The 144179-nt window shown below is 39.6% G+C and overlaps 2 protein-coding genes across 2 annotated transcripts in view; one reads left to right on the top strand and one right to left on the bottom strand.

The window, feature by feature from the left end:
• LOC121871880 (ubiquitin thioesterase OTU1-like) overlaps window positions 1-18724 on the bottom strand; it is a 56543-nt gene extending 37819 nt beyond the window's left edge. Inside the window, 1 exon segment of the mRNA XM_042374462.1 lies at window positions 18458-18724. Coding sequence (XP_042230396.1) covers window positions 18458-18657 — 200 coding nt within the window. The 5' untranslated portion in view covers window positions 18658-18724.
• A 10813-nt stretch (window positions 18725-29537) lies between these two features.
• Window positions 29538-127748, top strand: LOC121871729 (WD repeat-containing protein 19-like). Its single transcript, XM_042374141.1, has 28 exons — window positions 29538-29756; window positions 30122-30756; window positions 50393-50566; window positions 50838-51517; window positions 65282-65529; window positions 66008-66120; window positions 66619-66792; window positions 67662-67789; window positions 73813-73925; window positions 74156-74377; window positions 74548-74670; window positions 80972-81121; window positions 86881-87028; window positions 91169-91242; window positions 94677-94807; window positions 97079-97176; window positions 97293-97423; window positions 99494-99645; window positions 102286-102490; window positions 102654-102791; window positions 108152-108327; window positions 109676-109910; window positions 112659-112814; window positions 113082-113178; window positions 117885-118091; window positions 123085-123359; window positions 127101-127177; window positions 127391-127748. The coding sequence occupies exons 1-28, from the start codon at window positions 29538-29540 to the stop codon at window positions 127503-127505; spliced, it is 5394 nt and encodes a 1797-aa protein (XP_042230075.1). The 3' UTR covers window positions 127506-127748.
• The last annotated feature ends 16431 nt before the right edge of the window (window positions 127749-144179 follow it).

Raw genomic sequence — 144179 nt, 5'->3', positions numbered from 1 at the left:
AAGAGAAGTCACCCCATGGCATCATTTCACCCATAAAATTTTAGTTCTCTTGGTGTATTTCAAGATTATTTTCTTTAAATCAACACTGCACTGCATTATATATTGTCACTATGTAAAATATATTTCAAAATGACCAATAATTTGCTTGGAAACACAGAAAAAAAGCGTTTAGTTGAAGAGAGTCTCAAGCAAGATGTTACCTCCAGTGAAAACAGAGAGACTAACGCCTGTTTGCTGTGTTAAGAGGCTGGATGCCGCGCATTAAACTAGTCACTTTACCTTCAATTATGTTCAATAATTGTTAAAATGACTAAAAAATTGAATATTAAACTTTTAAATTATTGAATAGTATAAACTTCTTGATATTTACTAAAATAGTAAGGAATTTAAGCCCTAGAACCGATTAATGTATTGGCGGACTAATACTAAAGCTGGTTGACCGGCCAGTGCAAGCTAAAACATGTTGAGGTCGGTTCGTAAGAAATTCGTTAACCGAATTTTTGTTCGTTAACCGAATTTAAGAATCTTATGGGAGGCAGTTCGTTAACCGAGGGACCACTGTACTTTACTGCATTTTTTTTACTTTGTATGCACTTTTCTGTGAGCTGGAACCAATTACCCAATATCCCATTGAAACAATGGATTCGGTTAACGAAATTTTAGGTTAACGAACGACCTTCTGGAACGAATTGTGTTCGTTAACCGAGGGACCACTGTATATACTGTTAATGAATATGATGTATTTCTTTGTGTATGAACCTCTGTCCTGTGAGAAGTAATACCACCCTCAGTGTCAAGACCTGACAGAATTACTCAGAATAGGCAAACTGTACTCCAAGCTTTGTCAATAAATTTGTTAAACTAAAACTCTCTTTTTTTGTATGTATTAATTAATAGAAATATGTTTACTGTAATAATTTGTGCTTAATGTGTTTAATATTTTATGTTAACCATGATAAAACATACACCATAAGGGGCTGATCATACGAGAATATATCATAATAAATGTTGGAGAGTGTGTGTATTGCCTCCCCCCTTGCCTCCCTGCCAGCACCTTGCCTCACCACCTGCCTTCTTTCACCTCACAGTATTTCGCACAAAAGATTGTATATATGATATGGTGTTGGGGTATTAATGAAAGAATAATAAACAATATTGTATTGTTAATGACAGTACAGTAGCTTGATGAATAGTAGTGACAATTGTAGTACGCTGCTATTCTTCAAACGACTGTCAGTGATGATGCTATATTACTTATTTATTAATTAATACCACAACATTACAACCAGACACCCAAACACCTGGACTGGTCATGGGGACACCGGGTGGTGTGGTGTTCACGTGGTGTAGTAACTCGTCCTCGGGTGTTGATATGAAGGACCTAATGTGGTCATGGGGACACCGGGTGGTGTGGTGTTCACGTGGTGTAGTAACTCGTCCTCGGGTGTTGATATGAAGGACCTAACGTGGTCATGGGGACACCAGGTGGTGTGGTGTTCACGTGGTGCAGTAATTCGTCCACGGGTGTTGATATGAAGGACCTCACATGGTCATGGGACACCGGGTGGTGTGGTGTTTACGTGGCGCAGTAATTCGTCCACGGGTGTTGATATGAAGGACCTCACGTGGTCATGGGTCACCGGGTGGTGTGGTGTTTACGTGGTGCAGTAACTCGTCCTCGGGTGTTGATATGAAGGACCTCAATTGGTCATGGGGACACGGGTGGTGTGGTGTTCGTGGTGCAGTAATTCGTCCTCGGGTGTTGATATGAAGGACCTCACATAGTCATGGGGACACTGGGTGGTGTGGTGTTCACGTGGTGCAGTAACTCGTCCTCGGGTGTTGATATGAAGGACCTCACGTAGTCATGGGGACATCTGGTGGTGTGGTGTTCACGTGGTGCAGTAACTCATCTTGCGTTTTGATATGAAGGATCTCACTTGGTCATGGGGACACTGGGTGGTGTGGTGTTCACGTGGTGCAGTAACTCGTCCTCGGGTGTTCATATGAAGGACCTCATGTGGTCATGGGGACACCGGGTGGTGTGGTGTTCACGTGGTGCAGTAACTTGTCCTCGGGTGTTGATATGAAGGACCTCACGTGGTCAAGGGAACACCGGGTGGTGTGGTGATCACTTGGTGCAGTAACTCGTCCTCGGGTGTTGATATGAAGGACCTCACGTGGTCATGGGGACACAGGGTGGTGTGGGATGGTGTCACAGTACCCCACCCAACTGGGTAGAGTTGTGTTATTTTCAAAATCACGTTTGAAGCCGACCCACTTTTGCTCCCAGGGTGGACTGATTAGCACCTCCTTGTCAGAAGATGGCGGTCAGTTCCCAGGAGTGCTTAACTCATTGGCTTCAACACTGTTCATCACTGTTCAACACTGGTCCCACTCCTTTCCTAAACGAAATTGTCACTTTCGATTATGTTGATATCCCGGTGGTGAGGATGGGTCGGGGAGAGGGATTTGGGGAATGGGCCGAACATTGGCCAACGGGGGCCACTGCTCAGCGGGAGCAGCGCCTGAATAGGTCTTGACCCTATGGTGGTCAGGGATGTAGTGTGTAATAATAATAATAAACGGTTTATTAATAGAGTTGCAGCCGGTGGCTGAAAATATACAAACTTACATTTGATTTAGAAATAATGATATAACATGCATTGAATACATTTACAGGGCTGTACAGTACATAAATCAGGAGTTGTTTATTATTTTAACAATAGATGGGATGGTGCTGTTCTTATATCTATCGCTGCGGGCTCTCATGGGCTGAATTTTGTTGTAGTGGCGGACTGCGGAGGTGGGTGGGGGGCTGCCGGTGGCAGGAGGTGGCGATGACGAGGGTGGTGCAGTAGTCCACTGCCAAACCTTGCTAGTGCTTGGTGGTGGAGGTCACTGAGGGATGGCATTTCCAGGGTGGAGAGAGCGTTGGTGTAGCCGGAGTAAACTGCACCAAGCATGATTCTGCAGGCCCTTTTCTGTACCTTCTCTAGCCGACGTTGTTGGGTGGAGTTGAGAGAAGACGACCAGGCTGGTGACGCATACATTAGTTTGCGGAGAATAAAGGCGTTGTAGATAGTCCTCAGCTCTGGCGTGGGTGTCCTAAGTGACCTAAGTCTTCGTGGCATGTAGAGACGGTACGAGGCTGCATTGACTGTGATATTTACATGGGCCTTCCAGTCAAGTTTGTTGTCTATAGTTACACCCAGGAGTTTGGCAGACTGCACCAGCTGGAGAAGATGGACACCCACTGTGACTGCTGGGGCTTGCACTGGAGTGGTGGTGGTATTGATGTGCAGGACTACGGTTTTGGTGTGGTTGATGGTGACCTTGCTCTCCGTAGTCCATGCCTGTAGCCTGTCCAGGTGCATTGTAGCGATGAGTAGTGTGGTGAGGTGTTGTCCACTGAAGCCCCCAAAATGCAGTCATCGACGTACTTTCACCTGTGAGTAGTGTCCGATAGAGCATCGTTGATCAGGATGAGGAAGCACAGTGGTCCCATCTTGGTGTGTGTGTGTGTGTGATAATAATAATAAACGGTTTATTAATAGAGTTGCAGCCGGTGGCTGAAAATAAACAGACTTACATTTGATTTAGACATAATGATATAATATGCGTTGAATACATTTACAGGGCTGTACAGTACATAAATCAGGAGTTGTTTATTATTTTAACAATAGATGGGATGGTGCTATTCTTATATCTATCGGTACGGGCTCTTATGGGCTGAATTTTGTTGTAGTGGCGGACTGCGCAAGGTGGGTGGGGGGCTGCTGGTGGCAGGTGGCGATGACGAGGGTGGTGCAGTAGTCCACTGCCAAACCTTGCTAGTGCTTGGTGGTGGAGGCCACTGAGGGATGGCATTTCTAGGGTGGAGAGAGCGTTGAAGTAGCCGGAGTAATCTGCGCCGAGCATGATTCTGCAGGCCCTTTTCTGTACCTTCTCTAGCCGACATTGTTGGGTGGAGTTTGTAGATGTATGAGACGAATATGCTGTAATATGTAACTGTACTATTTACCATTATTGATTCAGGTCTCTGTATTATATGTTATAATCATACTCCCTTTTGTCACCGAATGTTAGTTCATGTTTTAGGCACATGCGCGCTGTACGCGTATGCGCAGAGAGAGATACCCGGAGAGATTCCAAGACAGGATGCTGTTCCCCCTGTCTTAACTCCTTTTGTGTGTTTGTCCCAGAAATAGAACTTACAAACTTGACACCAGTGTGTTTCCTTCACCCCTGATTGGAAGTATCACCTGAGTCTCCCACATGGCGCAGTGTTTAGCTGGGACATCACATTATTCAGAATTCGAGTGGACACAGAATCTCTCTCGGAGCCGCCATCTTGTCAACTCCTCCTGTCGAGTGAATCTCGGTGCGTACCTCACAAGATATTCCTGGATTTACAGTGCAGTGTTGTGAAGTGCTTTTTCAGTGTTGTGTGTGCCCTTTAGTGTCTTTAAAGTGTTTCCCTGTGTTCCTGCACTTTTTACAAAAGAGGGAAGCCTATTTAAGACCTATGGGAGAGCTCAAGTTTTGACATTCTTCCCCGCTCACGTCTCGGATGGCACTGGCGAGAGGAGTTGCTGTAACTGCCAGCCACCCGCTCTCTGGCCAGCCTGCTCGAGTACACGCACGAACGAACGCACACACACACACTCACAGACGCTCGCAGTTATCTTCCATTTAAAGACAATAGCTTTTCTGCTCACTTATTAATTACAGTAATTGTGAGAGAAATAAACCAGGCCATATGGAAGATCAGGAATTTATTGGGTTTTCTTCAGATACCCAACAAGCCCAACTTCAGACGGATGTCGGGGCAGTAAGTGGACTCCAAGTGGTTCAAGCGGCCCCACCCACCCTTAGCCCCCACTACACACGTCCGCAATCTGCCACAGGTGTCGACTTCCTTCATTTAATTCAGTTTTTGGAAGAAAACCGTCGACAAGACGACATCAGGAGGAGACAGGAAGACGATGAACGAAGACGTGAAGAGGATCACAGGCGTCAACAAGAAAATGCAGCGACTACACCTGCCTCTTCGTCCACAGGTGCGCCTGCAGGGTCCTCTCCAACTCCTTTGCCCCCCCCCCCCAACAGAAAGCACTCGCTCAGAGTCCACCGCCACTCCAAGCTGATGCCTCGTTCCAGGTATTCCGTGAATGGCGTCGGAGGTGGGACGATTATTCAATGATGGTCGATTTATCGAGGTTGCCTAGGGAGAAACAGCTGATCCAGATGAGGATGTGTCTCACCCTAGAGGCGCAACGTATCCTGGAGCACACCCTGCAAATTCTCCACAGCACAGACAAGACTGTGAAGGACGTCTTGGATGCTTTACAGACGCATATCAAGGGTCTCTGCAACGAAGCTCTGCGTAGGAGAGAACTTCTCAGTTGTAAGCAGCTGGAGGGTGAGTCATTTGCCGATTTTTACGTACGACTCAGACGCATCGCTGAGGAGGTTGACGTTTGTCCTGGGAACTCGTCGACTTGTGAGGAAACACAGCTGAAGATGATTATCCTCATGGGCGTGCGGGACGAAGAGCTTATTCAGAAGCTTATCTCCCTCGACACTGCCTCTTCTCTACAGGATGTTGTCACCACCTGCCGCTCTTACGAAGCCACCAGAAGTGCAACTTCTGCCATTCGTGCTCCATCTAACCAGCTGTGTGCCATCTCCGCATATAAGAAGAACAAAGGACGTGACTTCAGCTTCACATCCGACTTCAGCTTCACATCCGACTTCAGCTTCACATCCGACTTCAGCTTCACATCCGACTTCAGCTTCTCATCAATCTTCAGCATCACTTCAGACTTCGACGCCAGGTCATTCCTGCCAGTATTGTGCTCGTCGGCATGGTTCTGAATGCCCTGCCGCTGACAGCACCTGCAATAACTGTGGCCGTCGTGGTCATTGGGCTAGGACACTGAAGTGCCCTGCCAACAACGTTCAGTGCCGCTCCTGTAGCCGCATTGGACACTATGACAAATGCTGTCAGTCACAGAAGAAGAATAATACTACTTGCAAGTCTCAGGCGGCGAAGAACAAGCGCTGTCGTTGCGTGGGATCCTCTTCTTCCCCTGTCAGCAAGACACCTCAGCCCATCTGTGTTCACCTGTCATACGGCGACGTTACATCCCGTATCCAGATGCTTCCTGACACAGGTGCGGACGTCACAGTCATCGGCACAAGACACCTCGACATTCTGGGATCCCTAGGAGCAGCTTGCAACCACCGTCAACTTCTACAACGCTCACCGCAGACGGTTCTACAATGGCACCTGCTCTGGGTACATTTCAGGCTACCCTCACCCTAGGTAAGCAGTCATGTTCTGCCAGGATTCAGGTCCACAAAGGTGTTCAGATGCCACTACTGTCTTATGGCCACTGTCAAGAGTTGGCCATAATATCTCCAGACTTCCCTAAGCCAATTCTGGAAATAAAACATGTCAACAACGACAACCCTACGAGGCCCTTTGAGTCCGTCTCTGCGGATTTCTTCGTTGTGGCGGGAAAGTCCTTTCTCGTCATCGCCGACCGGCTCTCAGGTTGGCCTGTTGTCGTTCCCTGCGGAGGCAACACTACTGCCTCTCATTCAGTACGTATGTTCTGTCGCTACTTCCGGGAAGTTGGTGTCCCTCTCCGCCTGAGGACTGACGGCGGGTCCCAGTTCACCAGCAACGACTTCCGGGACTGCATGGAGCGATGGGGAGTTTATCATGTGGTGTCCTCGCCATATTATCCCCAGTCCAATGGACATGCCGAGGCTGCCGTAAAGTCCGTCAAGCATCTTATCCTCAAGACGGCACCCTCAGGCAACATTGACTGTGAGAAGTTTGACCGGGGTTTATTGGAATTGCGGAATACCCCCAACTTCACAGGTCGCTCCCCAGCACAGATGTTATACGGCCACCCACTACGGTCATGTGTCCCTGCCCATCCTGAGTCCTTCTCGAGGGAGTGGCAGGCCAAGACCGAGGACTGCAATCGTCGTGCAGCAGCCCGTGCTGACCAGGTAAAGGCACAGTACGATCAGCACGCCCGACCCCTTCCCAGGTTGAGTATTGGGCAAACAGTTCGGATTCAAGACCCGACGTCTCACCGCTGGGACAAGGTCGGGGTTGTCATGGGCTGCGGCAAGACCAGGGACTACGAGGTCCGTCTCCCTAGTGGTCGGGTATGGTGGCGGAATCGCCGCTTCCTTCGTTCAGTACCGTCCCCTAGTGGTGAACCCCTCCCCCACATCCCTGTGAACCCTTGCTTGGACGAGAAAAGTAAGTCCTCATTCAGTGACCCCCCAGTTTTCCCACGTCACTCTCAAAGGCTCCTGGAAAAAGAGTCCTCTCGAGATTGCACTACGAGCGTGAGGGGGAGGGAGGTGTAGATATATGAGACGAATATGCTGTAATATGTAACTCTGTACTATTTACCATTATTGATTCAGGTCTCTGTATTATATGTTATAATCATACTCCCTTTTGTCACTGAATGTTAGTTCATGTTTTAGGCACATGCGCGCTGTACGCGCATGCGCAGAGAGAGATACCCAGAGAGATTCCAAGACAGGACGCTGTTCCCCCTGTCTTAACTCCTTTTGTGTGTTTGTCCCAGAAATAGAACTTACGAACTTGACACCAGTGTGTTTCCTTCACCCCTGATTGGAAGTATCACCTGGGTCTCCCACAGAGTTGAGAGAAGACGACCATGCTGGTGACACATACGTTAGTTTGGGGAGAATAAAGGCGTTGTAGATGGTCCTCAGCTCTGGCGTGGGTGTCCCAAGTGACCTAAGTCGCCGTAGCATGTAGAGACGGTACGAGGCTGCCTTGATTGTGATATTTACATGGGCCTAACAGTCCAGTTTGTTATCTATAGTAACACCCTTGTGTGTGTGTGTGTGTGGTGAAATGCATCTAGTGTGGCAGCATTATGTTAGTGTTTAGGTGCAAGCACTGCTTGCTCCCTCTCGCTTTCAGCTACTGTCGCTGGCTAGCCCTCATGACGAACAGGGAAGCAACTTGCTCAAGTCTTTCCTTGCCAGTACACAGCCTCTTCGCCATCAAGACTCCTGCTGTGCCTCCCCGAGGCAACACACGGTAACTGGGTGCCTTGTGAGCCCAGGCTAGACCAGCAGGACATCTCGGAGTAGCAGTGGGTCCCAGAGGGATGGCGCATAGGCTCACTGGCATGTGAACACATCCTGGCGCCTACCAACCACCGCCTGCTACCTTGCAGATTAACCTTGGCAGGTATAAGGCTACGGGAGTAAACCCCGAAAGAAAAAAATCTGCAGTGGAGCCCCACATCAGGCAGACATGCTTACAGAGCTCCAACAAGACCCCAACGGCGATGTAGGCGGAAAATGTGACCACCATGGACAACCCAACGACTACACCAGCAGACGAAGGCAATGCCTGACGGACAGACAGGCTACTAAGGTGAAACGCAACAAACCGGGCTATCGGCAGTCCATTGCAACTCTCCCTCACCCCAGTTGATGCAACACTTGCACCAATGGAGCAGGAAAAGGGAGAGCCAAGATGTGTGGTTGCAGCCTGTGCCTCTGCCTCACCACAAAAATCAACTCAAGCGCAGCCATCATCCAGTTCATCATACCTCTCATTATCATCAAAACCCCTATATCCCCAAAAGTCCTATGGCAGTGGATGAGTGGCAATGGGGACAGGCAGAGATGACTGCTGGGAGTCTATAGCCACAACTCTTCACATGGGCGGCACAGATAAGATGGGCTTATAAACAAACCAACAGCAAAAACTGCATATCCCAGTGCCAAAAGGGGTACTCTCAATACTGTTTTGATAAAAACCTACAGAGAGACCCTAAGCCAGATCAAGAGAATACACCAGGACTGATTGATGAAAATGACCCAGCATTCAAAGTACTCATCAATGGTAAACCTGCTGCTTTTACTGACTAGCAGAACAACCCTCAGTCTCGAACCAAAGTTGATACCTTCTGCAAGAAGAAAGTGGTAGCCCAGGGGGAACTTCGCATTCTAAAGAATGACTGGCTTAAAAATATAGCATGTGAAATACAAAAACATACAGATCAGCACAAGATGTGCAAATTTTTCAATTCCAATAAAACATTTTATGGGACAACAACTTGTGGCACATCCCCCCCTCCGCTCATCCGATGGTAACTCCATAAATAAAGACGATGAAGGCCTCCCTCAGCACTGGAAAGAGTACTACCATTTACTGCTCAACCGAAACACTGATGTGGATGTCCTGACTACCCAGCAGGTCCCTCAGCATCCAGAGCTGTTCCACCTCAGCTATCTTCCATCCCTGGATGAGGTAGTTACTGCCATCAAACAGATGAAAAATAACAAAGCCTCAGGCCCTGATGGAATCCCAGCCGAGATGTATAAAGCAGGAGGACCTGTGCTTACCAGCCGTTTCCACTCTCTCCTGGAGAATATATGGGAAAAGGAGGAAATCCCCAATCTCTTAAAGATGCCTCCATTGTTAATATTTATAAGAACAAGGGGGACAGGTCAGACTGTGGCAACTACCTTGGGATCTCGCTGCTCTCCGTAGCTGGCACGATTATCGCCAGAGTCCACCTAAACAGACTACTTATTGAGGCGGAAAACTTCCTCCCCGAATCTCAATGTGGCTTTAGTTTAGACCATCATGTAGCACCACTGACATGAGCTTTACTACCTGCCAGATACAGGCAAAGTGCAGAGAACAACGGCATGACTTGTACATGGCTTTAATCAACGTAACCAAGGCCTTCGACTTGGTCAACAGGGATGCCCTCTGGTGGACCCTCAGCTGTTTTGGCTGACAACCAAATTTCATCGCCATTGTGAGGCACCTGTACAATGGCATGAACAGCAGTGTCCTACACAATGACACCCAGTCCGAATTCTTCCGCATCCCAACAGGGGTTAAACAAGGGTGTGTACTGGCACCAACTCTCTTTTCCATCTACTTGGCTGCCTTCCTTACTTGTGCCAGTGACAATTTAGCCAGCGGGGTGGACATCGAGTACCGGGTGAAGGGTCCTTTCAACATAAGACGACTCCAGGCAAGAACAAAGGTGTCGGCAGCTTCCATTATTGAACTTCAGTATGCAGACGACCTCACCCTTGTTGTTCACAATGAACACGACGTACAGGAGATCCTAAACACCTACGCAGAGCATATGCACACTTCGGCATTGAGGTGAATGTGCCTAAGACTCAGATTCTCTTTCAACCTGCCCCAGGTTCAGCCACACCTCCACCATCAGCTTAACGGTACTACACTCTCTAATGTTACCCACTTTCAGTATCTCAGCTCTCACCTGTCCACCACCACAGACATCAATGAAGAGATACAGCACCGGATCAGATGTACATCTCAAGCCTTTGGCGGACTCCGAAACCTTGTCTTCAGCTGTAGGGAGCTGAAATTATCTACAAAGTTACACGTACAGTATATTGAGCAGTGGTCCTCCCCACCCTGCTATATGGCAGTGAGACTTTGGGTAACATATAGGAGGCACCTCAAAGCACTTCAAAACTTTCACCAACGTAGGCTACGTTCCATCCTCCGAATTAGCTGGGAAGACAGCAGAACAAATGCCAGTATTCTTGCTGACACCAACTGTAGAAGCATCGAGGCTACCATTGTCCATGAACAACTATGTTGGACTGGTCATGTTACCTGCATGGACGACAGTAGACTGCTAAAGCAGCTACTATACAGCCACCTAACGAAAAGTAAAGGTAACGGTGGCGGGCAAATGAAAAGGTACAGTAGAACGTCGATATAACACGACATCCTTGACCACCGACGGGTCAAGACGGGTCAGACGCACCTGGCGCTGCTCAGCAGCAGCCACGTCAACTATTATGTTAGCCCATACCAACTCCCTCCCCTGAACCCTCCTCCCCACCGGAATATCAACAAGTTCTCGCCAGAAGTTACTATTTCATTTGGGAAAGGAATGGAACCAGTGTTGAATAGGGGTGAACAGTGCTTAAGTCAGTGAAAAACAACTCGGCAGTTACAGTTGAGTCTTATCCAAGCTAACCTTTACACAGTGAGGTCCCAGGAAGCCAGTGATAATTCCCCTGAGACTCCACGATAGAGAGGCCTGGGACCACACCTCAAACCACGTGGTGTCCCCATGATGCTACGACACCACGTAATGAATGAGTTGCTACAGCATCGTGTGAAGCTCCTCATAACACCATCTATGAGGGAATTACTACACCACGTGATGCCCCTCATAACACCATCTGTGAGGGAATTACTATGCCATGTGATGCCCCTCATAACACCATCTGTGAGGGAATTATTACACCACATCAGGCCCCTCATACACCATCTGTGAGGGAATTACTACATCATCAGGCCCCTCATACACCATCTGTGAGGGAACTACTACATTAGGGTGTGTCATACGGAGCCGATTTTTTTTTTTTTGAGTTTGAAAAATCGGCCCATGGTATTAATGATGTAGTTCTATGTGCAGAATCATGTGATATCTTCAGATTTGAAAAGTTTTCATTTTTTGCTAGGTAAATTTTAACTTGAAATCTTATGAAAATTCAGTATTCCCACCCTTTTACCAACACCACTAAATAGCTTATATAAGGTAAAGTAAATGGATCAGGTTAATTTATTAGGATGAAAATGATCCAGAATAGTGAAACAAATGATCTTGACACATTTATTAAATTTAATATTCCTTTAGAAAACAAAATCATCAAATACAAAAACCGGTTTTACTACTGCGACCCGGTGTTGCTGCACACCATAGAGAACATGTCTTTCTTGCTTCTGTTTCTACTCATCACCTCCCTGCTGACCACCTGAGCTCGGATGTAGCCTTCCCTCCTCTCCTGGCTGTACACGTGACTGCTGGCCTCGCTCACTTGCTGTACACAACGCTCTATACTCTGGGTGTGCGAGGGCCAGGCAGGAACATGCATGGGGTTGTCCAGGAAAGCTCTGACTTGAACATTGGTGAGGCTGCAGGTAAGAGGGGGCTCACTGCCAGCCTGGATGTTATCCAGATCTATGAGATCAGTGAGGGTCTTGGCACCTAAATTGACTTCAGAAGTCTTCCTGACCCTGAAGGAATCGTCACCAACTGATTCGTCATGCCCAGATCCTCTCATAAGTCTCATATCCAAGATCTTTTTGACTGCCACTCTTCTCTCCTCCTCATCCTTACTGCAGAGCATTGTCTGCAGAACTGCCTCGGGATGAGCATACCAGGAAGATCTCCTCACAGTCTGCTCCACAATCTGAACAACCTTCCTTGGCTGACTCTCAGGAGCTCAAGCTGGAAGAGAACATGCCTCGGACCTTCGGAGAACGATGACTTGACCTTGGTGTTGAACCAATTTGGCAAGTAGACACTCACGATGAATTGGACAATAAGTCTCAGGTTGTGAAGCTGGTTCCCTTTCAGTTTATGATGAGCGACCCAAATTCTGCAGAACCTGAGAGCCGTTGTGAGCCACCTAGAATGTGAGACTGGACCTATCTGCAGGTAAGCAAGTCTATCAGGCATGTCCCCAGTTTTGATGGCACTGCAAATCATGTAACCATAGTACTGGTCAGTACTCAAGTCGTCAATGACAGTATGTACAAGCTCAACGAGTGGAGGGCCAACTGTGATTTTTTCAAAGCTCGGATTTATTTCTAACTCAGTGGCAGAGTCCAGCATCTTGCCAAGAGGACCAGACCATCTGTTGTTTGAAAGAGTCTTGCCATCCAGCTCCTGGATCAGATGTCTGAGTGGCAACTCGTTGGTGTGGAGGTCACAAACAATCCAGACCAGCTTCCTCCCAATCTTCCGCTCTATCCACTGTATGACCCCCCCTTGCCACCCTGTGTTCGTGTTGGTGCTGTCCCCTCCAATGGCCTGCAGGGTCTGGTCTACGTTCCTCTCTCTGAGCCAGTTCACAATGTTATCTGCCACTATCTCAGCTGGTTTCCTGATGTCATCTTTCTCTGGAGTGAAATGCCACAAATACTTCCCTCCTGGTTCACTGCAGCAGGAGTAGTGTTCCTCCTTCACCATGGCAGGGAACAACTTGTCAGAATCTCCAACTTTCATGAACACTTTAGTGTCATCCCTTCTCCCATCAAAGAACAAACAATTGATTCCATTTTCTCTTATCCCCTTATCAAACTCCTCTTCTAGGTTACTGACAAGTTTCTCCTGAGCTCTCCTTACTTTGTTATGATCTATCACCAGGTGAACATCATCAGGTGTTATCAAACCACCGTCAACCCAGGCAGCTGTTGCTATCTCTGCAGTTTCTCTGAGACCAGTGTGGTGTCGCATGCTGGCCAGAGCTATGCTCGGGATATCTTTCCTATTTCGAATCTTATGCCTGGAAGGTTTGGGATCATTATTTTCTGGGTTAGGGACAAAGTCACCATTCTCCTGGTCAGCACTCGGATCAGCCATGGGGAAGTCATTAAACTCTGAATCAGCTTGACTCCAATCATCGGCCTTTTTTACCTCACCCTGGGCCTTCTCAAGTCTCTTTTCCTCGGCAACTCTTCTCCTCTTCTGTCTCTCTGTGGCAGCCTCCTGTCTCTTGGACTCCGGAATATCTTGGCTAGAAATCATGAGAGCCCCTATACTGCCAGTCTTCTCTCTCTGTGCTTTGACAAATGCCAGTTCGATCACAGGAATCTTCAGCTCACGCTTGCAAATACAGGAGATGTGGGCCTCGGATTTACAGTCACGATCGCATCCAAACTCAGGACAGAGAACAATTGGGCACTTGCAAGTAATTATGTCAAATAACTGGTCCAGTTGCTTAGGCTGTCCTTAACTGCAAGTTTTCCTCTCCCAAGAGAGATATCTCTTGCCTTTTTTCCCAACTGGCTAGCAGTCTCTCACTAATCTTCTTCTGACTTGTTATGACTGGAGGCTTGAACTGAGCGTTAGCCAGAGTGTACTGTGCCAAGACAGCTTTGGTCATATCACTGGCAATGTCTTTGTTTGTGTAAGTTCTTTGGTTCTTTTCACTGATTTGCCTGATTAAAACACCGTATCTCAAAGCATCTCTCAATGTAGGCAACTCCGACTTCAGGAGCTCTCTCCTAGACCCAAGATAGTGACTGAGATGGCTGGATTTTTGGTTCCTCGTCCTGACACAAGCAGCCATCGCAAATATTATCAACTTATAAATGCATCAGAATCTGAAACAGAAAAAAATATTGTTAGTTGGGGTGTTAAAGAATGAAGTCAGAAAGCAATGTTCACTATTTAATTGGAATGCACTAATGCAGCTGTAAGTTAGATTTTCGATAAATTTCACGCTAAAATTTACCTAGCAAAAGGTTGCAAAATATTGAAACTGAAATTATTTTCTGTTTATATACACTAAAATCTACCAAAAAAGTGATGGGCCATTAGTTTTAGCTGATCTTCCCTCCTATGACACACCCTACTACTACATCATCAGGGCCCTAGTAACACCATCTGTGAGGGAATTACTACACCACGTCAAGCCCCTCATAACACCACCTGTGAGGGAACTAGTACTCCACGTGATGCCCATCATAACGCCATCTGTGAGGGAGTTACCACACTACGTGTCTGCTGTTCAACACCTCAGCTCACATGATCTAAGTGTGTAAACATTAATCTGTGTGTTCACTGTATGTTCCTTCACCTTTCTCTAATGAAGGCTTTTGTTATACCACCAATGTATGTAATAAGTCATTTATGTCCGATGTATATTTTCAGCCTTCGGGCTGCAAACTTTTTCAATAAACCGTTTATTATTATTATAATTATTATTATTAGATATGTTCCAAGAGAGGTCGCTTTAAACCAAATTCGCACTAAATCAACGTGTTGCTTCAATGAATAATTTAGTTTGGTACTTGAGAGAAACACAAATTACTAAAACAGCTGAGAGTCTACCCAGATGCACCTCAGCCCATCTCCTAGAATAAACAAAACATTGTTTTTTGAAGTATAATGGTATAACAAACACTCATAAATCAACACAGCTAAAATTATGGGACGTGAAATACAGGTTGACAATCCCTTATCCGAAATCCTTGGGGCCAGACATATTTCGGTTTTCGGAATGGTTAGGTTGCTAGGTTAGGTTAGTTTCAGTTCAGTTCAGTTAGGTTTGGCATAAATGAAGTTGTGGGATAAATATAGTCCATAAATACTCTAGTACAGTTTATTTGTAAGGAAAACATTCAGTAAAACTTCAAACAGATACAGTAAAGGTACATTACAGCTGGCTTGTTTATCATGAAGAAGACACATCAGTGTTGTCATCATCAAGTAGGAGTCGGACATCTGAAGATGGGCCAGGAACAGGACTCTCAAGTGATGACTCACACTAGGACAGATGGCCTTTTTAAAGGCTTCTTCCAGTGTCATTTGTTTTATTAACAGTGGTTTCTGTCTAAGCAGTCTCTCTTTAATTGAATAAACTGCCATAATATCGTGCTCACTGATAAATGCACGTTGTTCAAGGGCAGTAATTAACTGATCACAGGTTTTCACCACATCGTCTATGGAGACTTTTTCACCTGTGTTCACAATTTCATCATCATCATCATCATCACTACTATCCTCATGCTTATCTTTATTTAGCACCATTTCAGCTATTTCCCCATCACTCAATGAATGCACAACAGGTGCATCATTGTCAATGTTCAGGACTTCTTCAATGTCGGCTTCCTCCAACTTATTTACACTTTCGGAAGATAAAGCTTTGGCGTAAGTAAGGAGGTTTGCTATCATCATCTTCTCTTTAGTGACACAAAATCCTTCAAAGTCTTCATCTGCATCTTCATTTACTTCAAACATCGTTGTAGGCCAAAGTTTGTGCCAAGCATTTGTTAATGTTGGTTTATCAACAGCGTTCCAAGCATTAGGAACTGAATAAATGGCATCCTTAACATTGAACTCTTTTGTGAAGCTTTAGATTCCTACGCCTCTGTTGACTGCATCAAGCATACAGTTCAAAAAAACATCTTTATATTTGCTCTTCATGGAGCGTAAAATTCCTTGGTCACAAGGCTGTATTAAAGACGTCACATTGGGGGAAAGTAAATGCCAAAAACATTACTTTTAACAAGAAGTTCAGCAGGGAGATGTGCGGAGCAATTGTCAAGGAACAAAAGAATTTTACAGTTTGCATTCCAGTCCAGCTTCCCTGCAATGAGCTTGTGCTGCTGGTACAAAGTGGTTATTGAACCAGTCAGAAAATATTTCTCTGGTTACCCATGCTTTCTTGTTGGCATAATAATGCACAGGTAAATTGTGTACACCTTTCAGACATGTTGGTCGTCGACTTTTTCCAATCACTGCTAACTTTAACTTGTGTGTGCCTGCAGCATTGGCACACCCAAGAACAGTCAACCTGTCCTTAGCATCCTTAACACCTATTGGTGCTCTCTCATCAGCCGTTGTTAACGTTTTTCTAGGAACCTAGCGCCAGTACAGAGCTGTTTCATCAGCATTGTAAATTTGTTCAGGGCTAAGGTTTTCATCAGATATAATTTTGGCAAATTCATCAATGTAATGTTCAGCTGCTTCATGATCAGCAGAAGCTTTTTCACCTCAGATATTTAATTCCATGACTCTTCTTAAATTTCTGCAGCCAACCTTCTGAAAATTAACACTCACCATGAATGTTCAGTTCTTCATGGTATATTTGAGCTTGTTTCATGACCATCAAACCAGTCAGTGGCATACGTTCACTTCTTCGTTGTCGAATCCACTCAATCAGCACGCAGTCAAGATCTTCATTTTTTAGCCCTATGCAATGTTTTTCTGTTTTTCATTATTTTTAGGTCATCACTGTCAGCGTAAAACTTCAACAACTTGTCATTCTGTTTCTTTAAGTCATATACGGTGGTAGTTCCCACACCATATTTTTCAGTAAGATGCCGCACAGGTACACCACGATCAAGCTTCTGTAACAACTCCACTTTCTGTGCTATCGATAATGAAAGACGCTTCCTTTTCTTCTCACTATTACCCATAGGGGTATCTGAAGCTCTTTTTGGCATTTTCAGTGAAATTAAACAAAATTACATAAAAATATAAGGGCAGCAGATGCAAATGTGTGACTAGTAGCAACACTGAGACACAAGTGACACCTCACTCACACCCGCTGCCCGGCGTGGGTCAAGCGCCCGGTAGCGTCAGGTCCAAGTCATGTTCGATTTCACACAGTGATGCAACACGAAAAAACTTTCGGTTTTCAGAGCTTTTCGGTTTTTGGAATGCCGGATAAAGGATTGTCAACCTGTAGTTTGTTTACTAGCGATCAGCTGATGGGAAGATTGAGGGAGGAGGGGGGGAGTTAGATGATATGTTTGCCAGTTGATGCCAAGGTCTAGTGCTTATTTATTTATCTGTCCTTAAGAGTGATTTTAAGTTTTTCTCTTATAAAATGTCATTGAACTGACATGGGAGAATATAATCAACATTGCTGGAATTCTTATAAGATAGTGATTAGCTTCTAGTGCTTATTTATTTATCTGTCCTTAAGAGTGATTTTAAGTTTTTCTCTTATAAAATGTCATTGAACTGACATGGGAGAATATAATCAACATTGCTGGAATTCTTATAAGATAGTGATTAGCTTGAATATATACATGCTATAGTTCACATTAGACATACAAATTTTAGTTCTAATTTTTATTACAAAGGGCTAAAATTTTTATCTCTTGTGCAAAATATATGCCGTTTATATTCAAATTATTCGCTGTCTTGCAAGGATTCTATCAATGCGAATTATATTCTCCTAACTTTAGTCTGTGATATTATATAAGATAAAAACTTAAAGCCTATAACCACCAAACCCTGGCTGGGAAGATAGGTGGGGGGTGAGGGGTGACAGTGACACGTTTGACAGTTGGGGCTGAAGGTCTAGTGAAGTATTTATTTGTTTATTTATGTCCTTTAGATTGAGTTCTTGTTTTTTGTTTATAAAATGTCACAGAAGTGACCGGGGAGAATATAATTTACATTGATGGAATTCTTATAAGATAGTGGTTAATTTAAATATAATCATGCTATAGTTTGCACCAAACAAAAATTTTAGTAATCATTTAGTACATTATTTTGAGTACATGTACAAACGTACAGCTTTGCCCTTAGGACAGTGTAGCGTGCTCATAGAAACATTAGGCGTGAATTATAAAATATGATGCGCCAGATTGACTTGCCCAAAATAGGAAATATTCGATTTAAATTAAAACGTTGTCCTTAATTGTGGGTGTCGCTTTAAAAAATTATAGAGGGTATAGATAGGAGGTGGTAAGTAGAGGAGAGAGGGGTAGAGGCAAGGTGTGGTAAGGGGAGGGAGGGTTGATATAGTCACCCCCTTACAGACAGGGCGACCCAAGACGGGACCTGGAGGGCAGAAAAAATAAATAAAAAAATAGAGGAGAATAAGATTATACACCTACCTATTCAAAATGCCAGTCTTGGCATCTAGGGCAACAATTTCCATCTCATAATATTGGCTAAAGATGGAAAGTTCAATTGCTCCACCCCATGATGTATCCTTCAAGATCCATTCACAGTATTTAGTGTTGGACTGTTCCAATACTGCCTCATCATAACGTTCAGGGTGACTTTTAACCATAGTAGCCACAAGCTGGCGCATTTCTCGCACTTGTTTTCCTTCTATTTTTTCACCACCTGAAAAAAGTAAATAAATACTGATAAACAAAATAGGGCATTTCTTCTCATATATCTAAACAGTAAACCCTTGCCCAACGCAGGGGTTAGGTTCCTCGAAAACGGTGCCTTGGGCAAAATCGAGTTGGGCAAACTTGGCATCTTATGGGAAAAATGGGGTGGTGGGATCATGGCCGCATATATCTTTATCACGTGAAATGAATACCTTTTGAACATTTCCATAATGCATAAATATGATAATAATAAAACTAACATACTATTAACAATAAAAAATATTAATAATAAGCAGTATAAAACCATATTACTCGGGACCTGACCGGTGCCGGACCATGGAAATTGCCGGACCATGGAAATTCATCCTTTTCCTGGATAGATAGTGACTTGTGCTTATGCTTGGAAGCACTAGCACCACTTTCTCTGCATCATGGTCTCTTTGAAGACATATTGAAGGGTTAAATGTCGTATAGTAGCTTCTCAAATTTCGCGAGTTTTTAATTCAACGTATTTTATTGGAACACACAAAAAAATAAATAAATAAAAATTTTGACGGCGGAAACTGGAATTTCGACGGGTTTGAACGGCCCGCCAACGTGCAGACGACGTGCATAATTGTGTAAACAGCGTCATTTCTCTTATGTACAAAAGATTCATTATTGTTTATTACTGAATGTCTTTTTTATTGAATTAATGTTTATGTGTGGAAAATGAGCAATACAATTCATTAATAATACGTAGAATATTAAAACACACGAAGAAATGACACAGCATTGTTTTTGTTGATTACAAAACCAGTGACTGACTGGTTCTACATATAAAACTGAAGAAAATAAGACCTTGGTTGTAGGTGTAGTAAAATTAATATGGTTGTTTTAAGTAATGTTATTTAATGTTAATAAATGGAACAATAGAAGTAGCTAACGATAATGGTAAAGAAAAAAGGGAGATCGCGTATGTAAGTGCGCACACGTGAAAACATATTGTCATTACTTTACATAAGAATATGAAAGCAACACTTATTTACTGTTCATATATATTTTAATTAATGTTTCTGAATTTGTTTTTATTGAATTAATGTTCGTGTGTGCAAAATTAACAATACAATTTATTAATAACGAGGAGACGAGACGGCTGCCGGCATTGTTTATGTTAAAGCTTACAAAACCACTGACTGATTGGTTCTACATATAAAACTGAAGAAAATAAGACCCTGATTGTAGCTGTACAGTAGTAAAATTAATGTAAAAAAATTAATATGGTTGTTTGAAGTACCTGTAATGTTATTTAATGTTAATAAATGGAACAATATAAGTAGCTAACCATTAATGGTAAAAAAAAAAAAGTGAGACTGCGCGTATGTAAGTGTGCACACGTGAAAACATATCGTCATTACTCTACATAAGAAGATGAAAGCAACACTTATTTACTGCTCATATATTGAAGGGAAATGTTGCACTCTGTATAGAGCACAGAGAGAGAGAGAGAGAGAGAGAGAGAGAGAGAGAGAGAGAGAGAGAGAGAGAGAGAGAGAGAGAGAGAGAGAGAGAGAGAGAGAGAGAGAGAGAGAGAGAGAGAGAGAGAGAGAGAGAGAGAGAGAGAGAGAGAGAGAGAGAGAGAGAGAGAGAGAGAGAGAGAGAGAGAGAGAGAGAGAGAGAGAGAGAGAGAGAGAGAGAGAGAGAGAGAGAGAGAGAGAGAGAGAGAGAGAGAGAGAGAGAGAGAGAGAGAGAGAGAGAGAGAGAGAGAGAGAGAGAGAGAGAGAGAGAGAGAGAGAGAGAGAGAGAGAGAGAGAGAGAGAGAGAGAGAGAGAGAGAGAGAGAGAGGAGAGAGAGAGAGAGAGAGAGAGAGAGAGAGAGAGAGAGAGAGAGAGAGAGAGAGAGAGAGAGAGAGAGAGAGAGAGAGAGAGAGAGAGAGAGAGAGAGAGAGAGAGAGAGAGAGAGAGAGAGAGAGAGAGAGAGAGAGAGAGAGAGAGAGAGAGAGAGAGAGAGAGAGAGAGAGAGAGAGAGAGAGAGAGAGAGAGAGAGAGAGAGAGAGAGAGAGAGAGAGAGAGAGAGAGAGAGAGAGAGAGAGAGAGAGAGAGAGAGAGAGAGAGAGAGAGAGAGAGAGAGAGAGAGAGAGAGAGAGAGAGAGAGAGAGAGAGAGAGAGAGAGAGAGAGAGAGAGAGAGAGAGAGAGAGAGAGAGAGAGAGAGAGAGAGAGAGAGAGAGAGAGAGAGAGAGAGAGAGAGCAGCCGAACTGCCGGTGTCATGGTCACGTTGACTGCTGATCTATTTAACTAATGATTCTTATTAAACTCCACGCCCGCAAAATATGAGTAAGTTAGCGACCCCTGAGAAGACGTGTTTTTTTCCCCATAGACGCTACACTTGTGTCCCCTCCCAGAGTCCCGCCTTTGTGAAGACAGTTATCAATGCGTGGTTTATTCCACTTTCTCCTGGGAAGCTCAATCTTGAATTAGTCTGTGTAAATCAACTCAAGTAATTTGCCAGACCTTTGTCAACTGAGGGTCATCTTTGAATGAGTAACAGTTAGTTTGTTTGTAATTATTGTCATTGCGTGAGTAGCGATCACTGGCAACTCAGGGGTATTTATACCAGTGCACATCGCAGGGAAAGCCTTCCCTGATGCTGCTTCAATGTTTCTCCAGGTATGTTTTTGTGTAGCCATTCAGTTAATTCAGTCAATTGTAGTGAATATCAGTGTTCACCAGTGTTCATGATTTAACAGTTGAATTGTCATTCACCCAGTGTAGAAGTAATATAACGTAAATACGTCTGTCATCTAGACAAGAGAGTTGTTTGTGTTGTCATGCTTCCCAGTCCTTCCCTGACGCTGCTTCAATGTTTCTCCAGATCCCAATTGTGATTCTTGCATCGCTCAACTACTCAACAACGGCCCCGGATGTAGTAGATAACCAGCCGGAACCATATATGAAACGATGGCACCGATGCGGCCTGATTAATGTGCCCCACGGCTTCGTTGGGCCAGACCCCAGACTCGCCATGTGTCTGGCTACCCCACAATAACAACGGTCGTGAGCCCTAGTGTTCTACCCTGGGTTACTCCTTGGAAGTATATGTCCACAGAGAGTGTGGTAACATGTATGTTAGGGATAATTAGTTGGAAATAATTATCCCATGTTGGGTAGTGGCCCCTGTATATGCTAGTGTCAGTATTAACGTATATGTTGAGTAAAGTAATCTGCAATGAGTGCCATGTAATGTAACACCAGTAATGTTGTAAGAGTAAGAATGTAGGAACTGAGTCTGCAATAAGCCCAGGAGTTGAGCCTGGTAGTTATATGATTAATACTATGTCTTTTCCCCTTTGATTTCATATTAATAAACTTGTTTATAGTGTACTTTAGGCGTATTCCTTTCTCCCACAGTATTTTACCTTTATTTCCATCCAAGTGACTTGATACTAGAATTACCATACCCATGTGCCTAGACCCTCGACCATGCTACCAAAAGAATAGGTGACGGAACTGAGTAAGACTAAGAGAAGTAAGTAAGATGAGGGTGGTGTAGATACAGTGGGAACGCGCGCCCTCACACCGGATGTAAACAAACCTTAATTTCCCGCGGCTTTGTTGTTTTTGTTTTTTTACGGGGATTAGCCCACCCAGGCATAGGTCACCGACCCACATTGGGGCCTGAGAGGCAAAAATTTAATACTCCTGTAATAATAATAATAATAATTCAGATAAGTAAAAAAAAATAATAATAATAAAAAATTAAAAATAAAATAAAATAAAAAAGCTGCCTATCTACCTATTGGTCAAACTAAAATCGTTCCGGACCACAGAATGCCGGACTAGAGAGGTACAACCTGTATTAACTTAATCCGCCCTAATGCAACCGAATGCGACATTACTATGTCCGTACCTTAACATAAATAAATACAACAATATTGAATAGCTGTAACATTTTATTTGCTTAAAACCTTTACTTTTATTTGATTCCTCTGACTATGTTTTGGGATTAAGTGGGCCCTTTTGGACCCTATTGAGTGGGCCCTTTTACAAGTTTTCCCGGTAGAAATTTTTGACCCAGTCCACCACTGATGACGATGATATAGTAGATGTTGTGACGCCTTCTGATGACGGTGATTGATGAAGAAGACTTCAATGATGATGAAACTGGAATGATTTTATTTCTTAAGCTGATGAATCATTAGGATCATTGGCTTCAGGCTCCAGATCACCAGATGATGTTGATGTTGAAGTTCATAGAGTTCTGGTTAGGCAGATGATGTTGATGGTCGGGGTGACCATGGCTTCGGGAAGAAGTCTCTTATTTTCTGTTGTTTGCCTTTTCGATGCAAATCTTTCAAAATTTCTCTGTATGGCATACAAAGATCATCAGGGGCCCTTTTGAACTTTTAACCTCTCTCCATTATTGGAGAATTCAGAGGTCAACTTAATTGTTAATTTAGGTTTTAAAGTTCCACTTCAGCATCATCATCATCACTTTTACTGTCATCTGTTGTAAGCTCTTCAAGCTCCTCACTTATTGGTTCTTGAAAATGCAATTCCAACAGTACATTCACCTCACCTTTCTGCATGTCATCAAAACCCTCACCTTCAATTTCCTTTGCAAGTTTCTCTATTTTTGCAATTTCCTTGTCAACTGTCAGAAATACTCTGAAATCATGAACAATTTCAGGACAAAGTTGGTGCCAGCAAGCATTCATGGTGGAAGGCTTCACTTCATCCCAAGACAATTTTATAATGTCAAGGCAGTCTTTGATGTTAAATACCTTCCAGAATTCCATCAGTGTTTCATATGCAAAATCATCCACTGCTTCAGTTGCGCGCCTATAGACATTTCTCGTATAATATGACTTAAATGCCTTGATAACACCTTGATCCATTGGTTGCAGAATTGAAGTGATATTGGAGGTCAAGGACATAACTTCCACATAGGGATGCAAGAACTGAAGCATTTCTGCATCATGGCCTGGGGCATTATCTAACAATAGCAACACCTTTGAGTCAAAATTCTTCTTATGAGATATTCCTTGAACTCATGCACAGAATGATGCTGCAACCAATCATTAAAGAGCACCCTAGTCACCCAGGTCTTTTTATTGAACTTCCAAACAACAGGCAAATGAAGATTATTTTTATCTTTTAACGCCCGGGAATTTTCCGAACTGTACACTAGCATGGATTTGTCCTTAAAATCACCAGCTGTATTACTATAAAATAACAATTTAAGCCTGTCTTTGAAATCTTTAAACCCTGGAGCAGCTTTTTGGGTCTGTATAATGTAGGTTCAGTTATTTGCACGTTTATAAGAGGTCAGTCTCATCAGTGTTAAACACTTGCTCTGGGTCATATCCTTTGTCCTTGATCAATTCAAGCAACATGGGCTTGAAGTGCTCTGCAGCCTCTTTGTCTGCTGATCCAGCTCTCTCCCTGAAGCTTCACATTATGTAAAGCAAAGCAGCATTTAAAATTTTCAAGCCAACCTTTGTTTGCTTGGAAATCAGTCACAGTCGCAGCATCAACCCCTACCCACCCAGTTTTCACAACATGAGCATACAAGCTATGTGCTTTCTCACGTATTGCTACGCTATCGACAACAGATCCTTTCTTATTCACTTGTCCACTAACCCTAACGTTTAATAGTTTTCCATTTTTTCTAAGTACAGTAGGATCTCAAGTTTAGCAAGTTGTAGATTCGCGATTCATATGTTTTGCATCACTTTTAAAAATTTCCAGCCTCTCAAGAATAGCGATTTTCATTACCAGTTTCGCGAGTCATTGTTGAGTGGACAGCGCGCATTGTCACAGTATTTTGCTATCCGTTAACCCACCGAGTGTTTTTTGTTTACGACGTAACGACAGTTAGTTTGAATGAGCGAGCGATGCAGTGACCTTGGATTATATAACCCACTGAGCTTAAGTTTCGTGAGATCCTTGTTTAACTATTAACGATTCTTATGTCGGGAGTGGTTCTGGTGGTAATGATGACCGTAAAGAAGGTCAACAAGGAATGCCCCAAGCCAAGTGTGACTACCATAAGGGAGTCAAGAAGAGGAAATACACCCCTGAAACGAAAAGAGAGATGCTTGAATAGATCAAAAGTGGTGCTCATACCTGTGAAATCATGCATAGGTTCAACTGCTCCGAATCAACCATACGTTCCAATAAGAAGAACAAGGAAGCCTTAACTGCTTCTGTGAATGTCTTCTCAAGATTTTCTAGTAGCGGGACATTCTCCGATACTTCACAACGAAACCTACTGCTTGTTATCACAGAACATTACCTTCACAAGTGGATGGAAAGAAGAAACCGTGAGCAAGGCGACCTGTCTGAGCCACAGATAAGGCATCAGGCACGTGTTTATTATGTTGCAGTTGAACAGAAGAAACACGTTAACTCTCCACCACCGTTCAATGCTTCTGTTGGTTGGTAAGTCAAGTTTACCCACTACCATGGGGAGAATGCATCAGCTAATGTCATAGCATCAGAAAAATATCCACCTGTCTTTCAAGCTCTTGTGAAAGAGAGTGGTTAATGTCGAGACCAAATCTTCAATTGTAATGACACTAGCATTTTCTGGAAGTGCTCACCTAAGACCACTTTTATTGCCAAGGATAAGAAACAGGCAAGAGGTGTAAAGACTTCAAAAGACAGGATTACAGTTTTATTCACAGCTAATGAAAGTGGAGATTTCTTGATAAAACCCATGGTTGTTAACCGTTGCCTGTCCTAGAGCCTCCCGTCATGCCAATATGTCGTAGCTCAATGTTTATTGGACGTCTAATAAGAAAGCTTGGGTTACAACGTCTTTATGCACCGATTGGTTTGACGAGCACTTTGTTCCTGATGCCCAACAGTACTGCCGGAGGAAGAACATTGCCTTCAAAGTGATCCTGGTGATGGATAATGCTCCTGGAGAGTATAAGTTTCTAATTGTATGCCACCCTAATGTACAAATTATCTTCCTTCCTCCTAACACCACATAACTTCTGCAGCCACTTGACCACGAATTCATCAGTAATGTTAAACTGTCACTCTTCACTTGACCACGAATTCATGCAGTGGACAGAATTGTTGAGGCATGGCATAAGATTAATGTTGCAACAGTGCTACACGCATGGAAGCCTTTGTTTGCCAACTCTGAGATAAGTGGGGCAGAACAGACCGCGGCCAGGGGGGAGAGCCAGTCCATGGCGGCAACACTAATGGACACAGTGGAGGCAGCGCGCTCAGTCCCAGCACCGGGATTTTCAGATGTTCAGGTTGAAGATTTGCAAGAAAACGTTGGTCAACATCAGCAGCAACCAACAATTGAAGAAATGTTGGAGGAGGATGAAGAACAAGAACAGCAACCAATACAAGAGGATGACGTTAAGCCTGGTGAACCTACAACACAGCAGCTGACCGAGTTGCTCACAAACATCGCACGTCTCAGTGAACAGCTAGAACAACACAATACCAGGCCTCATCCTCAGAACCCTTGATAAGGGTATGGAGGAAAATAAGGCCTTGTACATGTCCCGTGTTAATACACGTCAGCAGGCCCTTATTACTCAGTACCTGTGCAAAGCCCAGCCTGTTAATACCTTGGCAAACATCACTTTAAGAGATGATGATGGCACCACCGATGATGATATATTGAAGTGTTGGGCGACTTACTGGTGGAAGAGCTGCCTCAAGAATTTGAGGGATTTGATGCTGAGGTTAGAGGAGGTGTGGAGAAGGTAGCAGGGAGGAAGCAGTAACCAGCCCTCCCTGCCTCGGAACCCGTCAACCAGCCCCGTCGAGCATTTCACTGACTCCATAAAGGTACGTTATTCTACAGTATGACTGTATATAAATATTGTTAGTAACAATATGTACAATAAAATATGTATGAATACATTACAGTAATGTCATTTTCTTGGTGGGTTGTATGTCATTATAGGGGGGTTTGGGTGACACCACAGAACTGATTAGGCTTATTTACATGTATTTCAATGGCACTCGTTTCGCAATTTTAACTTTCGAGACGCTAAAACCGGTACCAATTAGTCACGAAACATGAAATCCTACTGTATTGATTCATCCTTGGTACTTGAACTACCTTAGCACTAAGAGATGTAGATGCTTTCACACTTGCACGTATTCTGTCCTCACAGCTACGAATTGTGAGTATGGTGGATTCATTTACAGAGTTCTCGCATGCAAGCGTTGCTATGTGTGCACCATCACATAGCCGATCTAAAATCTTTATTTTCTTGGCAAATGTCATCACTTTTCTACTTTTCTTGGGTGTGCTACCATCACTAGCATCACCTTTAAGTTTGGGGCCATACTGCAAGGGCAAACAGACAAAGCAATGCAAAAACACAAAAAGTTCCAAGACCGCTTTAGTACAATGTTGGTGATACAAAAGTGAAAGTGAGACTGAGAGATGAGAAGCAGCTGCTTGGCGGGCTTCTCCAACTCTTGTATGGCAGAGGTGGAGTGGAGGGAGGAAGCGGCGCATTGTGAACCCACTTATATATAAATTTTCTGTGTTGGGCAAACTGTTGGTCATACATATTTAAACGCATATAGTTAAAAGTGCGTTGAACAAACCAGCGTTGGATGAGGGTTCACTGTATTTGATATAATACAGTACATAATTTCTTATCTTTACAGTTGGTCCCTAAATACCGTAATAACCCTTACATAAATCAGTGAGTATGTGCCACTTTCTCTTTAGAAAATTGAAGTCCATTACAAGCTGCTGAAGAAATATATCATTGAGTTCAGCACAGTAGACCCTACCCAACCATGCTTCCCTCAAACAAGGAAATCTCCAATAGCCGGAATTGAAATTTGCTCGGAAAATCATTCCCAAAGCTGGAACTTTCCAAAAATTTTCTGAGGTTGAAAATCAAGAGAATTTTCTGAAAATGTTTTGAATAAAGACGAAAGTTAAAAGTATTTTTTGGGGGGACCTGACCTGACCTGCCTCAGCATCAGGTGGAGGTTGGGTGGGGGATTAGTGACATCATATTACTGACCTTCTGATGGAATGTCAGGTCGCCCTTTCTTGGTGGGGGATATGTGGGACTCATGACCTGAAGATGTTTTGAATAAACACAAAAACTAAAGTATATTTAGGGTGATTGAGATAAATATAAGTATAAATGAGCAAAGTTGTATCCCTTCAACATTACATTATATAACATTTAAAATATGGGGTGAGAAAGCAGAAAGGCGTGGGTGATTAGGGAGATGGAGTGGAAAGGAGTGTAACATGCACCAGTGTTGCAAAGCAGTAAGTTCCTCAACAGCTGATCTTTTAATTCACCTCACTGGATACTTATTGTTTTAGTGTGTGTGTGTGTGTGTGTGTGTGTGTGTGTGTGTGTGTGTGTGTGTGTGTGTGTGTGTGTGTGTGTGTGTGTGTGTGTGTGTGTGTGTGTGTGTGTGTGTGTGTGTGTGTGTGTGTGTGTGTGTGTGTGTGTGTGTGTGTGTGTGTGTGTGTGTGTGTGTGTGTGTGTGTGTGTGTGTGTGTGTGTGTGTGTGTGTGTGTGTGTGTGTGTGTGTGTGTGTGTGTGTGTGTGTGTGTGTGTGTGTGTGTGTGTGTGTGTGTGTGTGTGTGTGTGTGTGTGTGTGTGTGTGTGTGTGTGTGTGTGTGTGTGTGTGTGTGTGTGTGTGTGTGTGTGTGTGTGTGTGTGTGTGTGTGTGTGTGTGTGTGTGTGTGTGTGTGTGTGTGTGTGTGTGTGTGTGTGTGTGTGTGTGTGTGTGTGTGTGTGTGTGTGTGTGTGTGTGTGTGTGTGTGTGTGTGTGTGTGTGTGTGTGTGTGTGTGTGTGTGTGTGTGTGTGTGTGTGTGTGTGTGTGTGTGTGTGTGTGTGTGTGTGTGTGTGTGTGTGTGTGTGTGTGTGTGTGTGTGTGTGTGTGTGTGTGTGTGTGTGTGTGTGTGTGTGTGTGTGTGTGTGTGTGTGTGTGTGTGTGTGTGTGTGTGTGTGTGTGTGTGTGTGTGTGTGTGTGTGTGTGTGTGTGTGTGTGTGTGTGTGTGTGTGTGTGTGTGTGTGTGTGTGTGTGTGTGTGTGTGTGTGTGTGTGTGTGTGTGTGTGTGTGTGTGTGTGTGTGTGTGTGTGTGTGTGTGTGTGTGTGTGTGTGTGTGTGTGTGTGTGTGTGTGTGTGTGTGTGTGTGTGTGTGTGTGTGTGTGTGTGTGTGTGTGTGTGTGTGTGTGTGTGTGTGTGTGTGTGTGTGTGTGTGTGTGTGTGTGTGTGTGTGTGTGTGTGTGTGTGTGTGTGTGTGTGTGTGTGTGTGTGTGTGTGTGTGTGTGTGTGTGTGTGTGTGTGTGTGTGTGTGTGTGTGTGTGTGTGTGTGTGTGTGTGTGTGTGTGTGTGTGTGTGTGTGAGAGAGAGACATGCACACACCTTTGAACTTCCCTCCCTCCCTCCCTTTGCTGCATCTGGGTCCACTGAAATTGTGGGGTTTTTAACTTGCAGCCTTACAGATCTCAGTTCACTTCTTTATCCTTGTACTACAACTCCACTTAAATTTAATTGCTTCTCAACACACAAACCCCTTAGTTGTATATTACAGTCAAGATATAATTTCAAATTTAATGATGTTTTAGTATGCATGCAATTGTGCTGAGAGAAATCTTGGCTTGAGGGGGTCCACTGACACACTATATCAGCCAGATAATGGGAACTTCCTGAAAGAAGTTGAGCTTATAGCTAAATCTGATCCTATTTTGAAACACATTGAAAGAATTGAGAGTGGAGTAGGAAGACATGTCACCTATCTTGTAAAATAATTCAAAATGAGCTCATCGAGTCAATCAGTGGCAAAATCCTGGAGAAAATCTTAACTGGATTGCACACCTGATATCAGCCATCAAGAGCAAATGTCAGTCATCTTGAGGAGTGTAACGCTAGAAGACACCCCGGAGGTCAAAGAGCATTTTATTGGCTTTTTAGAAGCAACAGAGACAACAGGTCAAGGCAGACCTCATTTGGAGAAACTCAAGAACTTGAACATAATGTTTGCTGATTGTAGGGGTCAGTCCTATGATAATGGATCAAACATGAAAGGGAAAAACAAGGGAGTGCAAGCACAGTTTTTGGTGATAAATCCCTGTGCACTCTTTGTGTCTTGTGCTGCACATACCCTGAACTAAAAGTTCCCAAGATGCATTAGGGTACTTAGAACTTCTTCAGAAGCTGTTTACAATGTTTTCAGCTGCAACACATCAATGAGCAATACTGAAAAACAGGGTAGACATCTCCCTGAAATCATGGTCAGATACAAGGTGGGAAAGCCATATCAAAGCTATAGAGGCTGTGAGTTATCAAACTAAACTCAGACCCTGTGACAAGGATAGAGGCCCAGTCACTGGTGGAGGAAGTTGGGCCTTACTGGTTTTTTTTTATATGCACCGTGGTATGGTATGAAATTCTGCAACATATACAAGTGACCAAACTCTTGCAGTCTACTACCATGCAGCTTGATGTGGCTATGAGTTTACTCAAGAACACTAAAGCCTCCTTGGTGAGCTACCGTGAGAATGGATTTGTCTCAGCACAAGCATCAGCTAAGGACATGTGCGAGGAAATGAATGTGGAGGCTGTATTAAAGGAAAAGAGACTTCGAACGACGAAGAGACACGTTGGATACGAATCTCCACATGAGCCAATTTCTGATACTTTGAGAAGATTTGAAGGGTCTTTTTTCAATATGGTGGTAGACTCTGCCATCACATCACTCAATGAAAGGTTCCAGAGCCTGGGAGAAGTTAGAGACGAATTTGGAGTTAACTTTCACTTCAAAGAACTGTCCACTGATTCACTCACAACACAATGTGAGGAGCTGAGTGACACCCTGAGCTATGGTGGAGAGTCAGATATTGATGGGAAAGAACTGGACTTTGGGATGAGAAATCTTCCAGACGTTCCCTCAGATAATATGACAGCATTGGAACCTCTTAAATATATACATGAAAAGCAGATTAAAGAGCTTTATCCAAACATGTGGACAGCCCTGAGGATAGCAGTCACTCTGCCTGTAACTGCAGCTTCAACAGAGAGGAGCTCCTCAAAGCTTAAGCTTATCAAAACATACCTACGGTATACGATGGCTCAGGAAAGGCTTACTGGGCATGCTTTCATTAGCATAAATAATGCTGTCAGGAAACATGTGTCATGATGACATTATAGACAATTTTGCTTCAAAGAAAACCAGGAAGCAAAAACTTTAGATCCTAGATTTTATAAATATTAATGATATGTAAATTACTGGAGTAATAATAAATTGCAGCAACAACAAATGTTAGTACTGATTTGCTTTCCTTTTGAGGAGGGGAGGCCGGGAGGGGTGGGATTGGATGAGATGAGGGGGGGGGTGGCAAATCATGTCTTGCCTAGGTGCCCCTAAAGCCTAGAGCCGGCTCTGAAATTATCTCATACTTGCCAAATGCAAGGGCAGATCCGGGAGGAGGGGAAGAGTTCATGGAGGTTCACAGAACACCCCCTTTTTCATCAGAAAATTCCAATCCTTTTTCTTTAATACAGCATTGAACTCCTGCAATTTTGTATCACAAAATAATCGATATTTTTTCCTAAATATATATTTACTGCAGTTCATAATATAAAATCTTCTATACAGTAGTACCTCGCTTAACGCGGTCAATTGAACCCATAAGGTACCGCGTTAAGTGAAAACCGCGTTAAGTGAACAAGAGAACATATGGGATTAATTCCAATAGAGACTGGCCCGACCCCCAAACTCCACTTTTTGACGACACACAACTATGTTGTAGTAAAAATATTATCTTAACTTTATGATGGTATGCACACACAATTAATAATTAAGAGAAATATCAATAATATTAGGTTTTTTAACACTTACATTAGTAGAAAAGATGGCTGGGCACATGGGGATGGGGGGGTTGGTCCCGAGGCAGAGGGCAGATTATTGGCCCTCACCTGTATCACTTGTATCAATTGTATCACTATTCACCACAGAGGCTTGCAGGGCCTCTTTGTCAAACCCCTCAAAGTCCATATAAGTCCATATTCTCACTATAATTATCACTATCACTGACTTGGGCCGGCTGTGGTGGGTGGCGGGTGAAGAACTCGGTAATGTTTTGATGACTGGGCGACCTTGTGCGCATCGTGCCCACGCCGCTTCCCGCATATATGAGTAGATGAACCGCGTTAAGTGAAAGTTCGGTTCTGGCGAGGCACCGCGTATATGAGAAATCGCGTTAAGTGAAACCACGTTAAGTGGGATACAACTGTATGTATACAGTATTATTGCTGTATTAATTTTAAACTAACTTTCTTTTACAAAAACAAAATAAATAAATAATTACCCCTGTATAATAATTAATACTGTATACAGTATCCCGTGTTTATCGCTTTTATTTTTATCGCGGTTTTAACCATTCGCGACTTTTTTTACTAAAAAATTATATATACAGTAAAACCCAGCTTTACGCGGTTTCACTTTACGATTTTCCACGTTTAAGCGGTACCCTGCCGAACATGGAATGCTCACTTTACGCGGTGCGTGTACCCTTTTACGTGGAGAGCGACTGGCGGTCCTCTTGCGCCGTGCCATTTTTGGATTCAAACCTCCCGCCATCTCTCCCGCAATCCCGCCATGTTGGATAAGCGGCGCGAGTAGGTTGCGCAGTGTATGTCTTTGTTGTGTTATCGGTGATGTCATATGACGTATCGGACTGTGATTGGGCCAAGCATCCTTACCTCCCTGCCCCGCTAGCTGTGAGTGGTTTAATGTACTATGACGTGCCCCGCCGCGGGAGCGTTCAAGCCCCTTGACCTACCTGCGTCAGTTACACCCCTCCCGGCTACACCGTGTATATCGGTATCCATTATTCCATAAGAATGGCTTCCACCGGACCACCACCACCACCACAAAGAAACCTTGCATTATCTGGACCCAGCCGCCCTAAGCCAAAGAAGATACGACGTTCCCTAAGCTACGAAATTAAATGCAAGATCATCCAAGAGTTGGAGAAAGGAACAAGACAGGTTGATCTCGCGCGCCAGGATGGTGTTAACGAATCTACGATCCAGACAATTAAGAAGGATGCAGCCACGATAAAGGAGCACAGGAACATCACAAAGTCTACAGGTGCTTCTATGATCAAGCCCAAGCCAGTGATAGTGACAGAGACAGTGATGGTGACTTTGAGGGATTTGTCAGGGAGGCACTAATAAGTGTGTATGACAGTGATGAAGACTCACCTGAGGGCCAGTAGCCTGCCCTCTGCCTCGGAACCAGCCTCCATTCCCGTACACCGACCCATCTCTTCTACTAACGTAAGTGTTAACCCAAACCTTGTTTTTTCTAACCTAACCTACAGTATATTATTCTCTTATTGATTGTTCCCTTCTATATTATGTGTGTGTGCATACCACCATAAAGTTAAGATGTTATTTTTACGTATTGTGTCGCGAAAAAGTGGAGTTTGGGAGTCGACCCGGTCTCTATTTCAATTAATCCCATATGTTATGTTGTTCACTTTATGCGTTTCTCGCTTTACGCGGGCCGCCGTGGGTTCAATTGACCGCGTAAAGTGAGGGTTCACTGTACAGTGTACAGTATATAAAATATCCTATAAAAACAAATATTTTAAATTTGTCACCCGTACAGTGCGGCAAACAGACGCTACCCTTTCCCACCTCAGACACCCTCTGCTCCGAGAAGCCTCAGTCCACACGTACCTACCATACTGTGAACACTACTGTGATTGCCTCTTCTGTTTGTCCTCCCACGTGCATTCCACATGGCTCCGGGAAGTAAGCCAGTCTCATCAAAGGCAAATATTACTAGCAAAGACTCTAAAGTGACTAAGAGATCAAGAATAGTGATGACCTTAACGGAAAAAAACAGTTTATTGGACAAGCTCAGAGGTGGTATGAGCTATGGCTCGAGATGTGGTGAAGACTGACAATTTATTTGTGTCTTTTATCAGAATATAAGTCTTTAAGTGGAGGAATGTGGGTGGAAGAGGACTGGTTGGCTGGCGTGACTGCATGAGGGCGGGCAGACGCTGGGACAGCAGGGTAAGGCTGACAATGCGGGTGTTGCCGACCTCAGCAAAATATAAATTTTTTTATTTACTTGTAAATAATTTTTTTTTGTATATAACTATGTTTACGCTTTTCCATTAGTATACTGTACTACAATATGATTAGTTTCAAATTATGAAGTTAGTAAATGTCGGTACAGTGCATCAGTGATCAGTGTGACCACTGAGCCGTGAATGGAGAGCATGGTGTGGTTAAGTGCATGACCTACCTGAGCTGCTTGGTGGCCACAGGTACAGTGATTCCTAAAGGAGTATTCGTGGTTTTGGCTTTTCGTGGGGGTTTCCAGAACGTAATTCCCGCGAAAAACACAGGATTACTGTATACTGTAATTTTGTTATATCACCTACACACTTATGTTAGGTCACGACAGTTTACCCTTCACAAGGTGTACCTCGACAGTTGGCGCCATGATAAGTGACCTGACCCGGTAGTTTGCCACACCGGTTGACCTTGGATTATCAGCCTTTACCTAACAGCTTCCGGGCCCGCAATAGTTTGCCACACCACAATAGCTCACAGGAGAGGTGTTAATTGATGTGAAACATCTGAGACTTTATTTCTGTTCACCGGTCGGTCACATGCACTGTGGATCCTGAATGTATCTGAAACTGCTCCAGTGTTGGTCAAGTCTGGTCTTGAAATAGCTTACACTCAGTGTCATCACAACACTCTCTGGCTGGTTGTTCCAAGATTTACATTGATTTACTTTACAAAAATGATTGCTTCATGATATATCGATTTCATTTGTTTATTGTTACTGAACACTTTATGTCAGAGATTAACATGGCCACCATCTAGGTCAGGTAATCGGATGGGGCCGCATGTGTGTTTAGGTGAGGTCACAGACTAATAAGCGAATGCCAGTCATGGTAAGGGGGCAAAGAAGCTGAGTTTACTCCAAAAGTTCAATGAAAGTGAAGACAAATGCAGCAGCAAGGAACACTTTTCAAGTATCTTCGTACATCAGAATCAGTACAGCCAAAACCCTGCTCTGATGAAATTACGTTACGTGAACCTATTACAGTGTCGTATCCTACCCCTGAAAAGAGCATGCAAGAGTCACACTATCAAATTCTTGACAATGATTCACAGAGCACTTTGCAGAACGCATACAAAGAATATGATGTAGGAAATATTGTAAGCGGTAAAGTCAAACTTAACTCTCTTTCTAATGATGACAAAGTTAAGTACCTGAAGATGCATTTCAGGCCATACTGTATGCCAGCTATAAGTACATGAATGAAACTGTAATAAAGGGAAAAAATGCTTCCGTGAAAACACTGACATTTCAATCATCTTGGCTTGTATACAGTGATGCTACGCTAGGTGGATTCTGCGAGTATTGCGTTATCACTCCTCCCAAAGATTCCCGCATAAATAAAACAGGAACATTGTTAACCAAGCCATTCACCAACCTAAGTAAGGCCACTGGGAAAGATGACTTCCTAGAAAGGCACCAACAGTTGCCATAAAGATGCTGTTGAAGCTGGAGCAACACTATGTCAGCTTCACCAGGACCCAACAAAAACAGTGACATACATGGTATCATCTCAGAAAAAAGAGCCATTTAAGAAGAATCTACACATACTGAGACTGATAATCAAGGCTATAGTGGTTTTTGGAAGGCAAAATATTCCTTTGCAAGGCCATAGGGATGATTCATCGTCAAAATCTATAAACAATGGGAACTTCTTGGGAGTGCTAGATCTCCTAGCTGAGAGCGATAAAACACTGCAGGATCACTTCCTAAAAGCACGAAAAAATACCTAATGTACCTCAAAGACAGTGTAAAATGAAATTATCAAAATCAACGGTGATCACATTGTTTCTGTGCTTATAAGACTTCTCATGGAAGATGTTGCAGCATTTTCTATCATTGCAGATGAAGTTACAGATAAATTTGCCAATCAAGAAGTGCTGGCAGTTTGATGAAGTTGGTGGACCAAATAAAAACAGAAATCAAGAAAATATTCACTTATTTAATAATAATAATAATAATAATAATAATAATAATAATAATAATAATAATAATAATAATAATAATTATAATAATCAACGGTTTATTGTAAAAGTTCTGCAGCCCGAAGGCTGTAGAACATTTATGTCCAATATACATTGGACATAAATGACTTATTGCATACATTGGTAGTTTAAAAATGGTTTCATTAGAGAAAGGTAAAGGAACAAACAGTGAACATACAGATTAATATTTACAGTGGAGGTCATGTAGGTTATGTGCGCTGAGGTGTTGAACAGCAGACACGTAGTGTAGCAACTCTCTCACAGATGGTGTTATGAGGGGCCTGAAGTGGTGTACAGTAAAGCCTCCGATAACAACGGTTCGACCAACAACTTTTCATATTTAAAACCCTAGTTAATTTAGGACCCAATTCAATTTACGTCCTTATTCATTCGTATTTACGACCAAAATATAATAAAAATAAAATAAAATTACATTTTCATATAAATAATAACTAAATCCCGATATGAATTAAAAAAAAAAAAAAATACTGTAAAAAAAATGAAGAGCACTTTGCGCAAAGAAGCTGCCTGGCTATTGAGTGGTAAACAACAGTCGGAGCTTGGTGGTCCTTACGTTTTCACGCATCTGGAACAGAAACAGGAGAAAAACTTTCTCAGGTTTCTTACAGCATTTTTGCATCCCTATTCAACATGAGCAAGAGAGCAAGTGATGGTAGGGTTGGTTCAAAAGCTAATAGAAAGTGTATAAGCTTAGCCGAGAAACTAGATGTGTTAAAACGATATGAAAAAGGTGAGAGGTCTGTGGATATTATATGGAGCAAGCAATGAACATATTTGCTGAAGTGGATCCATTAACAGAAAAAAGCATTAAAATTTAAATAAATGCAAATGACCTCTACATAAGGATGTATAATGAGAAAAGAAAGCAGCTATAGCTTCAGCCAGAGCTAAACCTACAGTTTCAGCCAGAGTTGAACCTGATGACTTTGTAATCTGAGTAAAAACTCACACAATATTCATTGGCTGTCCTTATGTTTTAGACTTTACCACCATTGGCGAGTAGAATTTTTTTTTTACATTCGTAAATATTATTTAAAACACATATGAACAGTAAATAAGTGTTCCTTTCATATTCATATGTAGAGAAATGACGATATGTTTTCACATGTACACACTTACTATTCATACATTGGCGTTCCCAATCGTCTCGCTTTATTTCTTTACCATTAGTGGTTAGCTAGTTCTAGTGTTCCATTTATTAACATTAAATAACATTACTGTACTTAAAACATACATAGAAGTATTCAATTTTTTAAAATTAAGTTCACTACAGCTACAACCAGGGTAGAATTTTCTTCAGTTTCTTATGTACAACCATCGTCACTCACGAAAACAATGCTGTCTTGTCTCCTCTTGTGTGTTTTAATATTCTACGTTTTTTAATGAATTGTATTGTTCATTTCACATATAAAAACATTAATTCAATCACATACATATTCAGTAATAAACAATAATGAATCTTTTGTACATATTCTTAAGATAAATGACTATGTTTCCTTGAGTGCGCACGTATACAATGGCATTCCATTATCAGTCACACTTTTTCTTCAATATCAGTGGTTACTTCTACTGTACATTAAATAACATTAATTGAAACATTACATATTTTTTACATTAATTTTACTACAACAACAACCAGGGTCATATTTTCTTCAGTTTCAGGTGGATAACTGACATTATGGGTGTAAACACTGACAACAATGTTGTCTCTTATCCTCTTGTGTGTTTTAATATTCTACGTATTATTAGTGAATTGTATTTTTAATTTTGCATATACAGGTTGTACCTCTCCAGTACGGAATTCTGTGGTCCGGAAACTCCCGTGGTCCGGAACGATTTTAGTTTGCCCAATAGGTAGATAGGCAGCTTTTGAATTATTATTATTATTATTACAGAAGTATTAAATTTTTGCCCCTCAGGTCCCAATGTGGGTCAGTGACCTATGCCCGGGTGGGCTAATCCCCGTTAAAAAAAACAACAACAAAGCTGCGGGAAATTAAGGTTTGTTTACATCCGGCAGTTCGGCTGCTCTCTCTCTCTCTGCTTGTCTATACAGAGTACAACATTTAACCCTTCAATATATATGAGCAGTAAATAAGTGTTGCTTTCATATTCTTATGTAGAGTAATGACGATATGTTTTCACATGTGCGCACATACATACGCGCAGCCTCACTTTTTTTTTTTACCATTAATGGTTAGCTACTTATATTGTTCCATTTATTAACATTAAATAACATTACTTCAAACAACCATATTAATTTTTTTACATTAATTTTACTACAGCTACAACCAAGGTCTTATTTTCTTCAGCTTTATATGTAGAACCAATCAGTCAGTGGTTTTGTAAGCTTTAACAAAAACAATGCCAGCAGCCGTCTCGTCTCCTCGTGTGTTTTAATATTCCACATATTATTAATAAATTGTATTGTTCATTTTACACACACAAACATTAATTCATTACTTAAAACAACCATATTAATTTTACTACAGCTACAACCAAGGTCTTATTTTCTTCAGTTTTATATGTAGAACCAGTCAGTCACTGGTTTTGTAATCAACGAAAACAATGCTGTCTCATTTCCTCATGTTTAAATATTCTACATATTATTAATGAATTGTACTGCTCATTTTGCACACACAAACATTAATTCAATCAAAAAGACTTTCAGTAATAAACAATAATGAATCCTTTGTACATAAGAGAAATGAAGCTGTTTACACGATTGTGCACGTCGTCTGAAATTTGGTGGGCAGTTCAAACCCGTCGAAATTTGAGTTTCCGCTGTCAAAATTTTTAATTGTGTTTTTTTTTGTGTTCAAATAGAAAACGTCGAATTAAAAACTCGCGAAATTTGAGAAGCTAGTGTCCGACATTTAACCCTTCAATATGTCTTCAAAGAGACCATGAAGCAGAGAAAGTGGTGCTAGTGCTTCCAAGCGTAAGCACAAATCACTATCTATCCAGGAAAAGGGTGAATTTCCATGGTCCGGCACCGGTCAGGTCCCGAGGTTGCCGGACTAGAGAGGTACAACCTGTATAAAGATTAATTCAATCAAATACATATTCAGTAATAAGCAATAATGAATATTTTGTACATATTCTTAAAAAGATAAATGACGCGGTATCCTTAAATGCGCACGTAAGTATATGTTGGCATTCCCAATCCATCTTTTTTTTTATTTGCCATTAGTGGTTAGCTACTTCTATTGTTCCATTTATTAACATTAAATAACATTACTGGTACTTAAAACATATAATATTTATTTTTTACATTAATTTTACTACAGCTAAAATCAGGGTCTTATTTTCTTCATTTTCTCCTGTAGAACTATCGTCCCGGACTCCCGGCTGTAAACACAAACGAAAACAATGGCGTCCCATCTCCTCTTGTGTGACCATAATATCCATTTATATTGTATAAGGTGCATTCAGAAACATTATTTAAAGAATATACTGTACAGTTGTACCCCACTTAACGTGGTCAATAGAACCCAGAGGGTCCCGCGTTAAGTGAAATCCGCGTTAAGTGAACAACAGAACATATGGGATTAATTCCAATAGAAACCAGCCCGACCCCCAAACTCCACTTTTTGAAGACACATAACTATGTTGTAGTAAAAATAACATCTTAATTTTATGATGGTACATGCACACAATTAATACTTAAGAGAAATAGAGAAATATAGTCGCCAAGTTAATGTCCATTCAAATAATGGACTCAATTCCCTCCCCCTCTTCTCACACTACACTGCTGGCTCTTCCCTCTGAGAAATTTTTGGGGGAAAACCACTAAATTTTAATAAATAATACCTCAAACTAAAGTTAGGATAATACAATTGACATTGCTGGATTCCTTGTACGACCAGGAATATTTTGAATATAAATGTCATATATTTTTCACAAAAGATAACATATTTACTCAGATTAAACATTTTATCTAAAATTTGTATGTCTAATGCAAAATATATGATGTTTATATTCAAAATGATCACCAAATTGTAAGAATTCCAGCAATGTAAATTATATTCTGGCCGGGTAATTTGTATGAATTTTATGAGCTAAAACAAATATCTTCAGTTAATAAAAAAAAAATATTCTTCACGACACTATCTGTCAATCAAAGTACCCCACCTTGCCTCCCCCCCTCTTCCAACCGCGCGGTCAGTCCCAACCCTCCCCCCCACCCCCCACCAATCCTCCCTTCAAGAGAAAGAGTGGGTGAAAAAAATAAATTTTAACATTTTGTATTAAATAATACCTCAGATTAAAGTTAGGATAATATAATTGACATTGCTGGATTCCTTGTAAGACCAGGAATATTTTGAATATAAATGTCATATATTTTGCACAAAAGATAACATATTTACTAGAGAAAACATTTTATCTAAAATTTGTATGTCTAATGCAAAATATATGATGTTTATATTCAAAATGATCATCAAATTATAAGAATTCCAGCAATGTAAATTATATTCTGACCGGGTAATTTGTATGAATTTTATGAGCTAAAACAAATATCTTCAGTTAATAAAAAAAAAAAATATTCTTCACGGGGTAACAGATGGTCGGTCGGTCCCTCCCTCCCCCCCACCCCCCACCAACCGTCCCAAGGAGATGTGTGGGGAAACCAGAATATTTAACTTTTTAGTAATAAATAATACCTCAAACTAAAGTTAGGATAATATAATTGACATTGCTGGATTCTTGTAAGACCAGGAATATTTTGAATATAAATGTCATATATTTTGCACAAAAGATAACATATTTACTAGAGAAAACATTTTATCTAAAATTTGTATGTCTAATGCAAAATATATGATGTTTATATTCAAAATGATCACCAAATTATAAGAATTCCAGCAATGTAAATTATATTCTGGCCGGGTAATTTGTATGAATTTTATGAGCTAAAACAGGCAGTCAGGCAGGGTGGCGGGTGGGGCAAATCTAAAAATAGCGTCTCCAGCCGGACACTCACCGCGTATATGTGGAAAAAATCCGTGTTAAGTGAAAGTTCAGCTCTGGCGAGGCACCGCGTATATGAAAAAACGCGTTAAGTGAAACCGCGTTAGGCGGGGTAATACTGTAGTTTGCAATTTTCATTAATTGTATTGTTTTTTGGGGGAAAAGAGGGTAAAAAGCCACACAAAAGATATGAAAAGGTCACTCTTGGGAACACATCTCATTATTGTTGCTTTATTTTAATGGCAATTAATGATTCGCGATAAGACGATTCACCTTACACTGTAATATTGGAGGACACATTAACGTCGTTATTCAAGGCTTTACTGTAGTAATTCCCTCACAGATGGTGTTATGAGGGGCTTGACGTGGTGTAGTAATTCCCTCGCAGATGGTGTTATGAGGGACCTCACGTGGTGTAGTAATTCCCTCACAGGTGGTGTTCTGAGGGGCATCACGTGGTGTAGTAATTACCTCACAGGTGGTGTTATGAGGGGCCTGATGAGGTGGAGTAATTCCCTCACAGATGGTGTTATGAGGGATCTCACGTGGTGTAGTAATTCCCTCACAGATGGTGTTATGAGGGATCTCACGTGGTGTAGTAATTCGCTCACATATGGTGTTATGAGGAACCTCACATGATGCTGTAGCAACTCATTCACTACATGGTGTCGTAGCATCATGGGGACACCACGTGGTCTGGTGTCACAGGACCTCACTCAGTCAAGTGAGTGAAGTGTGGTCCCAGGCCTCCCTATCGTGGATGGATTAACACATAGCTGGTGTTGTTGAGTCTCACGGGCATAACTAGAAGTTATATCTCTGTTAGCCGGAATCCTTCAAACATGGAAATCTCCGATAGCCAGAATTGAAATTTGCTCGGAAAATCATTCCCAAAGCCGGAATTTTAAAAAAATTTCTGGCTGTAATAGTAGATTTTCAGAGGTTGAAAATTGAGAGAATTTTCTGAAAATGTCTTGAATAAAGATGAAAGTTAAAGTATTTTGGGGGGGAGGTACCTGACCTGGCCTGACTCAGCATCCGGTGGAGGTAGGGTGGGGGATTAGTGGTCTCATATTACTGATCTGATGGAATGTCAGGTCACCCTTTCTTAGGTAGGGGATTAGTGGGTCTCATGACCTGAATATTTCTTGAATAAACACAAAAGCTGAAGTGTATTTAGGGTGATTGAGATAAGTATAAGTACTGTATAAATGAGCAAAGTTGTATCCCTTCAACATTACATTATACAGGTTGTACCTCTCTAGTCCGGCATTCTGTGGTCCGGAAACTCCCGTGGTCCGGAACGATTTTAGTTTGTCCAATAGGTAGATAGGCAGCTTTTTTTCTTTTCTTTTTTTTTACTTATCTGAATTATTATTATTATTACAGGATCATTAAATTTTTGCCCCTCAGGCCCTAATGTGGGTCAGTGACCTATTCCCGGGTGGGCTAATCCCCTTAATAAAAATAAAAAGTCGCAGGAAATTAAGGTTTGTTTACATCCGGCAGTTCGGCTGCTCTCTCTCTCTCTCTCTCTCTGCTAGTCTATACAGAGTACAACATTTAACCCTTCAATATATATGAGCAGTAAATAAGTATTGCTTTCATATTCTTATGTAGAGTAATGACGATATATTTTCACATGTGCGCACTTACATACGAGCAGTCTCACTTTTTTTTTTACCATTAATGGTTAGCTACTTATATTGTTCCATTTATTAACATTAAATAACATTACAGGTACTTCAAGCAACCATATTCATTTTTTACATTAATTTTACTACAGCTAAACTCAGGGTCTTATTTTCTTCAGTTTTATATGTAGAACCAATCAGTCACTGGTTTCGTAAGCTTTAACATAAACAATGCCGGCAGCCGTCTCGTCTCCTCTAATATTCCACGTATTATTAATAAATTGTATTGTTAATTTTGCACACACGTACATTAATTCAATAAAAACAAATTCAGAAACATTAATTAAAATATATATGAACAGTAAATAAGTGTTGCTTTCATATTCTTATGTAAAGTAATGACGATATGTTTTCACGTGTGCGCATGCGCACTTACATATGCGATCTCTCTTTTTTCTTTACCATTATCGTTAGCTACTTCTATTGTTCCATTTATTAACATTAAATAACATTACTTAAAACAACCATATTAATTTTACTACAGCTACAACCAAGGTCTTATTTTCTTCAGTTTTATATGTAGAACCAGTCAGTCACTGGTTTTGTAATCAACGAAAACAATGCTGTGTCATTTCCTCATGTGTTTTAATATTCTACGTATTATTAATGAATTGTATTGCTCATTTTGCACACATAAACATTAATTCAATAAAAAAGACATTCAGTAATAAACAATAATGAATCTTTTGTTCATAAGAGAAATGACGCTGTTTACACGATTATGCACGTCGTCTGCACGTTGGCGGCCCGCCAACGTGCAGACGACGTGCATAATCGTGTAAACAGCGTCATTTCTCTTATGAACAAAAGATTCATTATTGTTCCAATAAAATACGTTAAGAATTAAAAACTCGCGAAATTTGAGAAGCTACTATACGACATTTAACCCTTCAATATGTCTTCAAAGAGACCATGACGCAGAGAAAGTGGTGCTAGTGCTTCCAGGCATAAGCACAAGTCACTATCTATCCAGGAAAAGGGTGAATTTCCATGGTCCGGCACCGGTCAGGTCCCGAGGTTGCCGGACTAGAGAGGTACAACCTGTATAACATTTAAAATATGGAGTGAGAAAGCAGAAAGGTGCAGGTGATTAGAGAGATGGAGTGGAAAGGAGTGTAACATGCACCAGTGTTGCAAAGCAGTAAGTTCCTCAACATCTGATCTTTTAATTCACTTCCATGCAGTCACACAAGACCCTTACTGGATGCTTGTTATCTAAATTCACGTATGTGTGTGTGTAAATAATAAAAATAAAAATAATTAACGGTTTATTGAAAAAGTTCTGCCGCCCGAAGGCTGAAAATATACATTGGACATAAATGACTTATTACATACATTGGTTGTTTAACAAAAGCCTTCATTAGAGAAGGGTAAAGGAACATACAGTGAACATACAGATTAATGTAGGTGTTGAACAGCAAACACGTAATGTAGTAACTACCTCCCAGATGGTGTTGGGAGGGACCTCACGTGATGTAGTAATTACCTCACAGATGGTGTTATGAGGGGCCTGACGTGGTGTACTAATTCCCTCAGATGGTGTTATGAGGGACCAGACGTGGTGTAGTAATTCACTCACAGATGGTGTTATGAGGGACCTCACGTGGTGTAGTAATTACCTCACAGATGGTGTTATGAGGGGCCTCATGTGGTGTAGTAATTCCCTCACAGATGGTGTTATGAGGGGCATGACGTGGTGTTGTAATTCCGTCACAGATGGTGTTTTGAGGGGCCTCACGTGGCATAGTACCTACCCCACAAATGGTGTTATGAGGGGCATCACGTGGTGTACGAATTCCCTCACAGATGGTGTTATGAGGGGACTGACATGGTGTAGTAATTCCCTCACAGATGGTGTTATATGAGTGAGGTGTGGTTCCAGGCCTTCGTATCGTAGACGGATTAACACATTGCTGGTTGTTGTTGGGTCTCACGGGCCGTTATCACTGTGTGAAGGTTAACTTGGGTACGACTGTTACTGTCGAGTTGTTCTCACGACTAAAGCACTGTTCACCACTATTCACCTCTGTTCAACACTGGTTCCATTCCTTTCCTAAATGAAATTGTAATTTCTGGCGAGAACCTGTTGATATTCCGGTGGGGAGGAGGGTTCAGGGGAGGGGGTTGGTATGGGCCAACTTAACAGTTGACCTGGCTGCTCCGAGAGGAGCGCCAGGTACGTCTTGACCCTTCAGTGGTCAAGGATGTATGTATGTGTGTGTGTGTGTGTGTGTGTGTGTGTGTGTGTGTGTGTGTGTGTGTGTGTGTGTGTTTTGAGCTTGCCAAGCACAATGTAGGATTTGAAGAAGTTGATGAAGAGCTTGTTCAGGAGTTAGGTGGTGAGGTGACATGCCAAGACACTTACACAGCACACACATTAACAGCACTACTAAACCATTGTCTTAAAACATTTTACATTATAATTTCTATTTTAAAATTAATTGCTACAAGATGGCTCAACAGGGCTACTTTTGCACTTAGACAACTGATCCATGAATAAACCAGTGCATATGGAGACTCATTATACATTAGTGATGTCAAAAGACTTTGAAACTGCAACCACATAAATTATCACAACCTGTACTCAAATCTACGAAGTTAATTACTAAAATTATTATGTCCGGTGCAAACTCTGGGATGTTTATACTCAAATTAATCACTATCTTGCAATAATTCCAGCAATGCAAGTTATATTCCCTTAGTCAAGTCAGTGACTTGTGTAGTGATGGGTTGTCAGACCACAGCTTACATCTCAGAAACAGTCCAGACCTGACCTGACATTAGGGGGGTCAAGTTTAAGGGTACCCCTCGCGGCCGCTCAAGGGGGTTACAAATCAACCAGCACCCCTCCCTTGTCACACGGCCCCAACAAATATGTAAGAGACATCCAGTCAGAAGAAGCCACCTGCCTCCAATATATACAACAACTTTAATCTCAGAAAAAGTCCAGACCTGACCCTACATTAGCGAGGTCAAATGTAAGGAGACCCTTCGCCGCCCCCCTGATGGCTCATCTCCCAATATATAGGACGTCATAGCCCTCCCTCAGGGGAGTCAGAGAGAGAGTCGACGGAGCAGAGTCGAGGCAGTCAGACAGAGAGAGCAGGAGGAAAGCCCTCCCCTCCTCCGGGCGGGAGCGAGATTTCCCTCCTGACACACCGGTGCCCAGCTAAGCAGTTTCCCATAGAGACAACCCAGGACCACCTGCTAGGCCTCCCCCTGGTCACATGAGTTTTTGTCAGAGCTATCCATGGGATAAATTACTTGCGTGGGAAGTATATTCATTTCATGTTGTATCCGAGAATCAGTGTCTAGTAACGTAATATGATGTCCAAGTAACGTAAATATAATGTCCTAGTAACTTCGATAGAAGGTGTTATTAATGTGTTCATGCCATTGTCGTAATTAATGAATAGTTGTAACGAAGCCGTGTTTGAGAAGTCGTCCTTAAGAACGTAATAGATGTGTGTTGAAGTATAAGATAAGTGTATTGACAGAGTAAATAACTAACATGGCCACGCTACCAAATTCTTCCTCTCTTTTACTCTCTTACTAAATATTCTCTCTATACTTCCTACTTTAAAACCCTTCATTACAATGGTGGCAGTGAACTATACGTAAACCCACGCCCTCCTCGCTTAGTCATTATAGGTGACAGCAAACTATACGTTAACCCACTCCCTCCTCGCTTGGGCATTACAATGGTGGCAGTGAACTTAACGTAAACTCACGCCTTCCCTAGGTTAGCCATAACACCTGGCTCGTCTCATCCTTCATTTAATTCAGTTTGAGTATTGTTTAAAAGTGTGAAATAAGGAATTCCTGTGTTGTAGCGTGAAAAGTGTCCTAGTGCGTCATCTTTTCAACTCAAGTCAATGTCTCTCGTCGTGATATACGCGAATTGTTACTAGCAAAACACTCCCAGAATATGTTCAGTGCTTAATATGATTTCTCAGTGTCCCCCGCTTTCTGTAAAGTTCTCAGTATCCCAAGTGCATTTTAATTGTCGGTCGGTGTTAAATGTACCCATTGTGTTTTAGTGATAGAAGCTGTGTCTATACTAACTGTTATAACCTAACATGTCTTACAACCTATATCCTCCTCCCTGTCCTAATCCTCACCTCACCTTCCGTACCCGTCCGTTCCCGCCCCGCCCCGGTTACGCCACGCTACACCTCACCCCACCCCACCCCACCAAGCGCGCATATGCCCGCGTATTTTTCGCCCCACCTCGCCCTGTGTCACCACCAATCCCCCGTATGTTTTATCCAGTGAGTTATGCTTCGAAATTGATGGTTAGTGTCACTTAATATTGCGATAATTGCAGAGCTTCACTCAGTGTGTTTTTATGCTAGTATGATTTGTAATGTACTCTTTGACGCGTAGTGATTAATAATATTCAGTGTAGTGAGCAGAGCTTCACTCCCCGACCCAGCCTAATGAGAATATTGTCGTGACGGAAACCATAGTTGCCAAACATTAACGTAACGTATAAAGTAAATATTTTTCTTTACGGATACACTTCCAACTAATCCATCATCCCTTTCGGATTGTTTCTGTAAAATGTCACACACAGTACCGCCCCATGGCTAGCCGGAATACAACCACAGCACATAAAGCAGAGGAGAAGCAGCGTGATGAATGCAGCACCACACCCACCACACACCACTCCACTTCTTTCAAGTCCTCCCTGGTCTAGGATTAAGAAGATTTTATATTTTTCTACTTTAGGAAGTTAAGGAGTGTGGAATGCAGCGCCACACATCAAAACCCTGGCAAGCCAAACCAGGGAGGGGATTTCCGCTGTGGGGGCATGGGACAGGACGGTCAAGGATCCAGCCGATACTCGTGTACAGAGGGCGAAACCAGGACTACAGAGACTGCCCCACACGTCGTCCTGAGCGATGGCATCCCCCCCAGTGTGACCGGCTACCCCCGGCCGGACTGGCGGAAAGATAAGTTGCAGAGAAGAAAGGCAGATGGAACAGAAAAATCGTTTTGAATATGAAAATGAAGATGTATAAAGAAACACACATGAACAGAAACATCATTTGGAATAAGGAAATGGAACTAGAAAAACTCATCTGGAATATGTTGGAAAATGCTCTTAACGTAGAGGAAGCGCAGATGAACAGAAAAATCATCTGGAATATGATAGAAACCAGGAGGAAGTGAGAAGAAGTCAGAAGGTGTAGTGACACGACCTACAAGGTGCGGTATTGAAGAAAGAAAAACGTGCTATGTGAAGAAAGAAGACAGAAGACATGCTGTGCTGACATCAGAAGAAAGTCGAAGATGAAGAGGTGGATCATCAGAAGGACCAACCGCCTACCGCTGTTGTGCTGCCGGCATCCCCTATCTTCGATACCAGCTGGACGGAGGACGTGAGCCATGCTGGACCACACTAATGTACTGATGTTGTTGATGTTATTGATGTACAATAAAAAGATATAATACCCTAACATGTGAAGTATGAGTATTTTTTGTGTATTTTGAAGTATTTCATTCTCTGATTTTTGTTAACTTGTACTACAAAAAATGAGTTCATTTGATCAATGTTTTGTATTACCAAACGCAAGGTTGTAGACATACTACTGAGTGGGACGAATTATTATTTTGACACGGCCTGGTTAGGCAATGTAACACCTGTTATTGTTTGTAGAATGTGATTTGCAAGTTTGCCTCGGACACTATGCTAGATGTGGAGGATCTTTACCTCACTCTATGTTCACTTACTGTGTAAATGTTTTATTTTTTTTCTCCTGGCATACAAGCTTTAATCTTTGCGGGAGGTATAGTAAGCTTTGTCAGATCAAACTATGCCAGTAGAAAAGCATACATCTCTATGGTTATTGTTTGTAAAATGTGAGGATGCATTATTGCCTCAGGGACTATATTAGATACTGCACATGATGTTACTGTCTACTTATATGTGTCATCAGTTCTCTGAGCATGAAAGTTTTGGTCTTGGCAGGAGGTGTAGTGATGGGTTGTCAGACCACAGCTTACATCCAGACCTGACCCGACATTAGGGGGGTCAAGTGTAAGGGTACCCCTCATGGCCGCTCAAGGGGAGTTACAAATCAACCAGCACCCCTCCCTTGTCACACGGCCCCAACAAATATGTAAGAGACACCCAGTCAGAAGAAGCCACCTGCCTCCAATATATACAACAACTTTATTCTCAGAAAAAGTCCAGACCTGACCCTACATTAGCGAGGTCAAATGTAAGAAGACCCTTCCCCCCACCCCTGATCAGCTCAACCTGACGGCTCGTCTCCCAATATATAGGACGTCATAGCCCTCCCTCAGGGGAGTCAGAGAGAGAGTCGATGGAGCAGAGTCGAGGCAGTCAGACAGAGAGAGCTGGAGGCAAGCCCTCCCCTCCTCCGGTCGGGAGCGAGATTTCCCTCCCGACACACCGGCGCCCAGCTAAGCAGTCTCCCATAGAGACAACCCAGGACCACCTGCTAGGCCTCCCCCAGATCACATGAGTTTTTGTCAGAGCTATCCATGGGATGAGTTACTTATGTGGGAAATGTATTCATTTCATGTTGTATCCGAGAATCAGTGTCTAGTAACGTAATATGATGTCCTAGTAACGTAAATATAATGTCCTAGTAACTTCAATAGAAGGTGTTATTAATGTGTCCATGCCATTGTCGTAATTAATAAATAGTTGTAACGTTGTAACGAAGCGGTGTTTGAGAAGTCGTCCTTAAGAACGTAATAGATGTGTGTTGACATATAAGATAAGTGTATTGACAGAGTAAATATCTAACATGGCCACGCTACCAAATTCTTCCTCTCTTTTACTCTCTTACTAAATATTCTCTCTATACTTCCTACTTTAAAATCCTTCATTACACTTCTAGCATAAAAAATAAAACCCTTTGCCTTTCATAATCCTTGAGTATACGTTAATCTCCCCTCCTTGCTGTCGACAACCCACCTCCCGCCCTCCTTCCAGCCACAGGGAAGGGTCCATTGGGGGTAAATGTGACCGTGACACCCCTCTCAAAGGGTCGTCTCACTGTGTCTACTGTACTGATGCATTCATGATACAATATTGTTTGTTTTTCATTAACCCTTAGGCCCTGGGTGATGTTCCAGAACGCGCGCCTTTTCCCGCCATTGTTTAAATGCCCAATGCCAGTTATCAGGTTCCCTTGTGACTGCAGGTGTTCCTCTACTTATGAACGAGTTACGTTCCTGAGGCTTGTTTGGAAGTCCAATTGTTTGTAAGTCAACTTTACTCTTGTATATACCAAATATATTGTAAAAAATGAAAAGATTATGGATATTTTAGTACAGCTATACCCTTTAATACAGCCTTAAAGCCTGGCTCACTCTTCTCCTCTTAGGCAATGTTTGTTTTATCTGGAATTTTCTTCAAAATAATCCAGTCCATCCGCAATAAACACCTATTCTGGCAGGTAACCCCCTCTCAGTGATGATGTTTGTATCTCTGAAAGTTTGTAAGTTGAACGTTAAGTAGAGGAGCACCTGTATTTGCCTGTCACGCCACATCTCGGCCACAAGGAAGCTTCCAGAACGTAATTACCTTCTTTTGTTTGCTTATTTTTCATTGTTTGTCCTTTTTATCATGTTTTATCAAAGTAATATGACTAAAATTAGTGTAGTTTTATTTTAGTTTAGTATTACCTGATCATAATGCTATGGTTTTGTTATAAATTTATTTACTTGTGGAATTATTATTCCAATAATTATCAGGTACCAGCATGACTATTTTTCTCTCTGGAACAAGGAGGGGGGGTGTGGGTAGGCCTACGGCGGTCAGTAACCATCAACTTCTCGTGTCTCCCCCACCCCGCATCTTCCACCCCAAACAAGCGTCATCACCGGTTGGATGATTGTGAAATAAGGACAGAACTATTTCATTTGAGTGCTGTATTGGTTGATTCTGGTGAAAGTGGTGATGAAGGCAGTGATTATCAGCCTGGTGACCAAGAGGATAGCATCGAGTTGGACGATGTTGTGTCAACCAGTGATGAAGAGGAGGACACGGGCAGTGAGGCCCAGCCAGATCGGCGTATCCCCGCCACGTGCTCACGATCCAGACAAGGGACAATGGATGCCTTTGATTGGTCTGATGGCAGCAATTTTCAGCCTGATATCCCTGATTTCACGATCCAGTCAAGGGACAATGGATGCCTTTGATTGGTCTGATGGCAGTAATTTTCAGCCTGATATCCCTGATTTCAAACGATCATTAGGTGGAATTACTCCTGATTTTCCTTGTACAGAGGAATCACGTGAGATGGACTATTTTTGTGTGTTCTTTGATGGTGCAATCATGGACTTACTGTGTGACGAGACAAATAAATTTAATCAGTAAACGTGTGATGTTGACCCCAGCTCTGGCCCCTCGCCGCACGTGTGTCGATGGAGTGATGTTGGTGTTTCCGAACTGTTTGTGTTTTTTTGCATTACTGATGCTGATGGCACATGCGAGAAAACATGCACAGTACTTCAGGAGTACTGGATATCTCCTGGTGACATCACAACAACTCCATTGTTTGAAAAATTCATGTCCAGAGACCGGTTTGTCTCCATCCTACATTATCTACACTTCATAGATAACAACATTCCTGTGGCTGGTGACAGACTATGGAAAATAAAAGAAGTTTTTACTTTGCTGAAGGAGCGGTTTATGAAGTTCTTCAGACCCTTTCAAAACGTAGTGGTGGACGAGTCTCTGGCGCTTTTCAGAGGACATGTTGTTTTTAGACAATACATTCCCTCCAAACGACATCGCTTTGGGATCAAGTTCTTTGTGCTGTGTGACTGCGATACTGGGTATGTCTTAGATCTCGTTGTTTACACAGCAAGTGACGTAGACATACCCAAGGACGACCCACATGGTTGCTCCGGCGCTGTTGTCAAGAAACCTATGGACCGTTACTTTAGAGGGAATCACGTCCTCTACACAGACAATTATTATACCTCTCCTGCCCTGGCCAAGTTCCTAGTTGAACATGACACCTGTTCTTGTGGGACTGTACGTAGGAACAGGAAACACTGGTCTGTGCTTACTGGTAAGCCTGCATGAGGAGAGATCCAGCTGAAGCAAGCAGAAAAGATGCTTGCAATACGCTGGCAAGATAAGAGTTCTGTACAGATGTTGTCAACCGTGCATAAGGGTGAAATGGTTTACAGTGGAAAAAGGGACATAACGTCAGGAGAGGTCATGAAAAAATCTGACGCTGTCGGGGACTACAATGTCAACAGGCGCCTCGTGGATAAGAGTGACATGCAGGTTGGCACAATTGAGTGTGTAAGCAAATATCTCAAGTGGTACAAGAAGATGTTCCTACACCTCTTGGACATCACCATCCTGAATGCATACAACTTGCACCTAGTAAAAATCGGGAAAAACCCTCTCTCAGGGTTTTTCAGAAGCAATTGATAATGCAACTCCTGGAGAAATATGGCACCATCGTGGCAGCTGTACCACGACAAAACAGCCAAGCAGGCCTACCTGACAGACTGCTTGCATGTGACTGGGTTAATAATAATAATAATTAATGGTTTATTGAGAAAATTCTGCAGCCCGAAGGCTGAAAATATACATTGGACATAAATGACTTATTACATACATTGGTGGTTTAACAAAAGCCTTCATTAGAGAAAGGTAAAGGAACATTCAGTGAACATACAGATTAATGTAGGTGTTGAACAGCAAACTCGTAGTGTAGTAACTCCCTCCCAGATGGTGTTAGGAGGAACTCACGTGGTGTAGTAGTTCCCTCAGATGGTGTTATGAGGGACCTGGCGTGGTGTAGTAATTCCCTCGCAGATGGTGTTATGAGGGACCTCACGTGGTGTAGTAATTACCTCACAGATGGTGTTATGAGGGGCATCACGTGGTGTAGTAATTCCCTCACAGATGGTGTTATGAGGGGCCTCACGTGGTGTAGTAATTCCCTCACATATGGTGTTATGAGGGACATGTGGTGTAGTAATTCCCTCACATATGGTGTTATGAGGGACATGTGGTGTAGTAATTCCCTCACAGATGGTGTTATATGAGTGAGGTTTGGTCTTAGTCCTTCCTATCGTAGACGGATTAACACATCCCTGGTTGTTGTTGGGTCTCACGGGCAGTTATCACTGGGTACCTGGGACCTCACTGTGTGAAGGTTAACTTGGGTACGACTGTTACTGTTGAGTTGTTCTCACTGACTTAAGCACTGTTCACCACTGTTCACCTCTGTTTAACACTGGTTCCATTCCTTTCCTAAATGAAATTGTAACTTCTGGCGAGAACTTGTTGATATTCCGGTGGGGAGGAGGGTTCAAGGGAGGGGGTTGGTATGGGCCAACTTAACAGTTGACCTGGCTGCTCCGAGAGGAGCGCCAGGTACGTCTTGACTCTTCGGTGGTCAAGGATGTCCAGGTGGTCGTAAGGGGCAAAGGCGGTGTTACGTCTGTGCTGACACCACAAAGTGCGCAGCTAAGCATAAGGACGTGACGACGTGGTGGAAAGAGTGTGACGTTGGTCTCTGTCCACCTTGCTTCGTGGAGTACCATTCAAAGAAAACATTCTAAAACAATGTGACACGTGCTTGTAAATAGTGTAAATAGTAGGATAAGTGTATTTATAAGGAACAAAGTGACATATTTGTGGAAAAGGTACACAGTTGTATGCATTTACTCGGGCACTAACAGACAGCTAGCTAGGCGTCAGGGTGGCACCAACACCACCTATCACCACCACCTCACCTCCTACGCACGGTCGGAGGAAAGCTTCTTGGTAAGTACCATCTTTTCTTTGTTTATTTACCAATGTTTGTACTTTTTATCATGTAGTAGTGTAGTTGTATTGTATTGTAGTATTACGAGATTATAATGGTATGATTATGTTATGAATGTATTTATTTGTGGAATTATTATTCCGATAATTATTTATGACTTACTTGCTCTACCAAACACAAAGACAACCAGACAGTCTGGTGACAGACTGGGTGTGTGTCGCCGAACAGTCTTTATGAAAAGTAATGCAAGTAAAATAAATTCTAAATGAATTATTTATAGGAAATAAGTATTTTCATCAGTACAAATATGTATTTTTGGCCATCTCAGACACAAAGGAAACGTGAAAAGGACCCCAATGCATAGTGACTGCGAGATGCTCCCTGTAAGAAAAACCACCTTTCTCCTTATTTCACTTGTCACTGAGGGACAATATACTGTATTGTTTTTCTTACATTTTTTTCATTGTTTTATCATTTATAAAGGTTAAAATTTATTTGGGGAAAAATTTACTTTCTCCGTTTTACCCCACATGGGGGGTACAGTCAATTGCCACCCTAGCACGGGGCGTAGGAGTTAATTATACACATACGTTACTGTAATAATATGTGTTCATTAACAACTGTACCCTATTATGAAGTAAACTATAGTACAGTACTATGTACAGCTGCAACAACATTCCCTGGACACTTGGCAGTGTCTGCATATATAGGTACATACTTGATGATCATTAGGTGAAGGGGATTGGAATTTTATCTGTGTTAAGGATTTTTTCCCTTTTGTGGTTCCGCCATAATATGTGATGAAAAGCAGCGTTATTAGATATAAACTAATCATATATATACGACCCAGAAGAAGATGCCAGATATTGCCAAGTGTTCAGGAATTTTGTCTGAACTGTATATATCTCATAGGTAGAAAAATGTAATTCAAGCCCGAAGGCTGAAATATTCACTGAACACAGATGATAAATCACATATGGTGAAATCAGGGAGTGGGTCACTTGATTGACAAAAGCTTCAATACAAAAATGTAAGAAGCCTACTGTCAACATATAGATCAACTATAGAGCTGGTACTCTGGGAGCTGGTCTTGTCGACATTCTTGTGAACTGATGTAGGCGCTAACAAAGTCCTTTCCACTGTCTTGATGGCTGTTGTATTTGACTGTTAAGCCGCTACCTCACTAAAGCTGCAGATGCACCAAGAAGTCTGGGTAGGTCCTCCAGCTCACACAGGGTGTTGGAGATGGTTCTTGTTCCTCGTGTGATGTAGTTAAGAATTCATAATGCCTCACCTGGGTGGAGTAGGGAGTCCTCATTTCTCTCCTGATATAGTTTGGAGTATTTCTTGGCTTCTCGTCCAGTGTTGGTGGTGGCAAGTAAGCCGCGGGCTGGGTGCGTCACGTCAAGGGTCAGGTCAATATAGACCACCAAGCACGATTGTCACTCTTAACAGTTGTTTCTCTATTTTGAATTGAAATTATCATTTTTGTATATCAGTTGATGGTTGATCATCATCAGTCTTTGCACTGTACTGTTGGTGGGAGGATGTTGATAAATACAATGATCCCTCGGTTAATGAACGCCTTGGTTAATGAAATTTCGGTTAACGAATTACCTTCCATAAGAATCTTCAATTCGGTTAACAAACAAAAATTCGGTTAACGAAATTTTTAGGAAATCATGTCAACATGTTTTCGCTTGCTCACCAGCTGGAATATTAGTCCGCCAATACAGTACAATGATCCCTCGGTTAACGAGCACCTCGGTTAATGAGATTTCGGTTAACAAATTACCTTCCATAAGATTCTTAACTTCGGCAAACGCACAATCCCTCGATTAATGAGTTTCTTACGAGCCGACCTGAACATGTTTTCGCTTGCACTTGGCGGTCAACCAGCTGCAGTATTAGTCCGCCAATACAGTAATCGGTTCTAGGGCTTAAATTCCTTACTATTTTAGTAAATATCAAGAAGTTTATACTATTCAATAATTTTAAAAGTTTAATATTAAATTTTTTAGTCATTTTAACAATTATTGAACATAATTGAAGGTAATGAAAATAGTTTTATGCACGCCATCCAGCCTGTCAACACACCAAACAAGCATTAATCTCTGTCTTTTCAGTGGAGGTAACATCTTGCTTGAGACAATCTTCAACTAAATGCTTTTTTTTCTGTGTTTCCAAGCAAATTATTGGTCATTTTGAAATTTATTTTACATATTGACAATATATAGTGCAGTGCAGTGTTATTTTAAGGAAAATATTCTTTATTTACAGCAAGTTTAAACTTAAAATATCACGTGTTGAGATTGTTTGAATCCAGCATGGGGCCTAAGAGATCAAGAAAAGCGATTTCAATCCAAACTAAGCAGGAAGTTATAAAAAACATGAAGAAGGCATTAGAAAAAATGCGCTATGCAAAGAATATGGCATCTTGACATCAACTGTGTCGACAATTCTTACATAGAAAGAAAAATTTAAAGAATTGAAAGTGAGAGACAAATCTACCAGAGTGTAGATCCCTAATTGCAGAAACTGAGAGGTTACTTCTCATCTGGATAAGGGAAAAACAGATGAAAGGTGATTCAGTTTCTACTGAATTTATTTGTGAAAGTGCCAGGGAGATATACGAACATTTAAAGACAGATCAACCTGGTTCTTCAGGAACAGAATTTGAAGATTTTAGGGCCAACAAAGGCTGGTTCGAAAAATTTAAGAAAATAAGTGACATTTTCAGTGTTATTAGGCATGGTGAGGCTGCTAGTGCTGGTAAGGAAGGGGCAGCAAAGTTTTTAGTGGAGTTTAAAGAACTGGTGGAAGAAGAAAATTATCTTCAACAGCAAGTGTTCAATGTGGACGAAACTGGGCTGTTTTGGAAAAGATGCCCAAAAGAACATTCATCACCAGAGATGAAGCCTCTTTACCTGGGTATAAACCCATGAAAGACCGTCTCACTCTATTGCTTGGTGCCAATGCTTCAGGGGATTTCCGACTGAAGCCTATGCTTGTCTACCACTCTGAGAACCCCAGGGTGTTCAAACAACAAAAAGTGGTAAGAGGAAAGCTTGGAGTTTATTGGAAGTCCAACCGTGAGGCATGGGTGACAAGACAGCTCTTTAATGAATGGGCTGTTGAGGTGTTTTGCCCTTCTGTCAAGAGCTACCTAACCACCAATAAACTCCCTTTAAAGGCTCTTCTCCTCATGGATAATGCCCCTGGGCATGACCCTGAACTTGCCAGAACTTTGGAGTATCAATTTGACTTTGTGAAAGTGTTGTTTTTGCCTCCCAACACTACATCAATCAGACAGCCAATGGACCTGAATGTGATCAGCAACTTCAAGAAGTTGTACAAGAAGAAAATGTTTAGGAGGTGTCCCTTCGATACTGTCGACCATACCATCCTCCTTTCAAAGCTTGAACATTACGGCGTTAGGGGCCTGTCCCACAATTGGTTTACCTCATATCTGTCCAACAGGATGCAGTATGTCTGTTATAATAACCACCAATCTGACTCCTCGCCTATCTTGTATGGAGTCCCCCAAGGTTCAATTCTCGGTCCAGTACTGTTTTTGTTGTACATAAACGACATAGTCCACGCCGGGCCACTCATAAAATACAACTTATTTGCAGACGATAGTAATCTCTATGCCAGCAACTCAGACCTCCATTCCTTGATGAGAACTATGAACACTGAATTAACTAAAGTCGGGACTTGGGTAATACGTAATAAACTGACCCTAAATCTTGAGAAAACCCACTACACGATCTTTCACAGAAGAAAAAACTTACCTCCAGGCTTGAACCCCCTGTACCTTGGTAATATAGTCCTCAAATGCAAACAAAATACTAAATTCCTTGGAGTTATTGTTGATGAGAAACTTAACTGGAGAAACCACATACAAGCCATACACAGTAAAATCAATAAACAGTGCGGTATCATGTATCACACTCGACAGTCACTCACTCTCACACCAATGAAAGAAATCTATCATGATCTTGTTTACCAACACCTGATACACTGTCACACACTATGGGGGCCTCTGGCTCTTCAAAAATACAATCTCTGGTTACTGGTTACTGCACAAAAGAGAGTTGTACGGACAATGACCTACTTGAAAAAAACAGATCACACAAACGAAAAATTTGCTATACAGTGAAGCCTCACTTTACGCGGTTAATTGAACCCACGGCGGTATGCGTAAAGTGAGAAACGCGTAAAGAGAACAACATAACATATGGGATTAATTGAAATAGAGACCGGGCCGAACCCCCGGATTGTGCTCGTTAACCCGAGGGACCCTGTATCATCTCGCTACCTTGGGTCGCTTGAGGTCTTATCTCTAGCATTGACCTACTCCTTGCTGCAGGCTTAGGCAATTTTCGGTGAGCTGGAACCAATTACCCAAAAGCCCATTGAAACAATGGTTTCGGTTAACGAGTTTTTTGGTGAACGAGCAACCTGCTGGAACGGATTGTGCTCGTTAACCGAGGGACCACTGTATACGCCCTCGCTACCCCTTGGGTCGCCGGGGTCTTATCTCTGGCATTGACCTATCCTTGCTGGGCTCTGTGGTGGGTGGAGGAGTCAAGTTATTTTGTTTTCATTTTATGAATTATAATAACTACATTAGCTGGGCTGATAATCCCCCTGATGACCCTGCACCTGTCCCTGGACCCTTCTCTGGATCATTTGCTATATTGCAGCTCTATCAGAAAAAAAAAATTGTCACTGGGTCCCGACAAATGCCCAAGTATAAGAGCTGCAGGAGGCCCACTGGCGCTAACACACTCCATGCAGGAAGTCTACTGGTCTGGAAAAACTTGGAAAAGGCAGGGAATTTTATTTGGGTCTGGAAAACCTAGAATTAACAGGGAATTTTACAAATAAACATGAAATTTTATATGAATTCAATTCATCTTCAAAATATTTTTATTTTGACAGCAATCTTATCCAAAATTAATGATGTATTATATACAGTGGTCCCTCGGTTAACGAACACAATTCATTCCACAGAGTCGTTCGTTAACCGAAAATTTCATTAACCGAATCTATTATTTCAATGGGATATTGGATAATTGGTTCCGACTCACAGTAAAAGTATACATATAAAGTACTGTGTACCAGTAATAGAATTAACACAACATTAAGTATAAACTAAATATAGTACTGTTCTGTACAGTATACCATACAGTATATTATAATAAATAAAAAACAATAGAATAATGTATTTTAACTTACTTTGAGGTGTGTATATCATATTACCAGCAGCTTTGCTTACATATTAAACAACTGATTGTAGAGGCAGTCGATGATGACATGCCATATTCTTTACAGAGTGCATTGGTTCTAATGCCTTCTTCGTGTTTCATAATAATTTCTGCACTGTATATTATCAATATGTTAACTAAATTTCCGAATGACCAATAATTTTAATGAAAAAATGCAAAAATATGCAAGAGACCAACAAAATTGATGTTCACTCCACTGTAAACAAAGTTAAACTGAGAAGCGTTGTTGGGTGATTCAGTCAGTTGATGGGCGCACAAAAACTGTTCCCTGTACAGTCTATTTATCAATACAGGTATGTTAACTAAATTTCAGAATGACCAATAATTTTAATATAAAAAATGCAGAAATATTCAAGAGACAAACTTTCTTGATATTTACTCCACTGGAAACGAATGTAAACATAGAGTAAATTACTGTATTGGTGGAGTAGCCGATCAGCTGATGCTCACAACAAAACGTGTTTTTTGTAAGGATTTCGTTAATTGAACTGAAAATCCTTATGTGGAGCCAATTCATTATCCAAAATTTTTTTAATTGAACCGTTTGTTAACCGAGGAACCACTGTAATAGGTCAATAATTAAACTTTTAGGAACAAATTCCAGTAAATAGTCTACAGTACTTCAATAACTGAACTGTGTGTGTACCTATCATATTTCATGTTAGCAATCATATAACCAAATATTACAGGTTATACCTACTAATTCTGCAGTGAGTATTGTCAGAGATGAATTGTTCTTATAATTAACTGACTTTAGTGGATTAATCCACATATTTATCACAAGTCAAATAGGTGGATCAGTTGTGTGATTTTTTGTTTTTTGTTGAATTTACGGCTTTTTTTAAACTTCCAGGTCGACCCACATAAATCGCGCTAATCCGAGGAGAAAAATATGGAGGGGGGGGTCAAGGCTTTGGCCAATGCTCATCTCTAGGCCTAATGATCATCCTGATCATAGCTGGTTAAAAAAAAAAAGTCAGTCCAGTCACCAGTGGCAATTATCATCTTTAAATTTCCCAATACATTACATATTATTGAAAACCTCTAACTTTGTTATTCTGTCGTAATAAATACCGAATTAATGTACCTGCAATTTTCAAATTTACACCTGGAAAACCTGGAAAAGTCAGAAGTCAGGGAGTTTTGTTTTGTCTGGCCAGTAGACACCCTGCTGACACTTCTGCCCAGGAGATCTTAACAGGAATGTTCAAACAGGTGGATTTTACGAAATACTACCCATACTATTTCCACACTTGTCATCTATAGCTACAAAAAGCTGATTGGTTCAGAGAAAATGTTTGCATAGCTGTCCATTTATTCAAACTAAATGTGTTCACAATTGGTAATCAGGCCTGTTATTCTCTAAAATAATGTTAAGTATCTGGAATATCAAAATTCAAATGATTTTAAGGCATTAGCACTTCAGAATGGGTGCTAGAAAATTTTAGATATTTATAATAAAAGGTCAAAGTCAAAGATGAAATTTGCTTTTGAATGAAGCATTTTCATTATTAATTTTTTGTTTGCATCAAACATAAAGCAAACAGAAACAAATTATATCAAACATATAGCACTCTTGGTAATGTACTACCGTTTGTATGGCTGGATATATCCCAAATAATTTATATAACTGATAAAACTCTATATAAATATGCGCAGTCCAGGAGGGGAGGTAAAGCGCTCAGGGAACAGCCACTGGACTTTGCGGCTACATCGACGACAGTCTGACAGTTCAGCTGGACAGTTGACTCGTACTGCCAGTACGGTAGAGCTTGTAATAGAATACTATGGCACAGATATATATATATATACACTCTTACTCTTAAATCACTACTGTACAGTAATGTGATTCAGGTTATTAATTTTTATCACTTGTGCAAAATATATGACGTTTATATTCAAATTATTTGCTGTCTTGCAAGGCTTCCAGCAATGCAAATTATATTCTCCTAACTTTAGTCTGAGATATTGTATAAGATAAAAACTGTAAGCCTAAAACCCTGGCTGGGGGAGAGGGAGGGAGCGAGCAGGAGGTGAGGTGATATGTTTGACAGTTGGAGTGGAACGTCTCATGTGTGTTTATTTAACAGTCCTTAAGTGATTAAGCTTCTCTCATTTTAAAATGCCAGTGAAATGACCTGGGAGAATATAATTTACATTGCTGGGATTCTTATAAGATAGTGATTAATTTGAGTATAAACAAGCTATAATTTGCACTGGACATAACAATTTTAGTACCATAATCATTTAGTACATGTACAGTACAGGTTTGCACTTAGGTCATTTATTTCTTTTACGTTTCTTTTAGTATGGTGTGTGCATGTAAATGAATGAAAATAAATGGAGAAATTTATGTAAATCTACCCAAAAATACAATTGAAAACTTTACATTACTAAAATGTACTAAACTAATCTACTAAAATTTTTATCTCTTGTGCAAAATATATTACTTTTATATTCAAATTATTCACTGTCTTGCAAGGATTCCAGCAATGCAAATTATATTTTCCTAACTTTAGTCTGTGATATTATATAAGATAAAAAGTTAAAGCCTACTGTATAACCACCAAACCCTTGCTGGGAGGGAGGGGTGACAGTGATGTGTTTGACAGTTACCGCTGAAGGTCTAGTGAAGTATTTATTTGTTTGTTTATATCCTTTAGATTGAGTTTTTGTCTTTTGCTTATAAATTGTCATAGAAGTGACCGGGGAGAATATAATTTACATTGCTGGAATTCTTATAAAATAGTGATTAATTTGAATGTAAACATGCCATAGTTTGCACAAGACAAAAATTTTAGAAATCATTTTGTACATTATTTTGATTACATGTACAGTACAGCCTTGCCCTTAGGACAGTGTGTGCATGTAAATGAGTTTCAATAAATGAATAAAGTTACATAGTATATCGAGCCAAAAATAATAGTTGAAAAACTTTATGTAGACAGAGCTTGGTTGGCTAAATTATAGAATGACCAATAATTTTAATATAAAAAATGCACAAATATTGAAGAGCACAATTTTCTTGATATTTACTCCACTAGAAACAAATGTAAACATAGAACAGATTACTGAATTGGCAGACTAGCCCATCAGCTGATCAGCTGATGCTCACAACAAAACGTGTTTGTCGTAAGGATTTCGTTAATTGAAGTTTTGTTCGTTAACCAAATTGAAGATCCTTATGGGAGGTAATTCTTTAACCGAAAATTTGTTAATCGAACCGTTTGTGAACCGAGGGACCACTGTAATGAAAAGACTTCATTCGAAAGTGAATTTCATCTTTGATTTTACCTCTTATAATAAATATTTGCAATTTTCTAACATCCTCTCTGAAGTGCTAATGCCTTGAAATCATTTGCATTTTGATAGTCCAGATATTTAACATTATCTTAGAGAATAACAGTACAGTACACTGTCCTTTAGTGTGGTCACTTAATCCTAGGGTTTTCTTAACTTTCTTCTTAACTTAAGGTCGCTGCTACCAGACCACAGGACAGTATAGGGAGTGTTCTTTAGGTAGCTGGCAGAGCAATCCAGGCACTGTGAGTTTGTGTTTTTCATTAATCAGTTGAGAGTGGAAGGAAGAGTGAAACACCAACCAAGAATTTAGCTACTTTATTTCCAAATAAAAAAACATTGCATTCAGTCACAATACAAAAATAGTTGACCTTCCCCAAGCAATTATTAAGGTCACTGCACCCCACAAAAATACCCGACTTTCTCCAAATAATTAATTCAGGTCTTCTCTCTCCATACAAAATCATTGACCTCCTTACCTAGGTCATTCCTTCCCCAATATCAGCCACAATATTCAATTGCACCAACATACCGGTACCCAATATCACCTGAATAAGGAACATTCAATAATACACACAATACATACAGGTACTACAGCTCATTCTTAGCACCAAAGTACACACAGCAGGTACCTGTCTCACATTCTACTCTTGTTAGGTAGATGAGATCTTTCCCAGGTATTTATTCCAGGATTATTCTGCATTTGGTAGCATTAGGTTGCTTAAAGCAGCGACAGTAAGCACCAACATCTCTTCACATCCATGTTGCTGAATTGTGAGATGTCCATAGATCCATAATGGAAGTTGCATAGCTGCCCTAACCATTATCCACAACACCAGGTGGGTTCCTCATAGTAGAACAGTGGTTGCTGGGCCAAGCATTCCCTCCGACTTCACTGGTCTCCTTCCGCTCACAGGCGGTACACCTAACATCTGCGTGTATGCGATGTTGAGCGTCACTGAACATAAACAAATGTGTTTACTGGCCTGATGGGCCTTTGTATTAACACACATCATTATAATTCTATTGATTAACTTAACCTATTAATTAACTTATTATATTAACAATAACATTAGGAAAGGCTTTAAGATGTATATAAAATGCTAGGTATGCCTCTTTTAGTACTCTGATGTAACACTACCTGTAGTGTACTGACCTGCATGTATGAGATGTGGAGCGTCACTGAGGACAAGCCTCCGTGCCGCACACTGAATAGGCCTAAGAGTGCCAATGCTTAAATTTCGCCATGTCTTTATTCTGGCCCCCACACATACACTTTCTTATATATTGTGATTTTATGCCTTATAGTTACATACCTTAATTCTAAATTACATATTACAGTAAGTGTCTGATATGTCAGATTTGGGTAAATTACTTCGTATATCTCATTACCTCAAAACTGTAGCCGCAGGTGGTTTAGGCTCCAGCGAGAGAAAAGGCCTTGGTGTTTGGCTTGGGTATATCCACTTCACTTTATTCCCTATGTACGGTTCATTCCCCCACTTTTTGCAATTGTTTAACACATTCACAAGGTTCTAGAATCATTACACTGTTCATAACTATTTGTCACCTGAGGTAATGACGTGTATTACGCTCATACCGAGGTACATAAGATATTTTCCTTGTAGTATAGTTTATGGTTCAACCCCCAACACTTCACATATGTTTGATACATTTATTCTATTCCCAGATCATTGTTCTCATATATTTTCATCTGATACCTGAGGTAGCTCTGTTTACTAATTGTACACAGACGTAAATACCATAACCTTCAGACCCGGTCACACTTATTCACTATACCGGTAGTCCACTAGTCCGGATCAATTGGGCCTTCCCAATCATCATATAGGTACCTTGAGTTCTCCCTTAATACTATCAGCATACGAATTACCCCTTCCAAATGTTTACCGTTTTCTGTGACACTCCTCACTAGAAAACATAGGTTTCCCACAGTGCAGTGAGTTTGGATGTTATGTAGCTGTGATATGAATCAAAAGAGTTTATAGAGACCAGTACTAATGTACACAGTACAACAGGTTTGCTTACCAATTGTGAACATATTTAGTTTGAATAAATGGACAGCTACATGAACATTTTCTTTGATCCAATCAGCTATTTTTATAGAAGAGGGGCGTGGCTTATGGGCCAAGTTAGCATGGAAATACTATAGTGCTTCGTACCTTGGAAGGCCAGCCCGTAATGAACCTGGACATTCTTGAAGTTCACAGGTCAGTTGTAACAATTTGCTGGAGAGAACCCAAAATATCCACTCCTAGTGTAGGTCTCCTCCCCCAAGGACAGTGCTCGACTCCGAACCCTGTATGAGGTACCCGGTGCCCCCGTCTCCTGTACTCCGCATGCCACCTTTAACCAGTATCAGGGGGTGGTGTTCTCTAAAGCAGTGATTCTCAAACTGGGGTCCGCGAAAAGTTTTTGAGAAATAGTGCGTTTAACGTTTGTGAGAGATTTGGCGATTCCAATTCGCAGGATATTTTGGATTTGGGTTGAAATGAACAAATGCTTTGGACTATGATTTATTCTTTGATTATTGACAATACCGGTATTTGTATGCATCATGGTATATAAGGGGTCCTTGGTTGAAAAAAGTTTGAGAACCCCTGCTCTAAATACTTAGAGGAGAAGCATTTAAAGGAGCTCCTAGTCCAAAAAGTGGTGAAAGTAGACAGGTTCCATCTACACCAACTCTCATATTGACATTTGACTGCTTTGAACTTCCAACCTCTATCAAGGTTGCCTGGATCTTCCTTAAGGTGAAACCATACGTCCCAAACTTACGTTCACTTCACACACATGCACACCCGTGCTCTTCATTTTTCTTATTTAATAGCAGCATGCCACTTTCATGGACATGTACTGTAAAATTTATATTACTGTTTAATTTATATTAAGCTACTTTACATGTATTTGACTCAAATTTAATTAAATGTACAATACAGGTATCGTTAGTGAAGAAACAGGCAACTTATTTAGGCTTTGACAAGTGTTATCTGCATTCATGGAACCTAATCCCCTATTTCCCATTAAGCCTTTAGTCTTGCCAACTGCGTAATTACCAACCACGGTGTTTTTAAGAAGTAAAACAAATAATCAGGTGAGTTTGTGTGGAAGCAAAACGTGACTTGACAAAGGAGGAAAATGTAACCCAAAGAAGAAGGTGTTTGGTTTTGTGAAATCCACTTCCCCCAAGCTATGGACAGCCATCAGAACACAAGAATATCTTTTTCATTAATGTGGTAGACCCAGGTTTTTTGTGAATAACCAAGAATGAGGGAATATTTTGAAAGAAGAAAAGAGAAGAAACAGATGGCTTTCAAATAAGGTTATGGAAATTGTGAGTTAAGATAAATCGAATAAATGAGATTTTACTATTGTTAGAAGATACTGTACAATATATGACTGTAAACAGTACATTACTCTACGTATATTGTAGATGAAAGTCTCTCAGATAATGAATGTAAATTTTTTAGGCGTATCCCAGTTGTTGGCAAACACAGCCGGAAGATCCAAAGTGGAAGTTGGTCTTCTGGGAATCTGTTAGCTTTGGGTGGAGAGGACAAGATTCTCACTATCAGCAGCAGCGAGGGAGACACCCTGCGTACAACTCCTCTACGTGGTGAACCATCGGACATACAATTTTCTGAGATGAAGCAGGACGAGAGAGCCATGGCTGAAAATACGGTTAGTATTGTGTGTAGAAGGAATTAATGTAATGACAGAACGTTACTCACTGCATGGAAAATGGATAATTAACTTTGCATATGCATTTATAACTCAACAGAGATTATAATTCTATTTTTTGAGCAGTGCTTACCCTGGTCTTGAATTTCTGTCACATTGGTAAGAAAGACAATTTTGATATTCACCACAATATGATGACAAAAATGTATGTCTGGAGTCTTGCTATTTTTTCTCTTCTCTGTTTTGTCTCTCCCACACGTTTACGCTACCTTTAAAGTCAATCTTGGGAATTCTCATGGCAGACCTGTGCAAGTCATATTGGGGTGGCATGCTTTATATCTCTTCCTTATGTTAGATGTCCCCTTTGCTTTGTTGGATTGGCTGTGAGTATTATTCTTAACATATGCAAGACCTCTGTCTAAATCATTTTGTGTATGAGTGGAGCTCAATTTTTATTCATCATTGTTAAATTTTACAGGTGAGCCTCATTGTTGCCAAGAAAACTTTGTTCCTGTACAACCTTAATGACCCTGAGAATCCCATTGAGCTGGCATTCCAGAACAGATATGGAAACATTGTTGCTTATAAATGGTGAGTTTGTAAGTCCAAGGTTTTTTTTTAAGCTACAGTTTATTCAGTCGAAATCCATTATTCGGACGTCCATATCAGTAGGGAGGCACAACTGTTCAAAATATCAACCAGCATATCACACTAACACTGATTGGCTTATTTAAGCTCATAATAAATTAGTTAAAGTAAAATAATCGTTACTGCTTCCAACTTTTTGCGATGCGAAGGCACTCCACGTAATCATGCCAACCCATCCTAAAAAACACAGAGGGTGGTTTATCTATGGAACAGTCTACCAACCCAAGCTGTGGAATTGAGAACAGTACTGGGCATTAAAGTAGCCCTAGACAAGACTATCAAGAACATTAGAGGGATCCTACATAGGCTACTGGTCTCCTTCCCTCAGCATGGCCACCTCTAGTTTGGGTAGCCATTAGGTAAATAAGGTATGGAAGGTGCAAAACAGGTTTGGGCAATGCAATATGTAATACATTTGTAATTCATTATTTTCTCTTGTAGGTTTGGTGACGGTTACATCTTATTAGGCTTCTCCGGTGGTTTCTTTGTAGTTATTTCAACCCACTTGAAAGAGATAGGACAAGAATTATTTCAGGCCAAAAATCACCGAGATGTCCTCAATGACATTGCCATATCTACCACTCTTAGCAAAGCTGCCTCATGCGGAGATAATGTGTAAGTTGGGATGCATAGGTTTTCTATGTTTATGTTAGACAAAAGTTATTCAATGTAAGTATGATGGTAATGTGCTAACTGACCAGTTGACAACCCCATTCCACCAATTCTCTGGGCTCTTATTTTGTACAGGGATGTCAAATCTTTTTATTAGGACTAACTCCAACCTGTAGCATCCTATGTAGATTAGGATAAGTGGACATATGTAATTGAATTAAATGGAAAATTTGAAGTTGGATAACAGGACTTTACTCTATTAGATTTGCACTGGGTGGATAACTGTTATCAAAGGCTTGCTGTCAGTGGGTATTGAGGGTTCTTACAGGCCAAATTCCCCAAGGAGAGCTAGATCTGGAATCCCTCAAAAATTATACATTAGTTTTAAATTTTAGAAAAAATTACACATAATTAGCAGCTTCTGAATGTAAGAGTTGCTAAAATTTGGAGAAGATGGCTCTTTGATGATAGAGTATAATATATAAGTGTATGCAGTAGGACTGTAGGTAGATTATAACATGGTAGTATAGATGATAGATATTCACTAAAAAAAAATTGAAACACTAGAAAGATTCAATCAGGTTTGAAGGTCTAGTAGGTGCACTGTGGATGCTGCATATTATAAACTAAGCCTTTTCTTGGCACACAAACAGACAGTGACTGGCACTCCACTTGACCACCAGTTGTAAAATTAGGTGCCCATTCAAAACTGGGTGGACTGGGGGTGCCCTGGGCATGAGCCAGTAATGATCATAAGATGAAATAACTGATATAATTGTATTGGTCAGAAATGCATTTACTGGAACCATAATTTAATTTTTTTTTTTCAAAAATAAGAAACATGTGAATAAACATGTACTTTTTTTTTATAGCATAAAGATACATGAACTGTCAGACTTAAAGGAGACATTTGCTGTTATAACACTGGACGATGAACGAGGATTAGAATGGCTGGAATGGTCGGATGATGGCCAGTTGTTAGCTGTTGCCACACCTTCAGGTAGGCATGTCTGTTTTCATGATTGGTCTATTTATAACTGATATCTGTTACATCCTTTTCTTGGTTTAGGCATTCTGTTTATTTTATTATAAAATTGATCGATAAAGAAATATCTCTCCTTTCATGTACACTCATTTCAGGGCCTTTATGTCAGTACACAAGCTCATTAATACATGCCATAGTAAATGATTTCTAACTTGCCCAGAACATGCCACATGTGTTGTCCAAGTTTACCTTTATCCTCATCTAATGGTAACCATTTCTTCATATTTTAAAAGGTCTCATTGATATGATTTATCTGCAAACAAAGTACAGTAAACCCTTGCTATTCGTGGGTTTGCATTTTGCGATTTCGATTATTCGCGGTAAGCAGATGGTGGCTAGCTTAGAACCTCTTCTACAGCACAACTTGTGATCCCCATGCACCTGCAGTGTTTCCCCTCTCACCTCTCCCTTTGTTTGCGCTCAACCATTGCCTGCAATGCAGCATCTTTTGTGTTGTACTCAAAACTTTTATGTTTCTCTGTGAAGTGCCCCTTAGAAGACTGCCTAGTGTCAGTGCTTGTGATGCTAGTGGAGTGAAACGTTTAGAAACCTCAAAGCCAAGAGGAAACAACTACCAGTCACGATGTTTTCAAGAAAGAACCAGCGGCTTGCTTAGCTGATTTGTCTCCCTCACCTACTCATTCAGCTGCTGCCACCCCTCCACCACCCACCTCCTCGCCACGCACCGCCTGCCTCCCCACCACCCACCTCCCATGCCACGCTCCTCTCCACCACCTGCCTTTCCACCAACCACCACTGCATCACCCTCTTCCAACAGTTATCCTGATGATCACCCTGTGCTTCAGTAACCATATTTCATCCTACTGTACAGTACTCCCACCTCCCGTTTTACGCAGAGGTTACGTTCTTGAAAACCACCGCTTAATTAAAAAATGCGTAAATTAAACATAGTTTTCCCATAAGAATACATGTAAATGGTACAGGTTAGGGGAACCATCATATACCGCACAGGGTACAAACAGTTCTCTCACTTAAACCAAGCATGTGGCCAACCTCCGACACAAACTCTCCTCTCTGAAGGCGGGTGATCACATTTAATTTCACGTCCATTGCCATTGTTTTTTGTGTCTTTTTAGCTTTAGGAGCCTCACAGGAGGCAGATGGACGTTTTCCACACATGCTCAATGGGAAAAACAGCATTGAGCACTAAAAAGGTACTTGATAAACACACAATGCAAATGAGAGCACAGAGAAAAATTAGTGCTGGCGTGAACTGAGAAAGCGATACACCGGAAGCTTGCTGGACGTCGTCACAGTTGTTGTACAGAATACTTCATTATCATCATTATCTTCATCATTATTAGTAATAATCTTTATTATTACATTATTATAATACAGTGAACCCTCGCTTTACGCGGTTTCTCTTTACGCGTTTCTACATTTACGCGGTACCCTGCCAGAACCGGAATTCCCACTTTACGCGGTGCATCTACTCATATACGCGGGTGAAGTATAATTTTGTTATTTAGCTCATAAAATTCATACAAATTACCCGGCCAGAATATAATTTACATCGCTGGAATTCTTACAATTTGATGATCATTTTGAATATAAGCATCATAGATTTTGCATTAGACATACAAATTTTAGATCTAATGCAAGTATTTTGTTTACTCTGAGCAAATATGTTATCTTTTGTGCAAAATATATGACGTGCATATTCAAAATATTCCTGGTCTTGCAAAGAATCCAGCAATGTCAATTATATTATCCTAACTTTAGTCTGAGGTATTATTTATTACTAAAAATGTAAATATACTGTTATAACCCAATCATTTCTCTGGTAGGGAGGGAAGGTTGGGGTGAGGGGTAGGGAGGGAGAGAGGGACCCAGGGAGCAGGGGGGAAGAGGGGGGGAGGTGGGGTATTTTGATTGACAGATAGTATTTGGGTAAGTATATTTTGTTTATTTATTGAAGATATTTGTTTTAGCTCATAGAATTCATACAAATTGCCCGGCCAGAATATAATTTACATTGCTGGAATTCTTACAATTTGATGATCATTTTGAATATAAACATCATAGATTTTGCATTAGACATACAAATTTTAGATCTACTGTAAGTATTTTGTTTACTCTGAGCAAATATGTTATCTTTTGTGCAAAATATATGACGTGTATATTCAAAATATTCCTGGTCTTGCAAGGAATCCAGCAATGTGAACTATATTATCCTAACTTTAGTCTGAGGTACTATTTATTACTAAGAAGGTAAATATTCTGGTTTCTCCCAAACATTTCTCTGGTAGGGAGGGAAAGTGGGGGGTGGGGGGGAGGGAGGGACCGACCGACCCAGCTGGCGTGGTGGGAAGAGGGAGGGGAGGCAAGGTGGGGTGTTTTGATTGACAGAGAGTGTCGTGAAGAATATTTTTTTTTATTTACTGAAGATATTTCTTTAGCTCATAAAATTCATACAAATTACCCGGCGAGAATATAATTTACATTGCTGGAATTCTTACAATTTGATGATCATTTTGAATATAAACATCATAGATTTTGCATTAGACATACAAATTTTAGATCTAATGTAAGTATTTTGTTTACTCTGAGTAAATATGTTATCTTTTGTGCAAAATATATGACATTTATATTCAAAATATTCCTGGTATTACAAGGAATCCAGCAATGTCAATTATATTATCTTAACTTTAGTTTGAGGTATTATTAATTACTATACCTTAAAATCTAGTGTTTTCCCCCAATCATTTCTCAGAGAGGGAAGAGCCAGCGAGTGTGAGAAGAGGGGGAGGGAGTTGAGTCCATTATTTGAATGGACATTAACTTGGCGACTGTATTTCTCTATTTCTCTTAAATATTAATTGTGTGCGTGTAAAATCATAAAATTAAGATGTTATTTTTACTAGAACATAGGTATTGTGCCGGAAAAAGTGGAGTTTGGGGGTCGGCCTGGTCTCTATTTCAATTAATCCCATATGTTATGTTGTTCTCTTTACGCGGGCTGTCGTGGGTTCAAGTGACCGCGTAAAGTGAGGGTTCACTGTAATTATTATTATTATTAATAATACAGTATTAAAATCGTTGATGTTGATATGACTGCGACTTTATAGTAATAACTTACAAGCACTTCACCAGGCATCACACACGACTCCACTGCCAGGCGACCAGGCGAATACGAGCGCAAATTTAAACTGTCTTGACCGCGTTATTTCAAAAATAGGTGCTTGTAAATTAGCTTTTGGTAATAATTGAACAATCGCGTTATTCCAAAAACGCTTAAATCAAACACGTTTAAAATGCGAGTTACCTGTACTGCACACTTCATCAAGCTCCAAACTTCCACTGAAGGAGAGTAATATTGGTGACTCAATTTTCCCATACACAGTATAGGTTCACAGTAGTGCACTAAGGTAATACAAGTTGTTGTTCACGGTTTTGCCAATTCGCGCCATTCTTTGGAATCTAATCCCTGCGAATAGCAAGGGTTTACTGTAATGTAATTGATAGCATGAAAGCCTTAACAGTATTCTTACTCTGTGTCATGTAGCATCATGATCCATTTATTAGCTGTGGACAGTCAATTCCAAGCATGGAAATGCATGGGCTCATTTATACAGTTGACTAAATAACAATGTTTTACAATGGAAACAGTAATCCTGCCTGCAGATAATAAGGAAAGACTACTTGTATCAAAACACTCCTACAAGGTTGTAGGACTCAAGTTGTGGAATATGGTAATAAGGTTTGTTATGCACACTCGCCACAAAAAGTTCTTGAACAACTGGGCACGACAGATTTCAGAATGAGCATTATGGCTCGTGTCATCTCAGAATGGTTGGTATGCCTGGTTATGAAGTGACCCAATATTTTGTAAGAATATATGTTGCTCGTCCTTAGAGTACAATATTTATAGCTGAAAAGAAATTTAATTTGCAATAAAAGTTCCTTAGAAAGTAATGTTCAAATTTCTTGTTCATTTTGTCATATTTTATGATTCTTAGAACGTTCGAGAACTTTTTGTGGCGAGTGTACTCTTCATTTCTTGCACTTCCCATGACACACACACACGCATGCATGCACACACACACACACACACACACACTTGCTTGCTTGCTTGCTTGCTTATGGCAGTCCATCGAAATTGATGATGACGTTGCTCCAGATGAGATGATTGATGAGTTATGTGTTATTCCTCTGATGCCACTGTCGATGACTATGGAGTCCAATCTTAGAGGCACAGATCTTGTTGCATAGGTGACAGGGATGTTGTTCACACACACACACACAGTCTCTCTCTGTGTTTTCTTTAGAACTTCATACTTTGTGTATAAATGGTATGTACAATGGAGCTATACCATATTGCAGTTATTGATGTTAAAGCTGCAGTATTATACAGTGGTCCCTTGGTTAACGAATGGTTCGATTAATGAAATTTCGGTTAACGAACGATTCGATTAGCGAAATTTCGGTTAACTAATTAGCTCCCGTAAGGATTTTCAGTTTGATTAATGAACAAAACTTCGATTAACGAAATCCTTACAACAAACACGTTTTGTTGTGCACATTAGCTGATCGGCCAGTCCGCCAATACAGTATATCAGTTCTATGTTTACATTTGTTTCCAGTGGAGTAAATATAAAGAAAGAAAGTTGTGTTCTTGAATAAGGTCATAAGTTGAATTGGTCGTAAGTCGAAAATGCAAAAATAATACAGTGGTCCCTTGATTAACAAACACAATTGGTTCCAACTCACAGAAAAAGTTCATACAAAGTAAAGCCAAAAAATGCATAAAGTCAGAAACACACTTAAAAATCCTCGAAATCAGCCTTAAATCACTATTTATATACTGTACTGTATACTTACATATACACTAGAACTATTAAATCACTACAAGTGATTAATTTTTATATCTTGTGCAAAATATATGACTTTTATATTTAAATTATTCATTTTAAAGGGAATTACAAACGAAAATTTTGTCTGTGTACTGACGTTGGGACTCGAAAATACGCAATTTGTCAAAATATTGGTACAACTGAGGCAGGTTGTAAGTGCGGGTGGTCGTAAGTCGAGTAGGTCATAAGTCGGGGAGGAGCTGTATACAGTACAGGGAACAGTTTTTTGTGCCAATCAGCTGATTGAATCACCCAACAACACTTCTCAGTTTAACTTTGTTTACAGTTGGGGTGAACATCCAGTTTGTTGGTCTCTTGCATATTTTTGCATTTTTACATTAAAATTATTGGGCATTCTGAAATTTAGTTAACATAATTGATAATATACAGTGCAGAAATTATCATGAAACTTAAAGAAAGCATTAGAACCAATGCACTCTGTAAAGGATATGGCGTGTCATCATCGACTGCCTCTACAATCAGCTGTTTGATATATAAACAAAGCTGTCGGGAGTACGACATACACACCTCAAAGTAAGTTAAATTATAGTATTCTATTGCTTTTTATTTATTATTGTACAGTATACTGTACAGTACAGTACTATATTTAGTTTATATTTAATGTTTTGTTAATTCTATTACTGGTATGCAGTACTTTGTATGTATACTTTTGCTGTGAGTTGGAACCAATTACCCAATATCCCATTGAAATAAAAGATTCGGTTAACGAAATTTTTGGTTAACGAACGACTGTGGAACGAATTGTATTCGTTAACCGAGGGACCACTGTATATGATCAGTTACATGATTTCTTTATGTTGTGTGTATGTTAAAAAAATTTTTATGGCTTTTGAATGCAAGTCCAGTAGAGATATGGCAATGTATTTAATTACTCATAACTTAGGTTTCTTTTCTTAATTTCTCTGCTAACAGTTTTCTTCTTCTCTTCTTTTAATATATTTGATGGCATGATGACTCAATTTGTGCAACTTTCGATTGTTTAGTAAACAGTTTGAATAGATATTTGCATTTCCTAGCTATGAAGTTTGTCTATCATAGGCCAGAAAAAGGGATTTTGCTCACTTACTAATTTTCTTTGTGCAGGAAATATCCATGTGTACCTGACCAAACTGCCAGTACTTGGAGGTGCTCATGGCTCAAGAGTTGCCTATCTCACATCTTTACTGGAAGTGACAATAGCTAATATTGTAGAAAAGGTGTGTGAACCTTTTCTTAACTTTGGCAGTAGGATTAACTGCAGTTTGATTTGAAATACAGTACTGTTTTTATATATGCACATATAGCAAAAGAATCAATGACACAAGTAATTTTGAGAGTGAAATTTATTTATATTAGTGAGATTAAGATTTATTTCTCCATGTAAATTTAGCTCATTAATTATATTGTACCAAAAATTTCATTGTTTACAAGTACAGTTTATCAACAGGAACAACCAGTGACAGTGAGTGTTGATGTTGAACCAAATTTCCTCGGTGTGGGCCCTTATCATCTGATGGTAGGAATGAACAATCGAGCTTGGATTTACACACTTGGAGAGGATTCTGCTGCGCTCCTTAGAGATAGAGAGTATCTGGGTACTATTACATCTGTTCGAGTGAATTCTGACTATGCTTCAGTCTTGTACGAGGGCAAGATACAGTTTCACTTGGTGAGCGAACACCTTTTGTTGATGAGTACTGGAAATTTGTTGTACCTCCCATAAGTTATACTTTATTTAGACTTCTTTTCGTGGGTATTATATACCAGTTAAATTAATAACAGCATCAATATTATGATTTACAGAGAAGAGTCATGCTGAAAATGATTTTTATATGACAGCTGGAAGGTGAAACGGGAGAGGATGAAGAACGGGAATCACGACTCTTCCCAAGTGCAGACCAAGCAGACATGCACATCACAGACCATGCCCTCACTGCAGATTTTCTTATATACTCAACTGATGTAAGTTGTCACTTAATTTTATTATAATAAGGATGGTAGTGGTTCTTCTTCAGTCAATATAGCAAGTGAGAACTTATTTACTACATTCTCTTTGCCAGTATATAATCATTTTCTTTTCCATATGTCCAAACTGCTCTAAAGTTATTTTCTGTTTACTATATCAGTCTATCTCCATATTATTGTAATGTCCATCCCACTTTTCAGTGGTAAGTATCAAATGATACAGGGGCTTCATTGAAAGTGGGAAAATGATAAGGGAGACTGGTACAAGACAGTAGATGCTGGGAAAACATTAAAACAACAAGTGCAAATACTCATACCTGTATATGCTTACTCATTTCTCGACTTATATACACATCATAAAAAATGAATGGATTACCCTCTGTGCTTCATGTGAATTCACTGTAGTCCATTCCATAAGTCTTGAAATGTCAGTCTTTTCTTGTGGGTCTTACTCTTAAAATTCTGCATTACTAGATATGATTATATGATGTAACAACTGTTTTGTATGTCTGTAGCAGTTGTTATATCAGAATACAGTAGATATATTCTTGAAACATCCCAGTTCTTTTACCCGGTCATAAAGGGAATACTGTATATGTTTCTTACATGTGCAGGACTTGTCACAAAGCAGGGGGTAGACATTTAATTTTTTGTTTTTACCATTAGTACATGTGTACACAATCTTTCATGCAGAATGTACAAACAAATTATCATAAGGTCAAAGACATAAAGAATTAAAAATTTCTTCATATGAGCTGCGACCCATGCTATGGTTATCTTTCAACTCGTAATTTTGGATAGATATATGTAATTTTCTTCAATTTTTTTTTACTGTATTACATGCACACTCAATCTTTCATACAGAATGTGCCCAAAAACTATATTATAAGGTAAAAAAACTTAAAGAAAATAAACATTCCGACGTGCGCAGGATCACACAGATAGGGGGGGATGGAATAGGGTTTCAAAGCTATTCTCTGTCTCGTGTCCTGTGTGTAGTAACAGTTGCCAAATGGCAATGCAATATATATATATTTTTTTCTTTTACTTATTATTATTATTGTTATTATTTATTCCTCACATTTACTGGTAATATCTCCGTTAGCTGGAATCCCTCAAAACCAGAACTCCAATAGTCGGAATTGTAATATGCTCGGAATTTTTCTGGAAAATTCTCAGAATTCTGGATTTTGGAACAAATTCCGAGGTTGAAAATCAGGTGCATTTTCTGAAAATCTCACGAAAAATTCTTTAAAATCTTAACACATTTTTATTTCTGGGTCTGGGAATAAATTTTCAGGGCATTTCAAAAGATTGCATCATGCTCCAACCCATCCCCACATGCCAGATGCGTGGGTGGCCCAGCTGCTTAGATCGCTTAGTTCATATTCTGGTGCCACTGTAGAAGGTTGTTCCCTCGCTAGCTGCTGTTTTTGTGTACAATTTGTGTTGTGCAGTGCTGTATATTATTGTACCAGAACAAAATCAGCCAAGAATACAGTGTTAAAGCAGCATTAAGAACATAAAAAGTGATTACAGTTATGTATACTACAGTATATTGTACATTCAGTAAGTGGGAAACACTGAAGCACCTTACCTTTTGTCTTTATTCAAGACATCTTCTGGTCATGAGACCCACCAATCCCCCACCCCAAGAATGGGTGACCTGATATTGCATCAGGTCAGGTCAATAACATGACCCACTAATCTCCTACCTAACCTCCTTCGCAAGTGTTAAGACGAGATTACATTAAAGCATTACAATCAGCTGAGTGAACAGTGTCTGCTGGTGAGTACAGTATATGTTTACAGTATGAACAATATTGTACTTGTACAGTGGTGTTTGAGTAAACAACTACAGCTCCTACGAGCTGCATTGTTTACTCTTGGAAAATAGCACACTCTTTGCTGTAACATGGCTCTATTCACGTCCATATCATTTAGAGCTTTTGTTTTTTAAAATATATCTATTTAACCAAATTTTTAGATGAAGTATTAGAGGATTATTTTGATAAAAATTGGTGATTCTAACAAAAATAGAACGTATTTTATTGACCCCAGTATTAAAATTTCTTAATTTATTTTATTTAAAATAATGGAATTCCCATCATTATATTATATTGAAATATTTCATTAAAGGATATCTTATTGGAAATGCCTCTTAGAGAATTTATTAGGGATCATTATGGTATCAAATTCATCTCCCTATCACAATTAGCCACACTTGAGGAGGAAGAGGGGGAACTGACCTCACACCCCTTGACCTTTACCCCCCAAAAAGGTTCGGCTCCTTCACTCTCACCCCACATCACCCATACTGTGCTACACTACCCACAAATTACACACATACACCCCTACATCACACACACACACACACACACACACACACACACACACACACACACACATAACACCATCTGTGAGGTAATTACTACACCACGTGAGGTCCCTCATAACACCATCTGTGAGGGAATTACTACACCACGTGAGGCCCCTCATAACACCATCTGTGAGGGAATTACTACACCACGCCAGGTCCCTCATAACACCATCTGAGGGAACTACTACAGCACGTGAGTTCCTCCTAACACCATCTAGGAGGGAGTTTACTACACTACGAGTTTGCTGTTCAACACCTACATTAATCTGTATGTTCACTGTATGTTCCTTTACCTTTCTCTAATGAAGGGTTTTGTTAAACCACCAATGTATGTAATAAGTCATTTATGTCCAATGTATATTTTCAGCCTTCGGGCTGCAGAATTTTTTCAATAAACCGTTAATTATTATTTATTATTATTATTATTATTATTACACTCCAACATCACCCTCACCCCTCATCACCCACACCATCACCACACACACACACACAGGAATTAAGGCAGCAAGCATGAGGAGTGAGGGTCTTATTGTATGACTAAGTTGCTGTGTATGACTGCATAGTAGCAAGTTAAATATCAGCTGTTGAGGAGTGCTTGGCAACACTCCTTTCCACTCCATCTCTCTAATCACCCACACCTTTCTACTTTCTCACTCCATATTTTAAAATGTTATGTAACGTAATGTTGAAGGGATACAACTTTGCTCATTTATACTTATGCTCATCACAATCTCCTTAAAAATATTTTGGTTTTGAGTTTATTCAAGACAGGTCATGAGACCCGCTAAGCCCCCACTCAAGAAAGGGTGACCTGACATTCCATCAGAAGGTCAGTAATATGAGACCACTAATCCATCCTACCTCTACCTGACATTGCATCAGGTCAGGTTAGGTCAGGTCACTTACATGAGACCCACTATTCCTCCACAGCTCCATGGGAGTGGAAAATACCATTCTTTGTTGTAACACACAGCTTCATTCATGCCCATGTCATATAGATTTTTAATTTTTAACTATTTATTTAATCAAACTTTTAGATAAACTATTCTGGATTATTATTCTGTAGTAAAGAAATGGAGTTTCTAACCTAATTAGAACTACATATATGGACTCCAGTAGTTTAGACTCAAGCAAAACATTTCCAGCATCCAGAAACGTTTTGGGGAAGTGGGTTAATGTGTCTGTTAAATGTCTAGTTTAGACACCTGGAAACTTTTTCCAGTAATCGGGAAAGATTCCGGGGATAAGGAATTTTTCCGGGTTTGAGAAAGTTGTCTGTTTAGCTGGAAATCTCTCATCTCCGGAATTGCTCTGCACCAATTGTTCAGGATAATGGGGATATCACTACTATACAATATATATTATTCCATGTACAAAGAATAGCTTCTACATGCAATCCATCCTCTGGGCGATGTGACAGCTTAGCAAATAAGCCAGGCAGTCACCGGGGTGGGGCAGAGCCATTCACATATCCCGTGTGGGTTGCAAGTATTATGCCATTCTGAGAATGTCTTCATATCTCGGAATATTACAAGATATTGCACATCATTTTTTCATAGCAGTGTCATTGCAGGAAAAGCATTCAGTTAGCGACCATCGTAAATCTGATCTTAGCTATTGCATAGCAGTAAGTGGTGTTAATTTTTTAACATAGTAAAACTGATCGATCGTATATAGATCCATCATATAACAGTCAACACCTGTTTGTATACACAGTACATTTACAGCCACATTGTATTTTATGCAAATATATTTTACATGTTTTTGAAATAATGTGCACCTTCCATTTATACTCTTTTTATTAATTTACATGCGTGTAATTTAGGATTAACGCAGTTAGTCATGTAACTGAATTCACCAACAACATGAGCTGGCAGCTCTGTTAAGTGGCATTGGTAGCGCTGTAGAATCATTGCACAGGTTGCCAGCTTCCAAAGCTTCCTGCCTTACTTAGTCTATGTTCCCGCGTATCCCTCTTATGTGGCGTGGTATTATGGTTTGTGTGAATGGCTTACACGTGTTCTTTCCATAGCAATAGACTCTAACCTTTGGGGCCAGTGTGCCCCCAAAATAGTGAAAATGCCTTGATCCTCCCTAGTGATGAAAAAAAGTTGAACTCTCAGAACTGCCTGAAAATTTGTTCTTGTGGCTGTAACGGAGAGATTTTCTTGAAATTGTTCCAGAAATTGCGCATGCTTTCATCCTCGGAAACTCGTTCCCATGCTCAGAATAGAGAGAGTTTTCCTGGAAGGCTCAAAATTCATTCTGGCTATTAAAGAGTTCTGGGGACTTGAGATTCCGGCTAATGGGGAGCTTACTTGTACAAGTATACCCCGATAACCAATGCATATGCGGACTGTGAAAAGTTGTTAGTTAGTTAATCAACAGTTATCGAAGCAATTAATCCCATAAGAATATAACAATTTCGGGAGGTTAGGGATCGGCTACCCTCAAAATTTCCCATCTACTCCTGATATATCTCTGTTCGCCGGAACAATTGGTGCAGAGCACTTCTGGAAATGAAAGATTTCTGGGTAACAAGACGATTTTCTCAAATCTGTAAAAAATCCCTCATCCCCGAAATTTTCGAGGTAACGGAAAAATTTTCTCGGAAGTTCCAGAATGATGCATTATTTTATCTCTAAAAGCCGGAAAAAATCCCTCATCCCGAAATTTTCCGGGTAATGGAAAAATGTTCTCGGAAGTTCCAAAATGATGCACTATTTCATCTCTCAAAGCTGGAAAAAATCCCTCATCCTGGAATTTTCTCAAAATTTTCCAGAAAATGTGCCCCTTGGAAAATCATTCCCACAGTTGGAATTTTCTGGAAAATTCCGTCTTTGGGAACGATTTTCCAAGTACCCGGTAAGCATTAAATAAGGAATGTAAGCATAAATTGACACTGTTTTTTACCTGTGTTGAGGATGGTACAGATGGTTGAGGGTAGCAAGTTCAATTCTCTACCAATCTTTGCTGGTCTATCACCACTCTTATTATGTCTTATCACATCATGCCTGACAGTAAGACTCACAGACTTATGTGCCCTCTTAGGAGCAGCATAAGAGAAACTATCACTGTGTCATTTAGGCATGATTGCCTAACACACAAAGTTGGAAATAACGAAAAAACACGCAGTCGGAGACAACGGGGTAGATGTAAACAAGTGCAGGAAGGTGGGAATGAGTCGGAGGCAGTGCACAGAGTCCTCTTGTGGCAAGAATTCACATCTAACCACCACCCGCCAAATTCAGAGCAGCTCTGGTGCTCCTCCCTCAATTGCCGGATCAACATGGCATCAACAAAACTTGTGGGGGTCTTTCCCCAATATCTAATCGTTGGTTATGCGAAGCGGTGGTTACTGGGATGTCAATTTATGGGGTATACTCCGTACTTGTATTTCTTTTATTATTATCATTATTATTATTATTATTATTATTATTATTATTATTATTATTATTATTATTATTATTATTTTTATTATTTTTTTTTTTTTGCACTTGCTGTATATAAGACTGAGTGTGTGTGTAACTAAAAAAAAAATCCATACTGTATATCTACCCAAAATTACAAGTTAAAAAAAATAACCATTACATAGCATACAGCTCACAGGTAGGGAATGGTTAGAAATGTCCCTGCATGGGAATTACTTGTCTCTCATTTTAAATATATTTGTTTCCAGAATATAGAAGGTTTTTGGAGCATTTTGGATACCAGGATGCTGGATAAGTGGTCCTATAACTATATTTATAATCTGAATGCTCTAAATGAGAGTCATTAGATTCCAACCAGTTACTGTCAGAGCTTGACTCTCACAGTCATTAATATTCTATTTTATACTGATGTATACTTTGGCACCAAAATATTTGTATTGTTGGTTGGTTTAAAGTGGCAAATGTTTATAAGATTATTATATTGCAGACTGGAGGGCTTTACTTCTTCTTTATTGAAGATTGGCAGACAGTAAGTGATTACCGCCATACAACTAGTGTCAGTAATATCTATGCTGAGCCATCAGGTCGCCGTCTGGTCCTTGTTGATTCGAAAGGCGAAGGTTACATGTACAACCCAGTGAGTTTATATTTAATTTTTGTAAGTAGACTGTGCAATATTATAAGGATTTTTTCAAAATTTGTGCATAGGTCATCAAAGGAGTTCATTGAAGCTTTAAGTAATTATTTTTGTTCAGTGTTCTAAGAGTTTTTTTCATAGATGAGTTCAGTAGTTGCAGTAGAAATTAAATGATATTTCTATTCTTACTGTCCTTGATGCCTGCAGGCTCTTCCATTATATGTTACTGCAGATGCCTCCTAAATTAATATACAGGGGGTCCTCGTTATTCGAGCTTAATGGGCACCAGTAAAAAGACTCGGATAGTGATTCCACGGATAAAGGGGAATTAAATCCCAGAAAAATTAATAGGAATAGGGTCTAATCGGGACCATTTCATTGAAAGTGACGCTCAAAAAAGTTTAAATTGATATCTTTTAACATATACTGTACAGTAAAACCTCATTAAGTCAGACCCCACTAAGGCAGATATCGCTTAAGCTGGAGAAAATTATTAAAAAAATAAATAAAAAATAGTTATTAAAAATAAAATAAGTAGGACAAAATTTGTCCTCAGATGACATGTTCACCTTGAGCCAAAATTTCAAGGACCCAAGGTGTCAACACATGGGACATAGGTGCCCGAGTTATCAGTTGTTGTTTTCGGGAATATTATTTCATTCACTATAGTTCTTTAATGATACAAAGTTTCTCATTATGTTATCATAGGTAAATGCAAAGTTTAAATAATTTGTTTATCACTGTGCCCATCACCGTTTTCAAATTAGAATACTGTACAAGATGTGTATTTCTCCAATATGTATTTCTTTTGTACTCCTGGCAACGGGAGCAAGTGAGTGACCGCTAGTTAGAGTGTCGTCTGCAGTTGTAACTCTCCTCCTGTTGCCAGGCGTATGATCGAAATACATATGGGAGAAATATATATCTTGTATTCTAATTTGAAAACGGTGACGGGTACAGTGATAAACAAAGGAGAAGGGGAGTACCATAACAGAATACAGTAGAACCTCGATAAATCAGACTAATTGGGGCAGACCCCAGCCCGGAAAATGCGAAAGTTAATAAAAGTGAATCTATGGGGATCCGGACATAACTCTGCTTATCTGGACCGTTTCCGGAAAGTCAGATATAAGACTGGTTGTCGATAACTGTTTTCACTGATATGACTGTTTCGTACTGTAAAGTGTTTACCTATAGTATAAAGAGTATGCCCTGACCCTGCAAATTTGTGTTTCACACGTCCGTTTTCCTCAGATCCATGCATTTTTCTGACTGTTACCCAATTACTGTGTTTATCCCTCATCTGTGTTTATATAATAATAATAATAATAATAATAATAATAATAATAATAATAATAATAATAATAAAAAAATACTTTTCAACTCCCCAAAAATATAACAATAATTGTTCTGAAATTTAAAGAAAATTATTGCAATCATTTTGACAGCTTAATAAATTCAATATTCAAACCTGAGTAATGAATGTCAATAAACATGTAACTTATATCACTGGTAAAACTGGTAAAGTCATTTAAATACAGAGCAAAGAGTAAAAATTACAGTTCGTACTCTAATATGGCTTAGAAATAACGAAAATATAAAACTACAAAATAAAAATTAAGAGAATAGGTGTGTGTGGAGGTGGTGAACTGTACTGCTTCGCCGACTCACCCATGTCCCTCCCCTGATGTGATGTCACGGCATGCACACATACATCTCAGTCAGCTAGTTGACTGCCTGGCTGAACTGTGTGGCATCACTAAGATGATGGTTTGAGTGTGGAAGGAGCTATTTTTTTTCACAACTGATGGCAGACAGGTTCTTTTCTGTATTTGAGGCATGTATTTATTACTGTACTTACCAGATAAGTTTAATGTCAATGTTGCATCACTTCCAAGAGTATATTTGGATAGTCATACCAAATTTGGTTCAGTATGATTGGTGAAAGGAATCTTTATTTAGAGTTTCAGGTAGTTGTGACCCTGCTTTGCTAGCTGTTGTTACACTCTGGGTTGACATTAGAAAGGGCATCCAACTATAAAGCTTTTCTTCAACATGCCTGAAGGCGAATGGGTCACCAGAGCTGTGCCCATCACCTGATCTCCGCTTAATTTTTTCGGCTAGAGCCATGGGTTTAAGTGGGGGGGGGGATCCTGCTCCGGTTTTACCCAACAGCTGCCCTCAGGTAATTCAGGCTAGTCCACTCAAATGGCCATGAAATATTAAGAGTGATGATGAAGTCTTACTTTTAATACTTTAGCATCTTATAAGGGTGCACTGACCAGTTGTCTTAGAGTTACCTTTGTTAGGGCCCTTTCCTCAAGGATGCTTGTAAAGCTGTTTTAAGCATTCTTTCTTCAACTTCCTTCTCCTTCTGTTGACGTCCATTGGTCCAAGTGTATGCAAAGAACTAAATACATGGGCAAAAAGATACACAGGTGAGCAGGGACCCTAGATCATGTGTACAGGTCACCACAAGAGCCACAATTTTTTTTTTTTTAGAAATATTCAAGATTTTGGAAATTTTCCCCAAACCATAAAAATTTGATGACTCCAAAATGTGGATTTTTTTGTTTAATTTGAAATTATGAGGGTTTATTGTATGAACATCTTTTCAATTACTCTTCCTATGTTTAGTGCGTTGATTGCAATTTTAAAGAATAATTTGTATGGGCTACTTTGCAAGGAATGTGACCAATATTGTAATTTGAAGAAAGTATGTAAATTTTTAGTGTACTACTGTACTGCACTTGGATTATGAATTAATGTACAGTATTTTCTCTGTTTAACAAACTAATTCGAGCCACCCCTTTCCGTTAAATCATAATTTCCTCTAAATAAATTTTCTGTTATTTTCACACGATTTAGCGAACTACAGTCGACCCTCGTTAATTCGGACACCTTTAATCCGGATTTCGGATAAATCGGACGAAATCTGAATTGTCCATATCAAATTTCTGGTTCTGGGATTGTCCCAGTTGCAATTTCAAATTCTGTGTCACTACTAAGAAATAACAAGGTCCCTGGTGCACTCTAAGATTAAGAGAAAATGGACGACTCAGGCGTCCTGAAGTGAGAGAAAACGGACTCCTATGACGGGGCACTCAAATAAAGAGACATGGCTACATGTTTTGTGGACTAGCCACTGTACAGTATCCTTTTCATCACTTTGTAATAAACCTCGTTATGCCTATGTGTTTCTGATAATTACCATAACATTATATATTTATATATTTAGCGGTTGTACAAACACAAGGCCTCACACATGCCATTCAGACTGACAGACTTGACAAGTTTTACCAACCATAAAGACAGTTGAAGCTTTAAACATCACTCACAATGGATCTTGAATATTCCAACTGTAATCAGACATACCTAAGTTGCCTCAACAATTGCAACCCCAGTTGCAATATCAAATTCTGTGTCACTACTAAGATATAACAGTCTCTGGTGCACTCTAAGATTAAGAGAAAACGGACGACTCAGGAGTGCTGAAGTGAGAGAAAACGGACTCCTATGACGGGGTATGAGGGCCTCTGTGTGCCAGTAACAATTCCGTTTACTCTCATACTTATTACCATTGGTAGCGTGACGAGAGGAGGCTCGTGGGTAGATGTAATGATAGTATCAAGCAATAGGGAAGAAATAACGGTAAATACTGTAGGTAAATAATAGACACAATATACAAATACAAAATTTATTTAAACATTAATATGAAATTAGGAGAAAGAATTTATTTGTACCAACAGACGAAATCTAGTACTAGGCCCTCAGGCTCAACATACTCACACCACTACTGGGTGGACATACTCAATAACACTTCCAACCCTACTGGGTGGACATACTCAATAACACACAACTCTTATAGTCACTTAGCACCATAAAGACCAGGGCAACTGCCACTACCACCTTCAGTCATCAGGAGTGATACTCAAGCAACAGCCATGGGGTCCAGCCACCATGGAGTACTTTCCGACGAACTCTGGAGATCCCAGTGGATTAATCCCACCACACAAATAGCCCTAGGGAGTTAGACACTCATCCACCAATGATGGGGGCTGGTAGTGGTGTGTGGCTTGGTGATCCGGGGTCACCACGCAGGCCGAGCGTTAGGGCCAGACGAGCCAGCTATGGGGGCCATAGGTAGTCTGAAGTGTTTGACGGCCGGGTCTCACGAAGGTAACGGATCCTACTGGACCTCGGACATCTCCCCAGACATAGTGGATACAACATCCACGCTACAGACACGGCCTAGGCTGCGTTAGGGACCTGTATGGATGAAGGGACGGGCACTCACTAACGGTGAAAACAACATCACGTTTCAGGGGACGTTAAAGACGTAAATATGACTTCACTCAGAGCATATCAACTACGTTACTGTAACACTTACACAATCAACTATTAATTGGGTCAAATCACTTAAAGAAGGGCGAATTACAACACAGAGTGGAATGGCATACCTGTATGGATGAAGGGACGGGCACTCACTAACGGTAGAAATGCCCGCGGCGCCCTCACTCAAAATAGGCCAGGGAGTCCACCTACTTCTATTCCGATGAATTAATTTACTGTACACTCTGACGTTGAAACTGAGACTATAAACTCAGTTTCATTCCCTACTATTATCTTCACTAACAATGCTCTGACTCAGCTATCAAAAGCAAAATTAAATTGATTACAAAGGGTTGGATGGCAACAGGTCTCAACATACAGCGTCTGCTATGAAATCCGTGGATTATATTCAAAGTTCCCTACAAACAAAGATGGGGAAACAGAGAAAACGGGGGACGTTTCCACTGGGGGACTCAGAAGGTTTTGTGGACGTTTGAGCGTAATATGAATCCTTAAGGATTTCAGGTTAGCCATTATCACGATCATGACAGGGGCACTCAAATGAACATACACATAGTTGTATAATGCAATATTAACCCCTAAATCGGTTAATTCGGACAATCGGCTAAAACGGACACCCTTCCCCCCCTATTAGTCCGTTTTAACGAGGGTCGACTGTAGTTTGCTAAATGGAGCGTGATTCCTTTAAATTCCTCACCAAATGGCCCGCTTCATGCATGTGTGCCACCATGTGTGTTGTTCACTGCTACCTCTCCGCCTACATATCGGTCAACTAACTACTATGTTTAGACATCATGCCAAAAGTCTCTTAGAAGTCTCAGAAAGGAAGTGGTGTGGGGAAGAAACTCAAAAGAGTGCAGCTATCAGTTGGAAAAAAGTTTGGAAATTATAGAAAAATTGAAAACAGATACCGAACCCCCAAGTTTAAGGTAGTCATGAATAATGTTCATAATGTTTCTATGTACAGTCTCGTTCGAGATTTTTCAAACACTGCTGGAGACAGCTGGCAACAAAAGGCAGTTTGTTTACTATAGTATGTAGTAAAAATTATGAATACTGTAAATGTAAAAGTGATTGGTTACTTAGTTCCCCGTTGCTTAATTATTGGTTGGGCTTTTACATTCATTCACAATTTATACTACGTACTATAGTAAACAAACGGTCTTGAGTTGCCAGCTGTCTCCAGCAGTGTTTGAATAATCTTGAATGAGACTGTTTATATCATGTGTCTGAACTGTCTCCGTAGGTGTGAGTGTATTAACAGAATTAATCTCGATTTAGCTAACTAGTTCACTAAATCGAGTAAAAATAACAGAAAAATTCCTTCCGCTAAATCAAGAGTTCGTTATATCGGATTGCGTTAAATTGAAAGTATACTGTACTGTACTCAATTCTATTATTTTCAGGTGAATGATGACATCTTAGAGATTCCTGAGTTTCCAGGGTCATGCCGAGGCTGCTTGTGGGAGAATTCCCCGAGTGATCGCCACGTGTTAGTGCTGTTTGATGAGAAACAACTCTACACTTATATCTTTCACCAAGAGCACATTAAGGGTAAATTCATTTGTTGGTACCATCCTACTGTTTTACATTGAAAAAGTTTTTATAACATGGTGTCAGCCAAAGAGACCTGTGTGTATTGTGCATCAAATCTACGAGTTTCAATCTTGGGTGAACCCTCAACACTAAAGTCAAAGGAGTCACAATAATTCATGAAATTCAAATTCTTGCTCTTAAATTTGCAGGTACCTGTACCTCTATTACTTATTTTTTTAAATTTTGTGTTCAAATGTATTCATAATTTGTGGCTGACCATAAAAGTAGTGGAAATATCATTTTATTGCTCTAATTTGACTTGGAAATTAAGAAAATATACTGGGTTAATAAAACATTATCGCAAAAGTACACTATACCCTTGATAAATTAACAAAAAGGGGGCTCTGGGGCACTTGAATTATTGTACTGAAAGATGCAAATTAAATGAGTTCAGAATATTTTGACATTATTCATCACTTTCCGAATTTTTGTGTTCGATTATTCGTTTGTTTTATGTTCAGTTTTTGCGCCATGCCTTGGCTGCCACATAAAATAATATACTGTATTTATAATGACTGTGTAAACTTAAATATTTTCTCAATGTACATATAGTAATAATAAAGAAAATAGTACAGTAATAAATAAATGCAACACTGAGAGGAGAGCTGACCATGCGAGGGGTGAGGTGACTAGGTGAGATGACGAGGTACTTACACAGCACACACACATTAACAACACTATTAAGCCATTGTCTTATAGCATTTTAATTTACAATTTCTATTTTAAAATTAATTGATACAGGATGGCTCAATTTGGCTACTTTTGCGCTTAGACAATTGATCAGTGTATAAACCAAGGTATACGAGATGCATTATACACTGCAATAATCATTATTAAGTTCTGATAAATATGCTACAATATTATTTACTATATGCTCAAGAGAGATCTTGTGGTAAGCACCAACCCTCTCAAGCAGTGACAACAGTGGTGCTTGAGAGATGGTGCACCAGGTGTCCACTTGGCGGTGCTCTTGTTTATTGTTGTCAATATGAGTGCCGCCAAGTGACCTTTTTTTTTTTTTTTTTATACAGGGATTAACCCACCCGAGCACAGGTCACTGACCCACAGCGGGGCCTGGGGACGCGAAAACGTAATAATGATTACACTAATAATAATTAGTTCAGAGTACCGGGTAATTAAAATTTATAATAAATACAAAATTGAAAAATAAATAATAATAACAATAATAATTGAATTGTATTGAATTGAATTGTAACAGTTTATTTAGCCAGAAAAATACAGATACAGAGTGGATAATAATAACAATATTAACATGGCTGAGCCAGTTGAGAACCTGAGCTCTCTTTGAGGCACCTGATATACACTATACTATACACTATACTATGCTATACTATACTATACTATACTATACTATACTATACTATACTATACAGGTTGTACCTCTCTAGTCCGGCAACCTCGGGACCTGACCGGTGCCGGACCATGGAAATTCACCCTTTTCCTGGATAGATAGTGACTTGTGCTTATGCCTGGAAGCACTAGCACCACTTTCTCTGCGTCATGGTCTCTTTGAAGACATATTGAAGGGTTAAATGTCGTATAGTAGCTTCTCAAATTTCACGAGTTTTTAATTCTTAACATATTTCATTGGGACACACAAAAAAATAAATAAGTAAAAATTTTGACGGCGGCAACTTGAATTTCGACGGGTTTGAACGGCCCGCCAACGTGCAGACGACGTGCATAATCGTGCAAACAGCGTCATTTCTCTTATGTACAAAAGATTCATTATTGTTTATTACTGAATGTCTTTTTTATTGAATTAATGTTTATGTGTGCAAAATGAGCAATACAATTCATTAATAATACGTAGAATATTAAAACACACGAGGAAATGACATAGCATTGTTTTCGTTGATTACAAAACCAGTGACTGACTGGTTCTACATATAAAACTGAAGAAAATAAGACCTTGGTTGTAGCTGTAGTAAAATTAATATGGTTGTTTTAAGTAATGTTATTTAATGTTAATAAATGGAACAATAGAAGTAGCTAACGATAATGGTAAAGAAAAAGAGAGATCGCATATGTAAGTGCGCATGCGCACACGTGAAAACATATCGTCATTACTTTACATAAGAATATGAAAGCAACACTTATTTACTGTTCATATATATTTTAATTAATGTTTCTGAATTTGTTTTTATTGAATTAATGTACGTGTGTGCAAAATTAACAATACAATTTATTAATAATACGTGGAATATTAGAGGAGACGAGACGGCTGCCGGCATTGTTTATGTTAAAGCTTACGAAACCAGTGACTGATTGGTTCTACATATAAAACTGAAGAAAATAAGACCCTGAGTTTAGCTGTAGTAAAATTAATGTAAAAAATGAATATGGTTGCTTGAAGTACCTGTAATGTTATTTAATGTTAATAAATGGAACAATATAAGTAGCTAACCATTAATGGTAAAAAAAAAAGTGAGACTGCTCGTATGTAAGTGCGCACATGTGAAAATATATCGTCATTACTCTACATAAGAATATGAAAGCAACACTTATTTACTGCTCATATATATTGAAGGGTTAAATGTTGTACTCTGTATAGACAAGCAGAGAGAGAGAGAGAGAGCAGCCGAACTGCCGGATGTAAACAAACCTTAATTTCCCGCGGCTTTTTTTTTTTTTAAGGGGATTAGCCCACCCGGGCATAGGTCACTGACCCACATTGGGGCCTGAGGGGCAAAAATTTAATACTCCTGTAATAATAATAATAATTCAGATAAGTAAAAAAAAAAAAAAAAATGCCTATCTACCTATTGGACAAACTAAAATCGTTCCGGACCACGGGAGTTTCCAGACCACAGAATGCCGGACTAGAGAGGTACAACCTGTACTATACTATACTATACATTATAAAAAAATTAAAAAAGATTAATAGTGAGAAACGATATATGTACAGTATGTTGTGTTGTCAAAGAAAGAGAAACAATTGAGACCCTGCAATTGTATGTAAATGAGGCAGAAAGTCAGATCAGCAACCTGGGACTTGGTCACAATTTTCGTGATGCCATATGGCAGTAGGGTTTACCATTAAACAACACATTATGCTTCCAATGTCTTCCCAGGCGGTAGCACCTCCCTGTTTGGTAGCAGCCTACTACTTACTACCTGGTGCACTACAGTAGTAAGCTATGTTCTCTGGTGATGCCACAAGGCCGAGATCATGTAATTCAACAATAATCAGTTAGTATCGGTGCTGTTACTTATCTTTTTTTTTTTTTTTTTTTACACTCAACAGTGAGAGGACATCACTACTTTTCACATTGTACAGTACTCTGTTTTGGTGACTGTGAAGTGATTTTTGTTATGTTTTTTTGTGACTGTAAAGTCCTTTGTCTCTTGCTGTCAACATGTGAACAGTGGCAGCCACTATCATTGTGTTTAGGTTTTGTGACAAGTTCTTTCATTCTGTTTTTTTTTTACTCTGACGTGAGCATTGGTTGTGTTGTTTAATTGTTTTATGTATATTAGTCATGTTGGATTTTTTCTTTGTTACGTGTGGGTATTGGACTGGCTGGGAACGTTTCCCATTGAACCCCATGTTATATTGATCCAGATATATGATATTTCACATTGCGTTGGGTGTTTCAGGAACCTTATCTCATCTTCAATAAGGGGATACCTGTATTTCATAATATATTCCTATTATAATAATGTAATGAACTTTTCAGAACCGCCCAGTTATTTCAGATTCATTCTGAATTCAAATCGTTTAATTAATTTAAAAAAAGAAAAAATATACAAATTAAGCCAAAATCTGAATTATAACGTTCCAAATTAATGAGGGTACAGTGTAATGATTCTTTGTATTCAGTTCACCATACACACTTCTCTCATACTTATAATTTCTGTAATTTATGATTTGCTTCTTCCGTTTGCACCCAGAGTTCCCATTTCACACCCATGTAATAGTATCAGCTTCAAGATTTCCCTATACAGTACCTGTACAGTACATTCTTCATCTTTTCTTCCTCTGACACAGCTCACTCTCTATACATTTTTCAATGTACCTATTGCTTTGTTTCCCATTTCTGGTCTATATATTATACTTTATCATCTCTTTCACAGGTCACCATGTGGAACTTATAGGTACAACTAAGATTCCACCTAGTCAGGTGCCACTTCTGCTCTACAATGGAGAGGTACAACATTGTATTACCAATATGCTATTGTGGCATGGTTATTCAAGGAATTAAATGTATACATTTCAATACTCAGTGCTTGTGACCATTAATTTTTTTTGTTTTGTGGCTTCTTTACAAGCAGTAAACTGTCAGTTCCCAGCCTAAGTATGAATATACTTTTTCCTATTGTGTATGATATAGTAATTTTCACTAATATAGACTGAGTTATCATGCCATATAAAAAAGATAAAGATGCAGTAGATGAAACTGTTTATGCAAGGATTGTAAGACCACTGGAGTATAATAAAGTCCAGGCAATCCCAATCTGAAAAGATCCTGTATATGAAATATTCGGATTCCCCCCACCCCAGCAAAAAAAAAAAAAGATTTGTCTCGTTTTTATTTACCGGGTATGTATGAAAGAATTTTAAGTTACTGTACAGTAAAAAAAATCTTCACATTTTTCATAATAATTTTTTACATCATGGAAAGATGCTGTGGTGCTGATGCAAGCATCTCAGGGCTTCCCATACTGAATATGATCAGTTTATAAAGACAGTTAAACTTTTAAGCAATACAGGTGCTCCTCTACTTAAGAACGTTCAACTACAAACTTTCAGAGATACAAACATCATCACTGAGGGGGGTTACCTGTCAGAACAGGTGTTTAATGTGGATGGGACTGGATTATTTTAAAGAAAATTCCAGATAGAACAAACATTACCTAAGTGGAGAAGAATGAGCCAGGTTTTAAGGCTGCATTAAAGGGTATAGCTGTACTAAATATCTATAATCTTTTCAATTTTTACAATATGTTTGGTGTCTACAAGAGTAAAGTTGGACTTACAAACAAGCCTCAAGAACGTAACTCGTTCGTAAGTAGAGGAGCACCTGTATACAGTTTTGTACTGTATTAATTGTGGTTAACTAAGCAAAAAATAAAATGCATGTATATTTTTCATTTGATCACAGGATTGCTACATGAAGCAGTGACATGACAATGACCCATATTTTGAGTGTGGGAATGCTGATGTGTTTAGTATTCCAGAGTTTGAATAGAAAGAATAAAATGTTAAATACAGTAGATAAATTTAACATTCCTTCTTTAGATAAAGCCTCATAAAAATTCAAATTCACTGAAAGGAAAACGTCTCTAAATGTATACAGCTCCTCCCCGACTCACGACCTACTTGACTTACGACCACTCGCACTTACGACCTACCTCAGTCGTACCAAAATTTTGTCAAATTACGTATTTTTGAGTCCCAACGTCAGTACACAGAGAAAATTTTCGTTTGTAATTCACTTTAAAATGGCTGGCAAGCTTAAAAGTGAGAGTTTTGTGGTGCTGAGAAGAAAAAGAGACACCCATTTTAGATTTTCTATGTATTATTTAAGCATTGTTGACTTCCGACCATTTCAACTTACGACCTGGATTTGGGTCCCTAACCCCATCGTAAGTCTGGAAGGAGCTGTATACCGTAAATTGCAGCGTATAAGTCAACATTTTAAGCTTAATAAAATCTCTCCAAAACCAAGAGTCGACTTATACTCAGAGTATAAAATGTGAAGCTGTACCACCTAGTGTAAACAAGTGGAACAACCTGCCTAACACTCGCTGTGTATCATTTAGCGTAACTCCTGTGGCCTGCTGCTAATATTTCCTACTGAAATTCATATTTGGTAAACTTATTTAACATAGAGATTATAATAAAATCGTAAATTCCAGTATAATTAAACGAACACAACACCACACACCATTCTCAACAGCTGATGGACAGTAAACAATCGATTAGAACGCCACTAAACCCAGGCGGCCAGCCAGACAACTACCCGGTACTACAATATGGGTGCCATCTGCGCAATTTTATGATAGCGCTATAGATTGTGAGTTCACATACACTACAGGGGTAATGACAGTTTTATGATACATAATGGCAGTTTATTGAATATACACACAATGACACCGTAATTAAAACCTTAACTCTAATAAGATAAAAAGTTAAAATTTTAACTTCAAGATTAATTTTACTTCAAAGTCATATTTTATTGACAATAAAAGCATGTATGATCATATTTTAAAATCCTTCAAAGTCTGCTGGCTGTTCATCGTCTAACACAAAGAGGTCTGCATATGGGTCCGAATCACTGGAACTTCCGACTTCGTCTTCATTATATTTGCTGTCATCCTCCTCCTCGTCACTGTCTCGCCACACAAATCATCTTCTTCCCCATCCATTGAATTTGATATCCCACATTTTTTTAACTGTTTTACGACTGTTTCTGCACGAACGGCTTCCCAAGACTTTATTACAAATTCGCACAACACATCCAGTGGTGGAGCACGCATATTACCCCCCTTCGTGAATGAATTCTCCCTCAGTCATCCATTTATTCCACTCAGAACGAATATTGTCTTTAAATGGCTTATTTAGGCTTACATCAAGTGGTTGAAGCACAGATGTTAACCCCTCTGGAATTACTGGTATTACATGTAGGCTTGTTCAGTGTTTGGGGGATACACTGAACAAGCCTACATGGCAATTTACTAAACTATTGTGGCTTTATGCTCTTGCTGGCATCCACTCATTACCCACACACCTACCTGACAACAGTTGAAAATATCTTATCCCCATGGCTCCCTCAGCAAAAAGGATGAAATATTACGCAAGTTTCAAGCTGAAAATTGTTGCGTTTGCAAACTCTTCAAACAACAGTGCTGCAGCGGATGACAGTTTAAGTCTAGACTGTGCTGCTGTGCTGCCGACAGTGTAAACGACCCATAGTCTCGCAGCTGGCCGCTGGTGTTGGTGGCGCTACTGGCAGTTTGTTTACAACAGCTGATGCAAATGGCAGATCATAAGCCAGGTTCTACTATCATACCGTTTATAGATTGTACTATCAAGGTGCTGTGTTGGTTTGCTGTGTAAACAATTACTATTTTATTGGAGGTGCTGATTTTGGCTTGGTGTTTACCAGAGTTCTTATGAAGATAACTTACTGAAGATTTTTAGCGGTTGCTTGCTGTCTTATGTAGATCTTGTTGCCCACTTCCCTTTTTGTATGAACTAAAAGATAAACAGTTACCTGTAAAATTTTGTTTAATCCTTCTCACTTCTCAAATACACATCTCCCTTTTTTTTATTTCTTATGGGGAAATGACATTATCTTAACACAGTACTTTTTAGGAATGCATCTACCTTTTTAAGAGAGGAGTTACTGTGACCTGTCATACCTTCACTGGAGCACTCCAGAGTAGCATGCCTCCTCCACCAGTGGGCTTGTCCTGATTGTGTGGAAGATTGGCTTTGGGGCTACTCCATTGGAGGTGTGATAGGCAATTGTTTTTTCCTCCAGTGATGAAATAGATGCCATATTTCAACCTTCAATTTTTGGTGAATGGGAAGATAGATATTACTTCGTGTCAGTTACTATGCAATGCTTCTTTGTAGGTCACCCTCCAGACAGCCTCTGGAAGAACTGCCCCACTAGTTCTATCTTCCCATGAAATGGAAGCCAACATTCATGACTACTCGCATGAGCAACTACGAAAAGCACTTAAAAAAAACATTGCTCTCAGAAGGTAAGCAACAATGGACTGTTCTAGGAGCAACCTACTTGGAGCTTTTGAGCTCTTTTGCAGGGCCTCTAAAGTATGCCAGAATTTCTTTATTAATTATTGCCTGACAGATCTCTTCCTCCCCCACCTCCCTGCACAGTCTTCCTCTAATGACTAATGAGGAGGACTTGTTCAGAGAGCCCCCCCCCAAAGGAGTGGGGAAGAGAAGGCTGGAAGTCTGCTTAGAACTAGTGTCTAATTAGTGATCAACCACCATGCCATAACTCTGGTTCGGGTCTCCATGGATCTGCAAGAATCCGGATTCACTGACTGGTAAGTGTTCTGCCAGAAAAAGGAACTCAGGAGGAGATTCCACAAAAGTTCCATGGCTTGAAAGATAGACTCCACAAAGTAAAAGTTGATTCTAGCTACTAATAGGTCGAACAATTCTTTGAGAACATAACTGGTAATATCAACATTCCTCCTTGAGAAGTTAATACTGTACTCTACTTTGGAATTCCACAGCTCGAAGAAACAGTTTATGATTATGTCCAGCGAGAACCATGTTCCACTCGTGAAGGCAAGTAAAGATAAAAATTACTATCAACCTTCACCAAAGTAACTGAAGGAAGATTCAACTAATACCTAATTAATCTGTTTTAGATAATGAGAAACCCCATCATTCTCCAGCACTCCTGCACTGGGAGGGACAGGCAGGAAGAAGAGGTTCATCTCCCTTAGCTTGTTCTTTTCCCCCATCCTTCTTCTTCTTCCTTTGTCTTCTTCTTGGTTGCCTTACCAAACATTTCAACCAAAGTTAGTTGTTTTGAATGACTAGTCTTCTTGTAAAGTTCCTTGTAGCAGAGGATTGTTTCATTTAATGCATGTTATGTGGACCATTCTCAATCCAGGAAAATGCTTCAAACAAGCACTTTGATGATAGCTGAAGCCTCCACAATCTCTTTTTCCTATCCTGCTATTTTTATTGCCCCAGCTTCAGTAACTCCTTATTCATGAGGCCTTGTCTGTGAGATTGTAACAAATCAACCACATCAGCTTCTGTAATTTCTTCAAAGCCTTCATTGTTAACTTCTGGAGGGATTTATATATGAATGAAACCTTTAAAATCATGAACACTTGCTGGCCATATGTTGAGCAGACCTTTTAGAGTGTGATATGAAATGGGCTCTTGTTCAATTTTGTTATTCATTTTCACCATGTATGTTTGCGTGTGCATTGTCATATGGCCAGTAGGTACACAGAGTTGTTGTCCAGAAAGGGGGGAGCTTAGAAGGACCCTTACATAGGCAGACCTCATCATTGTACATGATGCAGCAGTTCCTTGCATCACAATAATACATGTATTCCTACAAGTCAGCTTAAACAGTTTTAGTCTATCTCTTCAGACTAATATTAGAGTACACTATACTTAATTACTGTAAATATGTTGCATGATGAATACAGTGAATACCTAGAATTAAATGTGATACCATAGCAAACAAACCAATTTCCCTTATACATTTACTGAAATTTAATAATTTAATATTTGAACAGTATCATCTGTAAATATGGTAGATTTTAATGTTAATATTTGAAGTTTAACATCAACACATATTTTATTTCTTAATTAGACAGGTCTAAGACAAGACTATGATTGGGCTGATGGAAAAGCTGGAGTGGCCTGTTGAGGCTATTGGTTGTGTCTAGTTTAACATATTTGTTTATACAGTACAGTACTGCTTATGTCTAAAAATGAGCATATGAAAATTATTGTATAATATTTAAAATTCTGCATAATGGTCAGTATAATTTGCTTTCTCTTCACTTAATACAGTCATTACTAAACCTTGAATACTTGCTGAACATCGTGACAACAAGAAACAGAAATTACAAAGAAAAGTCTAGGGATTTGATCACCGTGAATTCATACCAAGTAAACATAATGAAGTGCTGGTGTGGGCTGTGGCAGTGTCATATAACATAGAATCAAGTCCTAGAAATGTGCACAGCCTTAGATTTAGTAGAAAGATGTAAATGATTTATTAAAAAAATTAATTTTTTGAAACCAAGCTTGGATTATAGGTACAGTATTTCTCTGGCTTTAAATGCCAGATTATTGACGTTGCACAGCATCGTATAAGAACAACTAATTGCAATGAGTATACAGTATATGGTACTGCATTTATTTTTCCTACTCACTTGCTGCTTTCTGATTCTTATGCCATCCTGAATTTAGAAAGTTATTGCCTGATATACTTTATTTGCATAATAAAAAATGTGTTTTATATTTAACAGATTTAAAGATGCCAGTGCCATCTGCCAAGTGCTAAACAACAAACAGGATTGGGAAGTCTTAGGAAAAGCATGTTTATGGTGTTTGAACTTGGAACTTGGTTAGTAAGAATTGGCTCACATATTGTACAGCATTGTTTTATATCATTATCTTAGCATGACATAGAGAGTATATTGTATTCTTTGCTTTACTGATTCTGCAAACATGGATGCACAGGTATGCGTGTTTACCGCCAACTTGGAGACGTAGGAATGGTGTGGTCATTACAAAACTTAGTAGATCTTGAAGATCCGTTGCTGCTTGGTGGACACTTGGCGATGTATCTCGGTGATTTCAATTTGGCTCAGGTATTGTATACATCTTGAATATATTATCCTTTGTTGCCATGTATTGTCTCAGAATAAGTTAATCCTTCTTGTTAAGGGATTGTGTCCCTCTTGCTTAGGGACAGTTTCTACCCTTGTTATAGCATGATCCTAAACTAAGTTTAAATATACCATCTTGGTATTGCAAAGTGGGAGATAATATAAAGTTTTGTATTTTAGAATATTGTACTTGGCCCACCCAACTACAGTACACATAAATTTATCTCATCTCACATTTGACATGATGATGAGTGTTGTGATTAGTAACAGGAAGAAGAAAACATCTCTGTTGAACTCTATGCTTCTTTATTTTGATCCTTCAGTGATATCAGTGTTATTCTAAGACAAAATGATAAATCAGTCAACTACTTAAAAGGCATTAGCATGAAATTATGACAATGTGAGGGTCACACAGGACTTGTCTCAGACTGAAAATGTGATAGGAGTAATGCCACCTTTTCTTTGTATAGTTGCTACTGGAGGTGCATAATTAGTGGGTCAGAGGTGTATTGTTGAATTATTATTACCTGACCTCGGTTAGTCTGGCAAAACAGATAATTCGGCAAGGCTTTGGAACCAACAGTGCCGGAAAATTGGTGGTGGACCTGTACAGTATTTTTATTCAGGTTGATTACTTTATACATGGGGTCCCAAACGTACGAACACCCGCCAATATGAACGAGGTTAAACTTTAAATTTACAGTATTTTATTTACCTGATGACTTATTTTTTACTTCCATTATACTGTATTTTGTCATTTTATTTCTTCTTTTCTCTTAAATTAAATGATTTTAGATGTATATAAGGACTTAGTTTTATGGCATCCCACAAGGTGTCTCTCTTGTCCCAGGTGGCTGGGCCAGGTGCGCTCACTTTGCCTCAATGACAGTTCGGGTTAAACTCTTGTCCATTTCGTGCGTGTGCTACTCTGCTTTCTTAACAACTGTGCTGCTTGTGTTTGTGATGGCTCCCAAACTCTGTCAACTATCTTCATCCAGCCACAGGAAGGTGCCCAAACAAGTGAAGAGAGAAAAGAAGGTCATGTATTTCTCCCATACGTATGCCTGGCAATGGGAGTAAGTAAGGGGAGTGAGTGACTGGTAGCAAGGCGCATCATTTGCAGTTGTAACTTTCCTCATTCCCTGCCATATTTCACTGGATTTACTGTTATTATTAGTGTTTACTGATAGAATAGTGTTTAATAGTGATTAATCATGGCATTGTAGCTAGGTTAGCTCAACATTGTAACCACCAGGCGACTGGGCCAAGCTGTGAGGTGTTATGGTTGTTTTTCAACTCGTATTTTCGGGTAGATATAATAGGTAACCCTCTTCATTTATTTTTATTCAGTTACATACACACACCATCCTACATAAATATTGTGGAAAAAGTATAGTGTTACACCAAAATTACTGATATCTTTCATGTTGGGTTTGCTAGATGGCTATGAAAGAAATTTTGTAAGTTTGATCTACGTATCAACCCAGCTGGCACTCAGATGCCATTCGTTCTAGAGAGTAATTTTTACGAGGAAAAAATTGCCGTATGGCAACCCAACTTTAATAACAAAGTGTGGAGTTGACTTGAGGGTAGACTCGCACTTTTTCTACATTTCAATACATTTTGTTGTCTTGTTTCTGATTATTTGTCAGAGGTATTTACCCATTATTATTTATTTGTATGTGTTTTGTGTGTGTCTGTGTGTGTGTGTGGGGGGGGGGGGCACTACACACACACACACACACACAGGTATAGTACAGGTAAAATAAATAATTGTCTTAAGGGCAAACACATTTCTTTACACACTAGTAAAAATGTAACACCCTCGCCCTCTTGTCAGCAAATGATATTTGCGGCCGTTTTGAGACCCCAAACCCCAGAGAATTTTAAGGGCATGCTGTACTGTAAATTTCAAGTTTAATATAACCCCTTTTGTATTGATGGGCACTCGTAAGTCGGACGTTTGAGAGTCGGGGACCCCCTGTATAGTTTTGAAAAGTTTGTTACTTTCAAAACATCACACTGCAAAAATATTACTTCCTTTATTGTCAGGATTTGTATTTGAGGTCTAGTGTACCTGTTGCTGCTTTAGAGATGCGGCGAGACTTGTTACATTGGGACCAAGCACTCCACCTTGCTAAGAAGCTGGCACCTGACCAGATTCCCTATATATCAAGGGAATATGCCCAGCAGCTGGAATTCACGTATGTTACCACTTTTTATTAGCATACCTGTACAGTAGTTTTGGAAAGGAAAATACAGGGTACTCTGGATTTATTATTTTTTTAATGGTATTTTTGTTTTGAATTACCTGATCCTGACACAGGGAAAGGTGTTTTATTCTGGTGGTACATTAATAATGATGCTTGAAATTACTGGATAGTAAATACTATATTGATTATAGATATCTTTAAATACTGTGATTGTTCAAACATTCAAGTTGGTATGGGTATTAATCTTAGCTCATTCACATTTAACATTAATAACTTAGTGGCCTTTTTCTGAACTGAATTAGCTTTTAATGGATCCTTGCTGTGTTCATTTTAATTAAATTGCATTTAATTTCCCTACTTGCTTGAATTATTAAAAAAAAAATAACAGTACAGTAGGATGATTGTGTATACATGTACAGTGGTCCCTCGGTTAACGAACACAATTCGTTCCAGAAGGTCGTTCGTTAACCGAAAATTTCGTTAACCGAAACCATTGCTTCAATGGGATTTTGGGTAATTGGTTCCAGCTCACCGAAAATTATATACAAACTAAAAATAAATGCAGTAAAGTACACTTACTTTGAGGTGTGCATGCAGAAGGCTCCTGGTTGATGATGATGATGGGAATTAGAAGTGGGGGTGGAGGAGAAAGGAGAAGAGAAGGCAGTGGGGGTGGATGAGAAGTCACCCCATGCTTCATGCTACCATTTCACCCAGAAAATTTTAAGTTCACTTGGTGTTATTCAAGATTATTTTCTTTAAATCAACACTGCACTGCATTATATAGTGTCAATATGTAAAATAAATTTCAGAATGACCAATAATTGTACTGTAAAAATGTAAAAATAGTTTATGTTCAAGAGAGTCTCAAGCAAGATGCTACCTCCACTGAGCAGAGACACAAACTGACGCCATTCTGGGTGAGTCAAGTGGCTGTTTGGCGCGCTAAAAACTAGTTCCCTGTACTTCAATTATGTTAAATAATTGTTAAAATTACTAAAAAATTTAATATAAGACTTGGAAAATTATTGAATAGTACAACCTTCTTGATATTTACTCAAATGGTAACAAATTTAAGCCCTAAAACCGATTACTGTAGTGGTGGACTAATACTCCAGCTGGTGAGCAGGCGAAAACATGTTGACATGATTTCGTAAGGATTTCGTTAACCGAAATTTTTTTCGTTAATCGAGTTGAAGATTCTTATGGAAGGTAATTCGTTAATCGAGGCGTTCGTTAACCGAGGATCACTGTATTTAAAGTGATAAAGAAAGAGGAGTTGAACATGTGATGAGTAACTGGAACCTGGATGTCTTTATTTAGTGTGAAACAAAACTTAAGGCAAAGTAGAAATCAGTTAAGGGTGAGAGAAGGGAATAAAGTTAGTATTTGAGAGACTAGGAGTAAAAGCAGGTGTGGCAGTGTTATGGAAGTTGAAATGTAGAGCTGTGCGATCAGATATAAGGGGTCAGTTCCAGAATATTATAGATCACATTAAAAGGAGAGAGAGGGAGAGTGTACACATGATTCAAGGAATAAGCAGAGTGAGGAAGAGAGAGAGAATATGAGGGAAAAGTTGTATAATTGTGCAGTACAGTACAGTACTTAAAGCTTCTGTGTTATAGATAGTGATTAATGGGGGATTTAAAGTCAACAGTTGGTGATAGGGAAATTGTGAGGCTTATGGGGAGATATGGAATGCTAGGAATGGATGAAAATGGAAAGAGAATGGTAACTGTATGTGTGTGTGTGTGTGTGTGTTTGTGTGTGCATAGAGAGGGGTGACAGTACAGAATATATGTTTCAGAAAGAAAATGTGAATAAATATACTTGGGCTTGAGAAAATGGGAAAAAAGAGGGTTGTTAGCCTATATGTTGATGGGTGGAAAAATGAATTGAAAGTTAATTAATGAGAATGTTGTCTGAGGAGCAAAACATAGAACATCTCACCGCAGTTGCATAGAAGCAAGATTTCTCTCCTGGGCCCTGGGTAAACTATGTACCAAAACTGAGGTGGATGGAGAAATGGGAAGCAACAGTGTACAGTCAACTACCGAAGTTCATTCGCCTCTCTCCTGAATCACAAACCTCGAGATTCAGACTCGTGTAGTAGACTGATGCATTGTTCTGTCCATAAATGCTTTGGATTCATGAGTCTGAATACCACATGTATCAAGATTTGTGGTTCAGGAGAAGTGAATGGAATCTAGTAATTTTTGTAGGAAGGACATGCTGCTGATGGGTGATGTTGGTATAGTAAGCCAGATCTGGGGCCTAGTTTTTTAAGGCAAAATGTGTGTCTTTCTTCTTGTCTTAGACTACCCTACATTAAAAAAAAATTAGGTTAAAGAGAAAATCAAACTGAATTAATCATTCTCTACATTTGACACTTTATTAATTGAAACTTAGTTTTATGGGATGGGTCAAATTAACAGACTGAGCACAAATCAAATAGAAATTAGAAGGGCAGCTGCAGATAAAAGCTTCACTGAAGACGTGATTGTTAGTTTAATGAATTGTGAGCCATTGAAGGGTTTGTAAGTACTTTTCAATCCAATATTTTGAGACAAAAAATATTAATATACAGATGGATATTGATAATGGCTCTTTGTTAAACATGTTCTTCCACAGGGGAGACTACCCAGGTGCCCTCACCCACTATGAGCGAGGAGTGGTCAACACGGGGGGATCTGAGGAGCACAATGCAGCATGTAAGGCTGGTATTGCTCGAACAGCTTTGCGTTGTGGTGATATTAGGCGTGGTGTGAACATAGCGGCAGAGATGAACAACCGCATGCTTAAGAGAGAGTGTGCAGAGATATTAGAAAACAAAAAGGTGAGGATATATAGATAACACAGGTTTATCTCAACCTATCATTCTGTTAAAAGGCACTTATTACTCAAAATTTATATTGGATACAGTATATGAGTTTATATTCTTTAAATATATGAGTGACCAACTACTGTATGTGTACTTCCCATTTCTCTAATGTGAACAGCAATATGCAGAGGCTGCAGTACTGTATGAGAGTGGCAATTTTCATGAGAAAGCTGCATCTCTGTACATTCGTCTGAAAAACTGGACCAAAGTTGGGCAACTCTTGGTTAATATAAACTCTCCTAAGATGCATCTTCAGGTCAGTTGAACATTCTTAAGATTATTTTTTCCTATTTATGTATTTAATTATACTTTGTATGCTGTAATTCAGACATAGGGTGCAGCAGCCAAGAAGATAAAGCACTTGCTTCATGTTTTTATGGTCACTGGTTTTCTCTCAGGGCACCCCAATTTCACCCAGCTGTGAATGGATACCTAACTAAACAGTCCGCGAATGTGAAAGTAGTTGAGTGCAGCGCAAATCAACCTGCCTTCTTCTATACCTGAAAAAGGCTAAGCCTACAGTGTGCTGTATCCACACTGTCCTTAATGGGTTGTTATGCAAATGGGTCCCATTTTCAATTTCCATTTATTCTTAAAGTGGAGTAAGGCGCTTCCTGCAGAAATGTATAAAAGATATTCCAGGTGCAGTGATGTCCTCATTTGCTGGAACAATTGGTGTAGAGCTCTCCCAGGGATGCGAGATTTCCAGGTAACAAGAATTCCTCTGGGTACTGTATTGAGAAAAGTCTGTGAGAGTCTTTACTATGCATCTTGCACAGATAGACACTCGCACATCCCCAAAATGTGTCTGGGTGCTGGGGAAAGTTTTCCAAGAGTCTAAACTACACATCTCATCTCGACTCTAAACTATGCATCTCTTGTCGCATGGACAAACACTCTCCCATTACATCTAGATTGCAGGCACGAGCAAAAATATTTACAGCATCTGTTCTGATTGCGTTCAGAGATGAATTTGATACCATAGGAGATCCTTAAACAAAATATTTTGACATGATATAATGATGAGGACTCCATTCCTTTATGAAGAAACGAAATAAATATTGATAAGAGAATGTAAAAGTAGTTATAATTAAGTAAGAAACTCCAGCTCTATTTCTTTACTATAATAATCCGGAATAGTTTATGAAAAATTTTTGTTAAATAAATATATTTACAAAACTAAAAATCTATATACAAGTACAGGTTGACAACCCTTTATCCGAAATTCCAAAAACCGAAAAGCTCTGAAAACCGAAAGTTTTTTTTTTTTTTTTTATAGCCCACCCGGGCACAGGTCACTGACCCACATCGGGGCCTGGGAGGTGAAAATGTAATAATAATAATAATTATAATAATAATGATAATACAGTAATAATAATAATTATTCATAGTAAATAAAATTTTTAATAAAAATACACAAAAATAAAATAAGAATGATAACAATAATACTGTAATAATAAAATAATAATAATAATAATAATAAAGAAATACAAAAATGAAAAAAAGATCAAAAGTGAGAACCACGACCTAGACCTATGAATTATTATTATGATTATTATTATTATTATTATTATTATTATTATTATTATTATTTATTATTAATTATTATTATTATTATTATTATTATTATTATTATTATTATTATTATTATTATTATTATTATTATTATTATTATTATTATTATTATTATTATTATTATTATATTTTAGCCCCCAGGCCCCAATGTGGGCCAGTGACCTGTGCCCGGGTGGGCTGATCCCTGTAAAAAAACAAAAACAAAATTCATTCTGAAAACCAAAAAATTCCAAAAACCGAAATGCATCTGGTCCCAAGGATTTCGAATAAGGGATTGTCAACCTGTAATATGGGTGTGTGAGGTGCCTCATGAATAAAGCTGTGTGTTGCAGCAAAGACTGGTATTTTCCACTCCTACGGAGCTGTGGGGGATTAGTGAGTGCTTGCAGTTTCTGTGGTGTATACATTGGATGTGGAAGAACTCTAGATTTTGTTTGGGACCGAAAAATATCTGCAATAATACCTGCCCATGAAATTGCCAGGAATATTGGACAACAAAGATCATAAACTCTTGTCATTTTCTATATGCTTATAGTGGCTGTGATACCATGTACTATATGATCAAACAAGCCCTTTTGAATTGATTACTGTTATTGTTCACTCAAAAAGGCAGCTGTGAGTCAACACATACATTGCACAACATACCAAGGTGCATTCATCTGGGGGCAGATTCTACAACCACATACTTGTCTTCGAAATCCATCAGGCTGGGGGATGAACCAATCCAGAAAGCTGGGAGCCACTCTGGACAACCTTGCCTGAAGCTAATGATGCCTGTAGAGAACTTATATCATATGGATGCAAGAAGGGTTATAAAGGAAGATTCAAATGCAAAAATGCAGTTCTAATGTGTTCAATACGATGCCAGTGCTCTGGAGAGAGTGACAATTGAGCTTATGTTATGTACTAAGTCAGTGCTTTGGAAAGTGTGACTTCTTTCGTACTAATAGATTGTATTGATATGTGCATCAATAGATTTCAAGTGTTCTTTGTATGTTATGCCAATGTTTTACACGATGCTTCAGTGCTTAACATATAAACAGCTACAGTACGTATGTCACAATTTAATTTTTTTTTTTTCATTAACAGCTTTTTAAAGATCTAGTGTAGGTGTTCAAACAGTCTGACTGACATTCTTATAAAAATCACTTTTTAATAAAGGTTTTCAAGTTTCATATTAGCGTGAAGTTGTCTGAAGCATATATTTTGGTAGCCATTTTGGAAAATGGCCACCCCTCCTAAACTAGGCAGTTTTCAAAGTGGCTCCATATATGAAACTGATCACAATATGGTCCTTTAAAACTCATGAAAGTTTCATGCTTTTATAACATCCTGAAGTTTTCATAAACAAATTACACTGAATCTCACTCATTTTGTCATTCATGATGCAATATTTTTATTTGTTATTAATTAGTAAAGATATGCTACTGTAATAAATGTGCTTATTAATAATACATGTATCCTTCATATGAGGCACTCCATATTACAAGGGGGTGAAGCGCCAAATTTAAAAAGCGGAGAAAAATGCGTTTCAAGTTTTGTGAAGTTCAAGCAACCATAACTTTGTTGTTTTTAATGCTAGAGGATTATTTTTTTGTTGTGCAGCTCAGTCCCTATCCTAGCGAACAGTGAAAACTAGAAGTTAGTACTGTGAGTAGTTATTATTTTATTACGAGTTAAATAAGAATAACTACCTATCATGTATGGATGTTTGATCTTCAAACCAACAATAATAGCGTTTTTCTGCAAAATTTTCTTATTATTGTGGGCTAATACTGCAAAACAAGTTAATGATCACCAAAAACAACATTCATCTTACACCCTTCCCCATAACCCCCCCCACCCAAAAAAATGAAATAATAATAAAAAACTCATTTGCCTATCAGTATTTATCTTTCTGTCCCTATTATTAGCCAAAGATTTATAATATTGTTTAATATAATGGTGTAATAATAAGGAAACACTACTACACTCATCCCCCCACCATTGACCTCTCCCCCCCCCAACATAATTAACATACGAATACAAAGGCGGAGAATGTTTGCATAATCTTGAGTAAAAACAGTGTTATGATAATAGTATTACAATCTTACTTAGTTTAGTTCCTTCGTTTTATTATCCTCGACGATTGTAGTAAGTTGAAGTTACATAAATCCTGAGGAGTGTGTATAACTTGCCAGTAGCACTTGCACCACCAAAATCACTATCACCAAGCATGGCTGGGGTGTCCACGTGAGCACTGTCGTCACTAGACACACTCAGGATTTAGGGCTCCTGAACCCACACCAGAAGGCCTGGCCTCACTCGAATCATGCTCTAAAATCGGCCGGACATTATGTAGTACTTCTTACACTCGTGGAACACGAATAACGTCAATGTTATGCCGAAAAGTTATCCAAAATAGCAGTAGAAACACTGCACCGCCTTATACTACACAGCGTGGCAAGACTAACAGGGAGGCAGCATCTGGGCGCGTGGATTGGCCGAGGAGCTGTGACGTAGCAAGGGAAATCCATTGGGATTGGCTGACTTGGAGTATGGTCCGCGGGGCACGTGCTGTTATTGGCTCGCGTTCCTCTCACTATAAACGGGATGTGATCACCTTTACTTACTGAGCACACAGTCAGATACATAGCTCCTGGCCTGGGGCGAAATTACACCCTATTTTTAAAGGACTTTCAACCATATTTCTAGTCTACCTAGGGGGTTACATCCAATGCCAACTTGTAGAGGAAGGGTGAAAATAATGATATCCATCAAAAAACGCATTTTGCCCAGGGTGGCGCTTTACCCCCTTGTAATGCGGAGCGCCTTATATACAATACAGTACAGTAATGCATTTATACAGTATCTCATAGGTAGAAAATATTGTCATTGAAATGCATCTCCATATATGCAATGGTACCAAGTTTATTTCTTAACACTGAGCAGATGTGAATAAAAGTTTATCCACTTTTTTGCTAGTCATAAACATATATGCAATTTAGCTTTCATCATTATTCAAGACATCTTCAGGTCATCAGACCCACTAATCCCCCACTCCACCTCCACCTAACATTGCTTAGGTTAGGTCACTAACATGAGACCCACTAATTCTCCTACCACACCTCTATCGCAAAATTTAATACGTTTTTTCATTAAAAAAAATTGAGTTATCATTATTATCGTATTTTTGTGATTGTGAAGTGAGCAGTGTAACTTTGAAAATGTCTTACAATCATTTTGCTCATCATATTTAAGGCCAAGACAAAGGCTACACCTTTAGTTCTCACTCATTAAATTCCCCAAAGTCTATGTGGGGATTCAGGTTGATGTCTCCACTCCACCTTATGAGTACCTTTAGCCTCGAAGGGGACATGTGATGATGACCAGACTTGTTCATTACGATGTAGCGAGTGCTGTTGAATTGTGTTGTAGTGCTAGTAGTATACCAAGATCTTTTTTTTTTGGTGATACATATGGGTGACCGACTGGCCAGGAACCAATCCCATTGAACCCCATGTTATACTGAACCTGTTTATGATGTTTTGACCTGAGATTGGGATTTCAGGAATCTAACCCCATCACAAATAGAGGTTCACCTGTACATTATCATATACTATACAGTGCAGTAGTATATTTTCTTTATTTACGACATAGTGTATGTGTAGAGTAGTGTTTGCATCAACAAATAAAATTCTGTGTCTTTCCAACTGCAGTTAAGCTTCCGTAGCAGCGGTGCTTCATGCGAAATGTATAGTTTAGATACAGAAGCATTCAACCAGTGCTCGGAAAATTCCAGAGATGTGCAATTTTTTCCGGGATAAGAAAATTTATTTCAATACCGCTCTGCACCAATTATTCAGGCTAACAGGGAGATTACTGTTCAGTACTTAAATTTTTTTTTATAATTTGCCTTAACTTTATTGGTATTCTGTAGAATTTTGTTTATCATTTGGCAGGAATTGTTTTTAGAAAGAATTTATTAATTTGTTTTATAGCAGTCTGTTTACTGAATAATAATGTATTGTAATATACTTTTAAATTCCTTATATTCTTCAGTATGCCAAAGCCAAAGAATCAGATGGCCAGTATCATGAAGCAGCCACTTACTATGAATCTGCAAGGGATTATGAGTCTGTGATACGTCTCCTCTTGCACAACCTTAATTCCCCGGAAGAAGCTGTCAGGATTGTTCGCGAGACCAAAAGTGTAGAAGGTGCAAAAATGGTTGCCAGGTAAGGATATTATAGTAGCACAGAGTACTTTTTAGCTCATATGCACAAATTCTAGAAGGGCTTATGCTATACTATACCCTAGGTATCATATTGTTGTAAAGTAATTGTAGTTTTTGATGGGCATTGCTCAGTGTTTCAGCCATTGTGTCTGATAACCCTAAAAAGTACCGTTTTTTTTCCTTCGGAAGACGGTGTCCCTCATAATTCATAAAATCTCAATTTGTAAGGGCTAGAGCCCATATTGTTTTGAATTATCGGGCTTTAACTGAATAGTCATATTTCTGTAATGAAGCACAATATGGTCATGGACAGTGAAAGATTTGATGTAGGTTGTAGTGAACAATATTTTTTTTAACTTCTGTATAGTGAACACTAATAATTTTATTTTAGGTTTTGTGAATATTGAATGTTTTCCTATTGGTTGTAGGGGCCAAAGGACTTTACCTGAGTTGTGTGTCCATTAATATTTCAAATACTTTACTAGTTTTGAATTTCTGTATTATTCTCCTTGCTTATGATACCACAAGACAGCTCATCTTGCACAGACAGATAAATATTTCTTCTAATTGCATGTACAGGGGTGTTCATTTTCCGAGTCATCAATATCCGTGGTTTTGCATTTACGAGGCCAAATTATTGCTGCACTATATGTAAAAAAATTCTGCACACATGAGGATTACGAGGAATAATACCCATGGAGCATGGAAGTCTAAACAGAAAATTATTGAAATTTCTAGCTATACTGATGTGTATCCCCCGACCTCTACCTCGCTCATCCCCCACTCACTTTCAGTCATTCACCCACTGTAAACAATCCCTAATCACCTGCATTTTTTTTTCTTATGATTCTTCAAAAATCATTGCTATTGTTTAGCCATAAATTCAGAGTGTAGTGCTAGTGCTAAATTAAGTGTTGTCTTTAAAAGAAAGCATAGCAGTTATGGACTGGACATGAAATTTGATGTTATTTATCAGAAGAAAGGTGGTGAAAGATATCTCACATGCTCTTCAGATTCCTGAGTATAAACGACATAAGGTATAAAAATAATCCCTCTGTGTGTCTTTAAAATCTTATGATCCCAATCACACCTTATTCCCATTATTTCGTAGGACCAGAAATTTCCTGTTTTAATCAAATGGATTCGCTTTTAATGACGATTTCCTGTCCCTATTAGCCTTGGAAATGAGGACCCCTAGTACACAAATATATTAGTGGTTAAACGTTACAATTGGTTCTTTGAGGTAAATATTGTTAATGAATTACCATATGAATTTCAGAAATAAGTACAGTATAAGATGAAATTATTCTTGACTTAAGATTACTGTATAACATTTTATTACTTTACAGATTCTTCCAGAAGTTAAATGACTACAATTCAGCAATTCAGTTTCTTGTTCTCTCCAAGTGCACAGACGAAGCATTCCAGCTGGCACGCACACATGGAAAAATGGAATTGTATGCAGATATTCTTGGTTCTGATGCGACTCCAGAAGATTATAAAAGTGTTGCCCTACACTTTGAAAATGAGCGAAATCATTTCCTATCAGGAAAATTCTATTATTTAGCTGGCATTTTTCCTAAAGTAAGTGATATTTAGATTTACAGGTTGACTCTTTCTTCTCTGGCAACCTTGGGACCAGCGCAGTATTGGATGATAGGCGTTCAAAGTCACCCTAGAGATGTGGTGACTTCGGACAGATTGGGGTGACTTAGGTCTACAGTGTTAATTCAATGCCTGTACTTGTTAGAGCTTTTGGGTATTTTACTTGCCCTCAACATTACCAACCTTATAATGATTTTAGTTTTTAGTGATTCTCATAGTGCTCTCGAGGCCTTAGCTACTGTCTCATCGCCACATCCCCTAGTTATAGATATTTTGCAGTGGCTATTTTTCATCCAGCATTGGGGTTGGAAAGTCAGTTTTTGCTGGGTTCCGTCCCATGTGAGTGAGAAGGGGAATGAGTGTGCTGATGCTGTGGCGAATGCAGCTGCTTCCTTCCCAATGGCAAGTTGTTCCCCTCTACCTGCCTCTGATATGAAACCAGTAATAAGAGCTGCCATCCGCTCGAGTTGGAAATGATAGTGGGATGCTGTCAGAGCAAACAAGCTCCACGACTTCCACCCTGCATTGGGTGCCTGGGGATATCAGGGACTGTCACACCGCCGAGAGACTGCTTTGGACTGCCTCCGCATTGGTCACACACGGTTAACTCATGGTTTTTTAATGGAGAGTGCGTCCCCTCCCCATTATGATGGCCGTCTGGTCCCACTGATTGTTCGACACCTAGTGGAATGCCCCAGTCTTGGATATCTTCGTTGTAAGCACCTCTCCCGTGCCGGAGGGGGGGTGGGTGGAGACGGATCTTTGGTGGGTAATGTGGTAGGGGACGTCTTCTCCTTTGTGGAGGAAGCTGGCCTTCTACACAAGCTTTGAATTTTACTTATTAATGTTTAAATGGTTTTCATGAAAGTTCCATGTTGTTTATTGTGCTTTTACGTTGCATTATTTTATTTTAGTCTTTTAAGCCTTCATTTTAATTCAGCGACATATGACCAAAGCTGTTGGATCGCCAGAGATGTAATTACCACAATCAATCAATTGAGACAGTCTTGGGGGTTGCTTTGGACGTCAATGAACTCAGAAAAAATAGACAAAATTCTGCAGCAACAAAATTACATATACCTGCACTGTAAAGGTAAAAAAAGGGAAGCAGAGTCAAGAGAAGGGAAAACTTTTCAAGAAAATCATTGTGTAAAAATAAAATACTACTGTATTTGGTTCTGTTAGGGGCTCCTTTTTTTAAATTATACATTAGGAGAGACAGAAAAACAAATTTAACGGAGTACCAGCGTCAAGTATGCATGTTCTTCTTCTACCCCCCAGAGCTCTAGATTAGTTTATTATTTATATCAAGCAATCTTACAAATATGCACTATTGTGTGCAGAAGCATTGCTAGAATGCCAGACTCCAGAATCTCTTTACTGTACAAACAAACTCACTGTTTTGCCATACCTACCTGTAAATAAAGCAAAAGTGCAGATAAAAAGAAACTGGTCTTTCAACAACTGTCATAGGACAAAATACCTCAGATACCAGAGCACACAGAAGAACTAGAAAATATATAATTTTCTTAGACAGAGGAGTTCACGATAGGAATTAAACCAATAAAAAAAAGTCTTGGTGAAGCAAGACTGGTCTCTATAAAATAATGATCCATTTTAGCAACACTTAGATTTTTTTTTTCAAAACCAGTTTGGCAAGAATCATAAGACAATGCTACCAGCATGGCCTTAGTAAGTGCTTTCCCTAATTATTAAATCTTCCATCATCATTCAACAATTGTAATAAAAAAACTTCAAACACCTTTGATGAGCAGCACTTGTAAAGAACCAATTCTAAATAGGTTGGTAATTAATAATAGTAGTAAACAGACTTCATAGCAATCACTCCTCATTTCTGTTTATTAACTTGCTGTTTGGAAAGAATAAAAGTAGAAAGAGTGGAAGTCAAGAGTGTGTACTGTATATGCAAAATGAGTCTTAAGAAGAAGTAAACAGAAGGAGTATGAGTGAGAGATTAGTTTGTTTAAAGGAATACTGTACAGTAAAGCCCCATAACTCGGCACATATGGAGCCGAATATTCGAATTTGCCGACTTATCGATAATGAGTCTATATACTGTACAGTATATAATGTTTTTTTTATGAAAGTTCTACCTTCCACTATTTTATTTTAGTCTTTTAAGCCTTAATTTTAATTCGGCAACATATGGCCTAAGCTATTGCGTCGCCAGGGATGAAATTACCACAATCAATGTACAAAATGAAATAAAAGCAGTTGTGTATTAGGTATAAACCGTATATAGCAACAGCAAGGAGCAATTATTTTTTATGAGCTTGTAAGAGACAGATGTACTGTATACTGTTTTGTGTACAACATTACAGGCACTATAAATAATTGTTCTGATAAACTTAAGACTGCACATTATGTATAACACCGAACACTATTTGTACAGTAACAATTCAACAGGCACTTACCCGGTAATCACTATCAGAAGGTCTATCTATGACGAGTGGCATATATAAACTTGCCACGTTCTAGCACACGACTTGGTTCCTGCCGACCTGACACCAATTTCCGACTACTTAAAAAATGTAACAGTTATCCAGTGACATACCGACTTATTGGATGTCAAGTTATAAAGGTTTTACTTAAGGAGATTTGCAGAAGACAAGATCCACTATGATTTGTTATGAGACACCGTAATTCTAGTTCAGTATATTGATGTTCTGTACTATGTGTTAAAACTAATGAAATATTTAATTACAGGCAGTCAAGCACTTAATTCGATCAGCACAGAGTTCTGGAACTGAAGACTCTGAGAGCATACAACTAGCAATTGATGTTGTTGCAGGAGCAAATGATGATGGTTTAACCCAACAGCTTATTGACTTCTTGATGGGTGAACTTGATGGCATTCCAAAAGTAAGATTTTTCTTTTTATGACTTTAGCAGATTATTTCTTGTTCATTGTTATTCATTCATTCTAACTTCTATCATAAATGTGTTCTATGGCAATCCCTTTTCACAACTAAGGTTTAATGCATTTTATTATATAAAATTGTATTTTAATAAATAAACTGTTACTCAAGTTTTATCTTTATTCTGTGTTGTAGTGCTCTATAAAATAAGTTGATCCTTAATAAATACTCTTGGATTTGAAATTATTGTAAATGCTTTTTTATTTTACAGGATGCCAAGTATCTATTCCGACTTTACATGGCCAAAAGTCAGTATCGTGAAGCAGCTAAAACTGCTATCATCATTGCAAGGGAGGAGCAAAACTCAGGTACAGTAATACCTCCGTTAGCCGTAATCCCTCAACTCGGAACTCTTAAATAGCCAGAATTGAAATTTTCTCAGAAAATCGTCTCCCAAAGCCAGAATTTTCTGGAAAATTCTGGCTTTGGGAAAATTTTTCCGAGGGGCACATTCTCCAGAAAATTCAGAGAAAATTTTCCCGATACCCAGAAAATTCCGAGAAAATTCCGGGGATGGGGGAGTTTTTCCGAGTTTGAGAGATGAAAATCAGGCGCATTTTCTGGAAATTCCGAGAAAATTTTTCCGTTACCCGGAAAATTCCGGGAATGAGGGATGTTTTTCCAGGTTCGAGAAATGATGTAATGGGTAATTTCTGGAACTTCTGAGAACATTTTCCTGTTATCTGGAAAATTCCGGGGATGAGAGATTTTTTCGGCTTTGAGAGTCGTCTCGTTATCCGGAAATCTCTCATTCCTGGAAGTGCTCTGTACCAGTTGTTTCAGCTAATGAGGATATCACTGTACTGTACTGTATTGTATAAGGATTGCTCACATTGGGCATACTGTACTGGGAAGCTCTGGTATTTAAGCTTGTTTGATATTGTTTGCAGCTTTCATTCTGGATTTTTCACAAGAGAAATTTAGTTTATAATACTGTATAGCTGCTAGTGTTCTTGACAGTTAACCTTGAAAAAGATTTTTTCACTTTGTTGTACAATCTATTGTTTTTAATATATTTGGACATCAAGTCCTGTCCTAAATGATCTTCAATTCCTTCCTCCTCGCTAGAAGTTGTCACAGTGAAAGTTGGCCTGATTTCTGGGAAGGTTTATGAACTGCATTCTCTGCTGAAAATAACTATATTATTCTTGTAGATAAAAGTACATTGGATGCCCGTGTTACTGGAATTTTGGTTTTGGAAATTCGCCCTTACAGACATTGTAAATCACTACTGTGATCAGGGATGTGTTTTCTTCATTTTTTTTCCTGTTTTCCGTTTTTTCCATTGTTTTAGGCGACCCACGTGAATCATATAGATCGATTATATAGGCAATTCAGTAGGGCGTGTTTGTGTCCCCCAGAAGGTCAGGGCTGTAGGGCATGCTTGTATCCCCCAGGAGGTCAGGACTGAAGGGCATATGTGTGTGTGTCCCCCAGGAAGTCAGGACTATAAGGCATGTGTGTGTGTGTCCCCCAGGATGTCAGGGCCGTAGGGCATGTTTGTGTTCCCCAGGAGGTCAGGGCTGTAGGGCATGTGTGTGTCCCTCAGGAGGTCAAGGCTGTAAGCCTTTTTTTTTTTTAGGGGCATTAGCCCACCCGGGCACAGGTCACTGACCCGCATCAGGGCCTGGGGGGTGAATACTGTATATAATAATAATAATATTAATTACTATAAATTAATAATAAATAAAAAATATAATAAAAAATAAATAATAATAATAATAATAATAATAATAATAATAATAATAAATAAATACGAAAATGAAAAACTAAATAAAGAGTGAGAAACGATATACAGTATGCACTGTATGTTGTGTTGTCAAAGAGAGAAACAATTGAGGCCCTGCAATTGTGTGTAAATGAGGCAGAAAAACAGATCAGCAACCTGGGACTTGGTCACAATTTTTGTGATGCCATATGGCAGCGGGGTCTACCATGAGACAACACATTATGCTTCCAATATCTTCCCAGGCGGTAGTACCTCCCTGTTTGATAGCTGCCTACTACCTATGTGTGTGTGTGACCCCCAGGAGGTCAGGGCTGTAAGGCATGCTTGTGTGTGTGTCCCAGGAGGTCAGGGCTGTAAGGCATGTTTGTGTGTGTCCCCCAGGAGGTCAGGACTGTAGGGCATGTTTGTGTGTGGCTCCCAGGAGGTCAGGGCTGTAGGGCATGTTTGTGTGTGTCTCCCAAGAGGTCAGGGCTATAAGCCTTGTTTGACTGTGTCCCCCAGGAGGTCAGGGCTGTAGTAATAATAATAATAATAATTAACGGTTTATTGAAAAAAATTCTGCAGCCCGAAGGCTGAAAATATACATTGGACATAAATGACTTATTACATACATTGGTGGTTTAACAAAAGCCTTCATTAGAGAAAGGTAAAGGAACATACAGTGAACATACAGATTAATGTAGGTGTTGAACAGCAAACTCGTAGTGTAGTAACTCCCTCCCAGATGGTGTTAGGAGGAACTCACGTGGTGTAGTAGTTCCCTCAGATGGTGTTATGAGGGACCTGGCGTGGTGTAGTAATTCCCTCGCAGATGGTGTTGTGAGGGGCCTCACGTGGTGTAGTAATTCCCTCACAGATGGTGTTATGAGGGACCTCACGTGGTGTAGTAATTACCTCACAGGTGGTGTTATGAGGGACCTCACGTGGTGTAGTAATTACCTCACAGATGGTGTTATGAGGGGCCTCACGTGGTGTAGTAACTCCCTCACAGATGGTGTTATGAGGGGCATCACGTGGTGTAGTAATTCCCTCACAGATGGTGTCATGAGGGGCCTGACGTGGTTTAGTAATTCCTTCACAGATGGTGTTATGAGGGACTTGACGTGGTGTAGTAATTCCCTCACATATGGTGTTATGAGGGACATGTGGTGTGGTAATTCCCTCACAGATGGTGTTATATGAGTGAGGTTTGGTCTTAGGCCTTCCTATCGTAGACGGATTAACACATCGCTGGTTGTTGTTGTTGGGTCTCACGGGCCATTATCACTGGGTACTTGGGACCTCACTGTGTGAAGGTTAACTTGGGTACGACTGTTACTGTTGAGTTGTTCTCACTGACTTAAGCACTATTCACCACTGTTCACCTCTGTTTAACACTGGTTCCGTTCCTTTCCTAAATGAAATTGTAACTTCTGGCGAGAACTTGTTGATATTCCGGTGGGGAGGAGGGTTCAGGGGAGGGGGTTGGTATGGGCCAACTTAACAGTTGACCTGGCTGCTCCGAGAGGAGCGCCAGGTATGTCTTGACCCTTCGGTGGTCAAGGATGTAGTGTGTGTGTGTGTGTCCCCCAGGAGGGGGACCCTATGATTTATAGACATAAAACTTGCCAGCAGTTGCAGCAGGAAGATAATAAGAGGAAATTTTTGTTAAACAACAGTTAGAATCAAAGAAAACAGAGTGCGAGGAAATGGCTCAAAAATAAAGGAAGAGCAGAGAGGCCTTCCAGCGATAAAAATGGAAGCATTTACTCACCCTGAAAAAACTAGCTGATGCAATTGAAACTAAGAATAAAACAAAACCATATGCATGAATATTACATGGGAAAGAAAACTAAATATTTTGTTTGTATATATCATGGAACATGCTTATTTTTCTTATATACGCACTACATATGCTATTGAAACCCCAGTTGCTGGTGCATTAGAGATAAATCCCTTTGGTAAGATTAAATTTTGAATTCTCACACAATACAGTGCAAAAAAAGCTTACCTTTTAGTTTATATTCTCTCAATAATGGTGCACAATTAAAATTATTAAACAAATTCAGGTTTAGTAACAACTAAAATTTTGAAATTAATTATTAAGACTATATGCATGAAAAATATTGCTGCAATAAACATACATTTCTTTTTGGGTACTGTGTATTTTAACTATTAGGTGCTCACAAAATGAGTAACACTGAGAAATTAAGTTAAATATGGTTAAAACTTCCTGGGTAGGTGTTTCCATGGACCTCCCAGCTCTTTTTTTCCAAGACCCAATCACATCCCTGAGTGATATCCTCGGGAACAGTTGGTGCAGAGCTATTCCAGGGATGAGAGATTCCTGGATGATGAGACAACTCTTTCAAACTGGGAAGAAATCCCACAATCCCGGATTTTTTCTGAGTAATGGGAAAAGTTTCTGAGAGTCTAAATACGCAACTCGCATGGATAGACACTATCTCACATCCCCCAAATGTTTCTGGGGGCTGGGGAAAGTTTTCCCAGAGTCTAAACTATGCATCTCATCTCGCACGGACAAACTCTTTCCCATTACGTGTAGACCGCGTGCATGAGTGAAAATACTTACGGCTGGTGAAAAACTGTATAAACTTTAATTTATACCTTCTGGTCTAATTGTGTTAGAGAGATGAATTTTATACCATAATGATCCTAAATGTATTATCTACGAGTCTCTTTCAATAAAAGATCCTTAAACAAAATATTTTGACACGATATAATGATGGGGACTCAGTTCTTTTATGACAAAATGTAAGAAATGTTGATACCGGAGTCTATAAAATCAGTTCCAAATAAGTTAGAAACACTTTATTTATTTTAATTTTTTCCAAATAATCCTGAATAATTTATCTAAAAGTTTGATTAAATATAAATATACTGTATTTAAAAAATATTAAAAATCTATATGATACAGGCTGTCGAATGAAGGTATTTTTGAGGAGCGAGGCTGTGAGCAAATATATTTATGGCTAGCAAAAAAGTGTATAAACCTTTATTCACATCATGTGTTCTAATTGTGTTAGAGAGATGAATTTATTTGATGTCATAATGATCCTGAATAAATTCTCTACAAGACTGTTCAAATGATAAATCCTTAACCCTTTAGCTGCCACTAATGATTTCAGTGATATTCTCTAGAAGTGTCAAAAAGCCACTAAAAAATGAAACTGTATATTCCAGAGCTTGGAATTAAGACATGAAGTTTGTCCCTCACAAGCCACAAAAGTAGGTATCTATCACATAGTGCTTTTTTTGTTTGTATATTTTTTCTGATTGTTTCAGGCAACTATCGTCATGCTCATGACATGCTCCTGGGTATGTATGGGGAACTACAACGGCAGAAGATAAGAATTCCAGCAGACATGAGTTCAGCTCTTTTGCTTCTTCATTCCTACACATTAGCTAGGCTGCATGTACGGCGGGGTGACCATCTCAAAGCTGCAAGGATGCTCATCAGAGTTGCTAATAATATTTCAAAGTTTCCAGCACGTAAGTTATAATTTTCTTTTCAAGTGGAGAAAAAGGCATTGTATAATAATGGTGTATAAATTTTGAGTTTTGGATATTGAAATTGTTTTCTATTAGATGAATAGATATTAGTTACTATTTTTGTTAATATATAATACTGTACCAGTTGGGTATCCCTTATCCAAAATGCTTGTAGCCAGAAGGGCCTCGGATTTGAGATATTTTTGGATTTGGGAATACCTATATACTGTATACCTGTATATTGTGGTAGCTCACCCAGCAGGGATGGAACCCAAGTGTGTGCATGAAATTCATTTATAGTATTATAGGATCTCAAGTTTAGCTGGTTTTAGATTCGCGATTCATATGTTTCACGTCACTTTTAAAATTTCCAGTCTCTCAAGAATAACGATTTTCATTACCAGTTTTGCAAGTCAAAGGAGAGTGGGCAGAGCGCATTGTGAAGGTCCTTTGTTATCCGCTTACCCGCCAAGTGTTTTTTGTTTATGGCAGTTAGTTTGAATGAGCAAGTGGTGCAGTGACCTTGGATAATATAACCCATTGAGCTTACGTTTTGTGAGATTCTTGTTTAACTATTAACATTTCTTGTGTATTAATCATTCTTGTGTATTAACGATTCTTGTGTACTAGCGATTCTTATGTACTAGCGATCCTTGTGTACTAGCAATTCTTGTCTATTAACGATTCTTGTGTACAGTAAGTCCTCGCTTAACATCGGGGTTACTTTCCTAAACATGCGACGTTATACGAAACAACGTTAAGCGGATCAATTTCCCCATAAAAAATAGATAAAACGCGGGAGTTACGTTCCTGAGCCTCCCTTTGCCCCATGAAATATATTACATATACAGAAATCATTGCCATTTCTATAGAAAATAGTGCATACATATACAACTACTAAGTTTGTATTGGTACTCACCGATGGGCGGAGGTGGTAGAGCGAGTGTGTGGTGGGTAGTGAAGCGGATGGCGGGAGGGGATGAGTATGGCGGGAGCAGAGGAGGAGGGTGGTGAGCTACTGAGACTGCGCCAAGCCAAGAGTGCATAGTGCGGCCAGACGAGAGAGGGTGATGCTCAGTATAAAGTAGCCCGTGGCGACGCAAAACAACGTTGTAATGAGTAATTGGGATGTTACATGAATTTTTGGTATCTAAAGATTCGTGATGTAGTACCGAAACAACATTAAGCGGGCCGACGTTATACGAGGGCTTACTGTATTAACGATTCTTGTGTATTAATGATTCTTGTGTATTAACGATTTTTGTATATGAACGATTCTTTTGTTTTAATGATTCTTGTGTATTGACGATGAGTGAGGTGCGTACTGTAAATGTCGGGAGTGGTTCTGGTGGTAATAATGGCTGTAGAGAAGGTCAGCAAGGAAAGCCCCAAGTAGGGGGTCAAGAAGAGGAAATACACTCTTGAAATGAAATGAGAGATGCTTGAAATGATCAAAAGTGATGCTCGTACCTGTGAAATCATGCATAAGTTCAACTGCCCCGAATCAACCATACGTTCCCTTAAGAAGAACAAGGAAACCTTAACCGCTTCTGTGAATGTATTCTCAAGACTTTCTAGTAACAGGAAATTCTCCAATACTTCACAACAAAACCTACTGCTTGTTATCACAGAACATTACCTTCACAAGTGGGTGGAAAGAAGAAACCGTGAGCAGGGCAACCTGTCTGGACCACAACTAAGGCATCAAACACGTGTTTATTATGCTGCAGTTACACAGAAGAAACGCGTTATCTCTTCACCACTGTTCAATGCTTCTGTTGGTTGGTTGGCTGCCTTTAAGAAGCGTTATGAAGTCAAGTTTGCCCACTACCATGGGGAGAGTGCATCGGTTGATGTCATAGCAGCAGCAGAAAAATATCTACTTGTCTTTCAAGCTCTTATGAAAGAGAGTGGTTATTGCCAAGGCCAAATCTTCAATTGTGACGAAACTGGCATTTCTGGAAGCTCTCACCTAAGACCACTTTCATTGCCAAGGATGAAAAACAGGCAAGGAGTGTAAAGACTTCAAAGGACAGGATTTACAGTTTTATTCACAGCTAATGCAAGTGGAGATTTCTTGATGAAACCCCTGGTTGTTAACTGTGCTGCCCGTCCTAGAGCCTGCCATCATGCCAATATGCCGCAGTTCAATGTTTATTGGACGTCTAATAAGAAAGTTTGGGTTACAATGTCTTTATGCACCGATTGGTTTCACAAGCACTTTGTTCCTGACGCCCAACAGTACTGCCGGAGGAAGAACATTGACTTCAAAGTGATCCTGGTGATGGATAATGCTCCTGGACACTCTAAGTTTCTAATTGGATGCCACCCTAATGTACAAGTTGTCTTCCTTCCTCCTAACACCACATCACTTCTGCAGCCACTTGACCACAAATTCATCAGTAATGTTAAACTGTTCTGCTATCAGTCACTCTATAAAGACTTGCATCAGCAGACAGACTCATTAGTTCAGTTACAACAAATCAAGGAAAAATTCTGACAGTGACCAGGCTCTACCAGCTAACCAGGAGGAGGAGCAGCAGCAAGAGATGGTAGATGACTCAACTCTTAGCACCTCACCACCCTGCAACTGTGAAGTGTTATCAGTTTGTGAATTTTGGAAGAAATATAATACAGTATTAAAAATCCAGTGGACAGAATTGTTAAGGCATGGTGTAAGATTAATGTTGCAGCAGTGCTACACACATGGAAGCCTTTGTTTGCTAACTCCGAGGTAAGTTGGGCAGAGTAGACCAAGGAAAGCGGGGAGAGGCAATCCGTGGCTGGTACCAGCACTGGGATTTTCGGATGTTCAGGTTGAAGATTTGCAAGAAATCGTTGGTCAACAGCAGCAGCAACCGACAATTGAAGAAATGTTGGAGGAGGATGAAAAACAAGAAGAACTGCAACCAACACACATAACTCCAGATGAGCTTTTGCACTGTAGTATATCCCTGGTCTCTTGTTTACAGAGCAGTACACTAACACCAGATCGGTCCTGTTCTCCCTAACATGTTGCCAGGACTCGCCATCTCTCAAGCACCAGATTTTGGGGTAATTTGAGTGACCCAGAGCACCCCCTTTTTTTTATTAACAAGGGTATACTGCAATGTACTTTAAAAGTATCATAAATACCACGCTAAGGAAATTCCCTTAGAAGGGAGGGCACAGTCTAGTAATATAATAAAAAAAATTTATACTTTTTCGTATTAATGGGAGACTTCCTGGTACCAAGGTTGTATAGAAGCGGAAATGTTATAAGAAATTAAGAAATGTCCATTCAGTCCAATGTCAAATTACTTTAACATTCATTTACTTACTACTACAAAGGAATTCCCCTAAAATATGAAGTAAAATACCCTAAACGTCTGATTACCCTAAAATGGGGTATTGCTAAAAAACACCTTGGATTTCATAGCATTTTGGATTTGGGAATTTGGGATTAGGAATGCTCAACCTGTACAGTACTTTTTTGGTAATTTTCTTTTTTTCTGGTTTGAAATTTGAGAAAATTATTCTTTACATTTTTTATATAAATATTAAAATAAGATGGATAGATCCCACATATTATTCATAAAAAAAAATATCTTAGTAGAATAATGTAGGTTTATTCAGTGATACAGTACAGTACCATTGTATGTACAGATCACTTTCCACCCTTTGCTGATCTTACAGTGTCATTTTGATCTATTCCTAATATTTTTGCAGAATATTTTGCTTAACCAGTCAAACAATACAATTTTAACAAAAACATTGTTAGAAGTGTGGCTTATAAACAAACTGGAAAATCAGTATGCATTTTGATTGACTCTTGATCACCATTAGTGGCCACTGATTGGTGTTCTTGTGCATAAAGAGGGTGGTTACTCTTCAGTGTTTTTGGCCATGGCAGGTGAAGCCAACTATAGAGTGGCATTCTTGGTTTTACCTGGGAGTTTATGATGATACCCATGAATCATTTAAATTATGTCCTGATAAAAAGATAAATGCCCTCAACGAAAAGCCTGCAATTTAGCTGAGTGTGGTGTAGAAAGTTATTTTCTTGTCAGTTTCCACTGTATTTAGATGCGGAATTCTAGAAGAGTGGAATTACAGTATAGTCTCGGTTTACGCGGTCAATGAAACCCGTGGAGGTCCGCGTAAAACGAGAAACGCGTAAATGAAATAACAGAACATATGGAATTAATTGAAATAGAGACTGGGCTGACCCCCAGACTACCCTTTTTCCGACACAATACGTACATTGTAGTAAAAATAACATCTTAAATTTATGATGGTATGCACACACAATTAATATTTAAGAGAAATATCACTAATATTAGGTTTTTTAACACTTACGTCAGTAGAAGAGATGGCTGGGCACACAGGGATGGGGGGGGTTGGTTCCGAGGGTGAGGTCAGATTATTGGCCCTCACCGGTATCACTTGTAACACCTGTATCACTATCCACCACAGAGGCTTGCAGGGCCTCTTTGTCAAACCCCTCAAAGTCCATATCCGCACTATCACTGACTTGGGCTGGCTGTGGTTGGTGGCGGGTGAAGAACTCGTAATGTTTTGTTGACTGGGCGACCTAGCGTGCACCCTGCCCGCGCCGCTTCCCGCATAAATGATGGAATGTACCGCGTAACTAATAATTGCCGGTCTGGCCAGGTGCCACGTAAAGGAAATCTGCGTAAATCGAGACTATACTGTACTCCTTTCCAGAACTCTGTAAATTATAGAGGTGCTATTTTAACATTGTCAAAATATATAGAATTATCAAAACATTCACAAACCATGCTTGGTGGTTCAGATTGTATCATATTTCGTTTCTTAAAAAAAAAATCTAAAAATACTTTTTTTGTCAGATATAAGTCTGTGTACCTAATTTATTTTAAATATATTATATACACCTTCAGATGTATCATTTACATTCATGAGTGTTTTTCATTTCAGAAATACATTAATACAGTATTTATATCAAAATTTCTCATGAAAAGCATTATTTCAGACATGATACCAATATTAACTTCAACTGTGATTGAATGCCAGCGTTCAGGGCTGAAGAATTCCTCTTTTAACTTCGCTGCCATGTTGATGCGTCCAGAAACTCGTAATCAGATAGATGAGAAGTACAAAAAGAAAATTGAAGCCATCGTCCGTAAACCCCAGAAGACGGAAGAGGAAGAACCTGGCTCTCCATGTCCATTCTGTTCATCACCAGTTGAGGAGACAACATTAGAATGTGGCCAGTGTCAAAACACTCTACCATATTGTATTGCTACAGTAAGTTTTGTTAATATGTGACACATACATTTAGAAGCTACACTACTGGTTATGAAAGTAATTAATGATTCCACTGTGTTAGGAGGCATAAAAGTTTAGGAACTAGGTGATACCAGGCATGATTTAGCATAAACTATAGCAAAGTACAGTATTTAAATTATGGGAAATCATGATCCATGTTGAAAAACCCGACCTCTACAGGCAGTCCCTGATTTACAAAGCTTTGATTGACGAAAATTCAATGTAAAAAAAAAAATAAATAAATAAAAAATAAAAAAAAAGTCCCATACAGTACTTTCATAATTTTTCAAAAGTACTGTTTGTGTAATAATTTTGAGGAGTTAAAATTTATGCATTTCTGTGGTGAACGATAGCTACCCAGTACAGTACATGCTCGAGGTAGGCTAACCTTATAAGTAAGCTGCTTTAACCTTGGCTTTCCTACCATATCCCTTGCTTCATTCTTTATGTTGCTAACATGAAGAGCAGAACCTCATTCACTATAGTATATGCCACTTTAACTCTACAAATACCTGGTGCGGATGAAGATTGCATATAATTATCTTTTTTGTGTGTGTGTGTGTGTTAACATTGCTGATGACACTGTTGCCAGGTTAGACTTGTCACTGTAGCGACACACCCCTAGCTCTCTCGCTATGTTATGGTTGTTTTTCAACTCATAATTTTGGATAAATATACATAACTTTCTTTTTTTATATATTTTTCTTTTACTCAGTTACATGCAAAAGCTATACCATGGAACACAATTTGCAAATTGATTAACATCCAGGTTACAAATTAATAATGGGTAGGCTGAGGGAATTGGTATAAAGAGATTTGCCAATAATTTCACCCTGATGTGATATAGCAATGACACACTCAACACAAATAGACCAAAATTGAAGATTTTTTTGTGGTTGAGGACTTCAGACAAGTGACTAACATTATAGTTCTGTATCTACAGTGGTCCCTCGATTAACGAGCACAATTCATTCCAGAAGGTTGCTCGTTAACCGAAAAACTCGTTAACCAAAACCATTGTTTCAATGGGTTTTTGGTTAATTGGTTCCAGCTCACCGAAAATTGCCTAAATTAAAAAAAAAAAGGTAGGAAAGTACACTTACTTTGAGGTGTGTATGTAGAAGGCTCCTGGATGATGATGCTGATGTGAATTTGAAGTGGGAGGTGCAGGAAGAGAAGGAAGTGGAGGTGGAGGAGACGCATTTTACTGCTTCTTGGAAGGTGAGTCACCTTCCATGAAAATGTCAGGAACCTCTGGACTGACAGATTCTCCACCATGAACATCCTCTCTCCTTCTTGAAGTGGAAGGCTGAGGGCTAGCATCTCGTTCCCTCTGCCTTTTACTGAAGAAAATTTCAATTTTGGTCTGTCTCCTCCTCATCATTAACTCATGTTTAAAGAAGGAGACCATTGTGTCCTCAACATGACTCAAAGTTAGTTCAGATTTTTTCACATCTGGGTGCCTTGAAGCCAGTTTCCTGAACTTCTCCCAGTGGTAAATAACATCTTTCAACTCTGAAGTTGTCATATGGTCATCACTTTCCTTTTCCTCCCCACCATTGTCAGCCTCTAACATCTCATCTAGTTGCTTCAAGTCTTCAGGAGTAAGTTCCTGCTCATGAGACATCACAAGCTCTTCCACATCATCCTCCTCCACTTCAAGGCCCAATGACTGACCAATGGACACAATCTCCTGGTGCAACTCTGCTTCTTCCTCAAATCCCTCAAAATCATGGACTACTGATGGCCACAGTTCTTTCCATGAAGAATTGAGGGATCTAGTGGAGACTTCTTGCCATGATGACACAATCAATTTTACAGCCTCCAGGATGTTGAATTGTGTCTTCCAGAACTGTTTCAGTGTTAGTTCAGGATCATTGGAAGTTGCCTGATGACACCTCCTAAACATTTTCTTCGTGTACAACTTCTTGAAGTTGCTGATCACATTCTGGTCCATTGGCTGTATGATTGATGTAGTGTTGGGAGGCAAAAACAACACTTTCACAAAGTCAAATTGAGTCTCCAAAGTTCTGGCAAGTTGAGGGTCATGACCAGGTGCATTATCCATGAGGAGAAGATCCTTTAAAGGGAGTTTATTGGTGGTTAGGTAGCTCTTCACAGAAGGGCAAAACACCTCAACAGCCCATTCATTAAAGAGCTTTCTTGTCACCCATGTCATACGGTTGGACTTCCAATAAACTCCAAGCTTTCCTCTCACCACTTTCTGTTGCTTGAACACCCTGGGGTTCTCAGAGTGGTAGACAAGCATAGGCTTCAGTCGGAAATCCCCTGAAGCATTGGCACCAAGCAATAGAGTGAGACGGTCTTTCGTGGGTTTATGCCCAGATAAAGAGGCTTCATCTCTGGTGATGAATGTTCTTTTGGGCATCTTTTTCCAAAACAGCCCAGTTTCGTCCACATTTAGCACTTGCTGTAGAAGATAATTTTCTCCTTCCATCAGTTCTTTAAACTCCACAAAAAACTTTGCTGCCCCTTCCTTATCAGCACTAGCAGCCTCACCATGCCTAATAACACTGAAAATGTCACTTCTTTTCTTAAATTTTTCGAACCAGCCTTTGCTGGCCCTAAAATCTTCAAATTCTGTGTCTGAAGAACCAGGTTGATCTGTCTTTAAATGTTCGTAAATCTCCCTGGCTCTTTCACAAATAAATTCAGTAGAAACTGAATCACCTTTCATCTGTTTTTCCCTAATCCAGATGAGAAGTAACCTATCTGTTTCTGCAATTAGGGATTTACCTTTAAACACTATGGTAGATTTGTCTCTCACTTTCACTTCTTTAAATTTTTCTTTCTGTGCAAGAATTGTCGACACAGTTGATGGCGACATGCCATGTTCTTTGCATAGCGCATTTGTTCTAATGCCTTCTTCATGTTTTTTAATAATTTCCTGCTTTACTTGGATTGAAATCGCTTTTCTTGATCTCTTGAGACCCATGCTGGATTCAAACAATCTCAACACGTGATATTTTAAGTTTAATATATCTGTAAATAAAGAATATTTTCTTTAAATTAACACTGCACTGCGTTATATATTGTCAATATGTAAAATAAATTTCAAAATGACCAATAATTTGCTTGGAAACACAGAAAAAAAGCATTTAGTTGAAGAGAGTCTGAAGCAAGATGTTACCTCCACTAAAAACACAGAGACTGACGCCTGTATGGTGTGTTGACAGGCTGATTGGAGCGCAAAAAACTAGCTTCTTCTACTTCAATTATGTTCAATAATTGTTAAAATGACAACAAAATTTAATATAAAACTTTTAAAATTATTGAATAGTATAAACTGCTTGATATTTACTAAAATAGCAAGGAATTTAAGCCCTAGAACAGATTATTGTATTGGTGGACTAATACTACAGCTGGTGGACCGCCAAATGCAAGCGAAAACATGTTGAGGTCGGCTCGTAAAAAACTCGTTATTCGAGGGATTGCTCGTTAACCGAAGTTAAGAATCTCATGGAAGGTAACTCGTGAACCGAAATCTCGTTAACCGAGGCGCTCGTTAACCGAGGGATCACTGTATATTGTGACATAGCCCACATTATTACATGTTAGAGATACCAGTAGGTAATGCTGGAAAATATTAACTTACTTTCTTAGTACAGTATAATACCTTTTCCTCAGGAGTTGCTCTTTCAATTCTTTCAGGATACACTACTTTCTTTGATGTCATTACAATTTCTTATCCTTCTACAGGGTCGGCATATTTTGCCAGATGACATTACTGTGTGCCCTTCATGCAAGTTTCCTGCAATTAGAACAGAATTAATGAAGTGAGTGCAATTTTTTTATTATAACATGTACAATACTTTTTTTTTTTTATGTAACAAACAATTTATTACAAATTTCAGTTGAATGATGTACAGGACTGTACTTGCATATGGTTTATGTTCGACATTGTAATGACATTTTAATGTAATACTGTATATAAATGAACTTATGTGTATTGCAGTATGTTAAAACTAAAGCAAGTATACCTCTTCTAGGTTGGTGGAAGATGGAGAGGATTGCCCCATGTGCAGTTCAGCTCTGGAAGTTGATAAAATTTCAGTTACAACAAACTGGAAATCCACTGTTTTAAATCCAGATGCTCAAGACTAAATACCACTTACAATTTTCTGAGTTAAAATAGAAATGAACCAGAAGTGTACATTTGCGTTTCTGTGGATTAAGCACAAAAATTATGGGAATTTTTTTTATATTTAATGTGATATTATGCTAGTCATATCATAGAAATATTATTTTTATGTTTCATATTACAGTACAGTATTACCCTGCTTTACAGGTTTACGCGGTACCTTGCCAGAACCAGACTTTCACTTTCCGCGGTGCATCTACTCATATACGCGGTGAAGTATAATTTTTTATTTTTTTTTATTTAGCTCATAAAATTCATACAAATTACCCGGCCAGAATATAATTTACATTGCTGGAATTCTTACAATATGATGATCATTTTGAATATAAACATCATGGATTTTGCATTAGACATAAAAATTTTAGATCTAAAGTAATAATTTGGTTTACACAGCAAATATTTTATCTTTTGTGCAAAATATATGAAGTTTACATTCAAAATATTCCCTGACCTGCAAGGAATCCAGAAATGTCAATTATATTATCCTAACTTTAGTCTGAGGTATTATTTATTACTAAACGTTAAAATCTAGTTTTTTCACCCACACATTTATCTGGTAGGGAGGGAAGGTGGGGGGGAGGGTTGGGACCGACCGACCCAGCTGGCGTGAGTGTGAGGAGGGAGGGTCCTGAACCTCCTTCCCTCCTGTCACTAGCATTTTCGATTCGATTCGATTCGGGAGGGGGGGAGGCAAGGTGGGGTACTTTGATTGACAGATAGTGTCGTGAAGAATATTTTTTTTTTTATTAACTGAAGATATTTGTTTTAGCTCATAAAATTCATACAAATTACTCGACAAGAATATAATTTACATTGCTGGAATTCTTACAATATGATGATCATTTTGAATATAAACATCATGGATTTTGCATTAGACATACAAATTTTAGATCTAAAGTAATAATTTGGTTTACACAAAGCAAATATTTTGTCTTTTGTGCAAAATATATGAAGTTTACATTCAAAATATACCCTGACCTGCAAGGAATCCAGAAATGTCAATTATATTATCCTAACTTTAGTCTGAGGTATTATTTATTACTAAACGTTAAAATCTAGAGTTTTCACCCAAACATTAATGAGAGAGGTAGGAGCTAGTGAGCTGGGAAGAGGGGGGGGGAGGGATTTGAGTCCATTATTTGAATGGACATTAACCTGGCGACTGTATTTCTCTTAAATATTAATTGTGTGAGCATACCATCATAAAATTTAGATGTTATTTTTACTACAACATAGGTATTGTGTCGGAAAAAGTGGAGTTTGGGGGTCGGGCCAGTCTCTATTGGAATTAATCCCATATGTTCTATTGTTCACTTTACGCTGTTTTCACTTTCCGCGGTACCCTGTGGGTTCAATTGACCACGTAAATCGTGGTACTACTGTACTGATATTTTTAGTTGGTAATCTCCTACTCAAAATATCCAAGATTTATTATTTACCCTAATTCTTGTGGGGTGGCATCCTGTTAAAAGAGAAAATGAAAATGAATTCAGAACCTTAGTACTGTATTGCAAAGTAAACACATTCGAGTACAGTACAGTCAGTTCTGTTATAATGCGATAGTTGTGTTCTTGTAAAACATCATGTTATAGAAATTCGCGTAATAGAAATAACAGGGCTTATGGAGAAAATAGGGTTAGGTGCAGATTACTACTCGAAATCGAAAAAAAATTTAGGTGTTAGCCTAACACAAAGGATAGCACAGTCTAAATAAATGTTACATTTATATCTAATAATGAAATCATACAGTAAATGTAACACTTTACCTTGAAAAAATATGAATATAACTTGATGGGGGAGAAGGGTGATTTTGAGGTAGATAACATCAAGCTTCTCTTCAAGGGTTAAAGCCTTTCTTTTACGATCATCACTGGGAATGCAATCACCAGAACGCTTCTTGGAGATATTCTTCTTTACCATATTCACAGTTAATACCACTAAATTGGAGAAATAGTAAGCAAAAATCGCGTTACAGCAAACAAGCGTTCGTGTTATACAAATATCATTCCTCTATTCATAAATCGCGTTAGAGCCAATTCGCGTTGTCAAAACACACGTTATAGCAGAACTCACTGTACTATCAAACCTCTTTTGACGAAATCTCGACCAATAGATTTTTGTTTAACGGATATAAAAATAGTAATTCATAAATAATGTACAGTATAATAGTAAGTATAGTACCTTTCAAGAAAAAATAAATCGAACATTGGTGAAGAACCAACAATAAAGTCCACCATCATCTTTGTGGTTTACATCCTCTAAACCAATCAACAATCATTTTAATAAGTACAGTAGTCCAAGATTCGTGTTGGTTTTGTCACGGTAAGTCTCTTCATATTCGTTATCTATATGTGTTTTGTGAACATTTTATGCACATTGTGTCTGGGAATGGCCTACAAGTTAGTGTATTGGTAAACCAGCCAAGGTGCCCAGAAAAGTCATTAATATGGATGTGAAAATGAAAGTGATGATAATAATAATAATAATAATAATAAATAATAATAATAAACACTAATATAATAATAATAATAGCAATATAATAATAATAATAATAATAGTAATATTATAATAATAATAATAATAATAATAATAGTAATATAATAATAATAGTAGTAATAATATAATAATAATAATAGATGGTCTTTTGTTTCTCAAAAACACCAGTTCTTCCAAAGAATTCATGAGTGCTCGAAACACTATAGTAAAAAATGCGAAAATATAAAGAAATAATGTACTGTACTGCAGTAAAAGATCACAAAAAGTGACATATCCACTTCTATCAATCATATAGCGTACCCTTAAGTTTTAATACTTCCTAAACCCTGTAATTCTCCATCACCTTCAGGATCAAAAGCTTTCATGGAGGCAGACAACCCATTGTACAATCTGGTTGCTGTATAGAAAAGGATCGGGCTCCCATACTGCTCCAGGCTCCTTAAGGCATGAAGGATTATCACTACTACCCAAATCATTTTAGAATGTGTAGGCAGTGGCATTATTAAGGTGGCCAAATACTTAGGCTCACTAAATATTAGTGCCATAAAAGTCATTCCTCTATCCTCGCTTTAATTGGAAGCCAATGTAATTCGATCAAGAAAGGGATAGTGGGAGTCCTCCCTGGGAGAGCGAAAATAAGCCTGGCAACTCTGTTCAACACTCTGAACTTTCTTTAGCAGATAATTGGGTAGGTAGACCAATAAAGTTACAATAGTCAACCTGAGACAAAATAAATGAATGCAATAGTGTCAGAAGACACTGTCTATCCAAAAACTGTATAACAGCATATAGATTTCGAATATGAAAATTGCAACTCTTAACTTCTGAATTTATTTGCTCTGAATTTTTTTTTTTTTTTTTTACTCAAAGTACACTCCAAGATTACAAACAGAATCGACAGGACCGAGTTGTTCTTCCCCAAAGTTTAAAAGGGCCAAAATCATGTGCTGTCACCCCTCCCATTTCCTTGGAGGACGATATTCTGTTTTGCCATCATTAGGCTAAGTTTTCTCTTAGTCATCTAAATGTTAATATCAGACATCAAGGATTTCATTATCTCCTCAATATCCCCAACATTTATTATTTTTACATAAAACTGTGTATCATTGGCATAGAAATGATAGGCATTACCATGAGCATCTAGCAGAGATGCAAGAATACTGGTATAGACTGTAAACAGTAGTGGTCTCAAAACTGATCCCTGTCAGATCGCTCTGACAAATAAGACTGAAGCAGTGAGAGTGCATTCTCATGGACACCAAAGATCTTGAAGCAACAGATGATGATCCACCATGTCAAAAGCTGTAGAGAGATCTGGCAAGACCAAAAGAGAGGACTTTCCTATGCCATTGTTTATTACCAAATAGTTATGAATTTTACATAGGGCAGATTCAGTTGTATGATGCTTCCTAAATTTTGACTGGACCAGAGGGATCACCCCATTTCTTTCTAACAGAGGAAGTAACTGATCCAGCATTGCATGCTCTATGATCTTTGATAAGAATGACAGACTGAAAACCAGACAATAATTCAGCATACGGTCCAGTATTTTCAATAACAATGTCAGGTTTCTTAAAAAGTGAATGTAATAAAGCCTGTGTCTCAGATCGCACAAAATTGCCCTCTGCAAAACATTCATTTATGATTCTACAAATAAAGTCTGCTGCATGTTCATAAGTGAGTGGTACCTAGGGTGCATCTTCACTTGAGCATTTTAGCACAAACGAGCAAAACACACCGAACAGAAATTGGCTAGTAAGGACGTGTCTCCGAGAAGAAACGAGCGTGCCAAACGTTTTCCATTGTTTGTCGGTAGATGGTGCGTGCTCAAAAGGATTCAGTTGCATGTTGGCGCACAGTCAGGATGGGTATTCGTGCTGTTCCAGCTATTCGGTATGTTATGGGGTGGGACGGGGAGAAATGTTTAACCCAACTGGATGAATATGAGAAGCATCCTGAGCTGTGGAATCCCCAACATGGCTTGTACTACAATAAAGTTAAGCATGATTGCTGAGTGAGCATTGCACAAATTATGGAATGTTCCCTGGGAGAAGGGAAGAAGAAAATGGGAATCATGCTTGCCAGCTTCAGGAGGGAAAAGGGGTCATTCGAGTTCAGTTTTTCAAATGGCCATGATCCAATTCACTCAACAGGGACATATTTTTCCGTCCAGAAAGTAATCGCCTAACCACACTCCTACATTTCTTCTTCCTTTTGGCTAAGGAGTAAATAATGAAGAATGCACCTGCTGCCACTGTGAGATCCATGGTTCAACTGAAGAAAACGGTGGGAATAAGACGAGCACCGTCGAACAAGCAGAATACAGAGAGCTTGCACTTGAACTGCTCGTTCAGTTCGTTCGTGCATTGTCTGCTCCTTTGGTTCGTTCGGGCTAAAATGCTCAAGTGAAGATGCACCCTTAAATACATTTACAAGATCAAGATAAAAAGTCTTCTTCGAGTCCTTGATATAATGCAGAATGTTGTTCACCCCTACAGGACAAAATAATGAAACAATGGCATAACTCAGTCGAAATTCAACTGAAAATTTCTCATTTAAAGAAACACCATATGTGATATATTTGTCATCAAATACAAGGAAAAATCTGAGGCAAGTCGAGCATCAGAAAAGGAAGAAGGCATAGTTCCTGAACTCTGGCTCAACAGTTCATTCTAACTGCATACAATTTTTTCTGATCACTGCCACAAGAGGCTACTTGACTTCTGTAATATTCAACTTTCCATGCCCTCACTGAACAAACAACAGTCCTACTTTCAGTCATATACTGTACTCTGATCTAGTACGGTCTGTTAGTCGCCTTCTCCACTCTTGTTCGACACTTCTATGATCTCTACAAAGAGAACTTATAGATGGTCATACTGTACCTTGGAAAGTCATCTCGTACTGTAATTCCCTCCGTGACCTCTGGAAAATAATGGCCGAACGTGTAAAAGTTTTCATAAAGCTCTGGATAGCTGGATTGAAAGTAAATCTTTCCAAATGTGAATTTTTTAAGTCTAGAATCCAATTTCTCGGACACGTAGTGGATGGCAACCGTATACACACCATGGAATGTAAGGTTAAAGCAGTGAAGCAATTTCTTCGTCCTAAGAACACAAACCAACTTCGTAGTTTCCTTGGATTATCAGGATACAAGTACTATCATTCTTTTATTGAAGGATATGCAAAGCTAGCCTCTCCACTTACTAAACTGTTGAAAAAAGACAGAATATAAGTGGAACAAAGAAAAAGAAGACCTTTTTAATGCACTTAGGAGCACCTTGACCAATGCTCCAGTGTTAGCTTTTCCGGACTATACTAAACCCTTTACTATGTGCACAGATGCCTTCGCACTAGGATAAAGGGGGTGTGCTTAAGTGAACTGACCTTCCAGAAAAGTGGCTGGTTGCACCCTTATCAATGCAGAAACACATTACTCAGCTACTCACTTGGATGCATTAGCTGTAGTATGGGCCCAGAAACATTTTCAGGATCTTATCTTTGGGTATACTATCACAGTCCACACAGATCATGTAGCAGACAGAGTTATTTCATGGGAAGAACCTATCAGGGTGTCTTGCACGTTGGTATCTGACCATACAGGAGTTTGCACCTGACTTCAAGTATTTGTCGGGTCATGCGAACGAGGTAGCCAATTCACTGTCCAGACACATAGTTCCTGTCATGCCACTACCTATGTTCACCCTATCACAATTAAGGGTTGTACAACTACAGGATCCATTGTGGTCCAAGGTAATCTACCAAATTTACCTTTACCACTCTCACAGATTGAGTTACAGCACAAAATACTATACTGTTTCATTCAGTTAAAACTCAACAGGAGTTAATCTCTCAAATTGTGATTCCTGTCACTAAAAGAAAACATCTTCACCCTCTTTCAAGATGCACCACAAGTAGGTCATCCTGGGCGAGACAGATGTTTAACAGAAATAAGACAAAAATATTATTGGAAGACTATGAGGACCGACACATTGTGCACAACACAAGGGAACAAGATGAATTCCGCTTCAATACTAGAATACCTGACACCAGAACGTACATGGGATATGGTCGCAATCAACTTAATACAATTGCCAAAAAGCCACTAAGGCTCTAATTATATATTTGTGTGTGTGTTGACCATTTCTTCAGCTTTGTGGTACCTGTACTAGCACCATTGCAGAATAAGTCTGTGAAGGCAGTGGCTCATGCATTCGTTACTCATCTCATTTGCCCTTTCTCAATGCCGAAGGTAATTCTTCAGATAATGGGGCAAAATTTAAGAATCAACTCTTAGCAGCAGTTTGCCAACAATATGGTATCGTACAAACTTTCACAACGGCCTATCATCCATTCTCAAATGGATTGGTCAAACGTACAAATCGTAAAATAGTAGAGGTTCTCCAATATGTGGTAAATCCAATGCAAAGTTTTTGGGAGAATGGGCTTCTACAAGTAGCAGCATCCATCACTGTGTCTCTCAATAGCTTCACAGGGAAATTGCCATACTACATAATATTTGGTGCAGACAAACTAACAGGAACCCCACAACCTGTGTACAACATGGCTGACATTGCCAAGAAGCAAATCAATGTTTTTCACAAGTACCTATCCATGGAAAGGCACATAAACATTTAGCAGCTCAAATGATCTGCAAGCAACATAAAAACGCTAAGCCTGTAACACTAGAAATAGGTGATGCTGTAATGATTAAAGCGACTGAATACATATCAAAACTTTCGCCTAAATTAACAGGTGCATACCTGCTTAACGCAAATGAACATGGGAATAAATTTCTAATAGTTGAGCCAACAACAAATGTCACAGATATAGTACATGTAGCTAGAATGAAGAAAGTCTGCAAAGACTCGGTAGTAACCACCTAATGTCAGTCAATTAGATCCTTCTTCTACTACAACTGTTACTCAACAAAACACAACAATAGACAATATGTATCGTCAAAAACTATGATCGGCAAACAAGAATAAATAATTATCTTTGCCCCTGGCAGGCATGGCTTGAATATCACTTACTTCTGTTGGTATAGAGTGCTGTAGCAGCAGCCGCATCCCCAACAGATGTCATCAAGCTGGGAACTTTAGTTGCCACGGTCGGTAAAGTACTTGTGGTGGAAGATGTCCTAACTATCAAGTACCAGCTTCATGGTTTACTGCACATTCCTTTGCACATGAGATCAATAGTTGTCCACATTGAAGCAGTTATGAGCACCCCGGATGATCTCGGACAAACGCCAAACAAATCTACAACCGTTCACCAAGCCAATTTTATGCAAACCTTCTGTATGAAGTTTTATAAAGAGCATCATGTATTCCCAGGACAAGATGCCAATATCTCCTGAAGACATAAAAAAGACTGCAAACTCAACGGCGTCAAAAGCGAGGTCTTTACAACTTTGTGGGTCTCATAAGTAACACACTATTTGGGAGAGCCAAGGTGGAAGATGTTGAAAAGCGAGGGAAACATATGAGTGTGGTTTCACAAGTGGTCATGAAATAGAATAGGGCTATTGAGCTAGCTTACAGGGTAATACAGTCTCTGAACTCTAAGGTGAATGCTGTTGTTGACAAGACCAATGAACTAACACACATTGTCCATCGCTTAACTTAGTCAGTGCCTACACTTGAATGGTTAGTATGCTTTACAGAATATTTGCATGCAGCTGAAGCCTTTATTCAGGCTTACAATAACACATATGATCATAGATGATTTAGTGAATGCAGGTTTAGGTTGTACAGATACACAGTTTTAACAATAGGCCAACTCCTTGATACTTTAAACATAGATGTGACTGACTATCATAATAATAACTCCCATCTTTCAGGAGCATGAGGTAGAATTTTATTACCCCTTGTTAGAAGCCTCCCTAACATGAGGAAATACCTATCCACAATCCTTTAAAATCAGAAGAAATTTAGTGCATGACATTTGGAACCCTTTTAAAAAAAGGCAATGATGAACTTCTAGTCCTTAACAGAAGACTTTTCATTAGTTACGGAGACTAAGCATGACATAAGATAAATGCAAGTCGACTTACTTACAGTGATCCCTCGGTTAACGAGTTACCTCCCATAAGATTCTTAACTTCAGTTAACGAGCAATCCCTCAGTTAACGAGTTTCTTACGAGCTAACCTCAACAAGTTTTCGCTTGCACTTGGCGGTCAACCAGCTGTAGTATTAGTCCGCCAATACAGTAATCGGTTCTAGTGCTTAAATTCCTTACTATTTTAGTAAATATCAAGAAGTTTATACTATTCAATAATTTTAATAGTTTAATATTAAATTTTTTAGTCATTTTAACATTTATTGAACATAATTGAAGGTAAAGTGACTAGTTTTATGCAAGCCATCCAGCCTCTCAACACACCATACAGGCATCAGTCTGTGTCTTTTCAGTGGAGGTAACATCTTGCTTGAGACTCTTTTCAACTAAACGCTTTTTCTCTGTGTTTGCAAGCAAATTATTGGTCATTTTGAAATTTATTTTACATATTGACAATATATAATGCAATGCTGTGTTGATTTAAAGAAAATAATCTTGAATTACACCAAGAGAACTAAAATTTTATGGGTGAAATGGCACCATGGGGTGACCTCTCTTCCACCCCAATGCCTTCTCTTCTCCCTTCTCCTCCACCCTCATTCTAATTCCCATCATCATCATCATCCAGGAGCCTTCTACATACACACCTCAAAGTAAGTGTACTTTTCTACATTTTTTGTTGAATTTAGGCAATATTCGGTGAGCTGGATCCAATTACCCAAAAACCCATTGAAACAATGGTTTCGGTTAACGAGTTTTTCGGTTAAAGAGCAACTTTCTAGAACGGATTGTGTTCGTTAACCGAGGGACCACTGTATATGTCTGTCCTGCTTATGCCCTTGGTTTTATACATGCTGCAGAAGCCACAGAGCTTCTACAGCTCTGCAACTATGTGAATACACTCCAATACCTACTAGGTTAGTGTTTTAAGCACATGTCAATATTGTTCAATATTTTTACTTCCCAAATCACACCAGTGGCATACTCATTTTCCAAGATGAGGATAAACATTTTCTAGCAGAACAAGATTATCATTTAGCACCAGATTATTGTGAACTTAGCAGTAATGGAATCAAGACCTTGCCTACTCACCATCATCTTGCATTTGTGTCAAATATTATTTCTGAACTGGTTCCTATCCCACTTTTTTGAATATCAACTTCAGTACCCTTCATATTACCTCTGATAAGCTTATGTTTCTTTCCTACATTAATTGAACAGTTTTCTCCAATACAAGACTCTCTGCCTTTCTATTTATCTTCCAGAATAGTCCGACCTGGTTATATAGTACCTACCATCATCTTTATCAGTTCTTTGATTATTATGTTCATATGTTACAGAAAAATGTCCTCAAGGCACACAATAGCAGGGGTGGATCCAGGAATATCAAAGGGGGAGGGGGTCCAAGAAATTGTGGGTAGGAGAACATGGCGAGCACAGTGAGCCCACCCAAGGGATGGGGGGCAATGTAAGCCCCCAGAAATTTTTTTTAAGCCATGTGCACTTGATATTAGGAGATATTCTGAAGTCAATAATTACATTTTACTATGCAAAAATGCCTGCGTACAATATTGCATTAAAGAAAAAGTATATGAATTTTCTGATGAAAAGGGAGGGGGGTTCAGACCCCCTGGATCCACCTCTGAATAGTTTCCAAGAGATCTCTGCAAAGGGCATTGAAAAAGCATGTAGAAGAAACAACTGCTCAGCAAAAGCACACTTTATTGTAACAAGGTTAGGTACATCTAGGGTTTAAACCATGAGGACTCAGTTGGTGGTAGCACCCTAGTACAGAGTATTATAGAAAATGCTCCCCAATATACTATGATATACACACATACGTATATATATTAATACACATCAATTGTCATGAACTGTTTAACTCACCACTTCCTTCTTGGGAAGCGCCTTTGTCAGCACAACACTCAAGCGGGTCAGTTTGTCACAACTCAGGCCTGACCGAGTTAGCAAATTCCTCAAAATGCCATACCTTCATGAAGTAAGTGTACTGTATCTGTATACAGTACTGACTACCAATTGGCTTACAGCTCTCCTCTTGAAGTGACACTTCCTAGGTAAGACAGGCTTAGGAGGAAGTAACTCTTCCAGGGAAGACAGATAAAAGAGGTAAGATCTAGGTGAGACAGATAGCTTATAACCACTGAACAAGGACTCTTCTCTGGAGAGGATTCCCAGATATTCTCTCAGGTCTCATCAAGTGTAACCTGGTGTGTAACCTGAATAAACCACAGAAAAGACTTAATAAGTGTTTACTTCAAGAACCTGCCACTTAAAAAGAGTTACAGAACTTAACTACAATAATGTGTTATAAAAGACACTATAACAAGGTTAGCTTAGCTTAGGTTAGGATGGGTATTGTTGGGTTAGTTTAAGTTAGGTTAGGTTAGGTTAGATTGGGTAAGGTTAGGTTATGTTAAGATAGGAAGGGTTAGGTTAGGTTCCTTGCACAACCTAACCACACTTTTCCCAGCCTAACTTCACCTAAGCTAACCTAACCTAATCTACCCTTACCTATTCTATCCTTACCCAATCTAACCTAACCTAACCTTGCCCAACCTAATCCAATCTAACCTAACCTTACCAAACCTAACCTACCCTACCCTTACCCTTCCTAACCTAACTTAACCAACCTGACCTGACCTGGCCTAACCATAGCCAATCTAAATTAACCTTACCCAACCTAGCCTTAGCTAATGTAACCTTACCCAACCTAACCTAACCTTAGCTGATCTAACCTAACATAAACTAACCTTTCCCAACAGTGAGGTGACCATGGCCTCATCCTTGTCTGCGGGAGGAAGGGCACGTGCTTTAGATATCCTGAGGGTGGCATGGTTGACGTGTGCAGTGAAAGGCAGGCAGTGGTGTGGCAGAGTGGGGAAGAGGCATGAGTTTGCCAAGAAAGAGTCCAAGGAAGGTGCAACATAGGCAGGTTCACCCTGTAAGGAGTCAGGGTGGAGGAAGGTGGGAGGTGGACATACAGGTATACCTCTGGAGTGGTGAATATGTGCTAGGGTAGATGTCAGATAATTAAACATCTTATTTATTGTTCAAGGGCCCATAAAGATTCGCAGCAATTTTAAAATTTTGAAGTATATACCTGTACTGTAGATATGTGCCCTAAACCTCTGTCTCTTTTACCTTAAAGGACTTTAATCTATGCCCTAAACCATGTAGGGGTTAAATTTATGTAAAACTACTTACGCATCACCATGTGCAAAGCTGGTGGTGAGGGTGGCGGGCGGCAGATCAGAGAGAGGAAAGCGCCATAGGTCTCCATTATTTTTGGCACTTTGCCCACTCTGTACATTATTATATAATTGATTTCCCCATTAGCCAGAATATTTGGGGTAAATTTTTCTTGTAGTACCGTTCACTTGTAGCAAGTTACAAATATATTTTTCTAGTGTATTTGTGTGTGCTGATACCGAATATGACCTTCCTTTTTGGGGGAAATTAGCCGGGGGTTTTTTGCAATTTTTTTTCGTTTGACGTTTTCCGAGGAAAAAAAAGTGGCTAAGCGACTAAAAAAAACAAACAAAAATACACACTAGAAAACAATAACCAAACCTGACCTAACTTAACTGACTCTCACCATATGATGGAATCACCTATTTCTTACCTTATTGGCCTGGTTCTTGTTCGTCGTTGCATTCTGGGATTCTTACCCAACGCCACATGTTGGTCTTTGCGATATTTACATTCAGTCTTGCTCTTAGTACACTTTACTGAGGTTGGAGGAACACCGTACGATCGAAAAAATGCTATAGTTTCTTCGTTTTTTTTTCTCCAAAAACTCACAATCAGCTCCATGTACTTTAAGCGACATCCATCGCAGACTTCCATGGTCGGAACTGAACTTGAACTTCAAAATATGAGACCAAAAAGAATACTCGAATTTGATTGGGCCAAAAATACCGCGAATTAAACCCAAAAACATTTTAATTGGTTTCAAAATCAAAAGGCTTTTGATTGGCCTCGTTACGTGTACAGAGGATGTTCTTAAGAGGATAAATAAACTAAAGAAGACAAAATCCCCAGGGCCGGACGAAATTTTCCCTCGAGTCTTGAAAGAGTGTAGGGAACAGATTAGCGGACCCCTCATAAATTTATTTACAAAATCATTAGACACCGGAGTTGTGCCAGACTTGTGGAACAGGCGAATGTAGTACCCATATTCAAAAAGGGAGACAGAGCATCAGCGTCAAATTACCGGCCGATCAGTTTGACGTCAGTAGTGGGGAAATTTCTTGAATCAATTATAGCTGATAGCATCCGATCGCACCTAGAGAAAAGCAAATGAATCTACGACTCTCAACATGGGTTTACAAAGGGAAAATCTTGTCTAACAAATCTGCTGACGTTTTTTAGGAGTCTTCAAGGTAGTAGATAATGACGAAAATTACGATGTTATTTACTTAGACTTTAGCAAAGCATTTGACAGAGTACCGTGTAGGGGTATCGAGATATTAATGATGTCTAGCACTCAGGATGAAGGAAAATCTAATGTGGTTTACTTGTATAATATATATAAGTTATATGATAGACAGTCTGGTGCTGGAGGTGCTGTGTGGTGAGGAGCAGCTCAGTAGAAGACGTTCGGGAGTATCGTGTTGAAGGAGGTAGATGTGCAGGAGCTTCGTTAGAGAAGGTGTTGCCTGTTGCTGGCCTCCTGGTTGAATGAAATGTTAACAGCGTGGAGCTTGCTGGAGGAGATGTTGCTTGTTCAAGAAGAATGGTCAGAATGAATCTCAATGGAGAGACAGAGCTTATATACACCGCAGCAGCCGCTATGAGTCATGGTGGGAAAACCCGAGAAGTAGCCGGTGACTAGTTCCGTTGCTAAGATACGGCGGGCATTGGAATGCGGATACGCTTGGTTGCTAAGGAAGACGGTAACAGGTGGTGGCGTGGCTCCGCAGTTAGTTTGTAGAGGAGACGTCCACTACAACCGCATAAGAGGCTTCTGAGAAAAATTAAGGCTCATGGTATCGAGGGGAAAGTTTTAAATTGGATAAAATCATGACTCACTGATAGAGCGCAGAGGGTTGTAGTGGATTCCTCCCCTACAAGCACCGAACCTTCTTGAATTCCCCAGCCTACGCCTCCAGCCCCGCCCACGGAGCGGGAGTCAACTATCTACCCACGCCTACCCACGCCTTATAAGGCCTGACACTGCTGTGACCAGCTCTCTTTCTACACAGTGCCACCAGCAAGCAACACCGCCTCCTCCGCGCCAGCCTGGCGGCTGCCGTTCCCGCCAGCGACCTTGGTGTCCCTCAAGCCGCGTGTCCCTCCTCTGGGCACCCTCACCACCCAGCTCTCTCTACTCAACGCTTATTACCATGCTACCTACCCAGCAACAAGCTGCATTGTACATCCAATACAATATGTATACAGTGAGCACATTGTGAGTTTCCTTTCTCCATCCCATCCTGAATGTGAACCAATATCTCATACTCCTACAGGGTCAGCGTAGATGGTGTTAAATTTGAGTGGGGCCGTGTAACCATTGGGGTTCCCCAGGGGTCAGTACTAGGCCCACTCTTGTTCATAATTTACATAAACGATCTAGATACTGGGATCAGCAGTGACATAAGCAAGTTTGCGGATGACACCAAAATAGGGCGGCAGATTAATTCAGGGCAGGATGCAAATGCATTACAGGAGGATCTAAATAAACTGCAGGGGTGGTCTGAAAAATGGCAAATGAAATTCAACACCAGCAAGTGCAGCGTACTTAATATTGGAAGAACAAATACTGATAATGTATACAGCCTTAACAACATCAACCTAGAGAAGTCGGCTTGTGAAAGAGACCTAGGGGTAGCCTACTTGTAAGCCCGGACCTACGGCCTAGAAAACAGTGCGTTAATGTTCGAAATAAGGCAAACAGAGTATTGGGTTTTATATCTAGAAGTGTAAGTAACAAGAGTGCAGAGGTCTTATTGCAACTATATCTTGCGCTAGTCAGGCCACACCTCGATTATGCGGTTCAGTTCTGGTGCCCCTATTAGAGAATGGATATAAATTCACTAGAGTCGGTGCAGCGAAGAATGACAAAAATGATTCCGGGACTTAGAAACCTTCCATATCAGGATAGGTTAAAGAAACTTAACTTGCATTCCCTAGAAAGACGAAGAGTGCGGGGAGATATGATAGAAGTATTTAAATTGGTGAAAGGAATCAATAAAGGGGATATAGATAAAGTTCTTATAATATCCGAGCAGGATAGGACTCGGAGCAACGGATTCAAGTTGGATAAGTCTAGGTTTAGGAGGGAGATAGGAAGAAACTGGTTCACAAATAGGGTGGTGGACGAGTGGAACAAGCTTAGCAACTTTGTAGTAAGTGCGGGAACTCTGGAAAGTTTCAAGAGGAGGCTAGATAGATTCATGGATGATAGAGTGGTAGTAACTCTCGACAGGAGCTGCCATGCACAGGCCAACCGGCCTATTGCAGACTCCTTATTTTCTTATGTACACCGCCTGGAGGGAAGGGGGAGTATTGTAGTGGATTTCTCCCCTACAAACGCTGTTTGTCGCTGAGTAGCCAACCCCACCAATTCCCCAGTGTATGCCTCGTGGTCTAGGTCAACCAGCGCCGCCATACATCACGGAGCGGGGCTCAACTACTAAGCCACGCCTACCCCCCGCTATTTAGGACCTGACCTCGTGGTGACCTGCCCTCTGTCTACCCACACCAACCAGCCAGCAACACCACCTCCTCCTCCGCCGCTGCCTGGCGGCCCTCGCTCCCGCCGGCGAGCATGGCGACCCACAAGTTGTCCTCCTCTGAGCACCCTCACCAACCAGCTCTCTCTACATCACGCTTGTAACCATGCTGCCTTCCCAGCACCAAGCTGCATTGTACATCCAATACAACATGTATATAGAGAGCACATTGTGAGTTTCCTTTCTCCACCCCATCCTGAGTGTGAACCAAACATCCTATATCCCACAAAGTAAAGTAATACACTGCCCTGTGGTACCCCGCCTATGACGGGTACACATGATGATTTCGTGTCATTAATCACCGCACTCTGTTTGCGGTCATGGAGAAAGTCTCCGATCCACGCTAGGACATTTCCTCGAATCCCGTACCCTTCCAGTATAATTTTCAGCCTTTCATGGGGTACACTGTCGAAAGCCTTGGCAAAATCTAGGTATATATATTGTCAATATCTCTGCCTTGTTCCAGAATTTGGGTCCAAATATCCAGTACCTTGAGTAATTGTGTTAAGCAGGAGCGCCCCGGCATAAAACCGTGTTGACAATCCTTTACAAGGTTGTTTCGTAGTAGATGTTCCATCATGGCATCTCTTATAATGCTCTCAAATACTTTACATATTATGCTGGTTAGGCTCACTGGTCTATAGTTATTCGTGGAGTGATGGTCGCCCTTCTTGAAGATAGGACTCACATAAGCCATTTTTCAATCACATGGGAACCCATTGCTCATCTTTTTTTTTTTTAGGCATTTATAAAACAGGACCTTCAGGGGCTTCGCAAGCTCGTTGCACAACTCTCTTAGCATTCTGGGATGCATCATGTCAGGGCCGAGATTCTTATGACCCTTTAGCTTTGACAGTTTATTTCTTATAATCTCTTCTGTGAACACAATGTGCTGTGTCGGTCTGTACTCAAATGCAGGAAGATTAATCGCATCCTCTCTTGTGAACACCGAGGAAAAGAAACTGTTCAATGCCTCAGCTTTGTCCTGGTCAGGATATGCGTAGCTACCATCTTCAAACCTCAGGTCCGTTATTCCTACTCGCTTTTTTAATTTCGACTTTCCATAGCGGTAAAACGCCTTTGGGTTTGACTTGACCTCGCTTGCAACCAGCCTCTGGAACCCCTTTTCAGCCCTTCTACACTCCTGTCCTGCTCACCGTTTGACCTAACCCACGCCTTGAATTTCTGGGTTTTCTTCTTAACTTTGTCGACCGCCTCATGGTTCATGTGTAGGGGTCTCCTTGTATTCCTTCTAGTGACTTTGAATCTTATCAGCCATTTCATCAATCATTCTTGAAGCTTCCAGAGATCCTTCTGCAGCTCT

The sequence above is a fragment of the Homarus americanus genome, unplaced genomic scaffold (genome assembly GCF_018991925.1).
Source record: "Homarus americanus isolate GMGI-L3 unplaced genomic scaffold, GMGI_Hamer_2.0 scaffold39675, whole genome shotgun sequence".
Taxonomy (NCBI): Eukaryota; Metazoa; Arthropoda; class Malacostraca; order Decapoda; family Nephropidae; genus Homarus; species Homarus americanus.
Note: the sequence above shows the minus strand (reverse complement) of the source record. Positions and strands in the feature narration are given on the sequence as shown.

What these genes read in the sequence shown, in the direction of transcription:
- LOC121871729 (XM_042374141.1), top strand. Translation starts at nt 29,538, where the DNA reads ATGTCAGTCATCTTGAGGAGTGTAACGCTAGAAGACACCCCGGAGGTC. An exon ending in GAGCCATGGCTGAAAATACG is followed by an intron (nt 65,530 to 66,007) that starts GTTAGTATTGTG and finishes TAAATTTTACAG; the next exon opens with GTGAGCCTCATTGTTGCCAA. An exon ending in CTCCTAAGATGCATCTTCAG is followed by an intron (nt 102,792 to 108,151) that starts GTCAGTTGAACA and finishes TATATTCTTCAG; the next exon opens with TATGCCAAAGCCAAAGAATC.